The 144,179-nt window shown below is 42.6% G+C and overlaps 1 protein-coding gene, 1 non-coding gene and 1 pseudogene across 6 annotated transcripts; 1 reads left to right on the forward strand and 2 right to left on the reverse strand.

Moving 5' to 3' along the window:
• The first annotated feature begins 8,941 nt into the window (after positions 1 to 8,941).
• On the forward strand, positions 8,942 to 117,621 carry KAT6A (lysine acetyltransferase 6A). Of its 5 annotated transcripts, none has more exons than XM_055567008.1 (17): positions 8,942 to 9,052; positions 11,520 to 12,435; positions 63,540 to 63,648; positions 66,202 to 66,317; positions 67,089 to 67,170; positions 68,048 to 68,183; positions 69,542 to 69,858; positions 72,200 to 72,318; positions 91,408 to 91,523; positions 98,311 to 98,452; positions 100,046 to 100,207; positions 101,233 to 101,326; positions 103,766 to 103,997; positions 104,685 to 104,919; positions 106,276 to 106,908; positions 109,558 to 109,870; positions 112,193 to 117,621. In XM_055567008.1, the coding sequence occupies exons 2-17, from the start codon at positions 11,836 to 11,838 to the stop codon at positions 114,841 to 114,843; spliced, it is 6,057 nt and encodes a 2,018-aa protein (XP_055422983.1). In that variant the 5' UTR covers positions 8,942 to 9,052; positions 11,520 to 11,835; the 3' UTR covers positions 114,844 to 117,621. The 5 variants fall into 5 exon arrangements, with proteins under 5 accessions (XP_055422983.1, XP_055422985.1, XP_055422984.1 ...); XM_055567010.1 differs by having other exon boundaries at positions 103,829 to 103,997; XM_055567009.1 differs by having other exon boundaries at positions 68,048 to 68,162.
• LOC129645109 (U6 spliceosomal RNA) lies at positions 25,185 to 25,291 on the reverse strand. The gene has a single exon (XR_008711202.1). It is a non-coding gene; the product is annotated as a U6 spliceosomal RNA (small nuclear RNA).
• LOC129642902 (60S ribosomal protein L31-like) lies at positions 84,907 to 85,317 on the reverse strand (annotated as a pseudogene).
• Positions 117,622 to 144,179: the final 26,558 nt, after the last annotated feature.

Below are 144,179 nucleotides of genomic sequence, written 5' to 3' on the forward strand. Positions count from 1 at the left end.
TAACCTCTGGACCAGCAAAGAATCCCCAATCTCAACCATTTTCAAATGCACATTTCAGGGGAGTTCAATCCCTGGGTCAGAAAGATCCCCTGGAGAAGGAAAAGGCTACCACTCCAGTTTTCTTGCCTGGGAAATCCCATGGACAGAGAAGTCTGGCAGGCTACAGCCCATGGAGTTGAAAAGAGTCGGACACAACTGAAGCAACTTAGCACTGTTTTATGTCTAGTCAGATTCCATTTGCTAAAGCTTTTGAAAGAAATTTGCATCTGTGCATCCACATTCATGAAGGACACTCTCTTTTTTTAGTAATGCTCTTGTCTAGTATTGGGATCAGTAATGCTGACCTGAGAAAATAAGTTGGGAATATTCTCCTACAATTTTCTGGAAGAATTTATGTAGAACTGGTTTTATCAATTTATTAAGTGTTTGGTAGGATTTACCAGTGAGAACAATGCCTGAAGTATCTTTGTGGAAGGTTTTAAAACTATAAGCTCCAATCCTTTGATAGATGTAGGATTATTTGAATTATTTCTTCTTGTATATCCTTTAGTAGATTATGTCATTCAAGGAATTTTTCCATTTAAGTTGTTCAATGTTTTGGTGTAAGGTTGTTCGTATTATTGCTTATTCTTTTAACGTGTGTAGGATCTTTGATTCTTTTATCTTTAATCTATTTTGGCCATGCTGCACAGCATGTGGGATCTTAGTTCCCCAACCAGGGATTGAACTTGTGCCTCCTGCAGCAGAAGCACAGTCCTAGCCACTGGACAACCAGGAAATTCCTGGATCTTTCACTCTTTATATTGTTAATTCATGTCTTATCTTTTTGCTTTCCTGGCCAGTCTCCTTAGAGTTTAATTGATTTCATTAATCTTTATAGCAAACCATCTTTTAGTTTCATTGATTTTTTCTTTTGCCTTCCTGCTTTTCATTTCATTGATTGCAACTTGTTATTACTTCCTCCCTTCCATTTACTATGGGGTTTTTATTTGCTTTTCTTTCTCTAATTTCTAAATGTAGAAGCTTGATTAGTTGATTTGAGATGTTTCCATGCTTCTAATATAACTGTTTAGTGCTCTAAATGTCCAAGCACTGATTTAGCTGCACATTTTGATATGTTTCTTTTCATTTTTATTCAATAAAACACTTTCTAATTTCTCTTTTAATTTCCCGGTTGACCCATGTGTTGCTTGATTGGCAAACATTTGCTGATTTTCCAGATACAGTTCTGTAATTAATATCCAGTTTAATTTCATTTTATCAGAGATCACATTGTGTACAATTTCAATCATCTTAAATATAGTAAAATTAGTTTTATGACCCAGAATATAGTCTATTATGACCCAGAATATTTTGTGTACACTCGTGAGAATGTGGATTCTTCTGTTGTTGGGTACAATGTTTTATAAATTTGTTAGTTGACATTATTTCTCACGTATTCTGTATCATTATTCATTTTCTTTCTACTGACGTTTTTAATTAATTATTGATATGGGACTGTTGAAATTTTAACTCTAATTGTAGATTTGTCTCTTTTTGTTTTCTCCATTTTTGCTTCAGTATTTCGAAGGTCTGCAATTAGTTTCATTTGCATTTATGATTGTTAAATCCTCTTGATGAATTGACCCTTTTATCATTCTAAAATATCCACTTTTATTCCTGGTAATAAACCTCATTCTAAAATCACCTTTTTAATAAATACGTCCATCCCAGTGTTCTTTTTCAAATCTTAATGAATTTGTTAAAGTATTGCTTCTGTCTTAAGCTTTGGACTTTTGACCACAAGGCATGTGGGATCTTAACTTCCCAACCAGGGATTGAACCCGCACACCCTGCTTTGGAAGAAAAGTCTTAAACTGCACCACCAGGGAAGTCCCTCCAGGTATTCTGTTGATTAATGTTTGCCTGGTCTATCTTTTCTCATTCTTTCTTACTAATTTGTCTTTGTATTTAAAATTTCCTCATTATAGACACTACATATTTGGCTCATAGTTTTATTCCATTTGATTATCTGTACCTTTTACTTGGATGTTTATACCATATATATTTAATTGCCAATATGGTTGAATTTAAATCTATCATTTTGCGAAAGTTTTCTATTTGTCTCATCTGTTCTTTGCCCCTTTTTTCTTCTTTCCCTATCTTCTGGACTGAATAATTTTGTGACTCCATTTTATTTCTAGTATTGGCCTAGTAACTATACCTCAGATTTATTATCATTGCTTGTAGTGGTTGCTCTAGAATTTATAATATGCATCTTCCGCTTACCCCAGTACCTGCAAATATTATGCAGGTATGTATGTGCAGCGTAAAACCCTGTGACAGCTACTTCCATCTCCCGGACAACCCCATCATCCACTTTATTCTACCTACGCTTTAAACTCCATGCATATTGTCTTTAATTTGCCTTAAAATCAATCATAAGTTTTTAAAAAAAAATTAGTCTTATCCACACATTTCTCATTTCTACTACTACTAGTATCTTTCTACAAACCTACATTTCCATCTAGTAAAGGATATACCCTTTCCTCTTCCTTCTGCAGAAATGTTTTCCACATTTCTGGCAGTTCAGGTCAGTAGCAATAAACTGTCTTAGCCTTTTCTTTTTGTGTCTGAGAAACTTGCTATTTTGCCCTCATTCCTGAAAGACTTTTTTTTCTGAATGAGGAATTTCAGGTCGATTTTTAATCTTTCAATATTCTAAAGGTTTTTTTCCTCTTTCTCGGTTACATAGTTTCTAATAAGTCTAATGTAATTCTGTGTAGCTTTATATATAATGTGGGCTTCCCTTGTGGCTCAGCTGGTAAAGAATCCGCCTGCAATGCGGGAGACCTGGGTGCAATCCCTGGGTTGGGAACCCTGGAGAAGGGAAAGGCTACCCACCCCAGTATTCTGGCCTGGACAATTCCATGGACTGTATGGGGGTCACAAAGAGTCGGACACAACTGAGTCCGAAAGTGACACGACTTTCACTTTCTATATAATGTGTCTTTTATTCCTCTGGTAAATGTTTTTTCTCTTTACCATTGATTTTTCAGTAACTTTAGCATAATGTGCCTTGGTGTGGTTATGATTTTGTTTATTGTGCTTGGTGTTCATTAAACTCCATGAATTTGTGGATTTATAGTTTACATTCAATTTGGGAGTATTTCAGCCATAATTGCATCAAATCTCTCTCCTAACCCCCAATAAAGGGTAAGTACAGCCTCAATACTAAGATGATACCCAAAGCTGACAGTGTTGAAAGCCTTCCATTCTAGCTTCTGGAAACAGACCCTGTTTCCACTCATATGAGAGCTCTGGGAATAGTTTCACTTTTCTTTTTTGGTGGTTCTTTCCCCAGTCAGGTTGCTCTCAATCATGTGCAGATGAATACTCATTCACAGGCTGCAGACACCTGGGGTTCTAGATAGATGCATCTTTCCCCTTTCTGGTTCCCTGTCCTGCAAATGTTAGTTAGATACCTTGTTCTCTCTCAGCAGTGATATTTGTATCCTCAGCTGAGCAATAATATTGCTGGGCTCTGGGCTGAGGTCTAAGCATGTTTCAGTGCAGTAGGCTGGGGCAGTTCGCTGGTTCCACTTCTTCTCGTTTCAGTCACCACTGCCCTACCCTGTCTATTGTCCAATGTCTTAAAAACCATTGTTTCATCTAGTCTTTCAGGCTTTGCAGTTGTTTAAGGGGGGAGGATAAACCCCAATACTTAATCATGGTCAGAGCAGTTCTTACTTGCAGAGTTTTTTAAAACATAGAGCCAAATTGGTCTCACTCTCAGAAACTCCGATTCAGTAAGTCTGGAATGGAATCCTTGAATCTTTACTTATTAAAAAGTACTCAGGTGATTCTGATACACAGGAAGTATTGGAAACTTACCTTGATACATCAGGCAAAGCTGTGTTCAGACATTCTTCTCATGAGAAGGAAGGACAGACCTTTTCATTTGTAACACTTTTCCTAGTTCTTAGTATGGTGGGGGTACTTACAGCAGGCCAAAGATCCAGCTGAAAACCACGAGGCGAGCAGGTACAGGATAAAACACCTACTTGAAGGCATTAGCAAGCAACTTAAGGGACCAGACTTAAGAGGATCCAGTCTCAACTAAGGGGTAACTTTACACACAGGTGGGGTGACATTCTCCACTACCTTTGTTCCTCAGGGAAATTCGAGGCATATGGCCAGAGTCCGAGTTTGGGAACAGACCCACAAAAGAGGCCCCGAGAGGCAAAGAGACCAGCAGGAACTGTGGCAGTTAAGTAAGATCAGAGAGACAAAATCAAATAGAGGGGCCAGATTTCCAGTGAAAAGGGACAAGTGAATAACTGAGCCTAAGTCTCTGCTGGTTTCCTCAAGTTTTTCTCTCTTTTTAAAAATATATAGGTCTTTATTTTTATTTTCTTGGCTGTACCTTGCGGCATGTGGAACTTCCCTGACCAGGGATCGAACAATGGGCCCCTTACACGAAAAGTGTGAAGTCTTAATCGCTGGGCCAGCAGAAAAGTCCTCCCTTAAGTTTCTGAAGATGCCTAAGACAAAAGGTTGTGTGTGCTCGCCTGCTCAGTCGTGTCCGACTCTTTGTGACCCCATGGACAGTAGCCTGCCAGGCTCCTCTGTCCATGGGATTTCTCAGGCAAGAATACTGCACTGGGTTGCCATTTCCTTCTTCAGGGGATCTTCTGGACCCAGGTCTCCTGCATTGCAGGTGGATTCTTTACCTACTGAACCAGAAGGTTAAGCCCTGGGAAAGCACAGTGGAGGTTGTTGCCATCTCAGGGTTTTGAGGAAAGCAGCATTAGATTTCAGTGCCCGCAGTGATCACTGTCGGCTCCAGGGAATACAGACTCTCAGTCGGAACCCTGAAGGCTGTGCTGTAGGAGCTGTAGCAAAACAGAAGGAGATCAAGTCTTGCCAAAACCCAATCTCAACTGTGGTTTAAAATATGTGCACAATTAAAATCCATGATAACGGTAAACACAAAAGGGGAAGGACTAAGTGGAGGAACAATATTATTCTATGCTTTTAGCATTCGGAGGGAAGTGGCAAAAATAATCCTTTATATTATAGTGTAATAAGTCAATCTTTTTGCTTTTTCTTAGTGTTCATGGGGTTCTCAAGGCAAGAATATGGGAATGGTTTGCCATTTCCTCCTCCGGTGGACTGTTTTGTCAGAACTCTTCACTGTGACCTGGCTGTCTTGGATGGGTCTGCTTGGCATGGCTCATAGCTTTATTGAGTTACGCAAACCCCTCCACCACAACAAGGCTGTGATCCATGAAGGGAGAAAGGGAAAGATATACCCATCTGAGTGCAGAGTTCCAGAGAATAGCAAAGAGAGAAAAGGAGGCCTTCTTAAATGAACAATGCGAAGAAGTAGAGGAAAACAATACAATGGGAAAGACTAGTGATCTCTTCAAGAAAACTGGAGATATCAAGGGAATATTTCATGCAAAGATGGGCACGATAAAGGACAGAAATGTCAAGGACCTAACAGAAGCAGAAGAGATTAAGAAAAGGTGGCAAGATTACACAGAAAAACTGTACAAGAAAAGGTCCTAATGACCCAGATGACCACAATGATGGTGATCACTCACCTAGAGCCAGACATCCGGGAGCGTGAAGTCAAGTGGGCCTTAGGAAGCATGATTATGAACAAAGTTAGTGGAGGTGATGGAATTCCAGCTGGACTATTTAAACTCCTGAAAGGTGATGCTGTTAAAGTTCTGCACTCAATATATTAGAACATTTGGAGAACACAACAGTGGCCGCAGAACTGGAAAAGGTCAGTTTTCTTTCCAATTCCAAAGAGCAATGCCAAAGAATGTTCAAATTATCATACAGTTGTGCTCATTTCACAGTAATTATATTAAATGTAAATGGATTACAACTCCTGTTGAAACAAGGATAGGGCAACAATCCAATCTGAGGCTTAGCTGAACTCTGCATAAAATGTAGTTAACATACAGCTGAAAAGGCAGGGATATCTAGAGTGAAATGTGGAAGGGGGACAAACTTTGAGCCATCAGCCCAACAGGGCTGAATTCTGAGTAGGCTTGAAACAAGGGAACTATCCTTTGGATACTGTGGATTTCTTTTTAGGATGCAAAAGATGAAGACCTGAATCAGTCTTTTGAGAAGACTGCAGAATGTGCCATTAAGTTATGCAAATGTAAAGCAAAGACTCTCTACAGAAGCTGTTTGAAAAGCTAAACTATGCTTTGTTGTTGCAAATTGTTTTAAATTCTTGCTACTGTGTGCTTAAACTCCAGTTTGGTCTTTTCACAACAATGGCTGTGGCTAGTTTTCTTCCAAATTATCCAAAAGCAAACAAAAGCCATCTTGGTTATTTTCTTCTGAAGACCACACACTCACCTCCCATGAACTCATTTTCTATTCATATGACTTTATCTGTCCTGTTTGGGAAATAAGAACATTGCTTTAGTCTTCTAAAAGAGTCTCTCCCACTTCCTGCCCACAGGTGTATTTTCATTACAAATGTCTCTCATTTTTCCTGAGAATGCATCTATCTAACTCATCTAGAATGGAAAGTGCCCTAATGGATTATTTTCTATCCCCATATTTCTCTCCTAATTTGGGGATGAGGCTTAGTGGTAGGTGAAGAAAAGGGTGATTCTGTAAATCTTACATTACAATTACTGTTATCAGTTGTCAATGGTAGGATACTGAGTTGAAAATGTAAGTTTTTATGTTATTATTGAACGGCCTAGACCATCTATGATGTATAGAGGAATAAGGCTAAGGAGCAGAATGGAGAAAAGCTATAGAGACAAGCAAGTATAAGTTGAGACATAAACAAGAGAGAGCTTGATGGGGGTGCAGGTGGACATTCCACCTCTTCAGTTCAGCTCAGTCAGTTCAGTTCAGTCGTGTCAGACTCTTTGCAACCCCACCGCAGCATGCCAGGCCTCCCTGTCCATCACCAACTGCTGGAGTCTAACCAAATCCATGTCCATTGAGTAGGTGATGCCATCCAACCATCTCATCCTCTGTCATCCCCTTATCCTCCTGCCCTCAATCTTTCCCAGCATCAGGGTCTTTTCACATGAGTCAGCTCTCTGCATCAGGTGGCCAGAGTATTGGAGTTTCAGCTTCAGCATCAGTTCTTCCAATGAACACCCAGGACTGATCTCCTTTAGGATGGACTGGTTGGATCTCCTTGCAGTCCAAGGGACTCTCAAGAGTCTTCTCCAACACCACAGTTCAAAAGCAGTTTCACCTTACTGTTCATTCACTAGCAACACCTTTTTGGACTCTGAACTGCACATAACACTACGCCACTAGAGATGCAAAGAGGCATTCCAGAATATACCTGGGAATACGCTCATAAAACGTAGTTAAAAGGCCATGCAACAAGTGCCACAGGGATAGGGCAAGCGATCAAACTGCAAAAGTTCACGAAGGCAACGTTGGGGAGTGAGCCAGAGCGTGGACTTAAAATGGTAAAGCTGGGATAAATCCAGGAGATGTTTGGGGAGAACAGTCTGGCCGGTGAAATGGTCCTGGGTCGGGAAAACGTGTCCACACAAAAGTATGAGTTATTTCGTCTGTCATCTGTCATGCACTGCCCTTCCCTGGAATGCAGATTAATAAAAAGGTCTGACTCAGTAGTCCCTGCCACCGACGGGACACCAGACAAAGAAAACATCCGTGCGGCCAGAGGAGGACAGACAGAGGAGGACAGACGGGCCGTGAAAAGGGGCCCGTTCTCAGCTCGGCAGCAGATTCGGTAGAGAGCGGGCCGAGCAGGGCCAGGCGCACCGGACCGGGGAGTCGTGGCGGGAGCCCGACAGAGGCTCCAGGCTCAGACGCGCAGCGGACCCGCGCGGGGCTCGCCGCCGATCGCACACCGGCCCCTGCAGAGCGAGATGGCTCTGCGCGGTCCAACAGGTCCCCTGGGGCGGGGAGGGTGAGGTCTAGACGGCGGGGCTCCGCGAGCCGTCCAACTTCCCGCCCCGGCCCTCCCGCCTCGCGCCCTTCTCCTCTTCCTGCGAGGGGATACCGAAGTGATGAACATGGGGGGGAGCACCGACGTGATGAACATGGAGGAGGGGGAACACCGAAGTGATGAACATGGGGGGGAGCACCGACGTGATGAACATGGGGGGGTCACCGAAGTGATGAACATGGGGGGGTCACCGAAGTGATGAAGGGGGGCACCGAAGTGATGAACATGGGGGGGAGGCACCGAAGTGATGAAGGGGGGGGCACCGAAGTGATGAAGGGGGGGGACACCGCAGTGATGAAGGGGGTGGAGACACCGCAGCGATGAAGGGGGGGGGTCACCGAAGTGATGAAGGGGGTGGAGACATCGCAGTGATGAAGCGGGAGGGGGGACACCAAAGTGACGAAGGGGGACACCGCAGTGATGAAGGGGGGCGGCTTCCCCGCCCTCCGCCCTCTCCCGGCCCCGGCTCCTGGGGGCCGCCCGCAGAGGCGACGAGGAGCCGGGCTCGGTGGCTGTAAACACCGGGCGCCATCAAGACTTCGGATCCTACCGGGTTTCCGCGCCGCCCCGAAGCCTCCCCGCCCGGGCGCGGCCCTCCGCTCCCCCGGCGGTGCCATGGGGCTCGCCGCGGCTGCTCCAGCCCCAGGGTGGGGAGCCGCCCGGCCCGGCCCGCGCACGGGCGCCCCCCGGCCGCCGGGGCTCCGCGCGCGCGGCGCCGCCTCCCACTTTGGCCTTTTGTACCGGCCCCACGTGACCCGCGCGGCCGGCTCTTCCCTGCTGCCCCCGCCCCGCCCTCCGGCCTTCCCCGGCGCCCGGCCCAGCTCTTCCCGCTCCGCGGCCGCCTCCCCCACGCCCGCCGCCCGCGCGGCCCCCTCTTCCCCCTCCCACTCGCCTCCCTCCCGAGCCGTTCCCGCGCCCTCCCCCAGGCCGCCGTTCCCTCGCGCCGCCACCCCTCCCCCCGCGGCTGTTCCGCCGCCCCGCCTCCCCTCCCCCCGGCCGGAGCGCACTGTCTCCAAGATGGCGGCCGTGTCAGTTCGGGGCATCTCCGCGGTCCGGCCCAGGGCCCCGGGCGCCCGGCGCTCTCCGCCCCCGGTAAGTAGCCGAGGGGCCGCCCCCCGGCCACCCCCGGCCGCCGAGCCCGAGGCCGAGCCGCCTGGGGGCCCCGCCCCGCCGCCGCGCGGGCCCGAGTGGCCGCTGCAGGCCCCGCCGCGGCCTGCGCCGCCTCCCGCTGCTCTGCGCCAGGCCTCGGGCTGGGGCGCCGCGGCCGCCCCCTCGCGCCCGCCGGGCGCCCGGCGGCCTCCAGCCCGCGGCCCGCGCCCAGCGCCCGGGCCCGGCTCCGCGGAGCGGGGGAGCCGCGAGGGGGCGGCGGCCAGGCCGCGGGCGGGCGGGCGCGCGGGCGGGAGGCCGGCCGGCCGTGGCTCCCTCGGGGCGCGCCCACCGTCCGGCGCCCGCGGCCCCGGTGCCCGCGCCCGGCCCCGGGCCCGGCCGCGCGGCGCGGGCTGACAGGCGGCCGTGCGGGGGGCGCGGAGGGCGCACGTGCGGCGGCGGGTCCGCGCGCTGTCAGCCCGGGGCCGGGGGGCGGCGGGCGCCTGTCAGCGCCGACCTGCCTGGCGGGGCCCCCCAACCCCGCCCCGCGCCCCGCGCCGCTCCCGCCGGGATCCGGCCCGGCTGCGGGGCGCCCGGGAGCGCAGACGAGCGCCGCTCGCAACTCTTTCACGTGATTTCATTGTTAACTTCGTCCCCGGGTTCCGTTCCCGTCCGGTGGGAGCCGCCGGGCCGCCCCCCGCGTCTGCAAGCAAGCCGCAGGCTGGTGCCAACGCCAAGTCGTTGTTGTTTTTAAAGTTTTTCTCGCTCTTTTAAAAAAGAGAGCGCGAAGCTGTGTCGGGGGGTGGAGGGGGGCGGGGGTGGCGGGGAAGGAGGCCCGGGAGGACTGTCGGGAGCGAGGGGGCAGTTTCCCCGAGTTAGAGTTCAAGACTGCAGGCGCTCTGCTCGCCGCAGACCCGGGGCCCCTGCGCGGAGCCGGGAGGCCGGCAGCGGCTGTCATTCATTCTCTCTCCTTACCTGCGGGGCAGGTGAGCCCGTGCGGGACGGGCCCAGCCGCTGAAACTCGGGCTGGAGCCGCTCCTTTCTTTCACCGCAGATTCCCCCCCATAATGAACTCCGACAATGCTATTATGATTTCTGTCCTCTCGAGACGCTTCTCACCCAAATGTAGCTTAGTTCTCTCCGGGGGGTAGCGGGGGGGCGCTTTTCAGCCAGAGTTCATTTAAAAATTAAGTCTTGCCTTAGGTTTGAGTGTTTACTCGAGCCTTTACTTTCTTATCAGAGTTAATAGTACTGTCAGTTTCCTCGCATCTTGTTAAACTTTTTCTTTCGAGTTTAGTGGCACTCTTTAAAGGAAGGATTGCTGTGCGAGCCACTTTATGGCATTGTTTATGTTGTAAAGGCTCCTCAGAATAAGAGTTCTCAGGAGCATTTAGGTAAGGTTAAGTTTATTTTTGGAAGCAAAGGAGTTATAGGGTTCATTATTTTGGTGATTTTTTAAAAGATGCAAAGCTTTCGGGTTCTTTTGTTTGAAAGTGTTACTGACTTTGATCGTGGAGTGGCAACGTCATGTATATGCATAATGTTTGTGTTTTTTTTGTTCATTAATGTTCACTTCAGGACAACAGTCTTGAATCATTATGAGATCTTCTTCTCTTTAGACTACACACAGGCAGTATATTTCACCCCTCTGAACTGTACATTTGATATGTAAATAAGTGTACGTTTGAACCTAGGAATTTCCGGGCCATTTTCGTTTCTAGTTTCTCTATCTGTAGATTGGTTGTGAACATTTTGACAGTTGCTGGACTCTCTCCAATATATTGAATGTTACTAGGAGAAGCTATCACAGCATGTGATTCTTAAAATCTGAATGAAATTGGCTTATTTTAAAATTCTTTAAACACTTTTCACACTTGACTATTTTCATTGTTATTTTGTTTCCATTTGGAACGTATGTAGTAATATTGTAGGTAAAATATGAACTGTGCTGTGTGTCAATTTTGTTTCTTTTACTAGGTGAAACAGTTAAAACATTTTCTCAGTGGTTTTTTGCCTTTCTTATTGACTGTTTCATCCAGTCTACATGTCTGGAATTTTGCAAGGGAAAGATTCACTCTTACTTGCATTGCAAGATTCTTTCTGCTGATTCAGGTAGCTTGTTGAAGTTCTGATTAGTTTGTTGGGGAAAGCTGTCAAGGACGAGTTTCAGTTCATAGCCGGGTGAGTGGAGACTGCCGAGCAGGATAGCCAGCACCCTCTGGTTAGTTGTAGCCTGAGGTCATTTGTAGTGCACCTCATCTTGTTTCCTCATCATTCATCTTTTTTCCTTTTCTTTGTTGTCCCAATGGTTTGCACACATGATTGTTTTGAACAATAATGGAAACATGTTCACACTTTTATAGGTGCTCAGTGAACACTTGCTGTTGGAGTGCTTTAAAGGCTAGGATGCTTCAGTTATAATTTATTTATAAAGTGGACCTTGATAGAAAGCTGACTTTGTTTTGTTTTTCAGGCATAAGATGCACATTTTTCTGCTGGGAATGAGATGTTCTTGAGTTTTTACACCTTTATGAAGAGACCCACATGTGGTGCTATTGAGAAGTTTGTTGGGAAGTTTGAAGACTTTGCAGATAACAGGTTGTTTTGATTTCTAAAATAAAAGTTGGGAGGCCTCTGTTTCGTGAAAGGAGAAAGGACAGAGGCCAGGAAACTTGTATGCTATGGTTAACTGGTTCCCAGCCTCCGCGAATGGTGTTTTCCAAGGTGTGAAACTTACGCAGCATCAGGATAAGGGATAGCGACTCTATGGATATACAGAATCCTTCACCATGGTAAAACTCGCCAACCCGCTGTACACGGAGTGGATTTTGGAGGCCATCAAAAAAGTGAAGAAGCAGAAACAGCGGCCTTCAGAAGAAAGGATATGCAATGCAGTGTCTTCATCCCATGGCTTGGATCGTAAAACTGTTTTAGAGCAACTGGAGTTGAGTGTCAAGGATGGAACAATTTTGAAGGTCTCAAATAAAGGACTCAATTCCTATAAAGATCCTGATAATCCTGGGCGAATAGCACTTCCTAAACCTCGAAACCATGGAAAATTGGATAATAAGCAAAATGTAGACTGGAATAAACTGATCAAGAGGGCAGTTGAGGGCTTGGCGGAGTCCGGCGGCTCAACTCTGAAAAACATTGAACGTTTTTTGAAAGGTCAGAAGGATGTGTCTGCATTATTTGGAGGCGGTGCTGCCTCTGGCCTTCACCAGCAGTTACGATTGGCTATTAAACGCGCCGTTGGCCACGGCAGACTCCTTAAAGATGGACCTCTTTATCGGCTCAACACTAAAGCAACCAATGTGGATGGGAAAGAGAGTTGTGAGTCTCTTTCCTCTTTACCTCCAGTGTCACTCCTTCCACATGAAAAGGATAAGGTAAGAAGGGCGTGCACATGAGTGTTCCCAGAGCTGGGGATACAGCATGCTACAGAGCCACATTTCTAGGATGTTCAATAGAGGTTACATTGGGCATTCAGGGCCCTTTGTGGATAATCACTGCCTGGCTTTTATTGGTGAAATCTAGGTGTGAGAACTCAATACATGTGATTGTTCTAATACTTGGACATATTTGATGCCTAAGATTTCAAAGTGTAGAGTATTGCTCCACCTAAAAGAACATGCTTAGAATTGAAAAGTAACAAGCAACTTTAAAACTGTTCTGAAAAGTTTTTATAATACCTTCCTGCTGAAGTTGCTGAGCAGCCAAAGGCTGGAAACTCTAAGAACCTATCTTCTTCCTTTCTTCGATTTCTTACTAGACAGGAATGAGACTGATTATCCTGACCAAAGCAGTGGCAAAGCAGATTTAGCGATTGTTACTTCTGCTGTTTGTATTCTAATTTTTGGTCGTGTGTTATTGTTTTGCATGCGATGGAGTCCTAAACGTTGCTTATGACAGATGTCGCTGCATGGGCAGGGAATACAGTAGCCCACGTCGCTGGAGCTCGGGGGGTTGGGAGTCAGGGCACAGGCACCTAGTGCGCTGTGCGTATGCCGGTACTTTGTAGAGCTGGAAGTTTCTTTCTAACAGTTAACCTTGGCCCTCAGTAGGTATTCAGGATGGGGAGAGTTGTTAGTAGCTCCTTTTCACATGACCTGGTGTGAGAGCTGTGAATTGACTTCCGGTGCTCAGAGTTGTGGTTCGTGGGGAGTGGTGGTGCTTTAAGGGCGTTGCACACCTTAGTGAACGCCAGCAACACCATCTTCATTTTGCTGAAGACCATGGAGGCTATTTCTAGCATGTTAACAGTCTAAAGTTAATAACATTGAATGTATTTTAAAATATTTGAGGTTTGATCTAGATTCTTGCAATTAATAACCCGCCAGTAGATTTTTGTTTAAATAGCAATTGAAAATGAACAGTTTTTTGGATGAAAGTTTTAGAGATCTATTTTAGGGTTCCGTTTTCCCTGTGAACTTTGAAATAGAAGCATTATCTTAACTGTTATTACCCTTAAAATGATTCTAATGGAGTCTTGAATTAATAGGCAGTCCCATTCATAACATGGTTCTGTACCATCGGAACGTTCATTAAGGGTGTATTGAAAATTCAAGGTGGACAAGGAACTGAAATACTTCATTCTGCAGTTCAGTGCTGTAAGGATTGTATGAATTGTTTCTTGATCCCATAGCTGAAGTTAAATGAAATAGAACAATTGATTTCAACAACTGTTATCAAATGATCTCTAGGTTTACTGCCTGGAAATGGGAAATACTTTATAGTTTAGAATGAAATCAGTGTCACATCTGTGAATTGGGTATTATAAATTCTTGTTAGAACTACTGAGTGCTTTAATTTCTCTTGCTTGAATTAGGTATTTTAATTTTTAAAAATGTTAGCCATACATAAAATGTCAGTTGTGCATATCTTTTTTTAAAGGTAGTTGATATAGTACAGTGTAGGATAAAACTGAGTCTTATCACCCTAAAGTTGTACTTTTGAAGGGACTTTTGAAAACCATCTAGTCCAACAGTCCTTATTTTGCTGCTAGACGTTTGCATTAAATTTAATCCAGTAGAGGTCTGCTGGTTTGCTTTGGTTAGAAATATCTCTTTGGCTACATAACTTATTTATTATACACTATTATAAACCAAAGTGACTGACTGTGGAAAAAATAAGTTTTGTTGAGTAGATTTTTGTGTATTTGTACTGGTCTGATTGGGAAGCCAGTTTATGGTAGTTATCTACAAAGTTAGGGTTGATGAGATCTGTTATATATTTTTTAATAGGAGTCTTATTTTCAGGGGTTAAATTTTCTGTGTGACTTTCTCCAAAGATATGAAAAGCTCACATTGAAAATCATAATGCAGTAAACTTCAGGGCAAGGAATTATTTCTCCTATGAAGAGATTATGTTTGTTCCTTTTGTTGTATTTAACTACTTTCTTCGTTTTTAAAAAACTGTCCAGTCAGTTCCCATTTGGAATTGATTGATTGCTGTTATGAACCTAGATGTTCTTTAAAAAATTATCCAGATTGTATTTGATAATAGAAGTAATTATGAATGCAGCAAATAGTTGCTGAGCGCCTGCTGGGGACCGGGTGCTCCGCTTGGAGCTGCAGTGGCCTTACCTGTGGTCCGCAGGGCGGTGTCCTGCCGGTCTGCGCGGCTGTGGCTGAGCGATCGAGTGCAGGGACTGGAGTGGCCTGAGCAAGTAAGTTCCCCTTTACTTGTTTCTGTGTCAGCTCTAACTTCTGATTTTTTCTTTTTAATTGTGATGTTAACCTTTGGAAGGAGCTATATCTTAACTTTTCAGCAACTGAGTGGTTTTTGCTTTGCTCTGAAAGTGAGATGGCTGTGTACAAAAAATTTTGAGAGCTTTTGTGAAGACACTTGAGCTAAAGTGTGTTTTCACATTGATAAACAGGAGAGTCTGGAGATATTGTGATTAAAAAGTTTTATCCATGTTATAAGGGAAATTTCTGTGCTAACTTTAGGGTGTGGTAGTTTATAGTGAATTTGTTTAACTTAATGATTTGTTTATACTGGGCGCCAGGCATTACTTTACAGCCACACATAAGTTAACTCGTGTGATCCTCATACGGCGCAATGAGATAGGTGCTGTTATTTTACAGGTGAAGAAACTGAGGCATAAGAGCTTCAGTAACTTGTCCAAGTCTCAGAGATATTAGGTGACAGACAGGGCGAGGTTTTGGCCTTGGGCATCCTGGCTCCAGAGTCCTTGTCCCAGAGATGCCTGCTGCTCCCTGAGAGTCGTTGGGCGTCACGCCTGTCACTGCGTCCGGCACAGTTGTGCGTGTTGTTGGTGTTAACTGCGAGGCACAGGGAGGAGGACATGTCCCGAGCTCCCCTCACACTGTTTGCATCCCTTTCTTCTCTTTCTGTCATGGAATGGATTCTGAATTTGATTTCAAACCAGCAGTAAGAATGTAGCAGAAGTAAAAGATTATGAATAATTTATTTTTGTATACCTGAGATCTATAACTAAAAAATAGTTTGGTATATGTGACTTTTTTTTCCCTTATTTTTCTATGTGTATTAATTTTCATTTCAGATGGCCCTGGAGTCTTCTGATTTGTAGTTTGGGGTTGGTTGCGTGGCTATAATAGAGTGCTTTAATTTGGGACAGAATGTTGCTTTCCCTTGAATTATGGGCTGTAGGTGAGGGTGGTGTGTGTAACTGGCTTAAATAAGAACTTCCGCTTGCAGATTTCCTTTTTTTTTGAAATAGACATTCCTGTAAGAAAATTTGTTCATTTACTTCTATTTATTCAGTAAGTGTTTAGGTGCCTACCACGAACAATGCATTTATGATTTAGGTCCTGTTGGGGATTAAGGCAGACAGCATAGAAATGGGCAATAACTTTTTTTACACCATTGTTTTAGTTCACAAAATATAACTTTTAGTTTTTACATTCACTGTTTTTTGGTGTAACAATTAGGTGCGTGAATCTCTTGAGAAAGAATAAGATATTTCCTGGGTGAGGCTAATTATTACCTGAGATTTGAATGGTCCATTAAAAGAATTACTTTGGACACTGAATCTTGGAAGGATCCATTTCCCTTTCAGGAATAATTTCCACCTTCATTTCAAATTTCTGGGTTTGTTTTATACGCAGAACAATGTACTTGAATATCTTTATTTTGTGTTCCATATACTAATCCAGAAAACTGCTCCTGCGGCGGTCAGCTGGATGAGGAAGCTGTTGACCTGTGAAGTCTTGTGGAGCAGAATTATGCTTTGCTGAAGCATTCCAGTTGGGAAGGAAAGAGAAGATACTGTCAGCCAGTGTTATTGTTTAGGTCATTACCCAGCTGAGTGACTTGGAGCCAAAAGATTAAATGATAAATTGCTAGCCTTCTAAGATAAGTTGTATTGAAATGCAGTAAACTCTTAGTAGAGTCCAAACTATTCTGTGTAACTGGAACTTGGCATTTTAAGTGCATAGAATAAATGAGGCTTTGACAGGAACTTTGATTTTTGATGTAGAGATGCTGATTAGAATGGAAATATATTTTCAAGTTAGGATAGTTAAGAGTGAGAGTTTTGATTTAGCTATTTGGAAATGGCCTTAATCATAAAATTGTTTCACATTTTGTGTGTTAGAATAGTGGATCTGATAAAATTGTTTATAAGTGTAAGCTTGGTAATGTTTTCAGATATTTTGTTGCTATGGTACTTTATAGTAATCATCCATGCTGTTAAATTCAGGGGTGCGTTTCCTGCTTGGCAGAATGCTTGTCTACTTAAAACATGCACACACATAGCAAATACCAGAAAGCAAAGACGCTACAGAGAGGGCGAGATGACACAAATTAGTAGTAAAAGTGGAAAAAGTTCTCAATTTAAAATCCTTATGAGAGCACGCAAGCAAGTGTATTTTATAGTATAATTATTAGGAAACTCTTTAAGATGCAAGTTTTAATTCTAATTCTGTGGGAGAAGGAATGGAGGATAATGACAGCTGTATCAGTCTTTAAGTGAAGAAGGGTTACTGTAGAGAAAATTATCCTAACCATATGTTGCTGACTTTTTTTTCAAGTAATGGCAAAGATACAGCAACGTGAATATTGTAGATTTTGTAATGTCACCGAGTTTGCAACTGATTCATCTCAATAATTGTATTTTCTTACATTATAGTTAATTACATTAATTGTAATTACAGTATTGTACATTTTTATGTCATTGTTTATACCATTTTTTGATGACCCTTAAATGTCCAGGGTCCTGAGGAGAAGCTGGCCAGAAATAAAAATTTGTTCCTAACAAGTCATTGAGGTGGGTTAAATATAAATGTGTGTGTGTGTATGGTAGTCGCTCAGTCATGTTGGACTCTTTGTGACCCAGTGGACTGTAGCCCACCAGGCTTCTCTGTCCATGAACTTCTCCAGGCAAGAATACTGGAGGGGGTTGCCATTCCTTTCTCCAGGGGACCTTCCCCACCCAGGGATCAAACCTGGGTCTCCTGCATTGAAGGTAGATTCTTCATCATCTGAGCCGCCAGGGAAGCCCTAAATATAAATTTGGTTAATATAAATTGACTTGGTCTCAGCAGACTTGTTCTTATTTAAAAAAAAAAATTAAAAATAACTCAGGCAGAGGTATGTTTGTGATACAATATTTATTTAAATAGTCAGTTATACAGATATTTTTTGGTCTTCAAGTTAGCCTGTGAGCTCTGTGTGCACTGGTTGTTTTCAACCCATGATATACCCTGAGAGAAAACTTGAGCCACTAAAACAACCTTTGATTTAGTCATTGCTGATCAAAACCTCTCTACTCAGCTACTTGTTGAGTCATTAAGTCGTGTCAGACTCTTTGCGACCTCATGGACTATGTAGCCTGCCAGGCCCCTCTGCCCATAGGATTTTCCAGGCAAGAATACTGGAGTGGGTTGCCATTTCCTTCTCCAGGGGATATTCCTGGATCAGGGATCGCACCTGTGTCTCCTGCATTGCAGGCAGATTCTTTACTATGGAGTCACAGTTGCTAGCACTTGGCTCTTTCTTGGGCTGCTGCTGCTGCTGCTGCTAAGTCGCTTCAGTCGTGTCCGACTCTGTGCGACCCCATAGACGGCAGCCCACCAGGCTCCCCCGTCCCTGGGATTCTCCAGGCAAGAACACTGGAGCGGGTTGCCATTTCCTTCTCTAATGCATGAAAGTGAAAAGTGAAAGTGAAGTCTCTCAGTCGTGTCCAACGCTTAGCGACCCGATGGACTGCAGCCTATCACACTCCTCCATCCATGGGATTTTCCAGGCAAGAGTACTGGAGTGGGGTGCCACTGCCTTCTCTGCTTTCTTGGGCTAGCTTCTTGTAAATTGATGAAATAAATGGAAGAAATTAAGGAAGACATCAGATAGTACAGCAGATTGCTTTGGGAGTAGAGACTTAGATGATCTAACTTCTTTCTTTGCCCTGTATCAGGAGGCCAAGGAACTGGAAGCAGTTGCTTATAGAAACTATTAATAGGTAACATTTGTTAAGGCCTGACCATGTGTTGGCCACTGTTCTGAGTGCTTCAGCATGTACTTTCTTATTGAAGTCTCAGAAGAACTTTACATGGTTAAGTTTTATAGGCATAGTATATTTATATAATAGCTATTTAATAATACAAATTTTCATTATGGCATCTCATAAAACAGTAAGATGGAAGATACATGTATGCCAAATATATTATCTTCTTTCTTATTCTTCTGCCTGTCTTTTATTCAGTTTATCCAGATACCTGGGCCAGCACTTTTTTACATTGTATTTAATGTTAATACTGTGAAGCAGATAGATAACAGAAACTGTGTAATGAATCTGGAAAAAAAAAAAATTGTATCATTCCAGGCCTCTTGCAGTTGTAAGACTCTCCTTCAGATATTTTTTTCTCTTGCTATTTAGAATACTGGTGAAAGTATAATTACACTGACCTGGTTCTCAGCTGTGTGAAAGGACTGAATCTGGGTGCCAAGTTTGCTGGTTAAACTAGAGTTAAAAAAATTTTTTTCTGGTGAACTGAGAAGTGTTTTTTAAACTTATAATGCTTTTGAAACTTTTTAAAGGATCAGATAAATGTTAGGTATGGGAACCAGCTGTGAGCCTCATTCTAGTAAAGCTCTTTACAGGCTGGCTGCTCAGGGGTAGAGTCAGCACACCAGGGTCTGCAGCAGGTGAGTTAGACCTGCAGCGACTTCACCTTCTGCTTCTCCAGCTGGGGTAGGATTTGGACTCCTTTGGCTGCAGCTGATGGAGAAGGAAATGGCAACCCACTCCAGTGTTCTTGCCTGGAGAATCCCAGGGGCAGAGGACCCTGGTGGGCTGCTGTCTTTGGGGTCACACACAGTCGGACACGACTGAAGCGACTTAGCAGCAGCAGCAGCTGCAGCTGGTTCCCAAGAAAATCTGGGTTTTTCTTCTGGGTTTTTCCTTTGACAGGAATGTCAAAGTTCCCAACAGATGGCTTTCATCAGCACTTTACATAACTCTGTAAATTCAAGTCCAAAGAAATACTTTTGGCTTCATTAGGGAACAGGTGAAGAAACAGTTCATAGCATGGCACTATTTGGTTTAGGGTTGAAATTAAGCATGGAGATTACAGGAGTGTAGCATTTAGATTTGCAGAATGCCATTCTGGGCCAAAATAGTTTTTAACTGTTAGCAATTACAGAAAAGGACCTGCTGTGAAAAAATAAGTCTGGCTGTGTAGTGTTGAGTAAGTTGTATTTTTCAAGTATGATATATTTTATATATTTATTTACATTTTATATGTTTTATATTAATTTTTAATTAAGTATGTTTTTATTAAAGTATATTATTTTTATTTTGAATAATGCATACAAAGTATGGATAAATTCTCAGGAAGAAAAAGAATACAGTCATCTGCATTTTGTAAAACTTGGAGCCAGTAGCCATCTTGGATAAGGATGATTCTAATCTTATTTCACAAACAGAGAAGCTGAGGTCCAGAGAGGTTTATGAGTTTTGTTTAATGCCACACGGCAAGTTAAATCACATCTGTTGGTGATGTGATCAAGCCCTTCTCAGTTCTGTGCTTTTTTCATTAGGCTGTAGTACTGCTTTATAGTTTTAAGAGAGGAAAGACTATAAAATAACATTGTTAGAAATCTCTTCTTTGATGGAAACCATAGGATGAACCCTGGTGTAGAGAATTTTGTTGGTTTTTGTAAACCACAGATACATAAAACTGCTTGTTTCAGTGTTTGAAGACTCTGGAAAGTTGAACAGGTTTTTTTGGTGGGGGGAGACTGAAGAGGAATTAGAAAGTTTTCTTCCGTTTTAGGTAAATATTATGAGAACATGTTCAGTTCAGTTCAATCGCTCAGTCGTGTCTGACTCTTTGCGACCCCGTGAATCGCAGCATGCCAGGCCTCCCTGTCCATCACCAACTCCCAGAGTTCACTCAGACTCACGTCCATCGAGTCAGTGATGCCATCCAGCCATCTCATCCTCTGTCGTCCCCTTCTCCTCCTGCCCCCAATCCCTCCCAGCATCAGAGTCTTTTCCAATAAATCAACTCTTTGCATGAGGTGGCCAAAGTACTGGAGTTTCAGCTTTAGCATCATTCCTTCCAAAGAAATCCCAGGGCTGCTCTCCTTCAGAATGGACTGGTTGGATCTCCTTGCAGTCCAAGGGACTCTCAAGAGTCTCCTCCAATACCACAGTTCAAAAGCATCAATTCTTCGGCGCTCAGCCTTCTTCACAGTCCAACTCTCACATCCATACATGACCACTGGAAAAACCATAGCCTCGACTAGAACATGTTAAACTACCCTAAAACTGAGAGATAAAATACTCCTTGAGTTTTGAAAATAATGTTCACTTGCAATTAAGTCTGATTTTCAGAAAGTCATGGATGATGATTGAGTGACTTGGGTAGTTGGTTTGAACTTAAAATATTTAAGACTGAGATAGAAAGGGAGGGACAAGCCTTTCTATTACTAACAATTAATGAAGTAATTTTCATTAAAGGCATAAATATGGCTGGCCTAGGAGTGTATTGTCTTATGTATACGTAGTATTTTGGTTCTGGATTTTGTAATTGTTGTTGTTCAGTTGCTCCGTCTTAACTCTTTTGCAACCCGCGTGGGCTGCAGCCCGCCAGGCTCCTCTGTCCATGAGGTTTGTCGGGCACGAACACGGGAGTGGGTTGCCGTCTCCTTCTCCAGCAGATCTTCCTGACCCAGAGACGGGACCTGCGTCTCCTGCCCGGGCAGGTGCATTCCTTACCACGGAGCCCCCAGGGAAGCCCTGGTTTTGTAATACCAGGAAACAAGACTTTACAGGAAAGGCAACAGACAGCAGGTCATGTTTGTCTTTTTCGGTTTTTATGATCGACAAGTCATCTCTGCATTACTTTTACTTTGTTGTAATGGACTAGAGAGTGGCAAATAAAAGTTAAGATTGGGGACAGTTCCTTATAAAATCATTGGGTAGAGTAATATGGCACTATTTGGTTTGGGCTGAAATTAAGTATAGAGACTATAGGAGTGTCACATTTAGTTTTGCAGTGGGTGCAAAGTGTTGTTGGAAAGCTTTGAGAGGAGAAAGTGACTGCTGTAGAAAGAAAATCAGGCAGCCTAAAAAAACTTAAAATTGTTGTGTGTATGAAAGAAGACAGCTGCTTCCTTTACCTGTTGTGCAGAAGAGGGGTCCGTGTGTGAAGGTGATTTTCATGCTTATCCTGTAGGCTGCCCTTCCTCCAGGGAGTAGGGGCTGCAGTTGACCCGGAAGGCTGCTGTTCAGTGTTGGTTTTCAGTTCTCTCTGCTTAGGAGAGCACAGGTTTGTCTTTGTTCTTCCTCACTGGCTGCAGTGAGGCACTTAACTCCTGAGTTTTCTAGAACCTATAACAGAATTCCTGAAAACATCACTGCATTGTGTGTGTGTGTGTGTGTGTCTGTGTGTGTGTGTGTGGAGTGTAGTGCTGTGCTTTAGTAGTTTCCCGGCTTTTCTGTTCATCTTTAAATATGTGATGTAGGGTTTAGATCTTCTTTCACCATTTCCCGATTTTAGTTATTTCTTTCTTCCCATGCTAGTCTGTTTTCCTTTAAACAGACATAAATAACATAACATAAATCTAAAGTTCTGTTCTTTCTAATACTAAGTCCACTTTAGAATTACCTGAGGAGGCTTAAAAGAGAAACACCAAACCAGTTAAATTGGAGAAGGAAATTGCAATCCTCTCCAGTATTCTTGCCTGGAGAATCCCATGGACAGAGGAGCCTGGTGGGCTACAGTCCATGGAGTCCCAAAGAGTCGGACACGAGCCAAGGGACTTAAACACATGCATGCACACACATGCAAACCAATTAAATTAGACTCCAGTGGCGGGCCCGGGTTTCAGTTTATTTGCTGACATCTCCCTGCACGTCTGATGCGCAGCCATGGTTGAGAACCGCTGCTCCTGTGCTTAGAACCAGCATGCCCTGGGGTGGGGACTGTCGGAGGGAGTTGAGGGCGGACGGGACTGGCGGGGAAGGAATTGCCTGCAATTGAAATTCAAATACAGGAAACACTCTCTTGAACGTACTTTGAACTCAGGACAGTGTACCCCTGAATTTTGTTCTAGTCCCTGACCATAACTGCCTCATTTTCCACGTTTCTCTCTTTTCCCTCTTGCTGCACCTGCTCTTTTATCTCATGAAGATCCCCCATGGGGTATGTTCTTCAAGGAACGTTCCCTGTGTGATTCTGCTGTATCCCCCCATGAACGCTTTCCTTCTAATTGCTTGGCCTTATGGTTTATCATTGCAGTTACTTGCTTTACTCTCGCATCTAATTGGCAAACCCCAACCTTGAAATTACGCCAACTGTTCTCTCCCTATGGGCTTCCTAGGTGGCTCAGTGGTAAGGAATCTGCCTTGTCAAGCAGGAAACTCGCATTCGATCCCTGGGTCAGGAAGATGCCCTGGAGGAAGAAATGGCAACCCAGTCCAGTGTTCTTGCCTGGGGAGTCTCACGGACAGAGGAGCCTGGTGGGCTACAGTCCACGGGGCCACAAAGAGTCGGACACAACTTCGAAACTACACCGCCACTACCACCTTGCTCTTCTGTGGGACTTGAACATTTTGAAGAGAACTGTGCAAACTCACAGAGTGGTAGGGTGCCGCTTACAAGTTTGTAATCTCATCTCTGTCGTCTGCTTGGGACTGTATGTCTGTGTCTGCAGTCTTTCCCTCTGCAGGAATTCAGTGTTCTCTCCAGCCCTCTGCCTCGTCTGCAACAGATACTCATATGTACTCCTTCAGAGAGAATAGAGTGTCTCCAGCCATGTGAGCTCATCCAGCTTTGCCCTCCCACCCTACCGTAAATGCACGGGTGCTTGTGTTTACCCCTCTTCTGCCCGTTCAGAAGACGTGAGGGGAGCGTCCAGAGGCAGCGTCTCTGTTTACGTGCAGGATCCTCTCCTCTCCTGCCCAGGAGCCTTGTTCCATCTTTTCACTCCTTGCCACGTAACATGGGGACGTCTCTCCCATCAAGTTAGAATAGAAACAAGCATCACTGCTCCAGATTCTCTCCATCTTCACTCTGTCTCCTTCCCTTCATCTTGAAACTTCTTGGGGAAAAGTCTAGAATTGTTCCAAATCTGTTGCAGTCTTGCCTTTGGCTCTAAGTACCATTTGAAACAGCTCTTGTGGACAGTTTTCAGTCTTCATCTTTCCTGATGTCTCAGCAGCACTCAGCACTGGTTGATTATTCTCTCTTCCCTGGCCCTCTGGGATAATTCTTCCCTGGGTCTTCGCCCGCTCTGCTCATCTTTCTGGTGATTCATTTTCAGTTTACTGGCTTTCTGTCTTTTGCTTCTAGCTTACATGTTGAATTTTCTATGTTTCTGTTCTTTGTCTCCTTATTGTTTTCACCTTCCTGAATTATCTCTAGACATACCTTCTCTGTACTGATGACTCTAAAATCATTTATTGTTCAGTTGCTAAGTTGTGTCAGACTTTTTGCAACCCCATGGACTGCAGCATGCCAGGCTTCCCTGTCCTTCACTGTCTCCCGGAGCTTGCTTAAACTCATGTCCGTTGAGTTGGTGATGTCATGCAACCATCTCATCCTCTGTCGCCACTTTCTTCTACCCTCAATCCTTCCCAGCATCAGGGTCTTTTCCAGCGAATCAGCTCTTTACATCAGGTGGCCAAAGTACTGGAGCTTCAACTTCAGCATTAGTCCTTCCAATATTCAGGGTTGATTTTCTTGAGGAGTGACTGGTTTGATCTCTTTGCTGTCCACGGGACTCTCAAGAGTCTTCTCTAGCACCATGGTTCTTGAGCATCAGTTCTTCAGTGCCAGTGATTCTATCTTTTCCCCTTCTATTTGCTGTGAAGTGTTGGGACTGGATGTCACCATCTTCATTTTTTGAATGTGAGTTTTAAGCTGGCTTTTTTACTCTCCTTTCATTCACCCTCACCAAGAGGCTCTTTAGTTCCTCTCCATTTTCTGCCATTAGGGTTCTATCATCTGCATATCTGAGGTTGTTGATATTTCTCCTGGCGATCTTGATTCCAGCTTGTGCTTCATCCAGCCTGGCATTTTGCATGATGTACTGTGCATATAAGTTAAATAAGCAGGGTGACAATATACAACCTTGACGTACTCCTTTCCCCATTTTGAACCAGTTCATCATTCCATGTCTGGTTCTGACTGTTGCTTCTTGACCTGCATACAGGTTTCTCAGGAGACAGGTAAGGTAGTCTGGTATTTCCATCTCTTTAAGGATTTTTCACCATTTATTGTGATCCACACAGTCAAAGGCTTTAGCGTAGTCATTGAAGCAGAAGTAGGTATTTTTCTGGAATTCTCTAGATTTTCCTATGATGCAAGAGATGTTGGCAGTTTGAGCTCTGGTTCCTCTGTCTTTTCTAAATCAACCTTGTATATCTGGAAGTTCTCGGTTCACATTCTGTTGAAGCCTAGCTTGAAGGATTTTGAGCATTACCTTGCTTACATGTGAAATGAGCGCAGTTGTACAGTAGTTTGAACATTCTTTGGCATTGACTGTAGCCCACCAGGCTCCTCTGTCCATGGGATTCTCCAGGCAAGAATACTGGAGTGGGTAGCCATTGCCTTCTCCAGGGGATCTTCCCAACCCAGGGATCGAACCCAGGTCTCCTGCCTTGCAAGCAGCTTGTTTACCATCTGAACTACTAGGGAAGCCCCCAAATATGGAATGCTTCATGAATTTGGGTGTCATCCTTGAGTGAGGGTCTTGCTAATCTTCTCTGTATCATTCCAGTTTTAGTGTATGTGCTGCTGAAGTGACCACTCTGTAAACTCATATCTTAACCCAGACCTCTCTTTTGATCTCTGGACTTACGGATCTCTGTCTTGTGTATCGTCTTATCTCAGTTGATCACCCTCCTCAGCTTGCTCTTTTGATCTCATGCTTTGTGAGAGGCATTGCCCTTGACTCTGATTCCTCGCGGGATGGAACTCTGGTGCTGCCTTCTGGACTCATGTGCCTCTCTTTGGGATTCAGCTCCAGTCCATCCCCAGCCTTTGCGCCTTTACTTCTGTGGCGTCTCTTTCAGGGAGCTTCTTGTTCATTCCAGCCGCTCCTCTCGGTGTGCGTCCTCACCATCACTCTCCTGACCGAGCTGCTTCTTCCTCCTAGTATCATCTCCTTCCGGTTCTCAGGGATCATCTTATTAAGAAGCAGTTAAGAACAGAGGCTCAAGAACCAGAGCGTCTGGGTTTGCATCTCCTGTTGCTACTACTTGCTTTATCACCTTGCATGATTTGCTTAATCTTTCTTTGCCACATTTCTTTCTATAGAATGGGGAAAATACAGTGCCTGTCTCATAATGAAGTTCTGAAGATATGAGGAGTTGATAGGGTGTACGTCAGTGTCGTCTAATAGAGCTTTGTACGACGGCGGCTGTGCTCAAAGCAGTAGTCACTCGCCATATGGCTCTTGAGCCTCTGAGATGTGGCTGGTTGACTGTAGAACTGAAGTTTAAATTTTCTATACTTGTAATTTAATTGAAATAGCCCCCTGTGACTAGTAGCTGCAGCCCTGAGCTGCACATGCCTCGTGCTCTATAAATGTTACCTGTTACCCTCTTTCTAAAACTCTGCTGAAGGTCCTCAGTGCCAGATTCCGTGGCGTGCAGAGTTTGTATGACTTTGACCCCCTCTTTACCTTCCTCGTCGCTCTAGTGCCCTCGGGGCTCCTGGATGCGGCGCTGCTTGGAGGGTGGTCCCAGGGCCAGAAGGAGCAGTGATGTCCCTGGAAAACCTGTTTGAGGCACAGGTTCTTGGGCCATTCTCACGCCTGCTGAATCACTCACGGGGAGTGGGGCACAACAGTTTGTAGGTTAATAAGCCCCCCAGTTGATTCTGAGGCGTGCGTGCTAGGGCTTGAGAACCGCCGCGTGTTCCCGGCTACCTGGTGTTCCTCAGGTCCACCGTGTTTTCTCCTCCTTTGTTTTCTCCTGTCTAGATTTCCTTTTTCTCCTCTTCACCACTCAGCTCTTACTTAACTTTGAAGACAGCCTCGGCATAGCCTAGACGTGTTCTCTGTTCCCTGTCACCCGTCTTGCTTCCAGGCTGACTTAGCCAGTCCTTTCTCCAGGAATGGCTTCTGCCTTCTCCACTCCCTCCTTCAGGCCCCTGATGTACAGAACACCCCTCCTCATAGCCCGTTTGCATCATATGGATCGTGAACTGAGGATTTGGTTGTTCATCTCTGTACCCCATCCACCTCACGCAGTGTCTGGTGCTTTGCACGTATTTATGGAGCATCTTGCAGGTGCCAGCACAGCGGTCAGCTCCTGAGTGAGGGAGATGCAGCCCTGACAGTAACACTCCAGTGGTCGGGCTCTGGCGGACTGAAGCAGGGCTGAAGCAGTGTGCCATGGGAAGGCGGAGGGGGTGGGGAAGGTGAGGGAAGCCTTCTCAGAGGAAGTCACATGTGAGCAGTTAGAAAGTGGGGAAGCAAGTGGGTGGGGTGGGAAAGAGAGTGGTTCCTGCAGAAGGAACAGCATGTACAGAGGCCTAGAAGCAAAACATTGTAGGCCCACAACAAACGTTTAATTGAATACGAATTTTAAAAAAAGCAAGTCACGTGTCTAACTTTTGAAGAGCTACACTCTCCCCAGCAAACTTTAGTTAGCACTTTATAAGGTGCTTTTATATTTGATATCATGCCTTCTTTGAGCTGATGTTTAGAGGGTAACCTCCAAGCCAGCAGAATACATTTATCTTTTTTCTTTCTTCCTTCCTTTTTGCCTTTTATATGGTAGAAGAAAGAATGTATCTGAAGCATTCTTCTACAGAGTGGGGGACACATCAGTGCTAGCAGAGGTAAACACATTCCTTTTATTGCATAAGAATAGGCCAAGATTTTAAGCAAGCAGCTTCAAATTAAGGGCACTGACGAAGCATGTCCAGAGGAAGGCTGAGAGGTGGCCCGCGTGATCATCGAAGCTGTGGGCGCTCTTGGAGCCCCACTCTGTGCTGCCCCTTTTACCCTTGTTGCTGCTGTCCCAGGCTTCTCGTTGCTCTCATTGACCCTCCGTTTTAAGGGCATCAGTCCTTGGTTAATGTGCTATGTAAGTTCCCTTTTTGTAGCTGTTGAATGCCTGCTTTTGTCTCTATGAGACTTTATATGTGTGCTTTTTAGTAAAAAACTCATCTTTTACTCTCAGAATGCTTTACAAGTAGTTTGGCTCCATCAACTACTAATTTTGGAGAAAGAAAAAAACACACAGTTTTGTTTCTGATAACTTCAGCAATGCAGACAACTCCTAACGTTAGCCTAGAAAGCTAGAGAAGGGAAAAGAGAAAATCTTTTCCCCCAAAACTTTATACGGGTGGTAATAACATGTTCTGAAGCGTTCCACAGATTGAAACGGGTTTTGCTTTCATACATACTTTCTTTTGACATAGTATTTGTAGCAAGGTAAGCGGTCCAGGTGCTATGGTGGCCAGGTTTTGCTTATTCAGAATTGTGTGGTTAGTTAAAGGAATAAGTAGATCTAGAACCAGATCTCACTCTCTCTCTCCTTTTTTTGGTGGTATCTTTGGTTTGGGTATCAGGGCGATGGTGGCCTCATAGAATGAGTTTGGAGGTTTTCCTTCCTCTGCAATTTTTTGGAACAGTTTAAGGATAGGTATTAACTCTTCTCTAAATGTTTGATAAAATTCGCCGGGGAAGCTGTCAGGCCCTGGACTTGTGTGTGTTGGGAGGTTTTAAATCATGGTTTCAGTTTCAGTGCTCGTGATTGGTCTGTTCGGATTTTCTGTTTCTTCCTGAACCAGGTCTCTTTCAAGCCCAGTACTCTTTCAGCCACATTAGGCTGCCTCTTGTTCATGAAGATGATAGCATTAAAAAAAAAAAAAGTGGGTGCTTCTTTAGCATTTTTAGTTACATACATCTGTTAAACCACGTATCAAGTCAGACGTATTATTAATCCTTATACCCAGGTCTTGACACATTGTTAGATGCTCAGAAAATGCTTGTTGAGTGGAAACTGTCAGGTTTAAACTGGAAAGGGGAATGATAGAAATAAGGTTGTTGTTGTTGTTGTTGTTTTCTTCCTTTTTTAAGTATTAGGTCTCCTAGTGAACTTAGAAGCTGAAACCATTTATCCTCTTAAAATATATAGATTGAAGGGAGAGACAGTTTCTGATGTTTTCTGCAAATACTTGACACCTCAGCTGAAAAGTGCCTTCTTCAGGGTAATATTTGTTCTGTTACTCATGTAGTGTTTTTAAAAGTTTAAGAAATTGTGTTTCCCCAATAGGTAATGCGTTCACTAGTACGTAAAATTGTAAAAAGTGCAACAGAGGAGTGTTCCAGGAGACGGGCTCCTCACGCCAGCTCCCTGGCGGCCAGCTGTCTTCCTGGGAGCCGGCAGTGAGTCTTGTTCATGTTTACCTTCCGAAGCGACCTGTGTGTCTGTACGCAGCCGCTCGCTCTGCGTTTTCCCCTTTGTCCGCCGCCCCGCCCCCCGCCACAGTTGATAGTGTATCTTAACGTTCTGTTCCGCACTCTCCTTTCTTCCCCTCCCTGCTTAATGACAGAGCCGAAGTGTGTTCCATATCAATGCATAAAGTTTGGTGGCGTTCCCTTGTGTGGGTGTGCTGTAATTCATGTAACTAGTCCCATGCTGATAGACATTTGTTTCCAGGTTTTTTTGTGATTGCAAATAGTACTCAATTAAATAACCTCCTTTGTATGTTGTTTTACTAACAGATTCCTAGAAGTGGAATGATTGGGCAGAGTGTGTCTTTGTAATTTTGATGTTTCTAAGTTTCTCCCCATGGAGATTCACCCACTGTGTGTATGAGAATCCTTGTTTCCCTCCACCCTTTGGAGCAGTTTTTTCAGACCTTTTGATCTTTGGCAGTCTGATAGTCTGATAAATGTATAATCCTTACCATTTTTGACTCTGTTCTTTCACTCTCATTGGAGTTTGCTCTTCTAGCCTAGTGACCAGAGACAGCCTCTGATCACCTCTGATCCACCTCTGAACCTTTCTGCTACTAGGCTGTTTTACGCCTGATTACTTGAAAATATGCAGTTTTTAGAGATCATTGTAAATCTTTTTTTAACTGTTGCCTTAAAAAATATGTAGGTCTTTTTGCTGGATCTCTCTTGTAAGCAATGACTTATACCGATAGATTTCTGTCGAGTAGAATGAGCCCCCTTTGCCCGCCATAAAAATCTTAGCCTGTCGCTTTACTACTCCTGGCAAGGAATATATGATTTAGTGTGACCTTGTTCGTCAATCTTTTTAAGTGCTTATATTTGAAAACACATAATTTTGAATAAATATTGTATGCTAGGTAATACATTTAGGTCATACCAACCTTTTAAGGAAGGTTGTCTATTTTATGGAGGAAACAAAGGCTCGTAGAGGTTGAGTGATTTGCCCAAGGTTGTATGGCTTTAGTATGTATGTGCCAGAGTGTAGAGGCTGGTGGAGTGGTCCAAAGGAGAAACACTGTGAATTCAGAGTTGAGATAAACTGAAACTCTGGTAAACTGGTGCAGTGGTTTAAAGTGCTTCATAGATTATCATATTAATAATTCTGATTAGCTTAGGGCTTATATTTAAGAGCACATATCTTGACCTCATCGATTACTTATTGTTTGATTTTTAAATTACTTTACCCTCCATGAGCTTCAGTTCCTTTCCTGTAGAAGAGAAGTAACCATCTTGGGCATCCAGCAACTGCCTATTAAAGATTGTTTCAGGCTTGAGCAAGTCACGGCTCAAGTGGTTCCTTTCTTTTTTTTTTTTCCTTCACTTAAAAAAAAATAAGCAGCAGGAAACAGTGCTGATTTCCCTCTCCTTTCTCCAGAAAATACCAGAACAAAACCAAACAAATTGATTTATTAACCCACAAAATACTGCCATCATATTTTAAAGGCTGAAGTTTTCATGAACACATACCGGCTTTTAACAGGACATAGAAGCAGACGTCTAGATAGATTAAAAAACATATTTCACACATCTGTAATCCATTTAAGTTAGGGTGGATATTCTCTGGTTATATTCTTGTAGAAATAGGGACAATATATGACAATCCCTCCTTTGGCCTTGTTTTTAAGTAACAGTATTTCTCTCTTCTTTAGTAAAAATACCAACCAAAAAACGAACAACCCTCACCACCCCCACCCAGAGTACCCCCTTTGTTAAAATTGTCAAAATGAATCTGTATTTTGTATCTTGAAGTTCAAGAGTAGAGTAAGGATGAAGCCTTAGAGCTATTGTTTTTCATCATGCAAAGCAACCTGGCCCATACTGAAAATCAAACCAAGGACTTTAATATAATTAAGCACCATGTTGTATAGCAGTGCTTCTCAAATTTTCATCTGGAGATCTTGTTAAAATGTAGTTTCAGGTCTTTGCCTGAGATTTTGCGTTTCTAACAAGCTCAACAGTTCCACGGCTGCACAGAGCACCCTATGAGCAGCATGTTTCTGTAGGACTGAATTTCTCCTTTACTCTTGACTGATGGTCCTAAGTCATATGCTTAATTTCAGATACTCAGCAGATTTCCCCTGGACGCCTGTGTTGCAGGCACTGCGCTGGGACTGGGGCTGTAAGGAGAATGCTAGGGAGACACTGCTGTCAGTCCAGGGAAAGCCACGGAAATAAAAACAATCAAGTAGTGAAGTTGTGGTGGACATGTCCAGGGAACTCTGAACAAACCTAAGTGAAAAACTGCTTTTTGAACAGGTTTATGAAGATCCTTGGAGAAGGAAATGGCAACCCACTCCAGTGTTCTTGCCTGGAGAATCCAGGGACGGGGGAGCCTGGTGGGCTGCCGTGTCTGGGGTCGCACAGAGTCGGACACGACTGATGCGACTTAGCAGCAGCAGCAGCAGCATGAAGATCCTGAAACTGGATTGTCTGTTATGTTGTCATCTAAGTTCTCAATAGATGTAAGGTGAAACTGATTGAATTGTCAGTCTAAAACAGATGTTGGCAAACTTTTTGTGTGTGTGAAGGGCCATATAGTAAATATTTTGGTCTATCTGACCACTCTGTGGTCTCTGACCCAACTACCCAACTCTGAGCAAAGCAGCCACACCATCTTCTTGTAAGACTTTGCCTACAGAACCGCTGGCGGGCTGGATGTGGTCTGAAGGCCACAGTGTGCCCACCCTGTTTATTACACCTTCTATATTACACTCTGTTGTAAGTTGTGTGGAAAATAACTTAAAGTAAGAATGATTTATTTAAAAAATACGTTCTCTTGGAACATGTTCATTTACCTAGTGATACCCCTGAGAATGGATCATGCATGTAATTGTCATTTGTCCTGTGTATCATTGGGAAAAGACGGGCAAAGAATTATAGTTAATACTCTTATTGAAGAGCAGCTCAAATGCCCGTTTCATCCTTTTCTTATATGGGGAAAGAAGCTATGACAGGTAAGAGGGGTTAGGGAGTTTCAGTACAGCTATGTAATGAAACATTTCCATAATTTACTTTTTCTGGCCAGTAATGAAGAACATGTAATTTCTGGATCAAAGGAGAATGACGTCGTTGGGTACTCAGATCAGTTATTATCATTTAAGGTGATGAATAGAATTTAAGCTCTGGAGTTTGCTTTCTGGTCTCACCGCTTAACTAGTTGTGATCTTGAGCAAAGAATTTATAATCTCTTTGCCCCTCAGTTTCTTAGTAGGATCATGACCCTGAACACAGTTTTGGGGATGATAAGAAACGCTATTTGATAGAACTGGTAAACAGTAGGCCCTCAGTAGATGTTACTTTCCCTCCCTTCTGATCTGCTTGAAAAATTAAGAAAAACATGTCTCTGTCACATAAGAATGTTAAAATTTTCTTGGAGGTAAAAAAAGTGATGGAGGAGCATGCTCAAAATAACATGCAGACAATATAAGGCTTCTTACTAGAGAAGTAAGTAGGTAAGAATTGTTTAACTCTGAAACAGAAGTCTTAGAAATTCTTTCAATTCAAATTCCTATTTTTACAGAAGAGATTGCATGACTTCCCCTAAGTATCTCTATGTTGTCTTTGTAAATAGGTAAAGAAGGAGACTAACATTCATCCACTAACCAGATATTACTGGCTCTTGGTTAGGAATTTCTTTATCTCTAAGCTAAATTCATCTTGTTTCATTTTAAACACTTAATAGCTTTCTTTGCTTATTTTGAACCCTTGGTAAATGTTGACTCAAATAATTTTGTCTTCAGCAGAGATGAAGAGTAACTATAGTCCTGACTATAAATTAAATAATCTTGATTTATTTAATGTTGCCACTAGGAACAAATTTTTAATGACATATTTGTAGTTCTTTTAGCTTAGTTTTTTTTTGGCAGACCTAAAAATTTAAATAGTATTAGTCTTTTTGAATTGCATCAGTAGAAGGGAATACTAACAAGCCAAAAAAATGATACATTATATGTGTGTGTGTGTGTATATATAAATTACTATTTAATGGCTTAATTCAGTTCTTTGCTGTCTTGGGTTTTTGTAGTTGTCTTTCAGCTGGTTTTCCTTCCTTCATCCAATGAATAGTTAATGATACCTGGCATGATAAACGCTGCGAATTGAGCAGTGAACCAGACGGGTACAAACCCCTGCCCTCGTGGAGCTTGTATTACCTGGCAGGCTCCAGTCTAGCCTTCTGAAGCTCACGTCTGTATTGTCTGATTATTCTCTCTAAAATGTCTCGTCTTCCGTTGTTTAGAACCTTCAAGCCTGTTGGATTTCTGTTACTATGTGGATAAAATTCAAGCTCCTTGGCCTTTTTGCAGCTTCATCTGTTGACACTCTTCTTGACCCACTGTCTTTCAGCATATCACAGTTCCTTGTAAGCACCACGTTCTCTTGCCTTTCAGTTTTTATATGTATTTATTTCTGTTTGGAATGTCATTCTTTTAGACATTCCTCCAGACAAAACCAGAAATAGCTAATAAACCTCCTTGAACGACCCACTACCATTACTGGTTTGGTATGATGACTTTCTTCCTGTATGACCGTAGCAAATATATTCTCATGGTATGTTAGGCATGCTGGGTTTTCTCCCTAGATTATGATAGTCTGTTTAGCTGCATCTCCTACTGGAATTAAAAGCAAATTGCTTTTTATTTCTTTATTTTTCAGTGTCTCTCAGGGGGCTTGGCTCATAGTTTGAAATATCCATTGAACAGTGAATGAAATGCACGAACTTCTATCGTAGTACTATCAAGATATCTAGAGAGTGTTGGGGGTTCATTCAATAAATCTTTGAATTTGTGGAGTGCTTACTCTGTGCCAGGCAGTAGATAAGTAGATGACCTGCTCTCAGATGAGTCTATGATAAGACTAACAACTTCCTCACTTTTACAACAAGCTATCTTTTTTTTTTAATCATTACATACACACAGACATCATAAATAGTACAGATGAATCAATAGTCTGTACTATCAAGTATCCAGTGTTGATGGTATCTTTTAAATACAGCCGTGTTTTAAACTATTGAATAAAGACTGATGAAAATGTGGGGATCCACAAACCATTTTAAGGGCATATGAGGAAGGAATGTGAGTGCTGGTTTATCAGGAAACCTTCTGTGGACGCCTTCTGGTGAGGTTAAGAAAGTGTCCACATCCAAACCCAGAGGAACGGGTTACTAGCTTGGAAGAACATTCTGGAGACCACAGTGAAGTAGTCTTTAAAAATTACTGCATCACTGACCCTGGATGGTTCAAAGAGTGATGCTGTAAATGAACAAAAACCGCCAACAAAAAATGAGCACTGATAACTCGAAACAGGAGAGTGTTCCAGAAGAGATGAACTCTGAATTCAAGAAAGGTGTAAGACACGTAATTTTGCTTACATTTTTCTTTCTTGTTTGCACAAGATTAATATATGATAAAATATATCTAAATAAGAACACTTACAATATGTTTACGTTAAACATTTAGGTAATAAGAGTCCGGAAAGAACTGGAGCGGGGGGATTGGACATACAGATGAGTACCAAAGCGCTAGTATTTTTTGCCCCCTCAGAGATCCAGAGTTATTTGGATAGTTTAGTAGCACACAAAATATATTTTAAACAACTGTGCTCATTAAATCATTGCATTTATTATCTTTAAAAATGTGAAGGCTTCTAAATGGTTTCTTCCCCTGATTAAGAACAGAATTTTGACCTTTAAATGTTACCCTTCGAGAAAAATTTCTTCTGTTCCCGTACCTCTCACCTTTGTAATAGAGCTATCTACTTGTATATCTCAAATTTCACTAATAGCCCTCCTTTTTTTTTTTTTTTTTAAATAATAGACTAGTCACTTTCATATTGCAGTTCTCTTTGACTCTTATCTTACACCTTGGCTCTTGTGTTTGTAGCTGTCGGTCTCTCGAGTTGCTTTTTTTATAGAGATGTTGAAAGTGCTTCGTGTCCTCATGCTGGTGTTTTCACGGATATGCATATGTAAATCTACGGTTTTGGAAAGGACTGTTAAAAGTATAAGGTGTGTATATTTGTTATGAGGAAAAGATTTAATCTTTGATGAGCCCTGATGTTAATTTTTATTGCTCCGTTTTAATACTGATTTTAAAACAGTAAGCAGAAGAGGGTTGTGTTTTCCAAATTGCTTCCTTGGTGTACCAGTTACTGAGTTTGTGTTCTGAGAACAGAGGAATCCCTGTCGCAGTGAGTTTAGGGACAGCGCATATTCATAGTTCACATAAGCATATTAAAGGCGTTGTGGAATCCCCACCCTACACCTTTTCACTCTGCTTAAATAAGCCTGTTTGTATAAGGCAAGGCCCCTTCCCGCCTCTTACTGCCCTTGAGATCTGTTTAGGAACCACAGCGATTACACTTTGTCTGGGGCTCTAATATGCTTTCAGATCCTGGCCTTTTGGTTGTTAGTGGCAGGTAGAGTCTTTGCTCTTGCCTGCTTTTGCAGTAAAATGTCTGTGGGAGTTATTAATATTTAAAGGGGGGAAAAGGAGCCAGTCATTGTCAATCAGAAAAACCTGTGGCTAGCGCGTCTGTGTATGTCCATGAGCAGAAGTCTCTGCAATCTCTTAGTTCTTAAGTGAACATCAGACTTGTTGGCTGTTTGGATTATTGGAGCAGGAATGAATTGATGTTCAGTTCAGTTTTTTTTTATGGCATTGGAAGGGACAAAAAATGTTTAAAACAAAATTGTGATTAAATCAAAGTGCCTTTTTTTTTTTTAAGAAAAACTTTTAAATGAAGAAAAATATTCTTAAACATAAGTGTTTAGCTCAGCCTTTTTAATCACCTGTTGTTCTGTTCGGAAAATAGACTAATACATATTCTAGGAATTGAAATGTCTCCAGAAAGCTTACAGGAAGTTGTGAACTGGCATTGCAGGCTTCTTTAGATGTGCTCATTTGTAAGCGCCTTGAGGAGAAAGTGCTCGTCTTGCTATTGCTCACAGGCAGATTACTTGCTTTATGTGTGGCAGTGATCCGTGTCCTCATTTACGGCAAGAAGGGCTTTGTGTTCAGTTGTCAAGTGCTGCCTGTGTGTCTCAACACTGTCGATCGCCTGGGATAGCTGTTAAGTGCGATTGCGGTACCCGGAAGGTTGTTCGCGCAGTTGCCTCCTGATTCATCTGCCCTCCTCTCTTCCCAGCTCTGTTGCCCCCCGGCTCGCACGGGCTGAAGGGGTGTGAATTGCAGTACTGCTTCCTGTAGCACAGGACTGCTCGCTTGAGTCGGGACTGTTGAGTACAGAAGGGGCACAGACGTGGCCCTGACCTCATTGGACAGATAATTTGTGGGTTTGATGTGTCGTATACAGGAGGCTTTGGTGTGTCTTTGTGGATGACATTGGTGGAGCATCTCTGACTGACTTGACATTTTTCTAGCCTGCTCTGTTCTTATTGCCGTAGTGTCTCCCTTCATGCAGTGGTTCAACCATTTGAAATTGTCTCTTGAGGCTTAAGGACAAAGAGTAGTTGAAGAATTACCAAGTGTTTCCTCAGCTAATTAAAGAGGCTTGAACCTGTAATCTGACCTACCCTAATCCTGAATTTGTAGCCAGGATTAATCATCTCATGTACCAAAATATGTTATTCTGCTTCAGTTTCTGTCTCCCTTGTATGTGGATTTGTTCATTCTGACTGACTGACGCATCTCTGACTTTCTTTGTGTGTGTGTGTATGTATCTACATATGTATCTTTTTTCCTTATTTTGCTGTTCTTTTGTCCTGTCTATCCTTGTCTTACAGCTATGATCTCTGCCCCACTCAAAATAAAACGGAAACAGAAACTGATCATGCTGTTTCATGATCAGCATCAGCATTTCAGGATTGAAGGTATATTTGTTGATTTAATTTTATATATTAAAAAAAAAAAATAACCCTGGTAGCTTGAGACTTCTCTCTGTATGTATTTTAAGAAAGAGCATAGTTTCCTAAATCTCAAGCTAAAAATGTGGCTGTTTTTCCTGGTGTATTTGCCTTCAGTTGATTTTTCTGGGAGTTTTGGCCTTGGATAGCTGTAGCATGGGCACAGTGACTATGAATGGCATAGTAGCTCGTTACCAGAGTCACAGCCTTCTCACAGAAGTGCTTTTGCTCTGCATTGTGTGTGGGGCAGCTCGGTAGGAGCACTAACTAGCAGAGACTGGTAGTGCGCCTGACAGCTTTTTCTCATGTGTCACCTGCAGTCCAGCAGCAAACGCTTCTGGCTCTGCCCTCAGTGTGCAGGTTGGTGATTTACAGCCCCAACCACACTGGCCCCCACTTCTTTTGTACAACCTATGAGGTAAGAATGTTTTTAAACATATTATTAAATGGTTGAAAAAATTTAAAGGATAATATTTCATACTTGGCGAAAATTATATGTAATTCAAATTTCAGTGTCTTTATAAAGTTTTATTGAAGCACAGCCACACTTGTTCATGGCTTCTCTCTTCTCTCACACTTAACAGAAGAATTGAGTCGTTTTCAAGGCTTCCCTTGTAGTTCAGTCGGTAAAAAATCTGCTTGCAGTGCAGGAGACCCGGGTTCGATCTCTGGGTTGGGAAGATCCCCTGGAGAAGGAAAAAGCAACCCACTCCAGTATCCTTGCCTGGAAAATCTCATGGACAGAGGAGCCTGGTGGGCGGCAGTTCATGGGGTCACAAAGAGTCGGGCACGACTGAGTGACTAACTGAGTAGTTTTCCGCGAACGTGGTTGCAGCCGCTGTGGCCTGTAGAGGCTAACGCACTCACAGCCTGGCCCTTTCCAGAAGCAGCTTGCCAGACCGCGCACTAGGACACACAGCAGAGCCCATCACGTGCCTCTTCCTCCCCCACTGCTCTCTGGGCCAGACTTTATGCCTTGGCCATTGCTTTTGCTTCCTGATCATCTCCTTGCTTTTGTCCTTGTCTGCCCACATCTACACAGTCAGAGGACTTTTTTTTTTTTAATCAGATTTTGTGACTGTTTTGCTAAAAACCATCTAGTGGTTTACTATCTTGCTCAGTAAGTGTGAAAAGTGTGTCAAGTTTCTCTGTTGATGATTGTAGTGTAAAAGCAGACATGGCAGTATGAGAACAGATGGACATGGCTGAGTTCCAATAAAACTTTATTCACAGGAGCAGGTGCTAAGCTTGATGCGGCCTGTGGGTTTTTTCTACTTCTGCTCTAGATAGTGTGAAAGCTTCCCAGACCCTTTCCTTCCACGTAGCACACATTTCCTGGTGTACGTCCTGCTGTTCTCCTCCTCTGCTGCCCACCAGCCGCCGGACTTTGCTTTTGTCCCCGCACATCCCTGCATAAGCACCCTTGCACATGCTGGGCCCTCTACTTGGAATGTTACCACCACCACCCACCTCAGCCCCCAGGCAGTATCTGTTATACCTGCTGTGTACCAGATAATGTCCTCAACCTCTGGGATTTATCTGTGAGCAAAACCTAAAACTTAACACCCTATGTAGCTCACTTCAGGAGGAGTGTGTGTGTGTGTGTGTCTGTGTGTGTGTAGACAGTAAAAATAATAGCAGATACAAAAAGTAAAGGATACCATGTGTCATAAGACACATGCAATGGGGAAAAACCAGACTGTGCTGAGAGAGGCCTTGTGGGTAAAGTGACGTCTGCAGAGATCTTTGGGAGTGGCTGTGGGAGGGGGTGGTCTCCAGAGTCAGTGTTGGCATGGCTTGGCTCCCTCCCCTCCTTCCCTGACTGCCCTGTAGAAATTGCAGCTTCACCATCACTCCCGGGACTCCCTAGGGCCATTTTTGTGTTGTTTCTGTGTATAGTACTTACCGCCAGTTGACATACTCTGTATTTTATTTTTGTTCGTCTCCTCCTACTAGAACGTAAGCTCCAAGAGAGCTTTCTTTTTGTTTCCTGGTTTTTACTTAGTGCCTGGCACATAGTTGGTATTCAGTAAGTACACAGTGAATCAGTCAAGGTGAATTGATAACCCCTAGACTATTTCTTTACCAGTAGTATTTTTATCATGCTTATCACCGCATGTATTTACCACTTCTTGGTAAGAAATAGGTTATTGGGTGATAAATACACCCGGAAGCACAGGGGGAAGGAAGTTCAGCAACACCAAGTACTCTTCAAGATGATTTTGTTTCTTTTTAGATCAAATGGCTACATACGTATAGTTAGAAAGATACCACTAAAAAAAAGTGATGTTGAGACTTCCCTCCTGGCCCAGTGGTTTAAGACTGTGCTTTTCCAATATAGTGGGTGTGGATTTGATCTCTGGCTGGGAAACTAAGATCCTACATGCTGCAGGGTGCAGCCAAAAAAAAGAAAAATAAGTAAAATTTTTTAAAAATTTAAAAAGTGACGTGGGAAGGTGGTTGAGGAAGGGAAAAGAACAAGGCTGTGCTTAGGGATACATCTAGATAGGCAGTGACCTGGATGTCCTGCTTCTAAACAGAAATGCCCATAAGAAGTCCGCATGCCCCTCCCCTTGTCCATCATTCTTCTCTTTTTCAATTCAAAATAGCCTCAAAACAGTTGATTTAGAACAGGGGTTAGCAAACTAGGCCCAGCCTGTGAGCCAAATCCTGTCCAGGACCTGTGTTTATATGGACTTCTAGCCAGTTTTATATTTTTAAAGGGTTATTAAAAAAAAGAGAGACTATGCTGTAGATGACACAGGCATTATGTGTCCTACAAAACCTAAAAATACTTTCTGCCCTCCTACAGAAACAGTTTGCTAACCTTTGACTTACAGGTAAGGCACCTTTTGGTTGCTTACAGGGTAGAAAAATATTTCTCTATGGTGGTATTCATAAATAACAGAACTTTAGATTTGGAACAAGTAATCCTTCTCACTTGTTTCAAAGGTTGTGTTGAGACCTGGAAAGCTACCTTAACTTTCTGGGGTAACACAGCTTTCTAGGTATAGACCCCAAGTCCCTAGCTCATTGTTTTTTATGTACCTTTTTTCATATCAGTAAAGAGTGGTGTTCCCTCTTTTGTTATGTCTTAGGCAGACTGTTTTCTTCTAAGCCTAATTTTTATCATCTGTGAAACTGAGAAATTGATACTGTAGGCATTCTGTAATAATTAAATAATGCTATAAGGTACAAGTATACAGTTAAAAGTGCTCAACAGATCACAGCTACTTTATTTCATCATGGTGTAGTTAACAGATTTCTGGTGCCTAAAGCTCATGCCCCTCTCCCTGCCACACACATTTTTTAGGGGGTAGGGTCACTCCGGTCCCCACCTCCATCCTCATCAGCGTCTGCTCTCTGTGTGTGTCCTGTCTCCCTCTGTCCTCTCTCATAAGGATAAATATGATGGCTCACATGGTAATCCAGGATAAATGCATTATCAAAGTGCTTCATTTAATCACATCTGCAAAGATCCTTTTCCAAATAAATTAACATTTACAGGTTCCTGGGATCAAGGCCTAACATCTTTGGGAGCAGTCATTCAGCTTGCTGCTGTAGGTTTTCCTTTCACTTGGGTAAACACCTAGGAGGGAGACTGCAGGGCTGAATGATAAAGGTATGTTTAACTTTATAACAAATTGCCAGGCTGTTTCCACAGTGGCTGTGCTGTTTCACATTTTTACCAGCAATGTTTGAGTTTCATTTGCTCTGCATTCTAACACTTGGTATTGTCATTTAAAAAATGTATTCTAATAAGATATATCACTGTGATTTAATTTGCATTTCCCTAGTGATTAGTCATGTTGAGCATCTTCATGTGCTTATTTATTTATATCTTCTTTGGTGAAATGTCTGTTCATGTATTTTACCGTTTTAAAAATTGGGTTATTTTCTCAGTTGAGTGTGTTCCTTTTTTCACAACTTGGTTCTCCCCAAGCTCATCCTGGGCCCCAGGGACTTCGGAAGATGTCGGTACTTTTGTAATCCTTAGCATTTCTCAGATTTCATTGCTGAGCACTTTCCTTTTTGAGCTTCTAAAACTAAAAAGACTTGAGTCCTTTTCGAGCTCCTAATAGATTTACTATGTAAAAGAGATAGAATCTAAATAAGCGTGTGGTGGGTGTGTTGGTCAGGTCTAGGGTTGTGAAAGAGTGATTTATTCATGCGTGTGAAGAAACTGAAGGAGAGGGAGGGAGCTGGCTCTCTGGCCAGCTGGTCCGAGACTAGAGGACTGTGGGTTCTCGCTTCTCTGCTCTGCCACTCTCTTTGAATTGGTTACATGGTCTCCTGTCTCAGACATGTTTTCTCTCACTGGTTGTAGGTCTCTTAGAACTCAGATCCTTCTAGCCTCGTGACTCTGAAGGAAAAAAAGGATCCTCTCTTCAGACTTTGTTCAGAAAACCCCTGGGGTTTCAACATGAAGGCATATGCAGATCAGTAAAACAGTCTCTCTGCCCTACTTGAACATCTTAACTCAAGTGTAATGGGAACAAAACAGATTCTTGATTTCTTCCTTCTCCTTTTCCCCATAGTTTTCTTTATATCAGTAAATCCACCCTTTCTCTATCAAAACCAGAGAACAAGAAGTCCTCCTTGATTTCCTTTAAGGCATAGCTCTCTTCTTCGTATCCAGACCGGCACCCTTGCTTGCTGCTCTGTAACCACACTTCTCTTTTTCAGTTTCCGTAATTTGCCAAACTCTTCTTGAGGCCTTTACACCTGCTGTGTGTTTCTGTGCGGTGACTTCCCCTCTGGGCGTCGCTCCTTCTCCGCAGTAGGCCTCTGCCTGAGTGCCACCACCTTGGAGCGGCCCTCTTTCTAAGGCATGTAGCTCCTCCTCCTTTCCCATCTCTTTCCAAACTCTTTATTTGCTTCCCAGTACTCCTTATAACAGCCGAGAGTCATTTGATCCATCTTCCTCTCTTGGATTTTGCCTTTTTGCCGCCAGGCTCTACCTAGTTTGAGTTTGGGGACTGCCATATTTGCCTCTGTGTCTCCGGTTCTCGTTCAGCGTGGGGCATGTGGGGGACGTGAGGGTTTTTGAATGAATGAATCAGAATGCCTTTTACAGTTGGCCTGACTCGGGCTTAGTACTCTCTCAGCGTGGGGCGCCACAATAGGCTCCAAGTGAACCTCTGTTAAGATGCCACACTTAATTTTTTTTTTTTTTTTTTTAGTTTTTCTAGTAATAATGATTAATTCTGATATTAATCATAATGTTTATTATTTTTATTTGAATAGAAATAATTTCTAAGGGTTATTTGTAGGCATTGGTCTCAACTAAGTTTAAAATCTTGATTCAAAAGAACAGCCAGAAGAGTCTGATTAGCACTCTTTCCTCTAATACTTAGTGTGGTGTGGCCATGTTATGGGCCAAGTAGGTGTTTGAAAACATCAGTAATAACGTTCACCTTCATGTTGCTCTGTTGTGCTTACCCTGGGAAGCTTCTGTTCAGCTTCTTGTATTGTCTTTTTCTGTCACTTTTCTTGGGATGGTCCATTTATTTGCTGCTCTCTTAATCAGCTCTGGGCAGTTCCAGACAGAGAATCTGAAGTCAAGAATGTTTGGAGATGCAGTAGAACACAAAAACTCTATAACCTGCCTGGGATGCCTCCCGAGTTAGGGAGGTTTAAGGTGATCATGTAACTTGACATCCAAAGCAGGGTGTTTCTGAGCTGAAAGGGACTGCTGAGAAAACAGTTATAACCTGGACCTTCCTGCAGATCCCAGTGATGGGGAGGTGACAGTCTGTTGTTCCAAGGTGGAGTAGGGTGCTCTGAGCCTGAGAGCTTTGGGTTGGGAGGAGGCTTGCCACTTGTGGCCATTGGTTAGCATATATCAACTAAGATCATGGCATCCGGTCCTATCACTTCATAGCAAATAGATGGGGAAACAGTGGAAACAGTGGCTGACTTTATTTTTCTGGGCTCCAAAATCATTGCAGATGGTGATTGCAGCCATGAAATTAAAAGACACTTACTCCTTGGAAGGAAAGTTATGACCAATCTAGACAGCATATTAAAAAGTGGAGACATTATTTTGTCAACAAAGGTCTGTCTAGTCAAGGCTATGGTTTTTCCATTGGTCATGTACGGATATGAGAGTTGGACTATAAAGAAAGCTGAGCACTGAAGAATTGATGCTTTTGAACTGTGGTGTTGGAGAAGACTCTTGAGAGTCCCTTGAACTGCAAGGAGATCCAACCAGTCCATTCTGAAGGAAATCAGCCCTGGGATTTCTTTGGAAGGATTGACGTTGAAGCCGAAACTCCAGCACTCTGGCCACCTCATGCGAAGAGTTGACTCATTGGAAAAGACCCTGATGCTGGGAAAGATTGAGGGCAGGAGGAGAAGGGGACGACAGAGGATGAGGTGGCTGGATGGCATCACTGACTTGATGGACATGGGTTTGGGTAGACTCTGGCAGTTGGTGATGGACGGGTGGCCTGGCGTGCTGTGGTTCATGGGGTCACAAAGAGTTGGACACGACTGAGCGACTGAACTGAACTGAGAACATTTTCATCATCACGGACAGTATCATAGAAAGTTCAGTTAAGAACAGGGTGAAAGAGGGAGCCAGGCAGGGCCCTTGGCTTCCCGTAGTCTTTCTGAGGACTGAATGTAAACAGCCAGCCAAGGGGTCTGTAGATCTGTCCCAGTTAGGAGATGCCTTACGGATAAGGTCGAAATCCTAGGATCTGAACCAAATTCTCTTTTTGTTTTCCCACAGGAAACTAGTTTTGTGCTTTGCTATAAAGTTCACTCAGAGAACGCACGGGCTGTGTGATCTGCAGGCGTCTGGCCCACTGCCAGCAGGTCCCTGCGTGTCTTCTGCACTAGCGTAGGATTTTCCCTTCACAACTTCCTGCCAGTTTGTCTGTTGATGGTTGTCGTGCACATGCGCGAGTAGGTTGGAAAGATAGACCTTGAGTAGCTTTTGAGTCTTATTTATGTGAAGCAAATTGGAACTCTTAAATTAGAGGGAGGGCAGAATTTTATAGCCAAGTACGCACTGGAGAATTTTGTCTTCGCTTTTGCAATTCCAATCTGTAATTGAGATGAATAGCTGTGACAGTATGTAGCATGACTGATTCTATAAAGATAAACTTATCACTCCAGAATTGGGTTTACCTTTTTAAATTAGGTAAACATGTGCTTTTTCTTTAAAAAGATTTTTGCTTTTGACAAAGGATGCGAATGTGAAATGTTTTGTGGGAAAACAGAAAAATACATTAAAAGTTGTATGAAGATTGTAAAACACACGCACAGTCACCTTAGGGCCACCTTATATGTAACATTTTTAATGAAGACACTTTTGTTATGCCTTTTCTTAGTTTTCTTTTTTTAACTTCCTTGTAATATGCGCCTTGAATAAATAGAACTATATATGGTTGTTCAGTGAGAATCACAGTTATTGTGAAATTTCTTGAGATAACAACATTAAAAATAGTACTTAAAATTATATTCCTATATAAAGTAGCGACAATGCCTCTTTATGTTTTAATTCAGAGTAATTAGTGGTTACCATTTGGTTTCATTTAATCAAGTCAGACAAGTTATCTCCATTTTATGGCGAGAATGAGTCGAGTAGAGGTAACTAGCTGTGTTTTCAGCGGCTGGCTAAACCAAAGCCTAGCGTTACAGTAGAGGGGAGGGAAGATGTGATGGAAGGCCCTTGGAGTTAGAAGCTGGCCCGCACAGGGCACAGTGCACGTAGTCATATACTGCATAGTTCATCACAAGTTTTTTTTCACGGTCAAAATTTGCTCTGTAGACATTGTTGCATTCAATTTTTGTAATCTTTTTATGAATCAACTAAAGCTTTATCTGTTTTAAAATGTGATTTCCTTCTATACAGATTTCTAGAATGGTGCCCATGCAGATGCCATTAACTGCATGTAGCTAATTCAATTTAAAAAGAATAAAAAATTAATGTAGCTACATTTCAGGTACCTAGTATCCCACATGTAGCCATTGGTTAGCATAGATCTAGACCATTTTCATCATCACGGAAAGTATCATGGAAAGTTCAGTTAAGCACAGCATTAAAGAAACTATCACGAGAGGACAGGGTTTGTTTTTGCTTATAAGCTTTAGGGGTTTTGGCGTTAAAAATGTTAACTTTGAATTATTTATCCTAATGAGCTGGGCTTTATGATTTACTATCTATGAATCAAGCTTGTCATGCTCACACTTGCCCTAATCTTTTAGTCTCTCTGGCTCTGTGTGAATCACTCAGGCTAGGCTGAGGTGTTTGGGGCTAAGTAATACAAAATTTGCAAATGTGTTCTATGTTGTTAATGTTTAACACCTTTTAAACCTTAAAGCTTAATATCTTCCTTGTCAGTAGAGCTCAGATAATGAAATAATGACTACATGGAATTTGAATTAATTGACTGGGGTTGTGAAGGTAACAATTTGAATCCTAATGAACCTCTTGGTCCCAGCAGAACTCTCTGCTCCGTTTTGAAGTTAGCTTCAACTTCGCTTCAGACGCTATACCCTTAAAGTCAGGACTCTCAGCTCAGCGCCTCATTGATCAGTCCACCTGTTATGTCACTCCTCTGGTCTGTCTCTGTCTTACGTTATTTGCTAATTCATCTATGATTACTCATTGCAGTTACCGTTAATTAGATTATGAGCTCCTTGGAAGTAGGAAACCTATTAAACACAAAACTATTTTGTGTTTAAAATACCTGTACTTTTAGAAATTAAGAACCGAAAGAGCCTTTAGAGATAATCATGGCAAATATTATCATTTTACAAATGAAGAACATGAGAGGTGGAGTTGCCCCTCGTTGGAGAACTTGGACCACAGAACTTGGATAGCTTCCTGTCAAGCTGTCTCCTTAATTAGCTGATTTTAAAATTCAAATTGAAGGAAGTCCTAAGCACAACTGTTGGTTGAAGCTACTGTATTTTTGTGTATAAACTATGTCAGTGTAGAACAGAGTTATTTATAACCACTGATTTCAACACACGCTATTTCCTGTTTGTTTCTTATGACACATTCTTAAGGGCAGATTGTATGCTATTTTCAGAGATACAGCATTTTGATCTTGAAAAGTCATTTTTGGTTTTAGACTAAAATAGATTAGTTTCTCAGGTTAAGTAAATACTCAGGTTTTTGTTTTGTTTTTTCCATGTATTGCGTTTGGTAGCAGTGACTCATATAATGTGTCATGGGGTTGGAGTATCTATTTATTGAAACTAATGGTGTTGAGTTTCTACGAGCTCTAAATTCTGATCTGTACTTTCATATTTCAGTTCCAGTTTTGGTTTCAGTATTATTGTGTACACAACAGACACACACACACACACACTCCGGAGTGCTAAGAACAGCAAACTTTCCTACACATACTACGTTTCTGGGGCATCTGAACTGTTTCTTAAGGTTCATTTTTATTCTCTGTAGTTATTGGCAAGGAACTATGTTAGGTGTGTATAAGGTAACTGCGTCAGGTGTGTGTAAGGTGGTTGTTGTCACACAGGATGCTTTTGCTTCTCAGCAGTGTTGCAGGTTTCTTTCCGTGGCGGCATGTGCTTGTACTGGGCATGGGCCAGGCCAGCTCAGGCTCTTTCTGTGGACGCTAGTTGCTTGCGCACGGGGTTAGAATACCTCCCTATCCCCTTCCTTTTTCCAAGAACTGACAGCAGTTTCAGAAGGGAGTCGTTTCTCGTGAATTAGGACTTTATGACTTTCTTCTTTCCAAAGACAGTTCTGTCTTCTGCAATTGTTCTTTGGGTGGAGTGCACCTGTGTGTGTGTGCATGCGTGTGTGTGCGTGTGCAGCATTTGGATCTGTGCAGCGGCAGCGCACTGGCTTTCCAGACACGCTTTGTATAGTAGCGGCGTGTGCGGAGGGGCGGGCAGCCTGCACAGCAGTTTCTCTCCTCCCCCTGCTCTCAGCCTCGCTCCCTCCCGCAACCTGGTGACATTACATGGATGGATGCGCCGGCTCGGAAAGCAGCAGAAGGAGCGGAGTGTCTGCCAGAGTCGTGCAGCGTGAGCCAGGCTGGCTGCTCCAGCTCGCCTCCCCGGCTCTTCTGGTGTGTGCGGTCTGCGTGCTTAGGGCTCGCCGTGTAGAGCCTGACGTCACCGTGTTCTCCTCCTCAGGACACTGTTCTTTCTTCTGAAAAGCTGCTGGCCTCAGGCTTCATGCCTGTGAAACACTTCAGGCTTTATTTATACTGTTATGGGGGTAGTGTTAAGGATGAAATATATTGACATCTGAAAGAGTTTAGTTGGATAGAATACCAGCGTGGGGCGTGAAGACACAGCATCAGTACGCGTGTGCCTGGGCAGCCTCTGGGTGGTGTAGACAAGTACCGTCCTGGTACCTCCCTGAGCTTATTATACTGCTTAAAAAAAAAAAAAATCTGTTCTTCAGGAAGAGGGATGTCTCCTCAAAGGACTTTGAAGACAGCTGAGAGAAGTACTGATTTTTAACCGTAGATCAGCATTGCAGATAGACCCTTCTAGAATAGAAGTGATTCCATTTATTTACTGTGTTGAATTAAAGAAGATAATATGAGATCTGGAAGTTTGCGGTTCTTATTTTCAAGACTGCTAATGAAGTTGAGTATCTGAACTGTGTAAAATGTGTCAGTGATTGTAGAGAAATTAGATTTTATGCTTTTCTATAGTTTGGTGAGGCTGTTTAAATCCATGTCTGAAGAAAATGGTTTTAGCTATTAAGGAAAGATTTATATAAACCTTTAAAAAATAAGATGAAGTCCTGCTTTTTTTTTCATTTTAGGAAAGCATTATTATGAATAGGTTCATTAGGGTGCCTTTAACTATAGTATTTTCATTGTATTTGTCCCTTCTCTTGTGTTACCTGTATTCTAATGTATTTTTAATGTGTATGTTCTGTTTTTACAACTAGATTCTAAGACCCAGAAGCAAGGAACTAGTTTTGTTGTATATTGTTTCCCCAGCATCACATTCAGTGTCCTTCTGCGAAGTAGGTGCTGCGGACAGTAGTGAGTGGAGGTGCGCTGAGGGTGAGGCTTGGTGAGGTCGTTTTACCTGCCAGTCATCTGAGGCTTCCGTGCAGAAGCCCACAGACTGGGTGGCTCAAAACAGAGACCTTTCTCTCCTCACGGTTCTGGAGGCTAAAGGCCACGGTGAGAGCTCCAGCAGGGCTCGTTTCTCCTGCGGCCTCTCTCCTTCTCTTGCAGACGGTCACCTTCTTTTTCTCTGCGTGCACACACTCCTGGGGTCTCTTCCTGTTCCTACAGCACATCAGACCTCTCGGCTTGGGGACCCACTCTTGTAATCTCTCTTAACTTTAACTCCTTAAGAGTCCTGTCTCCAGGTACAGTCCTGTTGAGGGTTAGAGCTTCAACATATGAATCCTGGAGAGATACAGTTCCGTCCGGAACACTGACCTGAAGATAGACATGCTGAGTTACTAAGGTAGGAAATAACACACGTTGTACACCTGTAACTAACACATCATCGTTAATCAAGTGTGCTCCAATATTAAGTTAAAATTTTAAGAAAAGATATGAGATGACATATCAGTCAAGATGCAGTCGGAAAGCAGCAATCACCAGAGGATGGAGGTGGTTCTGAGAGAGCTGTTAGCAGCTGCAGACCGCAGCCGACCGTGCTGCTCGGCCGGCCCTTGCCGGCCCCGGAGACAGGCCGGAAGGGGCACGTCCACTCTCTGCCACTCACCGTCTGCTCGCCCTCCTGCGCCCCGGTTGCTGGGGCCTCCTGGGAAGGCGGTGGAGTGAGGAGAAGTGAAGTGGGCCCTCTGAGCCCAGCGTTACAGAGCCGCCTGAGGGTGAGTGTGGAGCTGAGAGACGACAGCCTCCTGGCTGGCACAGATACTGCCGATGGGAGCCAGCCTCGCTGAAATGCACTCGGCAGCGTGTGTCAGAAATCTTAGGAAGGAGTACTTCTTTGACCCAGCAATTCCAGGTCAAGAAATATATCCTGAGGAAACAGTCCCCAAAGTGAGCAAAGATGTATGTATAAGGGTATTTGATTATAGTATTGGGTATAATAAAATATTAGAAACATTAAATGTTCATCTATATTGGCTAAGTTATCTTAGAATATGTAATGAATGTTTTTTAGCCATTAGAAAGATGATGTTGATTTAGATTTATTGATGTGGAAATAAAGGTAACAAAAATAAGATTATACATTACATGTCATATGAGCCTATTTATGCATGTGTTTTAAACTGTCTGTAGAGGAAAAGTTGAGAACAGTGTATATGAACAGAAACTGCACAGTTCCAGATTGAAGCACGTAGGCTCTGCAGCCAGCATACCTAGGTTTCTGTCTGGGCTCTGCCGCGTTAATCTTTCTGGGGATCTGTTTTCTCATCTGGAAAACGGTGATCAGCGTCCCTACCCCATAGGGTGGTTGTTGGGTCTAAATGTGTTGGTGCCTGTAAAGTGTATATGACAGCGCTTCGGGTGCTCAGTGGATAGTGGTTATTGTCAGAGAGGAAGAGGAGGGGGAGTTTTACTGTCTTCTCTCTCTTTCTTACCTAACTTTATAAACAAGGATATGATGATTATGAAGATAAAGTTTTCTATTAAAACTAAAAATGAAGACGCCACCCAAGTTGTAATAAGCATTCTCGCTTCCTTCTGGCGGTCCTGGAACCTGTAGGTGGGGGAGCCTTTCCCACTGCAGCCGCACTGCGAGGCTGGTCTCCCCGGCGGCTCCTGCCTCCCGCCGCACAGGTCCCCCGATGCCCCGGGCCGGGCTCTGGGCCGTTGAACCGTCGTCATGCCGCGGCTCCCTGAGTGGCCCTCTGTGCTGCTCCTGGAAGAACCAAACTGAAGTTCCCTCACTATTTTTTTCATTACTGAAAAGTTGCTCACTTCTCTTTTTCATGTGGAGTGCAAATTTGAAGATTTCTGTTGTAGCACAGAAACAGTCTTAGAATGGAGTGTTATACAGTTCTTCACAGTCCTTTGACCAACCTGCTTTTTAGAACTTATTCCCGGCCACCTCCTTCTCCACACTCCGTCCTCCTTCCGCTTCCTTGACCGTCTGTCAGTACCCTCTCTCTGGGTTTCTTAGGCAGGCAGTTTGCCTTCCTTGTTTACCAGGACTCTAAGGTGCTGTGCTAAAACACAAGAGCTCTCTTTAGCAGGGACCTGCCCTGGCTTCTGCATTTTTGTTTTTCTTATACCCTCCTTAATCATTCTCTGGAATTGGAAAAAAGAGGTAAAAGATTGCTTTCCTTTTTTAAACAAGCTTGGTTTTGGCCTTGTGCCGCTTGCGAGATACCAGTTCCCTGACCAGGGATTGCACCCTGGCCCGCGGCAGTGACAGTGCCGTGTCCTGACGCCTGGTGCCGCGGTTCCCCGAGATCGGGTTCTCATTGCTGCGATGACGCGCCTCGTTGAAGGCAGGGGAGGACCCTTGGTCAGCTTCCGTTTTAAGTGTGTAAGATTACATTCTGCCACATATTATTAGTGATAGCGTTACTGTTCACCAGTGATGAAACTCAGCCTTTCCCATCTGTAAGGTCTTTCTTTTTTTAAGAAATTATTGTATCTTTAGGTTGAGTCACTGAGTTGAAGCTTTTGACTAGAGTTAGTACTCTAGTTATTGAATTTAGAGTATATACCTGACTTTGAGTGTTAACTTTAATCACTTGACTAGTCGTGTGGAGCCTTTGGCAGTGTTTTTAGTCTTTGGTAAAGTGCATGTGTAATGGTTTTTGAAGGCCCTTCCAGTTCCAGACTGACAGTAGCAATGCACTGCATGTTGTGTGAGATACGGGCAGTTAGTATTTGGGGTCGGACTTGAGGAAATGACGCTGTTTGCCAATTTGTTACTTGTTTTAGACCTTAGTTGGGTCAGAATAAATACTGGTCAATAAATGTCTCTTAAAAATGTAAGGGAACACAAAAGTCTTGTTGAACATCTTTCTCCTTGTAAACCATCACTTTTGTATATTTTTAGCATAGAAAATATTCTTTTGCTAATGCTCTTATACTCAAGTACCTGTAGAGTTCTTTTTTTTTTCAAGTGGTTATTGTGTGTGCAGAAAGACTTAAAAAAAAAAACTTAATACAGTCATGCAAATAAATGCCATATATAGAAAGTCTGTTAGTCCATAGAAAATTTTAATCACTGTGCCTTTTGAGGGAGTCAGAACAAAAATTTGCTCTGACTTAAAAAATAGTCACTTAACAGAGGTAAACTTTGAAGGATAGATACAGTTTTGAAGCGGGGTATAAGAAACCAGCTGTTTTAGGTGCTTATGTTTGAGTTACAGTCTCGTAACTTTATCTCATTTAATTTTCTTGGTAACTTGAAAGGTAGGTATGTTGTACCATTTTGCAGCAAAGAGTTATGTGACACGGCCAATGTGATGCTGTAAGTAAGGAACCCAGTCTGTCCCTAAGCTCTACTGAGTTGATTCTTAGAGGCAGGGATACAGAGAACTTCGAGGGATGGGGTAAAATAATCTGGAGAAAGAGCATTGAGTATGACATTTGAAGACAAGTGAGTAGTTGGGAGTAGATGAAGATAGTGTGAGAAAGGCAGTCGGTGTGTGGTGGAGGGATGGCATACCAGTGACAGGAGCTGGCAGAGGGGGTGTGTAAGTGTGAGCCAGGCAAGTAACTGGGTTAAAGACGGTAGTATTTTAGGAGGATTAAACCAGGTGGCAGTAGAGGTAAATAACCTTCCTGCCAATGCAGGAGACAAAAGAGATTTGGGTTCGATCCCTGGGTCAATCCCTGGGTCTGGAAGGTCCCCTGGAGGAGGGCATGGCAGCCCACTCCAGTATTCTTGCCTGGAAAATCCCATGGAGAGAGGAGCCTGGTGGGCTACGGTCCAGAGGGTTGCAAAGAGTCAGACACGACTGGAGCAGCTTCACACATGCCCACGATCTGGACTATCTGGTAGTCGTGTGCAGAAACACATCAAAGAAAGACTGGTCAGTCCGTGTAGAAGATTGTATTGGTGATGTGACTCAGAATTAGGGGAGAGCCCTGGGTGTATAAAAGAAACAGAAGTAGGAAGGAAAGGCCACAGAGGAAGGGAGCGGCAGGCAGAACTTGGCAGTGTCGGGTTTGGATGAATGAGGAAATTGATACGTCTGACCAACAGAAAGCAGAGCTTTCAAATAACTGGGGAATATGGGAAAAAAGACAACTCGTTACGATTTCTTAGTGTAGAATTTAAATCTAGCAAATATGCATATTATCGTTTTTGATCTCACCTCTGATTAAGAAACAGAAAGTTGTTATACTACCTTGACAGATGATTGCTTTCTCATCTAAATGTGCAGTAATCTATATACATAGTAAAAGTGTAAATTGAAATTGATCATTACTGATCTAATTATATCATTAACTTATTTTCTTTCCCCAATGATCTTGTTATTATATCTAATTGTAGAAGTCATTGAATGAACTCATCATAATAAAAGAACTCAATTTAGTACCCCTATTAAAGCTTTGTAATGGCTAATTGGTTATGTTGGAACTGATTAGAATTATGCAAGGTTACCTTATTGTAGACTATAAATAGTAGAGAATGGACTCTTTTCCAGGCCATTCATGTTGTTTTATTACTGTGTTTCTTTTACAACTGTATACATTTAAGGAAAAGATTGTCCTGAAAAAATGTTTAATAAGCAACCATAGAGTACTTAATAGCATATGGGGTGCTGAAGAATTTGAAGGGATTAAATCCTGCCCAAGTATATCTCCCCTGAAGGTTATTGATTCTTGGAGGAAAGGCTTTGAGTAAGTAACTGATAAACCTGTTTGGAGCTAAGCAAAATTTTGTTGTGTTTTAATTTCAATAAATGCTTATTTAGTACATACTGTGTGCAAGGCACTTAAGACATGAATCAAGAGTTGTAGGGTAATTGCTGCTTACCTAGGGTTGTCTTTCTCCCTGGAGGGGTAAATGGGAGCCCAGTCTTGTCTGGAGAATCCCATGGACAGAGGAGCCTGGCAGGCTGCAGTCCACTGGGTTACAAAGAGTAGGGTACAACTGAGCTACTAACACTAGGGTTGTCTTTCTGGAAAAGATGAAGACAGGTTGAATTCTAAACTGTTGGGAAGGCTTTGGGAGAAGCATGAGCTCGCCTGAGGCCATTGGTCGTGAAGAGCTGGGCAAGGCCGAGAGGAGGGCTCGCCCAGCTGGAAGAGGACGGCGTAAGTTAGAATGTCCAGCCTTCTCCACAGAGTACAGTGCCTCCCAACATTCCCTAAAGTGAACTCTTTCTTACGGGCCACTTTGCTTCCCTTCTAGTATTGGAAATAACAAATCATGCAATCATTCTCTCAGAGAGCTTGCTTTAGAGTTTTGTGTGTGTATGTGTGTTAAGTGGTTAATGTGAAAAGTGAAACCAGTTTAATTGGTTTCTAATTATTTTGTATGGGTTTTGTTTTCTATTTACTGACATTTGTAAGTGCTTTGAAAATGTGAGTCCTGATTCTCTTATCTTATCAAATTTTATTTTATATTACAGTACTTACCAAACAGTAGCCTTTATAAGACATTTTATTCTTTGTATAGTATTTTGAAAACCTAGCAGTATTTGTTTTCGCTGTGCTCTCGGTCACTGAGCAACGTTTTGCTTCCCTTCACTATACTGTACCTAAGAGTAGTCAGTTTTCCTCTTTTCCAAGCTAAGACTTACCTCCTCTTTATCCTTTGGGTACTTATTATTAATGTATATAGCAAAGCCATTCTTTTCGCTTTATTATACATAACAATACTTTAGCAGTACATGTTATCAACTAATAAATTATATTTCTGCTGAAAATTATTTAAGTTTCAAGTTGTGTGAAATAAATATCTATGTAAGAAAGTTAATTGGCAGTTAAATTTACTTTACTTGATTGTAATTGCAGGAGAAGAAAGACAGGATAAACAGATAGCTCTGAACCACTAGAAGAATTCAAAGAGGTAGGTGAGGCCCACAGCTTGAGAAGTTAAATACAAGGACGAGAAGTTTCGGGGCTGGATTTGAGGGGAGCTTGTGGTTCAGAACCCAGCCGGGTCAGATACGCAGCGGTCAGAAAGAGGTTTCTGCTTGAGACTGAGTGGTGCTTGATTGCAGGTTATAGTAGTTTCTTCTCATCTTCATCAGTTTTGGCCTTATTACTTAAATCATCTTAATGCTTAGACTTGTTTTACAAGAAAAACTTTAAGGCATTAAGGGTGAGATTTCTTCATGTAATTCGATGAAAAGGTAGCCAACTTCAGGGTAGGCACAATGAGAATAAAATGGCTCATGGTTAAATTCAGTTACCAGAATTTGTTATTAGTGATTAAAAACATTTTCATTTTGGGGAGTGTTAAAACTGTATCTCTAATTTCTACTCGAAGGAACAGTCAAAAGACACAGGTTTTCAAGATGAGGACAGAGTATAGTACTTGCTTCTCACCTTCATCAATTTTGACCTTACTACTTTAATTATCTGACTTGTGAGAATATGAAAAATCTATACCACTTATTTTTTTTGTTCATTTTTTTATTATGGTAGAATTTACATAAAAATTTAAAACATTTTTTGGTGTACAGTTCAGTGGCATTGAGTATATTCACAGTGTTTTGAAGCCATTGCTGCTATCATTTCCAGAAGCTTTTCATCATTTTAAAATCTGCTTTTATAGAGCCGTATAGATATTTTGTATCGAAGTCTAAGGAAGAACCATATGACTATTATTACTGCTTAGTGCATGTTTGAGTAATTCAAGGAATTATATGAATTATGTATTTCTTTCATACTCTTAATATTGGCTCTGCTAACTTGTCTTAATCATTTCCAGTGGTCATAAAATGAGAATTTGTAACTTTTAAGAAGTCACAAAGCTTTATTACCTCAGAGTCTGTGACATGATCACTTAAAGGTTTCTGAAATCATAAATCTAAGTTTACAAATGCAGTTTTGTCCTTGAAAATTCTGGTGATCACAGTTCTAGAATTTATCATTCAGTTCAGTTTTGAAAGAAATAATTAAAACAGATTCTTGATTATCCTTTATGTTAGTGTTTAGAAACAGAGACGACATAAAGATAGTTTTGAGGTCCTCAGAAGATATGAGAACATAGAGACAAAGACAAGTATATAGTGGTATTAAAAAATTAAAGTCAAGTGTGGGAAAAACTAAAATTGTACTTTAATAATGATGTATTTCAGCACCTAGAAAATGTTACATTTGAGATTGTCTAAATGATTGTGTCCAAAATTTTTTTTTTTCATGTTTTAACCTCATGTAATAGAGAATATTGGGCAAAATTTTTGCTGTCCTTTTTTTCCAAAGGTATATCCCAAAACCCAAGTCCGAATGCTCCGCGGCCTTCGGCCTACGTACCAGAACCTCTGCTGCGTTATTTGTCTCAATGCTGCCATCTAGTGATTATTGTGGGTTTCTCAACATGGAGCTTAAGGCAGCCTGTGTCACTCCTTGACACAGTACAGTCTAGAGGCCTCTGGCCACAAACCTCCCCCTGCTTTTGAGAAGTCGAATAGCAGTGGGTTGCGGTGGCAGAAATCTTATTTAGTTATTGAGACCATGTAATCACTTGGAAACAGTAGTTCAGTTCAGTTGCTCAGTCGTGTCCGACTCTTTGAGACCCCATGGACTGCAGCACGCCAGGCCTCCCTGTCCATCGCCAACTCCGGGAGCTTGATCAAAGTCATGTCCATCGAGTTGGTGATGCTATCCAACCATCTCATCCTCTGTCATCCCCTTCTCCTCCTGCCTTCAGTCTTTCCCAGCATCAGGGTCTTTTCCAATGAGTCAGTTCTTCGCATCAGGTGGCCAAAGTATTGGAGTTTCAGCTTCAGTATCAGTCCTTCCAATGAACATTCAGAACTGATTTCCTTTAGGATTGACTGGTTGGATCTCCTTGCAGTCCAAGGGACTCTCAAGAGTCTTCTCCAACACCACAGTTCAAAAGCATCAATTCTTTGGTGCTCAGCTTTCTTTATGGTCCAACTCTCACGTTCATACATGACTACTGGAAAAACCATAGCCTTGACTTTCCGGACCTTTGTCAGCAAAGTAATGTCTCTGCTTTTCAGTATTCTGTCTAGGTTGGTCATAGTTTTCTTCCAAGGAGCAAGCGTCTTTTAATTTCATGGCTGCTGTCACCATCTGCAGTGATTTTTGGAGCCCCCCAAAATGAAGTCTCTTACTGTTCCCACTGTTTCCCCATCTATTTGCCATGAAGTGATGGGATCGGATGCCATGATCTTCGTTTTCTGAATGTTAAGTTTTAAGCCAACTTTTTCACTCTTTCACTTTCATCAAGAGGCTCTTTAGTTCTTCTTCACTTTTTGCCATAAGGGTGGTATCATCTGCATATCTGAGGTTATTGATATTTCTCCTAGCAATCTTGATTCCAGCTTGTGCTTCATCCAACCCAGCATTTCGCACGATGTACTCTACATATAAATTAAATAATCAGAGTGTTTTTATATTATTGAGATTATTATTGAACTGAACATAGCTCTGTCAGGCTCATAACCAACTCATTGTTCTTTCTGCCGCTGCTGCTGCTAAGTCGCGTCAGTCGTGTCCAACTCTGTGCGACCCCATAGACGGCAGCCCACCAGGCTCCCCCGTCCCTGGGATTCTCCAGGCAAGAACACTGGAGTGGGTTGCCATTTCCTTCTCCAGTGCATGAAAGTGAAAAGTGAAAGTGAAGTCGCTCAGTCGTGTCCGACTCCTAGTGACCCCATGGACTGCAGCGCACCAGGCTCCTCTGTCCATGGGATTTTCCAGGCAAGAGTACTGGAGTGGGGTGCCATTGCCTTCTCCATTGTTCTTTCTAAGATACTGTTTTTCTTATTGTTTCCAGTTTTTCAGGGTAATTTAACTAATGCACTGAACAACACTTATTAAATGCATATTATATGCTAGACACTGTTCTTAGTACTAGGAATATAATCCTCAGCAAACAGAAATCATAGCTTTCATGTAGTTTACATTTCATTGGGGGAACAAATGGTAAGATACACATACAATACTTCAATTAGTGAGAAGAGTTTAAGAAGAAAAAATAAAGCAGGGAAGGGAGATACGACTTTTTGTGGTTGGCGAATTGTTTTGAGGTGTTAGATGGAGTGGTCAAAGAGAATCTTACTGAAGGCGACTTTTGAGTAGAGGTCTGAAGGATCTAGGGAAGTGCTCTCCAGACAGAAGGAAAGCAGGTGCAAAGGTCTTGGGACATCTGACTTGTAAAGAAAGAGCAAGCAGGAAGGAGTAGAATGTGAAAGTGAGAGAGAGCCGTAGCAGGTGAGGTTGGAGAGGCCCTGTGGGTGGGTGTGTGTGTGGGGTGGGGTGGGTACAGGTCACAGAGGGTCTTGAAACTGGATGTCTTTGGGCTGGATGAGAGGTGGGCGCCAAGCTACAGGCTCACTCTGGCTTCTGTGTTTAATGGTGTGGGGCATCATTTGCTGCAGTTTTTTTTCTCTTGTTTTATTAGCAGTAGGAGTAGATTTACTTTATAGAGATATAAGAATGATGAGATATAAGGACTATGTTTTGACAGTTCTGGGATCAGGGTTTATATGGCATATTGTGTGTCTATACATATTTTTACAGATTTGCTCTTGGATTATCAATTGTTCTTGTTTTATTTTTGTGATACAGGATAATTAAAATCAGCTGGTAGAGTATTACTTGGAAAATATTATGAATATCACTACTCCAGTACATTTCAGGCTCACCTCTTAAAATGAGCAAACAATGTAGTGTTAGCCTGTCTCAGTGATCTTCATACTCAATCATATTTCGGGAATGAGAATCATCTGGAGTTGTAATTTTTTTCACACTTCATGGTACAGTTAGATCAGATCAGATCAGATCAGATCATATCAGTAGCTCAGTCGTGTCTGACTCTTTGCGACCCCATGAATCGCTGCACACCAGGCTTCCCTGTCCATCACCAACTCCCGGAGTTCACTCAGACTCAGGTCCATCGAGTCAGTGATGCCATCCAGCCATCTCATCCTCTGTCGGCCCCTTCTCCTCCTGCCCCCAATCCCTCCCAGCATCAGAGTCTTTTCCAATGAGTCAACTCTTCACATGAGGTGGCCAAAGTACTGGAGTTTCAGCTTTAGCATCATTCCTTCCAAAGAAATCCCAGGGCTGCTCTCCTTCAGAATGGACTGGTTGGATCTCCTTGCAGTCCAAGGGACTCTCAAGAGTCTTCTCCAACACCACAGTTCAAAAGCATCAATTCTTCGGCGCTCAGCCTTCTTCACAGTCCAACTCTCACATCCATACATGACCACAGGAAAAACCATAGCCTTGACTAGACGGACCTTTGTTGGCAAAGTAATGTCTCTGCTTTTGAATATGCTATCTAGGTTGGTCATAACTTTTCTTCCAAGGAGTAAACGTCTTTTAATTTCATGGCTGCGGTCACCATCTGTAGTGATTATGGAGCCCAGAAAAATAAAGTCTGACACTGTTTCCCCATCTATTTCCCATGAAGTGATGGGACCGGATGCCATGATCTTCGTTTTCTGAATGTTGAGCTTTAAGCCAGCTTTTTCACTCTCCACTTTCACCTTCATCAAGAGGCTTCTTAGTTCCTCTTCACTTTCTGCCATAAGGGTGGTGTCATCTGCATATCTGAGGTTATTGATATTTCTCCCAGCAATCTTGATTCCAGTTTGTGTTTCTTCCAGTCCAGTGTTTCTCATGATGTACTCTGCATATAAGTTAAATAAACAGGGTGACAATATACAGCCTTGACGTACTCCTTTTCCTAATTAGAACTAGTCTGTTGTTCCATGTCCAGTTCTAACTGTTGCTCCCTGACCTGCATACAAATTTCTCAAGAGGCAGATCAGGTGGTCTGGTATTCCCATCTCTTTCAGAATTTTCCACAGTTTATTGTGATCCACACAGTCAAAGGCTTTGGCATAATCAACAAAGCAGAAATAGATGCTTTTCTGGAACTCTCTTGCTTTTTCCATGATCCAGCGGATGTTGGCAATTTGATCTCTGGTTCCTCTGCCTTTTCTAAAACCAGCTTGAACATCAGGAAGTTCACGGTTCACATATTGCTGAAGCCTGGCTTGGAGAATTTTGAGCATTACTTTACTAGCGTGTGAGATGAGTGCAATTGTGTGGTAGTTTGAGCATTCTTTGGCATTGCCTTTCTTTGGGATTGGAATGAAAACTGAACTTTTCCAGTCCCGTGGCCACTGCTGAGTTCCCCAAATTTGCTGGCATATTGAGTGCAGCACTTTGACAGCATCATCTTTCAGGATTTGGAATAGCTCAACTGGAATTCCATCACCTCCACTAGCTTTATTCGTCGTGATGCTTTCTAAGGCCCACTTGACTTCACATTCCAGGATGTCTGGCTCTAGGTCAGTGATCACACCATCGTGATTATCTGGGTTGTGAAGATCTTTTTTGTACAGTTCTTCTGTGTATTCTTGCCATCTCTTCTTAATATTGTCTGCTTCTGTTAGGTCCGTACCATTTCTGTCCTTTATCGAGCCCATCTTTGCATGAAATATTCCTTTGGTATCTCTGATTTTCTTGAAGAGATCCCTAGTTGTTTTCCTCTATTTCTTTGCATTGATTGCTGAAGAAGGCTTTCTTATCTCTTCTTGCTATTCTTTGGAACTCTGCATTCAGATGTTTATATCTTTCCTTTTCTCCTTTGCTTTTCACTTCTCTTCTTTTCACAGCTATTTGTAAAGCCTCCCCAGACAGCCATTTTGCTTTTTTGCATTTCTTTTCCATGGGGATGGTCTTGATCCCTGTCTCCTATACAATGTCACGAACCTCATTCCATAGTTCATCAGGCACTCTATCTATCAGATCTAGGCCCTTAAATCTATTTCTCACTTCCACTGTATAATCATAAGGGATTTGATTTAGGTCATACCTGAATGGTCTAGTGGTTTTCCCTACTTTCTTCAATTTAAGTCTGAATTTGGCAATAAGGAGTTCATGGTCTGAGCCACAGTCAGCTCCTGGTCTTGTTTTTGTTGACTGTATAGAGCTTCTCCATCTTTGGCTGCAAAGAATATAATCAGTCTGATTTCGGTGTTGACCATCTGGTGATGTCCATGTATAGAGTCTTCTCTTGTGTTGTTGGAAGAGGGTGTTTGTTATGACCAGTGCATTTTCTTGGCAAAACTCTATTAGTCTTTGCCCTGCTTCATTCCGTATTCCAAGGCCAAATTTGCCTGTTACTCCAGGTGTTTCTTGACTTCCTACTTTTGCATTCCAGTCCCCTATAATGAAAAGGACATCTTTTTTGGGTGTTAGTTCTAAAAGGTCTTGTAGGTCTTCATAGAACCGTTCAACTTCAGCTTCTTCAGCATTACTGGTTGGGGCATAGACTTGGATTACTGTGATATTGAATGGTTTGCCTTGGAAACCAACAGAGATCATTCTGTCGTTTTTGAGATTGCATCCAAGTACTGCATTTTGGACTCTTGTCGACCATGATGGCCACTCCATTTCTTCTGAGGGATTCCTGCCTGCAGTAGTAGATATAATGGTCATCTGAGTTAAATTCACCCATTCCAGTCCATTTCAGTTCGATGATTCCTAGAATGTCGACATTCACTCTTGCCATCTCTTGTTTGACCACTTCCAATTTGCCTTGATTCAGGGACCAGAGATTCCAGGTTCCTATGCAGTATTGCTCTTTACAGCATCAGACCTTGCTTCTATCACCATCACATCCACAGTTGGGTCTTCTTTTTGCTTTGGCTCCATCCCTTCATTCTTTCTGGAGTTATTTCTCCACTGATCTCCAGTAGCATATTGGGCACCTACTGACCTGGGGAGTTTCTCTTTCAGTATCCTATCATTTTGCCTTTTCATACCATGATACAGTTAGGGATGTGCCAAAACAAACCACACAGTTAGCTGATTAGCACTTCTATTTGATCCACACAGAAAACCTCATAGATTTATGTTGTAACCTAGATGATTTATTTAAACCACTTTTTTGCTTGTAGTTCATCAGCTGAAATGACTAATTCTCAAAGTACTATAACTCTTCCCCAAATTGTGCTTAAAAAGTGCCCTGAAATTTAATAAAATAAAAAAAAAAAGCCCTGGAATTATATCAGTTAAGTTACAATATCATGATCACTGTTGGTAATAGTATTCTTTACAGGTTCCGGTTTTTTTGGTAGCTAAAATATCTATTCTTTTTATGCTTGGTCTTGTGAGGTCAGAGAAGAGACACCCTCAGTGTAACGTGGTTAGGTCGAGGACACAGCGGCTGCGCTGCCCTGTGTTCCATGTGCTCTCTGCTGTAAAGCACCTGTTGACGTCTTCTGTCTTTTCCTGACTGACATGTAAGGGTTTTTCTGTGTAGTACTGGATATGAACATTTGTTAGTTAAATGTGCGTTATCTGCCTTTATGTGGCGTGCATGCCTGCCTCTTCGCTTCTTTGATGGTGTCTCTCTGGTCTTCCATGCTTCTCTGTTCCCTGCCCCTGGTCAGTTACCCGTCAGTCCTGCCAGATCTGCCTTTTATACTCCTCTTATGTCTCTTCTCCAGTCCTTTGTCAGTGCCTTAATGCAGGCCCTTGTTACTCACGGCCTGGATCACACGTAGATCATATTCCTTCCCGTCCATTTCCAGCCACTTACACAGTGACTTTTTAAAACTTCAAATCTTGCTCATATCATTCCTCTGTTAAAATCTTCTAGTGGTCCAGAGAGGCTGCAGCATAAAGCTCAAACCTCATGACCTTACTTCTGCCTTCTTAGAGGTTACTTCAAGCTTCTGCTCCTGTATAATGTCTTTCCCACGTTTTCCCCTGGTTCTTTTCAAAGGAGGGATGTGGCTGTCTTTACCACAGCACAGTTGTTAAAAGACAACTTCCAGCTGTTCATCTCTCATTTCATCTCTTGGCTGAGCAGTACTGTTAGTTTGCTTGTTTGGACGTTTTTATATTGATGTACCATTGAGCTCTCTGACTAGTCTATTTCTTTTCCAGGCTTTTTCCTCTGCCAGTCCCTTACATATTGGTGTTCTTGGCTCTCCTTTCCACCTGTTCTCCATGGGAAAACCCATCAACTGACGGCGTTACGGGTTCTGGATTCCAGATTCAACTGATTTGGATCCACAGTTGGTTGAATTCAAGGATGTGGAACCTAGGGATATGGAGGGCTGACTATGACTTCTAGATTTTAATTTCCAAATCAACCTTTCTCTTGAGCTCCAGATCCATGGACATTGCTCCTTGGATGTTTCATAGGCATTTTAAGCTCTATTAAGACCCAAACTAAGCTCATTCCACCCGCCTCTCTCAAATCTGATTCTCGATGATTCTGTGTTTTCTTTTAACATCCCCTTCAGGTATGCCTGCGCCTGTCAAATAACTCCAGGAAGCCTTTGCGGGTCCCACTTGCACCTCATTGATCACCTGGTCGTTTGTCTCCCACTCTTGTCCGTCTGCCACGATACCTGTAGACATTTTATCTGCTCTCCCCGGTAGACCGAAAGCACCTGGGGAGCTTTGTGTCACCGTCCTGCACCCTGCTTAGCGTAGTTGAGAGGTGCCTGAGAGTACCTCCCGATGAAACACACCTGAAACCAGACTCATTGGCTCTTTCCTTTCCTCCTTACTCTTCTTGGGGATGGCTTTCACCAGACTCATCGGCCCTTCCCTTTCCCCTGACTCCTCTCGAGGATGGCTTTCATAGCTGATGATGTCACCACCTTTTCCGTTAAGTTGCTGTTGTTGTTCACTTGTTGGGTCGTGTCGTGTTTAATTCATTTCCTTTTCTGTTACTTCCACTGCTGGTTGCTTTCTGAGCCCGTAGCTAGTTTTGCATTTCCATTCCCTTTCCCCCAGTCTGCCTTTTTTATTGCTACGGGGTTTTTTTTCTCAAGTACAGGTGATCGTCTGTTGGTTCAGTAACTATTGTTCTTCTTTTCTGCAGGGTGAAGTCCAACTTCTTTATAAGACATTCAGTGGCAATCTTAAAGAACTGATCTAGTCTCCCTCTCTTGTCCCCCCACGCCCCCACCCCTGCTTATCACAGAAACTCTATCTTTAAAGTACTAGCCTTGGCAGACTGTACACCACAGTTCACCCTGTTTGTACTACCTGTATTGCCCTTCTCTCCATCCACTGCTGTGGAGGAACCTAGAGACCTAGGTTTAAACCTGCTTTTAACAGTTACTATCTGTTGTCCTTGGAGAAGCTTCTTAGATTACCATAACACCCATGTATTAAGTACTGGCACTTAATATGTGTTGTCTTGCTCATTCAACCCGTGACTTCCAGACCACTACTGGAATTTATTTTTCCCATTTGCACAGAGCTCTGTCTCGTTGCACTAATGACTTCTGCTTTTCATTATGATTGTTATTATTTTTCTCTTATATTACATGCCTTGTAAAGGCTAATACTATGATTTCTTGTACTTAATTTAGTTGAATTTTTCATTCTTAGGTAGTCGATTTGCTTTGCTTAACCCCTATTGTGTCATTTAGTTTCTAAGTGACCACCTGATTGGGGTATGAGTTTTTAGACCAAAGTTGCCAGTGTCAGGACCATTTGTAAAGATGTAGCCAAAGCAGGCTTGGTAAAAAACCATCTACTTTGTGAGTTGGAAATTTCGGAGGGCTATACATTTGTCCCAGAGTTATATGCAACTCTTAAAGGAATTTAAATTGTACTTCTACTGTCTTTATATCAACACTAAAGAAAAGCCCCAATACTGAGTGAATTGTGTTTTTCTTTGCAGCCGGTTGCTGAACCCATCCCCATCTGTAGTTTTTGTCTTGGCACAAAAGAGCAAAACCGAGAAAAGAAGCCAGAGGAACTCATCTCCTGTGCGGACTGCGGCAACAGCGGTAGGTGACCCTCTGTGTGTGGCTCCCAGGGTTTGTCCAGCACGAGTATGTTTAACTGGGAATTGCACGCTTGGTCCTTAAGAGAGCAACATTTACATTTGATTCTGGTTTTAGGGACCTGACATGAGCTTCTAGATGAGGGAGGAGTTTAAATGTGTAATTGAAATGTTTGATTCAGTTAACTTAAATCAGGTCTTAGTAGCTGTTTTTTCAATAAGAAGTTTTCCATAGACTTCTTTTTATTTCTGTTAGTCTTTATATTTCACTGTCAAGCATCTGTTCAAATCATAGCAGTCAGTTGGAAGTTATTGCTGGTTTCTTTAATAATCACTACTCACCCTTGATTTATGCCTCAGCCTTCGTGAATAGAACCAGGACAATAACAGACTTGGTTGTTGTTTTTTTTTTTTGACATAAACTTACATATGTCACATTGAGAAACAGACTGTTGACTGCAGTTTAGTGAGCTGTGTGAAATTTGAGGCTCTAAAAAAGATTTTTCAAAGAGTCTCCTAAATTGTTAATTTCAGAGATATTCTTTGTCTACATTGTAAGAACTAATGAAGCTTTGTAGTAGTTTTGATCATTGGCTTAATATTCAGTGTTTTATACCAGTAACAAACAGGATTTAGTCCAGAAAGCAGAAAACACTACGTGCTTCAAGAGGAGAGGAACTCAATACCAGAATAAGGGTTCTGTAAGATTGTTGGATGGGCCTTGAGGCCTGATTCCTGGGACAGAGGTGGCCCGCGGAGGGAAGGAGCCAGGTGGAATGGCAGCGCCTTTCGCACTTCCCTTAGCAGTCAGGGGGCCGTTGCAGCAGGGTCCTGTTTGGTGCGGGAGGACTCACGGGCGTGAGCTGGTGGTGGTGCCGGGAGGGCTGCTTGGCTGTCACAGTAACCAAGGAAGAAAGCATGGACACGGTCAAGGACGTGAAATTTGGGTATTTTCCAAATTGAGAGCTAAAGTACCCCAAATTTCAAACAGTAAGAATTGTTTGAGAAAAATAATTGTGTTAAACATTTGGCAAAGGGCCAAAAGCTGTGAAGTACCAAGAGTGCATTTACATTTTTAAAGTCCAAGGGGCAAAGGCGGTGAATAGGCCATTTATGTGAGAGAAATTAAGAGTTGAGCACATTAAAAATGTTTTCCCCAAATAATAATAGGAAGACCCACCAAAGCAGCAGTGAAGTGTTATTTTATAGCTTTATAAAACTTGAAAGATACGAGAGCCCAAATTGGAGCTAATAACATTGTGGGAAAAGGCTTGTACCCTGCTGATGTCACTGGATATTGCATCGTAGGGCTTGGAGCATGTTTTGGCAGGGCAGATCTACCTCTCAAGCTATAGAAATGTTTATTTCATTTCACTTGCCAATTCCTCTTTTAGGAATTTATTCTAAGGAATTAACTTAAAAGAAGGAAAGAATCTGTAATCATGAAATAATTCATTTTAGTGTTCTAATAACTGTTATGGGTTAATTGTGTAAATATTTACAACAGGCAGATGATCAGGTAGGTTCTAGTGTGTCAACTCTGGAGTATAATCAGTTTAAGGAATGTAAATATAAAGTTTGCTTGAATAAAATAATGAAAAGCAGAACAAAGCTGTATATATCCTATAATTAAAACCATGCAAGGGCTTTAGTTAGTTTAGAAAGGAAAAGTAGAACATGAAAATAGCTCTTCTGGGATGATGAGATTACAGGTGAGATTTTTTTACACTTCTGCCATTTTCCTTGGATGTTAGTGATGTTTTGATGATAAATTTCTTATCTCTTAAAAAAGAAAATTTGATAGAAAAGAGAAAGATAATTTAACCAACCCTTTCTCTCACTGAAGTAAAGTAAAGATAACCAATTTTTAGAGGAAATGGATAAATCTTTACGAGCAAATAGGCTATCCTGTTTTTGAGAATCAAACTGATTGTAACTCTTGAGAGAGGAAATATTTTTTTTTTCCTGTTACTGTTAATTCTGATCACAGTAGAAATATTGCTTAGGTCTTTGTTTTATCTTGAGTGCCTTAAATCATGAGCACATAACTCACTTTTAATTGATGGGATTTAAAAAATTTATTTATTAGTTATAAACCTAACACATTATTGTTTAAAAAATGAGAGCACAGAAGGGTATAAAGTAAAATGTAAAATCCTTTTCCTGAAAAATATTTATAGCTCTGTATCCTAGGATGTTACAGTTGTAAACAGTTTTTGTGTTTATTCTTCCAGAAATGGCCCAGGCCTATTATGTATTCATATACATAGGACCATGTGTACACACACAGTACTTTAATTAATGCAGCCTTAATACAAGTTTGGAATTTTTCAAGTTTTTTTTATAATCATATTAGGAGAGGGGTGATGTATGTAGCATGCATAAAACTGAATTGGAGTGCCAAGTCCTGATAAGACGAGTGTGGCAAGCTTCCAGGAGGTTCTTGTTTTCCTTGATGTTTTGATTTAAGATAATTGCCTTTTTTCTACAACATTCCTTTTATACAGTTGCAGAATGATTCTTGATTGTTTCATTTGCCATTTTCACCTTTTATTAGGTCACCCATCCTGTTTGAAGTTTTCCCCTGAACTCACGGTCAGAGTGAAGGCCTTACGGTGGCAGTGCATCGAGTGTAAAACGTGCAGCTCCTGTCGAGACCAAGGCAAAAATGCAGTGAGTAGTTTTGCCTTCCATTGTGAGTATTTCATTTAGAAGTAGAGTGTACAACTGGCATTCTCTTCTGTGCGTGTTTAATTATTTTCAGTCTCTTGGTTCAGCAGAATTTAGAACAATGGCCTCTTAAAGTTCACATCATTAGTTTAGAATACTTGCTCAGTGATGATTGAGCGAGTATTGGATAATTCTTGAATAATTTCTAGGCAGTTTTCTACCCCACTCCCCAGTTTTTTTGGCCAAACTGCAGTTTATGGGATCTTAGTTCCCTGACAAGGATCGAACCTGGGTCCCCCAGCCGTAGAAGCGCAGAGTCCTCGCCCCTGGACTGCCAGGGAATTCCCAGATTTCTTGGTAGTTACTAAAGCACTTTAATTGTATGTTTGCAGAGAGACTAACTACTTTAAAGAAATACTTGTGAAATTTGAGTCTTATGGAGGTATTCATTTAGGAATGATCAGTTATATTAATTGCAGTCATCTTCTTCTCTCTTTTATTAAAACAGACTAAAAACGTTATCTTTTATCTGGCTATTGGATGTACATTTTTTTAGAAGTAATGAAGCTTTAGTTCCTTATTAAAGATGGATGAAGCAAAACTTTTTGCTAACTCAGGCTATGTGTTTACTCAACTACTGCAGATTAAGGGAACTTTTATTATTAGGTCACTCATCTCCTTTGTGGAAAGGAGCCTCCTAGGTTTCATGAAGTCATGACCCTACCATGTTTCTGTTTCATGTGGTTGAGCATAGCTGTTCTTTCTCTGCTTTAGGATAACATGCTCTTTTGTGATTCCTGTGACCGGGGTTTTCACATGGAATGTTGTGATCCGCCACTCACTCGGATGCCAAAAGGTAAGAGATACTTTCCGAAATCAAACTGGTGATAAGGGGCAGGTTAGTGAAAGCACCTTGTAATCTACTTGGTTCAAGTGAAAGAATAGCTCGCGTCTTTCTCCTTTGTCTCGAGTGGAGAGCTGTCACCTCGGATGGGGACAGGCTCCTGACGTTCCTACATGGTGTGGCTTTAGTACTAGTTTCCTCGGTTTTCAGTGTTTAAGCGTCCACGAGGGTGAAGGTGTCCACTTACCAATTGTTGCCAGCCCTGTAGCTAGAGGGCAAAGTACTTGACTTATATAATACTTTAAAATATTTATTTCTTGAAGAAGTGAAATTCTGTTAGGTCATGTTGATTATATCACAACTCATCACCTTTGAGGGGCTTAAAGCTGTTAGAGCCTCTGGTTTATCGAAAACCTCACAAAGTTTTATAATATTTTGCAAGCAAACAAGTGCCCAAATGAGAAGAATGCAGCTTAAAACTGTTATTTTATTCTTTTGACACTTGTTCCCTGAAAGGCATTTACTTGAGACATAGTTGCCTGTTGTTTGGACTTCCATATTATCATATGCTTATACTTTCTTCAAAAAAAAGCAGTCTTCTCTGCTTTGTCTTATCATAAAGTCCATTTTCAACTCTGGTTTTTGTGATTTATAGATTTTTTAAGTAAAATGCTTCTGAGATACTTTATGTCTCTTTAACGAAGTGTTTCCTGCTGATGGAAAGGGACTCAGCCCTAGCTGTAGCCAACTTATTCCACTTCAGGATTTTACTTGAGCCCTCTGTGCCACTGTGGATGTTACCTTTTGAAGAGTCGCGTTTGTATATGCTGGAAGAACAGGTGTCCCTCTTCCTACCTCTTCCGTTTACTTGATTTTTCTTTCTTTATAGGCATGTGGATATGTCAGATATGTCGACCTAGGAAAAAAGGAAGAAAACTTCTACAGAAGAAGGCAGCACAGATAAAACGGCGCTACGCTAACCCAATAGGACGCCCAAAAAACAGGTTAAAGAAACAAAACACGGTGTAAGTTGTACTTGTGGCCAGGTGAGGGGGAAGAGACAGGGCCTTCTCCGTAGCGCAGGCTTCACTTGTTGGCATTTGGAAAAGCAGATTGACTTTTATGTAATGATAATAATGGCTTATGCTTACTGAGCCCTTAACAGAGGGCCAAGGCACCCCCTGTTCTAAGTACTTTACATGTATTAAATCATTTAATTCTTCCCACAGCCCAGGGAAGTAGGAACTGTTGGTACTCTGATTTTTCAAAGGAGGAAGCTATATAGCATAGAGCAGTAACTTGCATAGTTTATAGTAAGTGTTGAACTGAGATTAAAACCCCAGTAGGCTGGCACCAAAGTCTGGCTCTTAGCTGTTACCTTTAATTTTCTCTTTTACCTGAAAAACAAGGAAGAAAAAATTACATTTTTGAAGCATTTCAAAGATTCCTCTCTTAATGTTACCTCAGTAGTTTGTGTTATATGTACAAATTGCTGGATAGCTTCTCTTATTGGTCATAGCTAAGTCCCATTTCTATGTCCTAAAGTAAAATAATGTGAATTTTTCACCTATTAGCAGAAATCAGGAATATAATTAACTCTTATGGACTAGAAAACTGGGCTAGGTCTGGAGGAGGTGGGGCAAGATTCAGTAGCTAATTTTGTCTTTTTTTTTTGAAGTATCTCTCCAGTAATTCACCTTCGATGATATGTAAACTACCTTTAAGCCTGTCAACCTCTCCTAAAATTTACCCACCTTTTCTACACTTAAGACTATCCTGAAGGTGATATAACTGAAGTGAATGGGCATTAGCAGCTTGAAATACATAGAACCAGTACTGTAATTCATGCTTTTAAATCTTACATCAAGCTTTAATTTTCCTATAAAAAGATCTTTTGATTCCTGGCTTGCAGAGAGTAACCCATCCTTATGTTGAGAGGTAAGAGTCTAACTCTGAGTTGGTGCAGAGATCCTAGGAAGAGCCTTCATACCAGGAAGGGTCTTAGGTTTTCTGTGGTACAACTCTCATTGTGTAGATAGACACTGTTGTTTAGAGAGAATGTGATTTGTCCAAGATGTGCAGCTAGTAAGTAGCTAAGTTATGACTCACATATGCCGTCTGACTCCTGGCCTAGGATTCTTTTCATTATAAAATGCATAGGCTTCCCAGAAGTGGATGTTTCTAATAATATTACTTCTTTTTTTTTTTTTTAATATAATATTACTTCTTAATCATATAATATTTATTACAGTTTATGGAATATTCTTAACAATATGGAATTAAAAAATACACTTGTAGATATTTACTATATGTTATGTATTAAACAGAAACCTTATAAAGATTTCTTTTTAATCGCTCCCCCTTTCCCTGTTTGATTCCTTAGGTCAAAAGGTCCCTTCAGCAAAGTTCGAACAGGCCCTGGAAGGGGTCGGAAACGTAAAATCACTCTCTCCAGCCAGTCAGCATCGTCATCAGAAGAAGGATACTTAGAGCAAATAGATGGCTTGGACTTCTGCAGAGATGGCAGTGTCCCCTTGAAGTTCAATAAGAAAACCAAAGGGCTCATCGATGGCCTTACCAAATTCTTTACCCCTTCTCCCGATGGGCGGAAGCCTCGGGGGGAAGTGGTAGACTATTCTGAGCAATACAGAGCTAGGAAAAAGGGCAGCAGAAAGCCAAGCACTTCAGATTGGCCCACAGGTAAAGGCTGCTCTCCTGGAGACAAAAGTATGCCAGAGGCTGTTATTTGGAATAGCACTACTTATCTGGAGTAGATTTATATTTGACTTATTAAAAATCGGTCTTGGAATATGAGAATATGCTCAAGGTCGTGGATTTAGGTGGGACTCAGGTGATAACAAGGCAGGAATTTAGAACCTAGAGATGAAGCTGGAGAATGGACAAGTAGGAGTTTTAGAGAAAAGAAGATGCTTTTTTTGGTGGAAGCACAAAGAATCTGCCTACAGAAATGTGGGTTATAACCTTGACTCAGGGATAACTTTATATTTCATAAATTACAAAATAAATCATGTGATGAACTTCATAATGCTTGTTTTTATTCCTGGAAGGAAACTGCAAAGAGTATGGGTAAATAGACTGCTGTTAATCTGAGCATAAGTGAAAGACCAAATTATTTGGAAATACGATGAGGTCATTATTTTTTTACTTCAGATCTTGGCAGATACAGTTGTAATTTTTCATGGATTATACTTAGAGAGCCACAGCTTCAGACCGTTTGCCTACATTTCAGGCTGAGTTCTCTCATTTTCAAATTGGATTAGATCTGTGAAGAAGAGTTAAAAGTATAGCAGATAATTCAGGTCAGAGGAGACAGTGTTGATGAGCTGGTCTCATCGCTGTGGAGCTGACAGCACCCGATTGTGTGAAGGAAGTAGGAAGGGCTCTGGGCAAAGTCAAAGAGTGAGAGTGGACTCTCAGGTCATGGGCTGTTACGTGCCGGGGTGGTGCCTCATCGGCTGCAGGGGGCCGTCTGAACGCTGATTCCTTCCCCCTGACTGTCCCACCGGGAATTGTACTCCCCACTCCATATCATTCCTGCTTCTATAAAGGATGGACCAGGCCACTGCCGGAGGGAAAGGTCCTCGTCCTTGTCCGCCCCGCCCCCCTTTTATGCCGTATTGACTGACTTTTCACCTGAGTGGCAATCAGCTAATTACAGTGTAGGCTTTCACTTTTCATGTCTTTATCATCCATGTAGACTGAAGATAAGGCCCACTCTGAGTACATTTATCTGAGAAAACATGCAGGCCGTTCAGGTTGGACTTAGGAAAGAATCTCATAAAGCAGAGGGTGATAAAAGGCATTTCTGAATTAACCATTTCACTAGAGGTAGATTATTAGAAGAATCTACTGGAAAGTGTTAGAAATTTTCTATCAGAGCAAATGTATCAAGTGTGTGGAGAACCACCGCAGGGTTTCAGCATGGCTTTGGCTTTAACGGGCTCTGCCATTTTGTCCCTGACCTGTAGTTCCGGAGGCAGCCTGCACCGTCTGGTAGAGCGCGGGGAGGGCTGTACCCGATCTGGGCCTGCGTCCGGCTGTGGCATGCGCTAGGGGGCAGTGAAGGCTCAGAGTAGCTTCAGATCAGACGTGTGTTTCAGATTAGGAATATGGTGGAGAGTGAGCCCCTGTCCTGTTCCTTCTTCCATGAAATGAGTGACTGTGCATACAGTTGATTTTTTAAAAGAACTGTCCCTAACGGGTCTCTTCAGCCACACACGTTCAGAGAAGCAGCAGGACCACACTGATGTCATTTTCAAGTGCAAAGGCTAATGCTCTTCTCCCCCAGTGCTCCTCTCGCTCATTTCTGTACCCATTTGAGGAAGGTGCGTCATTTAGTGAATGCTTATTTTAATTTCTCGTACTTTCCCAGAGGGTTACTGCCTGCGATCCTCAGGCTTTGGCGTTTGTGCTTTAAACGGGCACCCAGAATGGGAGGGGAGTTGGGGAGTTGGCACTGGGCATCAGTTAACCACTTGAAATTGACTGTTTTGTTGAGATAAGAATGGGTTGGCCTTATGAAGACTGTGGAATCATTGACAATTTTAAGAGGAGCAAACTTTTCTTGTGTTGCTCTAAAGTGATGAAAATTATGTCTTGCTATAACATAAACTTCTTCCATGCTACCAAAGAATGAAAAAGCAGCATTTGTGTGTTGACATGTGTTAAAAGTTTTATATTCTTGTTATTTCAGAACAGACTGCATATTCCTTAGACCTTTTTCCTGTTGTACTTTATATATATATATGTATGTATATGCTGAAATACAAACTTGTTTAATGAAGTTTAAACTTAGTTATGTAATATTTTTAAAAAGCTTTTAAGTCAATTCAGGGTTTTCATTATAAGGCAGATATAATATGTACATATCCTTTATTGACTAGTATCTTTCTGGAAGTCAGCTTAGTGTTGTCCTTTTCTCTTTTATATAAATAATATTAAGACTTTTGAAATTTGTTCTAGTTTGTGTGTTGAACTCATGGTAGCATGAATAACATGTAAGCCCTTTCTTAACATGCAGACAATCAGGATGGCTGGGATGGCAAACAGGAAAGTGAGGACCGGCTTTTTGGGAGCCAGGAAATCATGACTGAGAAGGATATGGAATTGTTTCGTGACATCCAAGAACAAGCCTTGCAGGTAAAGTTGAATATTCACCTTGGACAATCAGTTTGTTCGGGGGTAAGAAGCAGAGGATTAATTATATTGTGGGTAAAGCAGTAGTAGTTTATTCATCCATCTGGTCTGGTGTGGTTTGTGCATGTACATTGTCTGCTGGTTATGGTGTTCTTTCCAAACCCATGGTAATTGGTTTGGTTTTGCAGATAAACACATTGCTTTAACTACCAGTATCAAATGAGCTTGGTTTATTTTCTGTCTTATATGAAGAAGAGTTTAGGATTTGACTGGCACACAACCAAAAACCAAACCTCTCTCAGGTGATGAAACACATATTCGTTAACTCAGGAAATATTTATTAAATGCTTGTGCCTTAATGCTTTGTTGACACATAGCAAGATATAAACGTGCAGGCACAGAGCCTGCTTATGTGCCAGCTGCTGGAGATGCCAGAGTAAATGACAGGATTCCTTCTCCAGCCAGGAGAGACTTGTAAATAGATAATTTCCTTAATGTGGAAGTTTAATTATAGAATACATGAAGTGTGGGGAGTCAGAGAGGATTCATTGAGGGGAAATACCACTTGAGCTGGTCTTAGAAATGTAAAGGATTTGATCAGGATGACAAGGAATGTGGTCTCATTAATTAGAAAACACGGAAGTGCAAAGATTTGGAAGTATTCTTTGAAACGCAGAGAACAAGAGTGTAGATAATGGCAGGAGAAAAGATAGGAAAAGTGTGGTGTGGATCCTGAAGACTCTTAGATTTTGTTTCTCTTTTGTCTTGCTCCTTTGCCACCAACTCACTGTGTAAGCCAAGTTGAGTTCTATCTCTTATCTTGAAATTAAGAATTTATAAGGCCACTGCTGGGGATTCCTGTTGTGTCGGTGAAACTCTTTGGATTCAGAGACCCACTAGTGAACAGATTGTTTGTTTGTTTTTTTTAATTGGAGGATAATCGCTTTACAGCGTTGTGTCACTTTCTGCCATACAACACAGTGAATCAGCCGTGTGTGTGCATGTGCCCCCTCCCTTCTCAGCCTCCCTCCCACCCCAACCCCCCCCACGCCCGAGGTCATCGCGTGAGCCTCCCTCCCACCCCATCCCTGCCTGAGGCCATCGCCGAGCTGGCCTCCCTGTGTTGTCCTGCAGCTGTGTCTCGGCAGCTGTTCATTTTGCACATGGTAGTGTGTATGTCGGTGCTCCTCTGTCCGTCTGTCCTGCCCTCTCTTTCCCCCACTGTGTCCGCAAGTCTGCTCTCTACGTCTGTGCCTCTATTCCTATGCATTTTTTAAAAACAAAAACAGCAGTATGAATATTCAGGAAACATTTACTCAACATTTCACCATCTTAGGACTTAACCAGGTTTGGCTTTGAGTCGGGCGATCTGGGTTCAAGCCTTGGTCTTTTACTGCCTTATACTTCAGACAACTTGCTTATCCTCTAAAGGCATGTTCTTTTCCTGACAATAAGTAAAAAAAAAAGTATTAGAGGTACTCTAGTAGGAGTTTACATGGTGTTTAGTGGGAATTCAAAGGAGAGAGTAGTTTCTTCACTTTTTTTTTGATTTTTTCTTTTTAATTTATTTTTTTATTGAAGGGTAATTGCTTTACAGAATTTTGTTGTTTTCTGTCAAACCTCAACATGAATCAGCTGTACGTGTACCTATATCCCCTCCCTTTTGAACCTCCCTCCCATCTCCCACCCCGTCCCACCCCTCTAGGTTGATACAGAGCCTCTGTTTGAGTTTCCTGAGTCACACAGAAAATTCCCATTGGCTATTTAACATATGGTAATGTAAGTTTCCATGTTACTCTCTCCATACATCTCACCCTGTCCTCCCCTGTCCCCATGTCCATAAGACTATTCTCCATGTTTGTTTCTCCATTGCTGCCCTGTAAATAGATTCTTCAGTACTGTTATTCTAGATTCTGTATATATGTATTAGAATACAATATTTGTCTTTCTCTTTCTGACTCACTTCACTCTGTATAATAGGTTCTAGGTTCATCCACCTCATCAGAACTGTGACTCATATGTGTTCCTTTTTTATGACTGAGTAATACTCCATTGTGTATATGTACCACAACTTCTTTATCCATTCATCTGTCGATGGACATCTAGGTTGCTTCCATGTTCTAGCTATTGTAAATAGTGCTTCAGTGAAAAATGAACATGTGTCTTTTTCAATTTTGGTTTCCTCAGGGCATATGCCTAGGAGTGGGATTGCTGGGCCATATGCTGCTTCTGTTCCTAGTTTTTTAGGGAATCTGCATACCATCTTCCATAGTGACTGTATCAATTTACATTCCCACCAACAGTGCAAGAGCGTTCCCTTTTCTCCACACTCTCTCCAGCATTTATTGTTGGTAGACATTTTGATGATGGCCATTCTGACTGGTATGAGGTGATATCTCATTGTAGTTTTGATTTGCATTTCTCTAATAATGAGCGATGTTGAGCATCTTTTCATATGTTTGTTAGCCATCTGTATGTCTTCTTTGGAGGAATGTCTGTTTAGGTCTTTCCCCCACTTTTTGATTGGGTTATTTATTTTTCTGGCATTGAGTTGTATGAGCTGCTTATATATTTTGGAAACTAATCCTTTGTCAGTTGTTTCATTTGCTATTATTATCTCCCATTCTGAGGGTTGTCTTTTCACCTTGCTTATAGTTTCCTTTGCTCTGCAAAGCCTGTAAGTTTCATCAGGTCCCACTTGCCCACACTGTTTACTTTTGTTTTTATTTCTGTTACTCTAGGTGGTGGGTCATAGAGGATCTTGCTTTATGTCATTGAGTGTTCTGCCTATGTTTTCCTCTAAGAGTTTTACAGTTTCTGGTCTTAGAGTTAAGTCTTTAATCCTTTTTGAGTTGATCTTTGTGTAGGTGTTAGGAAGTGTTCTAATTTCATTCTTTTACATGTAGCTGTCCAGTTTTCCCAGCACCATTTATTGAAGAGGGTGTCTTTGCCCCATTGTGTATTCCTGCCTCCTTTGTCCAGAGAAGGCAATGGCACCCCACTCCAGTACTCTTGCCTGGAGAATCCCATGGATGGAGGAGACTGGAAGGCTGCAGTCCATGGGGTCGCTGAAGGTCGGACACGACTGATGACTTCACTTTCACTTTTCACTTTCACGCATTGGAGAAGGAAATGGCAACCCACTCCAGTGTTCTTGCCTGGAGAGTCCCAGGGACGGGGGAGCCTGTTGGGCTGCCGTCTGTGGGGTTGCACAGAGTCGGACACGACTGAAGTGACTTAGCAGCAGCCTCCTTTGTCAAAAATAAGGTACCCATAGGTACATGGGTTTATTTCTGGGCTTTCTATCTTGTTCCATTGGTCTGTATTTCTGTTTTTGTGCCAGTATCATACTGTCTTGATGACTGTAGCTTTGTAGTATAATCTGAAGTCAGGAAGATTGACTCCACCAGCTTCATTCTTCTTTCTCAAGACTTCTTTGGCTGTTCGGGGTCTTGTGTGTTTCCATATGAATTGTGAAATTTTTTGTTCTAGTTCTGTGAAAAATGCCATTGGTAATTTGATAGGGATTGCATTGAATCTGTAGATTGCATTTGGTAGTATAGTCATTTTCACAGTATTGATTCTTCCTATCCAGGAACATGGACTATCTCTCCATCTGTTTATGTCATCTTTGATTTCTTTCATTAATGTCTTATAATTTTCTGTGTACAGTTCTTTTGTCTCCTTAGGTAAGTTTCAGTTCAGTTCAGTTTAGTCGCTCAGTCATGTCTGACTCTTTGTGACCCCATGAATTGCAGCACTCCAGGCCTCCCTGTCCATCACCAACTCCTGGAGTTTACCCAAACTCATGTCCATCGAGTCAGTGATGCCATCCAGCCATCTCGTCCTCTGTTGTCCCCTTGTCCTCCTGCCCCCAATCCCTCCCAGCATCAGGGTCTTTTCCAATGAGTCAACTCTTCGCATGAGGTAAGTTTACTCCTAGATATTTAATTCTTTTTGTTGCAATGGTGAATGGGATTGATTCCTTAATTTCTCTTTCTGATTTTTCATTGTTAATGTATAGAAATGCAAGTGATTTCTGTGTATTGATTTTGTATCCTGCAACTTTGCTAAATTCACTGATTAGCTCTAGCAATTTTCTGATACTGTCTTTAGAATTTTCTGTGTACAATAACATGTCGTCTGCAGACAGTGAGAGCTTTACTTCTTTTCCAATCTGGATTCCTTTTATTTCTTTTTCTTCTCTGATTGCTGTAACTAAGACTTCCAGAGCTATGTTAAATAATAGTGGTAAAAGTGGACACTGTTGTCTTGTTCTTGATTTTATGGGGAATGCTTTCCATTTTTCACCATTGAGAATAATGTTTGCTTTAGGCTTATCATATATGGCCTTTACTATGTTGAGGTTCTTTCTGTGCCCATTTTTTAAAGAGTTTTAATCATAAATGGGTGTTGAATTTTGTCAAAGCTTTTTCTGCATCTATTGAGATTGTCATATGGTTTTATCATATGGTTTTTATCTGTAAGTTTGTTAATATGGTGTATCACATTGATTGATTTGTGTATATTGAAGAATCTTTGCTTTCCTGGAATAAACCCAACTCGATCATGGTGTATGAGCTTTCTGATGTGTTGCTGAATTCTGTTTGTTAAAATTTTGTTGAGGATTTTTGCATCTATGTTCATCAATGATATTGGCCTGTAGTTTTCTTTTTCTGTGTTGTCTTTGTCTGGTTTTGGAATCAGGGTGATGGTGGCCTCGTAGAATGAGTTTGGAAGTGTTCCTTTCTCGGCAATTTTTTGAAAGAGTTTTAAACGGATAGGCATTAGCTCTTCTCTAAATGTTTGATAGAATGCTCCTGTGAAGCCATCTGGTCCCGGGCTTTTGATTTTTGGGAGATTTTTGATCACAGCTTCAGTTTCAGTGCTTGTAATTGGGTTATTCATAATTTCTATTTCTATTCCTGATTCAGTCTTGGAAGATGGAACTTTTCTAAGAGTCTGTCCATTTCTTCTAGGTTATCCATTTTATTGCCATATAGTTGTTCATAATAGTCTCTCTAATCCTTTGTATTTCTGCTTTGTCTGTTGTAACCTCTCCTTTTTCATTTCTAATTTTGTTGATTTGGTTCTTCTCTCTTTTTTTCTTGATGAGTCTGGCTAAAGGTTTGTCAATTTTGTTTATCTTCTCAAAGAACTTTTAGTTTTATTAATCTTTACTCTTGTTATGGGGAAGGCGATGGCACCCCACTCCAGTACTCTTGCCTGGAAAATCCCATGGACGGAGGAGCCTGGTAGGCTGCAGTCCATGGGGTAACTAAGAGTCAGACACGGCTGAGCGACTTCACTTTGACTTTTCACTTTCATGCATTGGAGAAGGAAATGGCAACCCACTCCAGTGTTCTTGCCTGGAGAATCCCAGGGATGGGGGAGCCTAGTGGGCTGCCGTCTATGGGGTCGCTCAGAGTCGGACATGACTGACGCAACTTAGCAGTAGCACTCTCGTTTATTTCATTTCTTTTCCATTTATTTCTGCTCTGATCTTTATGATTTCTTTCCTTCTACTATTTTTTTGTTGTTGTTGTTCTTTTTCTATTGTAGGTTTAAAGTTAGGTTGTCTATTTGATGTTTTTCTTGTTTCTTGAGGTAGGATTGTATTGCTATAAACTTCCATTAGATCTGCTTTTGCTGCATCCCATAGGTTTTGAGTTGTCATGTTTTCATTGTTACTTGTTTCTAGACATTCTTTGATTTCCCTTTTGATCTCTTCAGTCACCTGTTGGTTATTTAGAACGTGTTGTTTAATCTCCATGTGTTTGTGTTTCTTACAGTTTTTTTTTTTTTTTCTTGAAGTTGACATCTAGTCTCATAGCATTGTGGTCAGAGAAGATGCTTGATATGATTCAATTTTCTTAAATTTACTGAGGTTTGATTTGTGGCCCAAGATATGGTCTATCCTGGAGAGTGTTCCATGTGCACTTGAGAAGAAGGTTATTCTTCTGCATTTGGATGGAATGCCCAGAAGATATTAATGAAATCCATCTCATCTTATGTATCATTTAAGATTATATTTCCTTATTAATTTTCTCTTTTGATGATCTGTCCATTGGTGTGAGTGGGCTGTTAAAGTCTACTGATTATTATGATGTTACTGTCAATTTCTCCTTTTATGTGTTTGTGTTTGTCTTATGTATTGAGATGCTCCTATGTTGGGTGCATAGATATTTACAATTATTATGTCTTCCTCTTGGATTGATCCCTTGATCATTATGTGGTGTCCTTCCTTATCTCTTGTAATCTTTATTTTAAGGTCTGTTTTTTCTGATATGAGGGTTGCTACTCCAGCTTTCTTTTGCTTCCCATTTGCATGGAATGTATTTTTCCATCCTCTCACTTTCAGTCTGTATGTGTCTTGAGGTCTGAAGTGGGTTTCTTGTAGACAGCATATATATGGGTCTTGTTTTTGTATCCATTGAGCCAGTCTGTGTCTTTTGCTTGGAGCATTTAATCCATTTACATTTAAAGTAGTTATTGATATATCTGTTCCTATTGCCATTTTCTTAATTGTTTGGGGTTGATTTTGTAGGTCTTTTTTCTTCTCATATTTCCTGACTAGGTATTGTTGTAAGGTTTGTTTGGTGGTACTGAATTCTCTTAAACTTTTGCTTTTGTGAAAAGCTTTTTATTTCTCCATCAATTTTGAATGAGATCCTTGCAGGTACAGTAATCTTGGTTGTACTTTCAGTACTTGCTGGGTTGAGTAATCTTTCGGTACTTTAAATATATCCTGCCATTCCCTACTGGCCTGCAGAGTTTCTGCTGAAAGATCAGCCATTAAGTGTATGGGGTTTCCCTCGTATGTTACTTATTGCTTCTCCCTTGCTGCTTTTAATATTTTTTCTTTGTGTTTCGTCTTTGTTAGTTTGATTACTATGTGTCTTGCCATATTTCTCCATGGGTTTATCCTGTATGGTACTCTGTGCCTCTTAGACTTGATTGACTATTTCTTTTTCCATGTTGGGAAAATTTTCAACTATAATCTCTTCAAAAATTTTGTCATGCTCTTTCTTTTTCTCTTCTTTTTCTGAGATCCCTAAAATTCAAATGTTTGTGCATTTGATATTGTCCCAGGGGTCTCTGAGACTGTCCTCAGTTCTTTTAATTCTTTTTACTTCATTCTGCTCTTCAGAAGTTATTTCCACCATTTTATCTTTCAGCTCACTGATTCATTCTTCTGCTTCAGATGTTCTGCTGTGATTCCTTCTAGAGTATTTTTAATTTCAGTAATTGTGTTGTTTGTCTCTGTTTATTCTTTAATTCTTATAGGTCTTTGTTAATTGATTGTTGCATTTTCTCCATTTTGCTTTCAAGGTTTTTGATCATCTTTACTATCATTATTCTGAATTCTTTTTCAGGTAGTTTGCCTATTTCCTCTTCATTTATTTGGACTTCTGTGTTTCTACTTTGTTCCTTCATTTGTGTGTTATTTCTCTGCCTTTTCATTATTTTTTTTTTTTTAACATACTGTGTTTGAGGGCTCCTTTTCCCAGGCTTCAGGGTTGAATTCTTTCTTTCTTCTGGTTTCTGGGCTCCTAAGGTTGGTCCAGTGGTTTGTGTGAGCTTCGTATAGGGTGAGATTTGTGCTGAGTTTTTGTTTGTTTGTTTTTCCTCTGATGGGCAAGGCTACGTGAGGTGGTAATCCTGTCTGCTGATGACTGGGTTTGTATTTTTGTTTGGTTTGTTGTTTAGATGCGGTGTCCTGCACAGGGTGCTACTGGTGGTTGGGTGATGCCAGGTCTTGTATGCAGGTGGTTGCCTTTGTGTGAGTTCTCACTGTTCTCTCCCTAGGGTTAGTTCTCTGGTAGTCTAGGGTCTTGGTGTCAGTGCTCCCACTCCAAAGGCCCAGGGCTTGATCTCAAGTTTTGCATGGTTCTCTGTCTTCGTTTCCTCTGGTCGGGTCCTCCTTTCGGCTCTCAGCTGGTGTCTTGTGTGCACTTCTGTGCCTGAAGGTGTGTTCCTGACGTATCCGTGGAGAGAGATGTCCTCCACGTCCACATACTCCTCCACCATCTTGTTTGGTCAGGTTGTCATTTCTTCACTTTTTAAGAACCTTTTTTCCTGAATTAAGTTGCAGATGTATACTAATGCTTTTTACTCCTATTTACTTGTGTGTATTTCCTACAAGCAAGGACATTCTTATAGGTGACCACAGTGCAGTCCAGATCAGGAGTTTACACCCATGAAACATGTTATCTAATCTGGAGACTTTATTCAGATTTCACCAGTTGTACTGCTAATTTTCTTTATAGCAAAAGGAAAGGAAGCCTTGTCCTGGTCAACTAGCCAACTGAGGATTGTGTGTTTTGTTTACCCATGATGTCTCCTTATTCTCCTTTACCCTGGAACAGTTTCTCAGTCTTTATTTTTCATGCCCTTGACATTTCTGATGAGTGCAGGTCGTTTATTTTGTAGAACATCCACGGTGGTGATGTGTCCTTTGATCACTTGGTTACAGTGATATCATGCCGTGTTTCTTATCTGTTAACTCATTTGCCCTCTGTAATTAAGTAATTTTGGGGTATATACTTTGTTTAAATATGTGCTGTTTCTCATTAGATTTTATCCACTAGACTTTGTTGGTTGCTTTAGATGGAATTAGATGATTTTCTAATTCCATCATATGTTTTTTAATTGGCGTACTAATATAAAGAAGAGCTTTTCCTTTTTTCTATCTATCCATATTTCCATCCATCTGTCTATCTATGACTTATAGATTCTTTTTTTATGAGTTATCTTATCATTTGTTGTTACTGGTATTTATTTAGATGCTCAGGTTGTTCCAGATTTGGGCAGGGAGAGCTTTTGCGTGTGTGTGTGTGTGTGTGTGTGTGTGTGTGTGTCCAATTTATTCATTTGGTGATTTTTAAAGTTGAGGTATAATTGACCTCAATTTTATATAACTGTAAAAAAGTTTCAAGTGTACAATGAAATGATTCAATATTTGTATAGCCCATATTAATATCTGCTTTTAGCCACAGCAATATATCCTAGGTTCCTGTTGTTCACGCTGTAGATTCAGCCATTTCTCTGAGAATCCCTGGTTCCTTTTAGTGGAGAATGGGCATCAGCAGTAGTTCTCTTCTTTTACTTTCTCAGGCTCAAAGAAGTGTCATCCTTGATTTTTTCTGCATACCCTGTACATATTCAGTTCATCAGCACATCCTATTGGTCCTACCTCCAGAATGTCTCCAAAATATGACTGCTGCTTTCCCCACCCAGCTTCTTAGCCTGAGCTGCCTTCCTTTCCTCTTGGGCTGCTGTGATGTCTCCATACTCGTGTGCTTGCTTCCACTCCTGCTGCTCACCCCTGTGTCAGAGCTGTATTCTTTACACAGGGGCTAGAATAAATGTTTTCAGACTTTCCACTCCTCTGCTCAGAAAGCCTGTAGTGTCATTCAGTCCTGCTGAGACTGTTTAAAGAGACCCACTGTGGCCGTGTTCCTACCTTCCTCTTGCACATTGTCCTCCCATTCTGGCCCTTGTTGACACCTCACCAGCCACAGGCCTCCTCTCTCTTCCTCAGATGCACCAGGCACACTTGGCCTCGGAGCCTTTGCACTTCCTGCTCCTGGTCTGCATGGCCCTTCCTCTGGTCCAGAGAGCGAGTCTGCTCACTGCTCACTCTGTTTAGGTCTCTGCTTCTGTCTTCCATTAGAGGTTCTTCCTAACTCCCAAACTGAAACAGTGTGCATTTATCCCCACTGTGTCACTCTTTGTCTCCCTACCTGCTTGCTTGTCCTACAAGGTACTCGCCACTTACTTATAAATGTAAATATTCATTTCTGGAATGCCAGTGCCTTGAGATCAGGCGCTTTCTTTTTGGTCACTGCTTTATACTGAGTATTTGGAATATAGTAAAGGCTCAGTAAATATTTGTCTACTGAGTGGATATTTAAATCAAGTTTTCTGTTGGATGAAATGAGTCAGAAGTTGTAATAATAGGTGTGAAGAGAAGAGATGTGAAGAGAAAGATGACTAGGGAAAGTTAAAAGGGGTGCTGAGCCTTGCTGAGGCCTAGTGGAGATAGTATGTTTCTTCCAGTGTTTTATTAAACTTGTGATTATCCGTGTATGTATCTGGCACCAAGGAAATAGGCAGCTAGACTTGTGCATCCTGACCTGTGCTGATTCTCATAAGCACACTCTGGAAATAATTTTAGTGCAGTACCATGCAGTGCACTAACGTTCTGATGATGATATTTCTTCATGAAGTCCATTCATTCAGAATTCACGTGCCTGGCCTGGAGCTAGAGCTATAGGGTAGACAGACAGTCATAGACTCTGCCTTCATGAAACGTTCGGTCTCATGAGTGCAACAGACAGTAAACAATTGTACAAATAAGTCTGTTGTTACAAGCTTATAAGTAGTGGGAAGAAAGTAAGAATGTGGTGAGAGGGCATAGTAGACACTTCCTGTACCAGTCTCTGGTATTCCTAGGCAGTGATAATTCACACAGGGACTTAAAAGATGAGTAGAAAGTCAGCAAGGCAAAGAGCTACTGAGGAGAATGTTCCAGACATAGGGGGCTGCCTGTACACGTCTGGAGGCATAAAAGAACTTGGTACATTGGAGGAAATGAAAGAAGGCCAGGACAACCAGAGTACAATGAATAAAAGCCACAAAAGATGAAGTTGGAGAGATAAAATGAGGACATAAGTTAGGATTGGAGTTTTTATTGCAATTGTAGTGGGAAGGTGTTGAATGATTTAAAAAGATTGTTTTTCCATTGTGTTTTATTATAGGATATTGCCTGTAGTTCCCTGTGCTATACAGTATATCCTTGCTTTTCATCTCTTTTGTATATAGCAGCATATATCTGTCCCTTACCCCTTTGGTAACCATTAGTTTGTTTTCTATGTTTGTGTCTTATTTCTCGTTTTTAAATAAATTTGTGTCTTTTTTTTCTTTTTAGATTCTACAAATAATGATGTCATGATAATTCTTTTTTATGGCTGAGTAGTAGTCCATTGTATGTATACACCACATCTTCTTTAATCATTGAATGATTTTAGCAAGGAAGTAGACCAAATATGAATTAAATTTTCTTTTTTTAGCCACTATATGAATGGATTTAAATTCTTCATATTCCAAGCCAAGAGTAGAAGCAGGGAAACAAATGTAGAGGCTTTTTCAGTGATCGAGAAGGTGACTTAGACTAGAGAGGTGGCAGTGGAGATGGGGGAGAAGGAAATGAATTTAGAATCCTTTTCAGAGATGGAGTTGGTGTAACTTGGTAGGTTTGATGTATAGTTTAAGGGAGTAAGGGGATGTCAAGAACAGCTTCCAGGCTCTCTGACCTAATGTCCTAGAGAAAGCGAGTTGAAGCAATGGGGGGACTCACTATTGATTAGATTAGATGATGTTTTTAAATAATAACAGCATTCATAAACATAACATACAGAGTCATTTTGGAGACCCTAGACATGCTGTAGTAGAAACTGCTTCAACCTTTGTTCCACAAATTTTGCAGGAAGATTTTATTACAGTGTCTTAGATGGCAATCCATCCAATCAGTAGTTCATCATATTTAAGTACCTACCCTATTCTAGAAATTGCTAGGTGCAGGGCCTGTGAGTGAGACATAATTTGAATTCTCAGAGAGCTTTAACCAGTCACAAAAGCAGCTCCCAATAGTGATAGCTTATAGTGACGATCTTGAGCAATTAAAATTTGTGTGATACGTTACCTAATTAAGTCAGACATTATTGAAGTATTTCACAAGCTTTCTTTTTTTCACCCCCCCCCTTCAAAAAGGGTCATTTATTAATCGGTTTTGCTTTTTGTTTGCTTTTTTAAAAAAAAGAAAATACAGGAGAAGGGTATAGTTTGCCTGGTACTATGTTCCATCGTTAGTGGCTCTTCAGTGAATACCCATAAAAAACAGCCACCTCTTAAAAAAAACAGAAGCAAAGAAATTGGTAGAATAGGGTTTTATTTGGAATTATCTTTCAAAAGTGATTTTGTGAACTTGGAAGGAATGGTTTTTCTTAGAAGATTCATCACTGAAAAGAAGCATTTGTATTTAAGTCATTACGTTGAACAGCGTGATAGCCTCCTCAAAATAAATAGAATGGTTTTTTACATAAAATATCACCAAATAGTGCATTATATTTCCTTAGTATTTTTAGTGCTTTCTAATTTTGAAGCATTTGATTGTGTGTGTGTGTTTCTAGAACATTAATAGCATTTTTGAAATAACTTTTTTCTTTGCATAAAGAATTTAACAGTTAATTAGAAATGAAATAAACTAGGTTCAGCAACTCTCTTCACTCTAAGAGTTGTTATCCCTATTTAATTATTGTTTTCCTTGGAAAATATATCTTACAATTACCAAAATGCATGTAAAAGCATTGACATTTTACCCTCAATGTCCCAACTACCTAATCAGTCGTTCTGAAGCCAGAATGCACTTTAAAACCACCTTATCCTGCCTAGGCCCTGTTCAGATATTCATGAACTCCAGGGACTGGGGAGAAGGGCCCAGTATTAGGAAATGCTCTCTAGGTAGTTTTGTAATTTGAAACTGCTCGAAGATATGCATGCCTATTAGCTACAACTCCAATAGGAAAATCAAGATGCAGAGGCTGTTCTCACTCTAAGCGGTGAGTTCTCACCCACAGTAACTGTCTGTAGATTTTTTGACAGTGGTGGACAGGTAACGCAGGTTACCAGTGTATAGAGCTTGTTCGGTGAATCTTCACCTTCTGGACAGCCCCACTTGGATACAGTGTGGGACATTCCTTACTCCTCTGGCCCAGCAGCTTCGTTGAGCCTGGTGTCAGGGCGCACATCTGGAGCTCCCGCCGCCTTCGTGGCAGATTTCTGGGTTTGTTTGAGTGCCCCAGGGGCACGCTTCTTGAAGTCTGCTCCACGGCTGCGCTTGTGCATGTCCGTGGTGTGTTCTCCTGTCACCACGTTGTTGATGGCCGACTGGCCTTTCTTCTTCTTGCTGCCCTTCTTTGTGGGAACCATCCTGCCGGACTTGACAGTTTAGCAAAATTTTATTGAATATTCATTAAGATAGTGGTTAAAAGCCTAGGTATTAGAAATAAGCTACCCAGGTTCAAATCCTGTCTCTGCTGAGTGACCTTTGTCAACTAAGTTACTTAATAGGTTTGTTGAAAGGATTAAATGAATTGATACTTGTCAAGCACTTGGTGTGTCACTCATGTGGTGAGCACTAAATCCATGCCAGTTTCTGCTAGCTATCTTAATGGTGGGTGCTGGAAACCTGCAGATACATAGAAAATGTGTCTCTGCCCTCCAGATAACATACATTTATAAAACAATAGTTGAAGCCTTGTGGTTAGCAATAGGAAGTCTTTTATTGTGATCTAGGTTCACTACATTCAGCATTATGTGTCAGTTTTTGCATTTAATAAAATCTTGTTACTTGCTCCCGTTTCAAACATATGAAGAAATTGAAGCCTTTGAAGGATTATCATACCTGGAATTACATAGTTATTCAGTATCAGAATCAGCATTTGAACCAGGCCCTGTGACTCCAGATCTTTAATCCTTAACTACTAGTCTGTGGTAAATGTGCTTGAGATGCCAGGAGAATGACAGCAAGGCATCTGCCTAGGCTGTTCGTGTCATCTTCAGGGAGCAGGTGGTATTTGACTAGGGTGTTCAAAGAATGAATGAGAATTAGCTACTGGATGGGGAGAGGAGGGCATTTCTCATGGAATAGTTTGGGTGTGAGGAAGGTTACTGAACACTTGAGCTGTGTGTAATTTCTTTGGTTGGTGTTCAGTTAAGAGATGAGGTTGAAAAGGCGAGTACAGACCAGAAGACCGAGTCACGAAGATCCCATGGTCCATGTGAAGCCGTCTGTACTTTGCTTTCTAGTTAATGGTGGTTCTTTAAAATAGTTAAATAGCTCTTGAGGAGCTCCTGAAGAATTTATTTTAAAGAGGACGGCATGGTTGTATTTGCATTTAGAAACCTAGTTCTAGTAATGCAGTGTGAAGTGGGTCAAAGAAGCCCTCCAGTCCATTGCTCACAGTGGTCAGTGAGAGGTGACCAGGGCCTGGATGAAGGCGGTGGGGGTCCAGTAGGCAGAGGTTGTGCGAAGGATTTAGGATAGGATGGGAAAGGTAGAATGCTGGGTTGAGTTGAGGTTAAACAAAAGGACAGAACCACATAGTTCCCAGTGTTCTTTTTTGAGTAGATGATGATACTGGATGTGGGAAGGGGAGCTTCTTTGGATGGTCTCTCCCAATCGTGGTTACACACACTGGGAGCTTGTGCGAAGTCTAGACTGTCGTGTGTATGGATGTGGCGATCAGGAGGGCTTCCAGGTAGGTTTGCCAGGTCATCAGCACACAGGTGACAGCTGAAACTGCATGGGTAATAGCTGAAGCTGTTAACATAGATAACGTTCATTTAACAGTAAATGTTACTGGGTACTGGTTACCATGTGTACCATTAGGCACTAGAGATAAAACAGGGACCAAAGCAGACTTTAAAAAAAAAAAATTCTTATTCTCAGGAGCTAACAGTTTAGTAGTGGGGATGGGTTAAAGTAAATACTGTATCATGTGGTAACGTTATGGGGAAAAAGCAGGGGGTGGGGGGCAGAGAACTCTGAGGGGAGGGATGGATTTGTGCAGTTTTGAATTGTTGGGTTAGGGACTGTCCGCCATGTAGCAGAAGGCTGAGCAAGGTGAGGGAGTGAACAGCAGAGTACTGGAATCGCAGGCTGGGGGCAGGGGCTTGTGCCTGGTACAGTCCAGGAGATACACGAAGGCCACGTGCTCGCTGACACTTGGTATTTTCTGGGGGTTTATTTATTTATTTATTTTTAGTAGCCGTCCTAATGGGAGTGAATGGGTGTGATTTACAGTTGCATTTCCCTGGTGACTAGTGATGTTGAACATCTTTTCATGTGCATATTGCCCATCTGTATATATATCTTCTTTAGAGAATAAAAACTGATTAGAAGTCATTATATTGTAAGAGCTTATCCTAATTCAGTTGTTTGGCAAAACATAATCTGAACTGATTTGAGACTATATATATATGTATGCTGCTGCTAAGTCGCTTCAGTTGTGTCCGACTCTGTGCGACCCCATAGGCGGCAGCCCAGCAGGCTCCCTCGTCCCTGGGATTCTCCAGGCAAGAACACTGGAGTGGGTTGCCATTTCCTTCTCCAATGCATGAAAGTGAAAAGTGAACGTGAAGTCGCTCAGTCGTGTCCGACTATTAGCGACCCTATGGACTGCAGCCCACCAGGCTCCTCTGTCCATGGGATTTTCCAGGCAAGAGTACTGGAGTGGGGCGTCATCGCCTTCTCCCAAGAACACTGGAGTGTGTATATATTCTTTGTTGTGTCAGTTGCTCAGGCGTGTCCAACTCTTCATGACCCCCATGGCCTGTCCATGAAATTCTCCAGGCAAGAATACTGGCGTGGTTTGCCATTCCCTTCTCCAGGGGATCTTCCTGACCCAGGGATCAAACTTGGGTCTCCTACATAGCATACAGATTCTTTACCATCTGAGCTACCAGGGAAGCCCAATATATTCTTTAGTTATCCTATTTAATATGAATATTCATATGCTTTGCTGAAGAAATATTAAGGTATCTGATTATGCAGTGTTGTCCCAAACCCTGCTGAGGCTGTTGATTTAAGATACATATATGTACTGTAACACTTTTCTAATGAGAAAAGTTCACAATTCCAAAGCACATTCTATTCCAAGCGTTTTGGATAAGAGGCTGTGGATGTGTACTTTGGAAAGCTAAAGTTCTAGTTCAAAAAAATTTACAAACTTTTGGAATTCAGAAATTAATTAGTTGAGGGCTCCCTATGCATTCTGTCTCACCTTGTACCTGGTTGGCTCTTTCTGTTTGTGCTTCACTCTTGCTGTTCCTGTGCTGTCCTTCTCCCTCGACTTCTCGGAGCCTTGTTTCCCACTCCACACCCCTCCCCGTCTATGAAGTGGGCATGTGTTTCCTGCTTTGAGGACTGGACTGTGGGGAATGAAGGAGATGACAGTGGGAGATGCAGGGTCTGCACAGGAGGTGCCCCACACATGCTGAGGCTCTTTCTTCCCAGTTCATGCTCTCTCCATTTCGCAGCTTATGACTTCATTCTTACACATCTCTTTCATCAGGTAACTTTTAGTCCTTAAGGAACAGGATTGTTTTTTATTAAAGTTTTCATGGGAAATGTCCCAGTGTCAGAAAGACATATCTTCTCCCACCATTGCACATTCTCGTGCTGATGCTAAGGGGAATCCTACCTTCCACTCCCACCTCAAAGTGTCATTCCCACAGGGAATGGAAATGAAATGTCTCACAGGGGAGGGGGCAGGGCTGTGTCAACTTCAATTGTAATTTTCCTTTTGTACCAGATCTAGACTGGGGGTCTCTGTATACAAGAGTGGTCTCTTTCTATTGGATGGAAGTGGAGTTTTTTGCAGAAAAGTAACAACCTTTTCTCCAAAATTGCTGGTAATAAGTTTCATTCTCTAGAATAGGCATATTTAAAGTTACCTCTTTTGATTTAGCCCAATTACTAGTGCATTCAGTGTCCCCTCCCGTCTTTTCTTAGGCTGGACAGTCCATCCTGGCCCAGAATGTATGTTTTGTTTTTAGCCGTTTTGGCGTATTCAAATGAGAAGGAAGGCACAGGGTGGCAGCACCTGAGTTAAAAGCTTAAAAAAAACTTACGTGCTCTTGATTTGTTACATACCTGCTACTTTGGAAAGTTGCATGTTTGATGACATTTTGACTGAAATTTAAACATGAAATCAAAGATAACCTTGTAATTCAGACTTGGCAGTTTGTTTTGGCAAGGCCTGGGTTAACGGGCGGTTGGGCGCACCTGCTCCTTCCTGGCTGCACCGCCTTTGTTGCTTCTGCACGCTGGCCCAGAGGCTCCTTTCGCAAGGGAGCTGGAGGGTGGCCGGGCGCGTTTCCTAGTGCGGGAGGCCGAGGGCCCTGAAGGCGGGGAGGTGTGCCATGCCTCCGGCCTTCCGCAGACCCTCTTAGAGGCGGCGATGTGCAAACAGTTGTACTGGAGCTGGGTGTCCACCTTCGCGTCAGGCATCCGCCTGGAGGAGCGCCCGGCCGCGGGCGGGAAGGCTCTCCAGCAGCAGGTGATGTCGCCGCAGGTGCGTGGCCTCGCTGGGTGTGCGTCCTGTGTGACCCTTGGCCCAGGAGGTTAGATTTGGTTTCTGACTGGTTATTCTGATATTTTCTGTATTACTGTTCTTGTTATTTGGAGCTGTGAAGATAGGCTAAAAGATGCTACTTTGTGAAGTACAGTACATGATTCTGGAATGTAGTTTAAAGAACAATGTGTTTAAAACCTTTTGCAGAGCTCTGTTTGGCTTTTGAGAAACAAAAAAAATATTACTCTAACCCCATCTTGTGTTTTTCTTTTTGATTTTTGCTCTTGAAAGAGCCTCAGTGCTCCTTGGTGTCGTAACACAGTTTATCCAACTAACAGATGTTTGTCTTTTGTTTTGAGGTGTCTCAAGGAAGAGGTGAGGTTTCACCTGGCTAGGCTCCAACATGAAACCTGAGATACGTCCCTTGGCCTTTTAGAAAAGGGAGTGGTTAGACAGACCAGAGGGAGTCCTCAGATGAGTTATGGTGAAGAGGCATTTTCCTTAAATAAATTTATATAAAGAATATAAATTTGATATTATATCTTTTTAGATTTGTTAGAAGTGGGGGTGGGGTGGGGTGTGTGTTTGTCCTGCACTCCAGCAAGGGACTTTTGGTAATCTCTCAGTGGTTTTTAAAGCATAAAATGGTGAAGGATAATTTTGGTTGTTCCTTTTAAGAGTTATTAATACTTGTGTTTGATTAGGCCTAATTCTAGCTCCATTTTTAAAAACGTTAATTCATGTTTGTAGAATATCCATGATAATTATACATGGTTATGTATTATATGGTATATATATAATACACACAGGGACATACCTTCTTTTATTGCTCTTCACTTTATTGTGCTTCACAGATAATGTTTTTTACAAATTGAAATTTGTGGCAACTCCAAGTTGAGCAAGTGTATCAGCAAGCACCATTTTTCTAAGAACATTATTTGTTCATTTCATGTCTCTGTGTCACATTTTGGTAATTTTTGCAATATTTCAAACTTTTTCATTATTAATTGTATTTGTTCTGATGCTCTGTTATGGGACTTGCTAAAGGCTCAAATAATGTTTGGCATTTTTCAGTAATAAAATATTTTTAAATTAAGGCATGTCCTTTTTTTTTTTTTTTTAAGATATAATGCTATTGCAAACTTAATAGACCAGAGTGTAAACATAATTTTTATATGTACTGGGAAACCAAAAATTTGTGTACCATGCTTTATTGTGATTCTTTGTTCCTGTGGTCTGGAGCCGAATCCACAGTATGAGGTATGCCTATATGCGTATACGAATCTTGTTCCATTGGGCGCAGGGCAAATCAAATTCCCCTGTGAAAAGCTACTAGGAAGGAAATTTTAGGAGAAGTGTACAACGGACTGAAGAGTCTTACTTGTTTTGGTGTATTATTTTCGTGTTGCTCTTAGTCCCTGCTTTTGCAGACTAGAGGATGCTTGCGTTCTGTGGCACGCCCGGGTTGAGTAGGTCGTTGCTGCTGCTGTCAGTTGGGGTGCTGCATGTCTGATCTCAGCCTGTGGGCGGCAGGCCCTCCTCCCCATCCCTGACTCCGAATCCCCCGTGCCGCGGTGTCTCTTTAACTACTGGTCATTAAGGAAGGAGCTTAGTTGAGGATGTTCACAGTGTTAAATATGGAAACTGTAGTGTCACCAGCTGCATTTGGTTCTAGGAGATTTATTAGCATATTTAGTTTTCATTTCGTTGCTCGTTTTAAAGAATAAGACAGTTTATTTCAAAACTCATTAGCTTGTTCCTGGCTTTTCTAATTCCTTGTGGAATCCTGAGAACAGGACACTTTGATTCAGACGGTTTTTTTGTTTTGTTTGTTACCTATCTTATTATTTTTAATGTAGCTAACTTATATAACCAATGTATTTTCTCACCCCACTCTTAGTGTTTTTAATGTAGCTAACTTATGTAATCAATGTATTTTCTCACTGCACAGAAAGTTGGAGTGACTGGTCCTCCTGATCCACAAGTCCGCTGTCCCTCTGTTATTGAATTTGGGAAGTATGAAATTCATACCTGGTACTCCTCTCCATATCCTCAAGAATACTCAAGGTATGTTTTGAGAGGCCATTTACCTTTTGTTCTTAGATTGCTAGAACTCCAGCACTAGAAGTGATCTTGGAGACATTACTGTAGTCCAGTTCATCTCTTTACATTCAAGAAAACTGGTAGGCTTTAAGTGTCCATAATAGCAGCATACTTTGGCAGCCACTTAGTCTCAGTTGGCTTTATAATTTTTTTTTCTGTAACCTATCCAAAAACTATTACTTAAGATCGGAAATCTGACACATGGTCAGAATGAAAGGGGAACATTTTTTCTTTATGAGAAATTGGCCTTCATATCTCACACCAAAAACTTCTTTTAAAGAGAAATTCTTATACTTAACTATAAATAAAGTTTTACTGAGTAGCCTTTTATTTTAATTTTTATAATTTAACAAACTTAGTAAATTGTTTTCCCAGAAATAATTAGCCAAATGGTATAAAATTATATATAAATGGCTTGGGTTTCTAGATATAAAAACGGATCAGTCACCAGCTTTTTAGGATAACGTAGTGAGCTTAGTGAAGCCAGATTTGTTTCTTGACTCAACTCTGACATTTATAAGCTATGTAACCTTAGAAATTACCTAGCTACTTGGTACTTCAGTTTCCTCATCTGTGAAACAGAGATAATAATAGTTCTGACCTCAGGAGGTTTATTGTGAACATTAAATGAATAGAATCATGTAAATCACTTAAATATGGTGAGTGGTCAGTAACGTCAGTTATTTTTTTCTTTTAGGGTTGAAATTAAAAGAGTTGAAAAATAAGATTCAGTCAAAAAATTAAACACTGGCTTAGCATTTGAAGTACAGCAGTCATTAATTCTTTAGTCTGGCTTACAAATCTAAGCAGATTAGAAAAGTAGGAGTGAGACCCAGACCTCAGTGACAGAGAGACAGGGGGAGAAAGCAAAACCCCAGGAATCTGACATACAAGCTTATGAAACACAGTAGCTGAGAGCCATTTATTGTAGGATCAGTTACCTCCAAACTCTGTGTTAGACCTTTAAGGCAATATTATATTTATTTCATGGAAGAATAACAATCTGAGTTTGTTAAAAACATTATATATTATGTATATATGTTAAAGGAGGGAAGGAAATTCCTCAACTACCTACAGAACACAGGTGTGTAGTGCAGTGTCTTCCTCAGGAGTTATGGCTAGCCCAGGGTATTGTATAATCAAGAACAGCAAAGTTGAAGAATTAATTTCATCATGAGGTTTAAAATAAATCATTACCATTTTAAGTGAGCTCTTTCCCAGCTGTGTAGATCACAAGAGTGCCCCGCCTGGAACAGAAAGCCTGTTCAGCCTGTGCGTCCCTGCCCAGCGGCTGCCACGCAGGGAGTGGAGCTCCAGGCACCTGCTCTCTTCCTCTCCAGGGCGGGAGGAGGGGAGGAGCTCATTTAGTCAGGAGCAGAGACAGAGAAGATGAGAATGAGGCTGTCAATTTTAAGATACTAAGTCTGATTAAAAATGTTGCATTTTGCTCTGATGAGTTTGTCCCTAGAATTTGACTTCTTAATCAAGTTTGAGGGAGTTAGTTACCAGTGAAAGAATAAACATTACCAGCAGAAAAATAAATAACCTAAGAAGTTTAATAGAAATTGTAACAGAAAGCAGCAGTAGAAGAAGAACTGTAACATACATCTAAGTAGAATTTTAGACGTTTTCTGTACTTTTCATTAGTCACCATTGTGAAGGGTTCCCTGAAAATAGCTGATAATATTGTGTAATTTATACGTTTTTTAGTAATTATTTTTTCTATCTATATAGTCTTAATTTTCTTAATTCATTTTCAAAAAAACATGTTTTATTGAGTTTAGACTTGTTTCACTTCTGAGTTCTTTAAACTTGAGTTGACTATAATGTTTAGAGATCATGTGTTTTCTAAATAATAAACCTATATTTTTACTTTGTTAATGACTATTCTCTGCTAAATTACTTCTCAATTATTATCTTATTAATAAAAGTTCTAAACACTTTAAAAAATTTCCGAGTCCTAAAGCATGCAGAGTAGGACAGTTGGAGCAAAAACAAAGAAGAGATCGTAAAAGGAAAAATTATTTGGGAAGTGGGATTATGTATTATGTCCTATAATATTCAGATATTTGTGTGTGTGGTATATGTTAAGTAGTCTTGCGTCCATGATTTTTAAAAAACAAAATGAAACAACAGCAATGAAGCAGCTTCATTTGGAGCAGTATGATTAAGTCTCAGACGTTGAAGAATATAAAGCAGAGTTTTTAACCTGAGGTTTCCCCCGCAGGGCGATGTGATGCTCACACATGGCAGATGGGTCCATAGAGGGCCCGACTCTGCCTGTAAGGACGTGACACAAATAGGCTGAAGGCAAGAGGAACTGTGGTCACGGAATGTTCTCTGCTCCTGAGCTGCTTAGGGCCTTAGCTTCTTAATAACCTCTTTGCTACAAGTTCGTATTAAGATAAGATCCCAAAAAGGCAGATTCTCACATATTTGAGTAGTTTGGGAACCTTGCTCTACCTTTTGATCCTGTTCCTGACTTGACTTGATGCTTAGATTATGTACAACCCCAATTACTAAGGAACAGCATCCTCTAAGTCTTTGAATGACCATTAAATGATGAAATAAAATGGGTGAAAGGAGAATAAAAATACTCATAGTATTAATCATAAATAATAGCCATAGTTACCATTCACTGAGCTTACTCAGTGACTAAACATCTCTGGAATAATTCTGTGAGGTGGATATTGCTATCTTTGTTTTTACAGGCCAGGGCCCAGCAAACATATTCAAGACCACACAGTTTATAAGTGGGAGAACCAGGATTTAATCCCACTTTTCTCTTACCATATAGCTATAACTTTTAGCCACTGGACATGACTACTCCATGTAGCATTGATAACTAGATTGCTCTCAGATCAGATCTCTCAGATGGCTTGTACCATAATCTTTGACTTAAGGAGTATTTGGTGTGATTTCTATTGTATTAAAATTTTACTATTGACATATTATAAAAGCCGCACAAACTGCTGCTATCTTGGGCAAAGTTCTAAAGCCACAATAGGAAGAATATTTGCATTATCATAGAAGTAAGGGAACCAATACAGCTGTAGCCCAGTCCTGACTTCAGAGATTGTGGTATCCGTGTAATGGGTGACTTCAAAATAAATGTCAAGTGTGGGGGCTGTACCCCCATGATGCAGCTAGTCAGAGTGACCATATGCCTCCTCGATAGTCCAGGCCTAGGTGCTGTCAAAGAGAAGATGGCAGAAAGCAGTACTCAGCAGTGTTCTTTAGGTCGGGGAGTGTTCCTGGTTTCAGTAACTGCACTTCATTTCATGTGATCTGATGTTTTTCCTATTTGATATATTTTTTCAATGAGAGAACTGCAGCCATTTGTACTATTACTAGAAGAGATATTTGATCTTTTCTAGAGTTGTATTGAATGATTCCCATTAGACTTACAGTGTCATCCCAGTAGTCTCGATTTTAATAAAGTCAGAGGCTTTTAAAATACAAAGGATCATAAGAGACTATGACAAATAGCTGTATGTCAATCAAATGGACAACCTAGAAGAAATGGAGAAGTTCCTAGAAATGAACAATCTTCCAAGGCTGGAGCAGGAAGAAATAGAAGATGTGAAAAGACCAATTACCAGTAATGACATGGGATCAGTGCTAGGACAACTATCAGCAGACAAAGCTTCAAGACCAGATGGCTTCATAGGTGAATTCTACCAGACATTTAGTGAAGTGGTAGCGCCTGTCTTTTCTCAAACTATTCCAAAAATTGCAGAGGAAATAGTGCTCCCGAACTCATTCTGTGAGGCAAGCATCTCCTTGATTCCAAAGCAAGATAAAGATACCACAAGAAAAGAAAATTATAGGCCAGTATCACTGATGAACATAGATACAAAAATCCTTAACAAAATACTACCAAACCAATGCAATAATGTATTAAATGCAACAATGTATTACAATGATCATAAGCAATGATTATAAATAATAGTCAGGTGAGATTTATCATGGGGATTCAAAGATTCTTCAATATCTGCAAATCAATCAGTGTGATAGCACACACTGAAGAACAGAATTAACAAATTGAAGGTCACACTAAAAATAGTGTGACCATCTCAGTAGATGCACGGAAAGCTTTTGACAACATTCAGCATTCATTTGATAAAAACTCTCCAGAAAGTGAGCACAGAGAGAACACACATAATAAAGGCACGTATGATAAGCCCACAGCTAATTGCATACTCAGTTGTGAAAAGCTGAAAGAATTTCGTCTCAGGTCAGGAACAAGACAAGGAACAAGACCACTTTAATTCAACATAGGTTGGAAGTCCTAGCTACCACAGTCAGACAAGAAAAAGAAATAAAGAATCCAGATTGGAAAGGAAAAAGTAAAATTGTCACCGTTTGCAGATAATATGACACTATACATAGAAAAGTCCTAAAGAAGCCACAAAAAACGTTTGGAGCTCACTGATGAATTTGGTAAAGTTGGCAGGATACAGAATTAATATGCAGAAATCGGTTGCATTTCTGTGCACTGACAGTGAACTGGCAGAAGGTAAGGAAATGGCCTCATTTACCAGTGCAGCGGAAAGAGTGAGATACCTGGGGGCAAACTGCCTAAGGAGGTGAAAGACCTGTACTCAGAAGACTAAGACATTGATGAAAGAAACTGAAGATGACATAGACAAATGGAAAGATAGATTATGTTTATAGATTGGAAAACTTACTGTTAAAAATGACAAATACCATGCAAAGCAGTCTACTCATTATGTGCAATTCCTGTCAAATTACTCAGGGCATTTTTCATAGAACTAGGACAAAAATTTTTTAATTTGTATAGAAATGCAAAAGACCCCGAATGGCCAAAGCAATCTTGAGAAAGTAAAACAGAGTTGGAGGGTTGACTTCAGACTGTATTACAAAGCTACAGTAATCAAAAAAGTGTGGTCCTGGCATAAACACACACACACACAGAGATCAATGAAACATAATAGCCCAGAAATAAACCCGCCTCTTAATGGTCAGTCTATGATGGAGAAAGCAAGAATGTACAGTGGGAAAAAGTCAGATTCTTCAGTAAATGATATTGGGACGATTGGACGGTTACATGTAACAGAATGAAACTAGACAGTTTTCTTAAATCATGTAAAAAATAAACTCAGGATGGTTTAAAGTCCTCAAGATAAGACCTGAAACCATAAAATTCCTAAAAGAAAATATAGCTGGAATACTCTTTGATATAAATTGGAGCAGGTTTGTTTTTTTTTTTTTTTTTTTTTAATCTGTCTCCTAAAGCAAAGGGAACAAAAGCAAAAGTAAATGGAGCCTAATTAAACTTAAAAACTTTTGTACTGCAAAGGAAACCATTGACAAAATGAAAAGACAGCCTCCTGAATGGGAGAAAATGCTTGTTGCAAATGCTATGATCAATAAGGGATTAATACCCAAAATATATAAACAGAGGTGGTTTTTTTTCAATTTCCTTCAAGCCTCAGTACGTATTTATATGAGAGAAGATATATTTGGATTATATTTCTTGTCATTGTATCATCCAGTATTTTTATATGTACAGTTTTTGTTATAGTATCAGATCTTAGCATGCTTACCAGTTTTGGACACAGTTCAGGGTATAGAGGAGCCTCTGTGCTGAGGATACATGGGATATGTGTTTATCAGAGAGAGCCATGCAGTCTTCTCAGTCCAGACTAAATACTTACAGAAGCCACTGGCGTTTAGGTTATGTTCCTTCGGTGGCTTTTTCAGTGGTGAAGAATCCGTCTGCATTGCAGGAGAGGCAGGAGACTCGGGTTAGATCCCTGAGTTGGGAAGATCCCCTGGAGGAGGAAGTGGCAGCCCACTCCAGTATTCTTCCCAGGATAGCCCCATGGACAGAGGAGCCTGGTGAGCTGTGGCCATCAGGTCGCAAAGAGTCAGACATGGTTGAGCACACGTGCACACACAACCACTTTATTGCCTGGCTCCTTATCACAGAGACTGTGTAAGGGAGAAGTCCTACTGCTAAAAAGCAAGTGTATTGAATAAATATAAATTATTATATAAAAAATAACAATATAGATGAAGAAATAATTAGAAATTTTATTTCAGTCATTGCAAATAGACCTTTGAGGTGCAGGATTTAATGTCATATTTGACTGGAGAGAAAGCCAGAATTTTGGAGCAGAAGGAGGGAGGTAGTGTAGCATGTCCTAACTTGAAAAAATGTTTTCTGTATTACAATTTTATACTTAAAAATATGTACAAAATCGGCTTTTACAGTCCCCATTATATGTCCATCATACTCAGCCTCTGTACCTGGTATACCTGACACAGGGCCTGATAGTGTTCAGTACGTGTTCATTTTCTGAAATTAATGAGTGAATGATCTAATAAAGGAAGAAAGAATATACAGCTTAACAAAATCTTCACTTACTGGTGTGTTCCCAAGGTAGACTTTACTTCTACTTATTGGAGATTATCAAGGAGGAGAGAAGGTGAGATTTTCATGGCTGTCTGGTGGGTAACTTTAAAAGACGACCAAGATTAGTTTACTAGGAAGATCCCTGGATTGTGTGAATTGATTTCCCACCCCTGCCCTCTTGCTATCGATTAGTTGGATCCTATTATCCAGATTAGTTTTATCTTTGATTTTTGTGTTTCCTTTTTTAAAAATTTGATTAATGGGGGATAATGATACATTCCTTACCTTTTTACCTGGGTAGTAATGAGAAAGAATAAGAGTGGAAGTTTAAAGTCTTACATAAAGTTTGTGTAATTATTTTTTTTACAGGCTGCCTAAGTTATATCTCTGTGAATTCTGTCTAAAATATATGAAAAGTAGAACTATTCTGCAGCAGCATATGAAGAAGTGTGGTTGGTTCCATCCTCCTGCTAATGAGATTTATAGAAAGAATAACATTTCTGTTTTTGAGGTAAAGTAGAAGATGTTTAGTAGTTGTCTTCCTATCCGTTTGAAATACAGCGCCCCCCCCCCCACCATGCTTTATCCGATTGCACAGCTTGATTTGTTTTGGAAATGTTTTACTATTGTTCACTCACTATGGAGTCAGTAGTTCAGCTCTATAGGGGAGAATCAGAATTAGGTCAGTCTAAGTGGTACTAGTTCACAAACTTGGTCTCTGAATAAACTATTTTGTATTTCATTGAATCAAAGACATCAGTTGTAACATATTTTATGTTCCACTCAGGTAAAAATACTGCAAATTATGATATATATATATATATGACTCCATTTGATTTTTTAATGCCAACAGATTTTACTTTTGTATAGATGTGATAAGATTGTGTCTTAGACTCCATGAAACGTGGCACTTAACAGATTTCTACTGCTCTGTTTAAAGGAATATTGTGTAGAGGTATATATGTAATAGCTGTAGTAAATCCTAGTAATATTTCCTGACTTCATCGTGATTGTTTGACTTAGGCTACATCTGTGATTCTGTGTTGTTAATAGTGGTTTTTAATTTCTTGATCTCAGTTCTGGTCTGATTGCCCAGCTACTAACTGAGTACGTATCATGTGCTCAGTTCTGTTAATTCCGATGATGATAGACTTTCAGGTTGTCAGGATCTGCTCCATCTCTCACTTTCTTAATCTTCCCAGAGCTTTTATTTTAGGTGAGGAATAGAGGAGCTCTTGACCTTTCAGGGAGGGAAAAGGTGTTTTGTACATTAAATTGCTAAAGAAGTGGCAGTCTTTTTTTTGTGTGTGGCCACACAGTGTGGCTTCTGGGATCTTAGTTCCCCAACCTGGTTGAACCCCAGACGCTCAGCAGTGAAAGTAGAGTGCTAACCTCTGGACTGCCACAGAGTTTCCAGAAGTTGCAGTCTTAAAATGTCAGTGTCTTTGGATCTGACGTAAGGGGTCATAGAGGACCACGCACTGCAGGGGGGGTGCTGGGAGCATACAGCCTCGCGCTCCTGATCCTGGCCAACCAGAGCCCACGAAATACCTCACTTGCCAGGTTGCCGCCCAGGGAACCTGCTCCTTGCTTTTGACAAAAGATAATAATCCCTCAAGGAGCTTTATTTAGGGGGAAACCTCATTTTGGCAGTCTGATTACATTGCTTCTGGCTGCTGGCACAAGTTAAACTGTTGTTTTACTTTGTTTTGCTTAACAGATGTATTTTAGAAGAGGTTACATTTAGATCTTTTGTTGAATTAAATACTTTAAAAACTGCATCAGATCAGCCTGCCATCTGAAGGATTCCTGTAGTCAGTCTTTTTATAAAAGCAAATGCTGTTTTGAAGATGGCCGTCACCTCCTTGTCGAGCCTTTTTTTGTGCTTTGTTGAAGTGCAGTGTTTTGTGTATTTAGTTGTCTTAAAGTAGCAGACACTGTACTCTGCCATTTCAAGGGATAGCTTCCAGATCCATTCTGTTCTGAGAGTTGCCAGCTCCTCCTGGGCTGGACTGTGGGTACTCACAGGCACTCCTTGCTGACGTGTGTTATTCTAGAATTAAAGAGACACCTCGCTGACCGTTTTGTCTGTTTTTTCCTCTAGGTTGATGGGAATGTGAGTACCATTTATTGTCAGAACCTGTGTCTCTTGGCAAAGTTGTTTCTTGACCACAAAACACTCTATTATGACGTGGAGCCATTTCTTTTTTATGTTCTAACCCAGAATGATGTCAAGGGCTGCCACCTTGTTGGCTACTTTTCTAAAGTAAGTACAGCAGCTGACGTTTGTCTTGAGTTCATATGGAAATACGAAGCAGCTTCTGGTTGTCACTAGGGGGCGGCACAGGGCGCAGCCCTTCCTGGTGCCCTGTCGCTTTCTGGAAGGGCAAGCAGGAGGGCCGCTGAGACTTAGCGGGTGCCAGCAGCGCGTAGTAACGTTCAGCAGGCTGTTCTCTGCTGGGAGCATAAAACTGCTGCTCACACCCCAGAGGGAAAGCTTTGCCATGGCTTCTACTCCCATGGTGATGATAGGTAGAACTTGTGAAATAAACAGTCATTACCTGAGTTCTTCTTCTGTTTAAATCTTCTCTTCCCAATTTGAATTTTAGGCATAGAAGTAAGAATTTTTAAGAAGCCATTTTTTATTAAAGGATACTTTCTCTCCTTCAATTTTCCATTCTCTTGGAGAGAAAAAAAAGTTTCTTCTGTTGTCAGACAACATAAAAGATGCAGTTTTATTTAAGAAAGCCCATGATAAAATCTAACTGTATAAAAATAGTTAAGTGAAAAGCCCTAGTTGTTAGTAGGCCGTTTCAATAGTTAAGTATAATTTAAAATATATTGCTTTGATTTATAGAGGTGTATTTATATCCACCGTATGTAGCGCCAAAGCAGGAGCTACAATAAAAGGAACTTGGAAGTCGGTGATGAACTGTCCCACTTCTAGGGGCCACATTGACAGCGGCGTTTGTAGCTTTGCAGATGGGTCAGGACTGGGATTCCTCTGCTCATCTCAGGCGCTGAAATACTGTTTTCGAGTTGCAGGTGGTGTTGGGTGGCGTCACTTCGGTTTATGTTTTTCCCTGGGGATGGTTGCTTTGTGGGGAGTGCCAGGGGCTTAACACTGTCCTCCCCCTCTCGGAGGGGTATTTTTTTCTTGATGTGAATTGCTAATCCCAAAGGACCAGGGCTGTGGTTTTGACTGTTAATCTTTGTTTCTTAAAAATTAACATTAGTGTTTAGTCTTACCAGCCTGTTGTTTTAAAACTAGTCTTTTGTTTTCTCTACCAGGAAAAGCACTGTCAACAGAAATATAACGTTTCCTGTATAATGATTCTTCCCCAGTACCAACGCAAGGGCTATGGGAGGTTTCTCATCGATTTCAGTAAGGATTATAGTAACGTAACTGCTCATTGTATCTTCTTGTGGACTTTCTTTTGGTTGGACGTGAAGTATTTTTAAATTGCTCATATTAGATATGAGTTTCTATGTGATTTATAGCAAATAGTTTTAATTTGCAGCTATTAATTTACAGTGGAACTTAGTTTTATTTTATGCAATAATTCTGTCTCACAATATGAAAAAGCTTTGTAGAACTACTTAAATTAGCACTAATAAAGAAGTGCAGCACCTGCCCTATTTTTCTTACCCAGTTATCTGAGAAATGTGTGCAGCACGGTTTAGTTACAGGCTCTACCTAGTGATTCAAAATATGCGATGCACCTTTAAAAATGATAGAAGTAAATGATAGGGTAGATAATGTAATTTGAGTTAAAAATTGAAAGCTAACTGTTCTAAAAAGGTCATGTGGAACTTGCGTTTTGTTTTATACATTGATAATCTTGCTTTGAAAGTAAATGCGTATTTGAGGTAAATTTTTTATTGATTGCTGGAGAAGGAAATGGTAACCCACTCCAGTATTATTGCCTAGAAAATTCTGTGGACAGAGGAGCCTGGCTGGCTACAGTCCAAGTGGTCGCAAAGAGTCAGACACGACTGAACACACATGCCTTCTTCTATTGATTATGAAATAGTGGTATTTGAGGGAATATTTTCCCTCAGGTATTCGCTCAAAATAGTAATATTTAAAGGAATACTTTCAGAAGTAATGGTTAAAAGGACTCTGAGAGGCAGTTCTTCTAAATATTTCCCTCAGATATTTGCTCAAAATAGTAATAGTTAAAGGAATACTTTCAGAAGTAATGGTTAAAAGGACTCTGAGAGGCAGTTCTTCTAAATATCAGATGGTTACATTTCTAGTGTTAATTCTCTCACATGGACTAGTGAACCTTATTCTACTTAGCCTTAGACTGTGTCCCTGCTGCTGCTGCTGCTAAGTCGCTTCAGTCGTGTCTTGACTCTGCGACCCCATAGACGGCAGCCCACCAGGCTCCCCTATCCCTGGGATTCTCCAGGCAAGAACACTGGAGTGGGTTGCCATTTCCTTCTCCAATGCATGAAAGTGAAAAAATAAAGTGAAGTCACTCAGTCATGTCCGACTCCTAGCGACTCCATGGACTGCAGCCCACCAGGCTCCCCCGTCCCTGGGATTCTCCTGGCAAGAACACTGGAGTGGGGTGCGATTGCCTTCTCTGGACTGTGTCCCTAACCATATTTAATTGGAAATATGTGCCAATATGTGACACAATATAAACACCATATGTGGTTATTTTTTACATTTTCCTGTTTTTTTCTTCCAACTAGTAGTAGAGGATAAAACAGTTTCCTTTAGTATCAGTATATTGTTTTGAAATAGGACTCGTGATCGGATGTGTTATGCCATTAAGTAGCAGAGTTGGGAAGAATATTTTCAGTCATTTTTTTTTTGGAGCTATACAAACAACAGTCTATATGATTATAGTATTTGTTTTTATTTTAAAACTGTTCCTGATGTAATGTATTTTCCCACTTTACCATTCTTAGATGGATATTTTCTTTGATGACAAAACGCTACCTTTTTCTGCCATCTCCATTTTTGATACTTTCCCTTAGAGTTTATTCCTGTCTTTTCCTGCTCCATGCATTAGACAAGAAGACAGAGTGATAGCACCACACAGTGATGCTGGCAGCTGCCGTTCTTGCTTATCCTGAATTAGGGTGATGGGTGATTGTGAGGAGCGTTTCCACTGAAGTGAGAAATCATCATATAGGTCCCTCATAGAACCACAGTCTTAATAGGATTATGTAAAAACTGAAGGCAGTCTTATATTGTGCAATCAAATAGTTCTGTTGCCATCTAGTGGCCCAAGTAAAACATGCAAGGATGGTTTCCCCCATCATGCTGCTGCTGCTGCTAAGTCGCTTCAGTCGTGTCCAACTCTGTGCGACCCCATAGACAGCAGCCCACCAGGCTCTGCCGTCCCTGGGATTCTCCAGGCAAGAACACTGGAGTGGGTTGCCATTTCCTTCTCCATTGCGTGAAAGTGAAAGTGAAGTCACTCAGTCGCGACTGACTCGTAGCGACCCCATGGAATGCAGCCCACCAGGCTCCTCCATCCATGGGCAAAAAGCGTTCTTGCCTTGATCTTATCTGTGCAGCCTGTTAATATGAAGTCCTGATTTTTAACAGCTTGAATATTCTAACATTCTGATTTATATTAACTGTAGACAAAGTAATACTAATTCGATGTCCAGAGTGTATAAATTGTGTAATCTTCTTGCAAATTTGTTTTCAAGTAATTTTGTAATTTTGTTCTTGAAGGAATTAGCCTCTGAAATTATAGCCTATAATACCTGGATTGATTATGAAAGAAGGGCTTGTTATTTTTGTAAACTGCTATCTTTTAGGCTGTCTGACATATTTGTGATTTGGGGGTTTCTTTAGGTTATTTGTTATCAAAGCGTGAAGGCCAAGCAGGGTCTCCAGAGAAACCATTATCCGATCTAGGTCGCCTTTCCTACATGGCTTACTGGAAAAGTGTAATATTGGAGTGCCTTTATCACCAAAATGATAAGCAAATCAGCATTAAGAAGTTGAGTAAGTTGACTGGAATCTGCCCTCAGGACATCACTTCCACACTGCACCACCTGCGAATGCTGGACTTCCGGAGTGACCAGTGAGTGTCACATCCCTTTGTATCACCTTTGGAAGGTGATTGGGTAGAGGTGTTTGGATCGGGCAGCCAGATTATCAGTTAAAGTGCATGAACTGATGAAAGTGGTGTACTTGGTGATCCTGAGACTTCATTTCCTTTATATATTTTATACTAGTGATCATTTTTTAAAAAACATTTTTTCTGGTCTTCTGTCTAACTTTCGGACCTAAGCTACTGAATCTGTTACTTATTGGGAGTACCTTCACCATACAAGTAACAGCTGCAGAAATAGTATCAACTAAAATACACCTTTGATTAATTTCCGTACAGATGGCACAGGATGAGCTACAGGTCAGAGGAAAGACAGCTTACCTGTTTAGTGTGATGGAGAAAAGGTCACAAAGAAAGAAGGCATTTGGGCCAGAACGATGGAGAATAAAAGACAGAATGCAAGAGAATAGCAGAAATTTCAGAGGTGGAAAGTGTGAGCCAGGAAGTGACTGAAACAACCGCTTCCATCGTTCTAGTTGAGTGTGAAGTCTTTATCCAGCTTCGTGTTTCTGAGCCATCTCGGTGGTGTCTTTCCAGGCAGGCTTTTTTGAAGCATTTATCTCTCATTTCTAGGGCTTTCTGGGAGTGTAGCTCCATATTCATTGTTTGGTACTCCTGGTGCGTCGTTGATTGCTATAAACTTTTCTCTGGTTTCAGATTTGTGATTATCCGCCGGGAAAAGCTTATCCAGGATCACATGGCAAAGCTTCAGCTGAATCTGCGGCCTGTAGATGTAGATCCCGAGTGTTTGCGCTGGACTCCTGTCATAGTCTCCAATTCTGTTGTCTCAGAGGAGGAGGAGGAGGAGGAGGAAGAAGAGGAGGAGGAGGAAGAGGACGAGGAGGAGAGAGAGCCGGAAGAGCGTCAGAGCCAGGAAGAATTGGAGCCAAGTGTAAGGGCACGGGTGGTCCCCGGTGTTGGTAACGGAAGAGCGCGTGTTGGTTTTCAGGCGTGTTTGTGATTTACATATAATGGGATCTGAAACCAGTACTATAAACTCACAGTAGAATTTCCAAGTTTATTTCAGTGATAGAAATTGCAGGAAGACTGGGTTTGTTTACTTATTTGTATATTTTCAAGCCTTATATCATTAGGAAACCTTCAAATTTGTTATATTGTGTTAGTTATGAGTATTTATCAAGAGTGCCTATAAGCAGCTAAGTTTGAAGCTGTATAGAAATTGAGGAATCTGAATTAAATTTAAATCTGACCGTTGTTTAAAATGAAGATTCATTTTCCTTAAAACATTAAGGAAATAATGTAAGCAGTGCATATTTTCTAATAGAGCACTAAGTGGCTCAGTGTCTTTTGCCATTAAAGGGTTAGTGAAGGTCCTACGTCATTTTCAACATTTTTCTTCATGTGATGCATACTGTTCTCTGTCCTTTTTTTTTTTTAAAGCAGTGCTTTCATCCTTTAAAATTCTGTGTTCTCTTTTGATAGAAATAGTTTCAATGCCCCCTGTTTAGTGTAATTTTCCAAGTAAAATTAAGTATTCAGAATAAAATAAGTCAAAATCTTTCCAGAAATTTTCTTTCATTTTTTGATCATCCTCTTTCTCTTGCCCATGCCCCAGAGTTTGTCTCCTCTCTGTTTATAAATTTCTGATAAATTTCATGAACTGTGTCATTTAACATTTATTAGATTATAAGGAAAATAATACAAGGCTTCCCTTGTAGCTCACTAGGTAAAGAATCTGCCTGCAGTGCAGGAGACCTGGCTTCAATCCCTGGGTTGGGAAGATCCCCTGGAGAAGGAAATGGCAACCCACTCCAGTATCCTTGCCTGGAAAATCTCATGGACAGAGGAGCCTGATAGGCTGCAGTCTATGGGGTCACAAAGAGTCGGGCACAACTGAGTGACTAACACTTAAGGAAAATATTAGTCACTTTGTTTATTGTTTGCATAGTGGTTAAGAGTACTGGCTCTTGGATCAGACTGGGTTTACATCCCAGCTTCTTCATTTGCTATTGCATGGCCTGGGGCAGGTTACTTACACTTTCTGTGCCTCAGTTACCTCATTTGTAAAACGGGGATATAATAATATTTCACATAATGGGTATGGATTTTACCCACCCATACAGCTTTTAAAACATTGCATATCACACGAGAGATATTTATGTTAAGTATTAAATAATGTCATCTTTGAAGCTCTGTTTTCTTACCCCAACATTTAAAAGGCCAGAATAGGAGATATAACCAAATAAGACTGAAAATTAACCAGCATGGTTTTATTTCCTAAAATCAGGTGGGGAAGTCTGCATCTCGCGAGAACAAAGAACAGGATTCTTACACTTCAGTAGAAAGTGAAAAGAAACCAGAAGTTGTGACACCAGCTAGTACCACTCGATTGAGCAAACAGGTCCTTCCCCGTGACAGTCTTCCTGCCAACAGTCAGCCGTCTCGGCGAGGCCGCTGGGGGAGGAAGAACAGAAAAACCCAGGAACGCTTTGGCGATAAGGACCCGAAACTGCTCTTGGAGGAGACGTCAGCCCCCCAGGAGCAGTACGGAGACTGTGAGGAAAAGTCAGAACCTTCCCAAGAGCAGTACATGGAGAGCGAGGAGCCGTCGGCAGCCTCCCAGGAGCAGCCGAGCCAGGACGGGAAGCCGGATGGGCCCAAGAGGAGACCCGGCGAGGGGCTCGAGCTCTGGCGAGGCCCGCCGAAGAAGAGCCCTGAGCCGCTGAAGTGCGGGCTGCCCGACGCCCACGACCGGCTGCCCCGTCGCTACAGCGAGGGTCGCTACTGTGAAGGCCGCTACGCTGACGGGGACCGCCCCGCGCTGCGGGGCTGCAGCGAGAGCAGCGAGGAGGACGGGGAGCCCGAGAGCCCCCGGTCCAGCTCACCCCCGGTGCTCACCAAGCCCACGCTGAAGCGGAAGGTGGGGCCGCCCCGCCCTGCCCGGTCCCGGAGCTCTGAGAGATCGGGGCGGGAGTCCACAGCGTGTTAGCCTTTCAGCTGCATGCCCAGTGTCTCCTAGCCTGTGATCTTCCCAGTGAGCACGTGTCCTGTGCACCCGGCTCCTCTGGTTCATGAGTGCTCACCTGGAAGTCATACACTTATTTAAGGGCTGACAGGCAGTTTTCAGCTTGCTGGTTTGATTTCAAATTATGACTTATAAGGGATTGAAAAAATCCCCCGGGGACTTCCCTGGTGTTCAGTGGTTAGGACTTTGAGTTTCCACTGTGGGGAACCATGCGTTCAAACCCTGGTTGGGAAGCTGAGATTCCACAATCACGAGGCCAAAAGCACGGGTTAGAAATGTTTCTACTAGAAAAGGAGAGGCACACATGCCATAGTTGCATGGAGAGTGGGCGGGACAGTGCCCCAGTACTCAGAGTGACGCCTGTCCCCTCGCCCTGCACGGCGCTGTGTCCTGCCTGGGTCTCTCTTCTCTTCAACCCTCTGTGGTTTCACTTAACTTTGTTTTCAAAGTATTTTCTAAACTATATTTCATCATCTTGCAAAGTTTCAATGATAGGTTATTACTGAATTCTATGAGGTGGTAGTCACAGATTCTGTTAAACCGTATACCAGAGACCTCCCAAACTGTGGCATGAACTTTAAACATTGCTGCCAGGCCGAAGCGTGTCAGCTCTCTGGATGAGCCACCCTGGACTAGAGAGGTGGCAGCTTTCACCCAGAGCAATAAAATCATTCTCCTTAGCAGAGCTTTTGGGGGGGGGGGGGGCGGAGGGAGGAATAGGGCTATTTATCAGAGAAAAAAGAACTTTCCATTTTAGGAGCAGTTTTAGATTCACAGATCTATTGCAAAGAAAGTATGAAGAGTTCCTATATTCTCCACACCCCGTCTGCCCTGTTACTGACCTTCTCCCTTGATGCTGCACACTGGTCACAAATAGTGAACCAGCACAAATACTTCATTAACTGGAGCCCATACTTTGTTCAGATCCCCCAGTTTCCCAGGGTGCCGCCCAGCACACCACGTACCTTGCATTTAGTTGTCATGTCTTCTTAGGCTCCCTGGTTATTGGTGACAGTTTCTCAGACTCCTTGTTTTTGATGACCTTGTCAGTTTTGAGGAGTACTTGCTAGATATACTGTAGAATGCCCCTTATGGTATTAAAATGGGGTGAAGTGTTTTGGGAAGAAGGCCACAGAGGTAAAGTGCCATTCTCGTCACATCGTAGAAGGGTATCTGCCATCAGGCTGTACCAGGACCAAATACAAGGGCTTCTGCTGTCCGTGTGACTTCTCACTGTTGGTGTTGATGTCAGCCCAAGTCGCCTGACTTCCAGGTGCCAGGCTTGTCAGGTCTCTTCACTCTTGAGTTACTACCGTTTCAGATCCCTTTCTATACTGTACTCTTTGGAGGGAAGTTACTGCCTGCAGCCCATACCTAAGATGCAGGAAGTTATACTCTGCTCCTGAAGAGCAGAATATCTGTGTTAATTACTTGGAATTCTGTTTGGCAGAATTACCCATTTTTTCCTGTTTCTTGACATATCTGTGTGGCCTCATAGATACTTACTTTCACGCCCCAGTCCTCGGATCAGCCATTTCTCCTCAGAGTAGGACCATGTTTAACCTCGTTTGAAAAACTGTGTTCTCAACTAGAAAGACTAGTGAGTTTGAAGTGGAGAAAAATTGATTAACCTGCTGTTCATTACATGACTGTGAAGAATATATCTTTGTCATCCCGGGCTCATGTTGCCTTTTTACAAAATAATATTATGCTATTTCCCTGTGTAAAAAGAGAGTATTATAACAGGCAGTGAGTACATGTACAGGATGCTTGTAAAGTTTTGAAGAAATTCACTTGACTAGGAATCGCAAATAATTTTATAGCCACTTCTTTACTGACTGGATGTGACCTTAAAGCAAGTCCTGTAACCTTTCTGGCCTCTGTAGACTGAGGGGATTGAATTAGATCAGCTTTGGTAATATATGATACCATTTTGTGGTATCTGTTATGTGATTTAAGATGTTAGATCAACCCTAGTACAGAAGTATGCCTAATGTGCCACGTCCCAACACCAGACTTGTTTTATTTCTGAAATGCTCGCTAACACCAAGGAGATCTATCCCGACTCCACATTCCCAGGCTCCACCGTAGCTCTTTGTGGATAGTGCATGACAGCGGAAGGCGGCCTTCCTGGTGGTTCTGCTGACACGCACAGTGGAGCTGTGAGATGTACGGTGTTTTATTTCTTTTCTCTTTTGAGGAAAAGAGAAGAGACTAGCTTTTGTGTCATTTCAGTATTGAAATAGGCTGCTCCCTAGGGTACTAAATGTACCTGGACTGTTAGTAGGGGAATGATAACATCCACTCTTTCCTCTATTCTTTTACAAAGTTGTTTTCAGTGATCCTTTTTGTATCTATGACACTTTATGTATATATAGTATCTTAACTATGGTATTTTGAAATAATGTTCAAAATGTCTTTTGGCAAACAGCACTCATTTGATACGTGCTAATTCTGTCAGGTTTAAAAACTATTAATCATGTTATTAATGAAAATGATGGTGTTCATTACCGTAAATAAAATGCTTCTTTCTCTCTCAAATAGAAACCAATTCTTCACCGAAGAAGGAGAGTCCGAAAGCGCAAACACCACAATAGCAGTGTGGTCACAGAGACCATTTCTGAGACCACGGAGGTCTTAGACGAGCCTTTTGAAGACTCCGACTCTGAGAGGCCGATGCCGAGGTTAGAGCCAACGTTCGAGATTGATGAGGAGGAGGAAGAAGAGGATGAGAGCGAACTCTTCTCTCGAGGGTACTTCCATCGCTTGGCCTCCCAGGACGTTCTCAGGTGTCGGTCTGATTCTAAGAGGAAGTCTAAAGATGAAGACGACGACGAAGAGTCAGATGATGCTGATGGTATGTTTCACAGAGTGGTTGCTTGTTGTAGTTTCCTGGTTTTGAAAGATACAGCAGTGGTAGCTGCAAAACCTCCAGCAGAGAGGGTGAGGGGCAGATGACCCACCGAGCAAGTGCAGAACGACTTGCAGACCCCGAAGAGAGGGTGAGGGGCAGATGACCCACCGAGCAAGTGCAGAACGACTTGCAGACCCCGAAGAGAGGGTGAGGGGCAGATGACCCACCGAGCAAGTGCAGAACGACTTGCAGCCCCCGAAGAGAGGGTGAGGGGCAGATGACCCACCGAGCAAGTGCAGAACGACTTGCAGCCCCTCAAGAGAGGGTGAGGGGCAGATGATCCACCAAGCAAGTGCAGAACGACTTGCAGCCCCCGAAGAGAGGGTGAGGGGCAGATGACCCACCGAGCAAGTGCAGAACGACTTGCAGCCCCCGAAGAGCTGTGTCGAGTGTGCTCATACTCACCTTCTGCCTTACTTCTCTGTCATTTTGTCAGAGTGTTTTTTCCCAGTTCCCCCATAGCACCTGTTTTTGCCTCTGCAGATAGTAATCTTGCTGTTCGGAAATTGTTCTTTTTGCCTAGTCCTTTCTCGGCCATTATGTGTATCTTTAGTTAATGGGTAGATGAGACTTAGCGTGAAGAAGATAATTAATAACCCTTTACTGGAGTGCGCAGTCTACAGACCTGGCCTGTTCTGCTAATTGTGTATGCTGAGTGCTTAAAATAGGCACTCAGTAAATACAGTTAAATGACTAAGTGCTTAGAAGTGGCTCTCAAATAAGGTCAGACTTGTGTAAATTGGACTTGCTTCAAATCTGTTCCTGAATCATATCTGCAATATGTCTTATTCAACGAGTAGTAAATTTCTAATTAAAAGGCTAACAGTACCTCAAAATAAGTTAAATTTTATGGCATAGCTAAAAATCCGGTGATTAGACTGGTTGTCGTTTCCTCTTTAAAGATGAAAAGAAGGGGCTGATATATGACTTGGGTCCCAAACTAGTTGTTCACATCGTTGCCCGAATTTCCTGCCTTGTGCTGTGTGGCCTCCTTGCTGGGGTCACACTGAGCTGCTTTGCTTTGCTGGGCGAATTCAAAGGAATCGTGTCCACGCTTGGTGCATAAAGCTATAGCTTTTATGTACTGACTAGTTGGGCTTTTAAAAATAAATTCACTCAATTTCAAATCTAGTAGACAACTTGCATTTTCTTCAGTCTCGTGTTTTTGTATAATCAATACTTTTAATGTGGTGATGACTTAAGTTTTTACTTTATTGTGCATGATTTTCCAGAATTTTATTGTGTTATATTTTGAGATATGTAACTAGGAAACTAAAAATTTATTTTGTAAAGTAAAGAATGTGGCACTTTTGCAAAATTCTGTCTTATATCATCATGGATTAAAATAGTATCCTCTAAGTTCCTATTGAACAGAATTTTCTCTAATGTAGCCATTTCCTTTGTTTATTTTCAGGTAACTACTGGTAACTATACTTTTTTAGTCCCACCACTTCCATTCCCCATCCCCTAAAAAAATTCCTGTTCCTACCTTCCTGGTCTTCTTTTTAAAAATTAATGGGAAATGTGGATGTACTTAATGTTGCACCAGACTGTACACCCAAAAATGTTAAAATGGTAAATTTTATACTATGGATATTTCATAGTGTTTAGAAAAAGTGATGGTGAGAAAGTGATGCTAATATCAAATTTATTTCTAGTAAACCCTTTGCTTCAGGTCAGTATTTGTCCAGGACTACATGCCTTGCAGCTCTTTTTACACAAACACAACACTGGGTGGGAAGTGTTCCTGTAGGATTGCTCAGACATGGCCTGGAGTAGCGGGCTCATGATATTACCTGAAGTAATGATTTTGTAGAAACTAAGAAAACCAAAGCAATAAGATAAATGGGCGGGGGGGGGGAGGGGGGGGATAAGTGAGCTGGTATGTAACTTACATGGTAAAGACAGCTTGTCTAAAGGAGCTGTGAGCACTACTAGCATTTGTGTCCTTGTAAATCTTATCTCCATTTTTTAAATGATGATCCTGAGTCTTAGGGTAACTTCCCAAAGATGTGCAGTTGGCTTTGATGATGCACTTGAACCTGGTGGGTGGGCCAGAATTCTTTTCCTTGTTCTGCCAGTTCCCTCTGTGACTTCAGAGGATATCATGAAATAGGTTTCTCCTTTAGATTCTTAACTTAGAAATGATAGTCAGGAGTTTGGGGTGATAATAAAATCATTTCTGTTGTACATGTGGGCTCGGACAAAGGCACTAGCAGATACAAGATCCTGTAATTTATTTTATTTTTTATCCTTCCTGTGCAGACACTCCTGTCCTAAAGCCAGTGTCTCTCTTGAGAAAATGTGATGTGAAGGACGCTCCACTTGAGCCAGATACATCCACGCCCATGAAGAAGAAGAAGGGATGGCCCAAGGGCAAGAGCCGCAAACCAGTCCACTGGAAAAAGAGACCTGGTCGCAAGCCGGGCTTTAAGCTGAGTCGGGAGATGGTGCCCCTCTCTGCTCAAGAGTGCATCGTTGAGCCCATCGTCCCCCTTCCAAAAGCGGGACGTAAATCCAAAATGGAAGAAAGCGAAGAAACTGTTGAACCACAAGAAGACTTGCCTTTAACGGAGGAAAGGAAGGAAGAGGAGGAGCTGCCTCTGGAAGCGGAGGAGGTCGAGGAGGGGGAGGAGGAGGACACCACCAGCAGTGACGTCAGGGCGGCGGCCTCTCCCGCCGAGCCCAGCAGCCCCGAGGCCGAAGCCAAGGAGCCCGAGGCCGGTGAGGAAGAGGAGAAGCCCCGCGTCCCGGCAGAGCAGCGGCCGTTGGAGGAGGCGCCGCAGGAGCTGGCCAGGCGGGAGCCCGAGGAAGAGGAGGACACGGCCGCGGAGACAAACCAGAGCGAAGACCACGATGCGGACGACGAGGACGACGGCCACCTGGAGCCTGCCAAGAAGGAGGAGGAGCCGGGGGAGCCGCCGGCGCGGGAGGGCGTCAAGGAGGAGCCTGGCGGCCGGGAGGCTTTTTTAGATCCTAATGTGCAGGGCAGCGGGGAGAACCCGAAAGACAAGGAGGAGACGGAACCGGATTCCGAGGAGGAGCAGACTTCGCACGATGCGTCCGTGGTGTCGGAGCATATGCCGGGCTCTGAGGACGACCGCGAGGAGGACTCGCGCTCGAAGGAGGAGCTGCTGGAGCTGAAGGAGGAGGAGGAGATCCCGCACAGCGAGCTGGACCTGGAGACGGTGCAGGCCGTGCAGTCCCTGACGCAGGAGGAGCGCGGCGAGCACGAGGGCGCCTACCAGGACTGCGAGGAGACTCTGGCCGCCTGCCAGACGCTGCAGAGTTACACGCAGGCCGACGAGGACCCGCCGCTGGCCCTGGTGGAGGACTGCCATGCCTCTGAGCACAACAGCCCGCTGTCCTCCGTCCAGTCCCACCCCAGCCAGTCGGTGCGCTCGGTCAGCAGCCCCAGCGTGCCCGCCCTCGAAGGGGGCTACACCCAGATCAGCCCAGAGCAAGGATCCCTGTCCGCCCCGTCTATGCAGAACATGGAGACCAGCCCCATGATGGACGTGCCTTCCGTATCCGACCACTCCCAGCAGGTGGTGGACAGCGGCTTCAGCGACCTGGGCAGCATCGAGAGCACCACAGAGAACTACGAGAACCCCAGCAGCTACGACTCCACCATGGGCGGCAGCATCTGTGGGAACAGCTCCTCCCAGAGCAGCTGCTCCTACGGCCTGTCGTCCTCCAGCAGCCTCACCCAGAACAGCTGCGTGGTCACCCAGCAGATGGCCGGCATGGGCGGCGGCTGCAGCCTGATGCCGCAGAGCAGCGTCCCGCCCGCCGCCAACTGTGGCATCAAGTCCCCGCAGAGCTGTGCCGTTGAGAGGCCTCCCAGCACTCAGCAGCCGCCGCCGCCCCAGCCATCGCAGCAGCCTCCACCGCCACAGCCTCAGCCGCCAGCCCCGCCCCCACCGCCAGCCCAGCCGCCGCCCCCACCCCCGCCGCCGCCCCAGCAGCCACAGCCCCCGCCCCCGCCCCAGCAGCAGCCCCCGCTGTCGCAGTGCAGCATGAACAACAGCTTCACTCCGGCGCCCATGATCATGGAGATTCCCGAGTCCGGCAGCGCGGGGAACATCAGCATCTACGAGCGGATCCCCGGGGACTTCGGGGCCGGCAGCTACTCCCAGCCGTCGGCCACCTTCAGTCTGGCCAAGTTGCAGCAGCTGACCAACACCATTATGGACCCCCATGCCATGCCTTATAGCCATTCTCCTGCTGTGACTTCCTATGCAACCAGTGTTTCTCTGTCCAACACGGGACTGGCTCAGCTGGCTCCATCGCATCCCTTAGCGGGGACCCCTCAAGCACAAGCCACCATGACACCGCCCCCGAACTTGGCCTCCACCACCATGAACCTCACGTCCCCTCTGCTGCAGTGCAACATGTCTGCCACCAACATTGGCATTCCCCACACTCAGAGGCTGCAAGGGCAGATGCCCGTCAAGGGGCACATCTCCATCCGCTCCAAGTCGGCACCCCTGCCCTCCGCGGCGGCTCACCAGCAGCAGCTGTACGGCCGCAGCCCGCCCGCGGTTGCCATGCAGGCCGGCCCGCGTGCCTTGGCTGTGCAGCGTGGCATGAACATGGGGGTGAACTTGATGCCCACCCCTGCCTATAATGTCAATTCCATGAATATGAACACCCTGAACGCCATGAACAGCTATCGAATGACCCAGCCCATGATGAACAGCAGTTACCATAGTAACCCGGCCTACATGAACCAGACAGCACAGTATCCTATGCAGATGCAGATGGGGGTGATGGGGGGCCAGGCCTACCCCCAGCAGCCTATGCAGCCGAGCCCGCACGGAAACGTGATGTACACGGGCCCCTCCCATCACAGCTACATGAACGCGGCGGGCGTGCCCAAGCAGTCGCTCAACGGACCTTACATGAGAAGATGAGCAAGACGGACTTGCCGTTCAGAACCTAAATATATATAAATAAAGGAACCTTTTATACTGACAAACCAGAGAAAAATGGACCTTTTTTTCCAGTTAAAATATTGCTGTAGATTTAGAGGAATTTTTCTTTGGTTTATTTTATTTTTTAGAAAACCTGGTCTTCTCTTTTTTGGGGGGTTCATTTTGTTCTGGGTTTTGGTTTTCTTCACAATCTTGAACATTTTACAATAGAACTCATCTAAAAACGGATTTGGGGATAGGGGAAACATGCACAGAAATCTTTTCATAATTAAAAAGAGCCTTACTTTCTTTACACGCCACATGGACAGAATTTGTGTAAAAGTGAATTATCTTTATTTTATTTTAAAATGTATGTTTCCCCTCAAGTGTTTGCAGCTCCCAGTGTCGTCATTTTTAAATGTTACATATACATCTCGAGGGTTAGCCAGACCCTTTTCCTCCACACCCAGCCTTTCATTCCCTACTTCATTCCAGCAGGAGGCACTTATGGGAGACTCGGACGGGGACATGGAGAACAACCCAAGCTCCTTAAACTTATTATTATTGTTAATATTATTATTATTATTATTAATAAAGCGAGGCAGGAAAATGCTTCTCCTCCTAAAATCCCCTCCACTCCCTACACATACACACACGCGCGCACACACACACCTCTTGAAACCTTTCCCCAAGAATGTTTCTTTATAGATGGACTTCATTGAAATGTTTGTTTTTCTTAGATCAAGTGTAATATAATTTTTTAAAAACTACTCCCACTCAGCACTCAGAGACACAAAAATACTGTAAGTCTCAATTAACAGCAGAATCTCAGAGGAAAGCTGTTGCAATCCTGATCCAGCCTTGGAGGAATAGATGGTCAGTTAACAATCAAAAGAGGAATGTAACCTCTTGTTTTTTTTACCACCTGGTGAATCAGCCATACGCACATAATTCCTCGCAGCCTCTTGATTTTAGTACATACCTTGAGACTCTTAAGGGTCTCGATTCTCGAGCCTTCCTGACTCTGATTAAAGTGAACAGCAGTCCCCGGTGATTTGGCGATGAGCCTCTGACATCCTCATCTAAAGGGTTGGCGGATGACTGTACACGTCAGCGACTTGAGAAATACCTGACTAACCTTTGACACTGTTTACTTTGTGTTGGAAGAGATGACGCAGATAGCGTGTTGTGAGGGAGACCGTGGCGTGAGTCTTAGAGCTACTTCAGTGATAACATACCTCTAGTTTTCCTTTGTCTTTTGAGATCCTAAGTCCCTTCCCCTGCGAATCGGGATGCGCGGCCCCTCCCCGGGGAGAGGCTGAGGAGAAGAGGGATCGACCAACCACCAGCATAGTCGGGCAGATCTGGACAGCAGGGTTTTAGCAGGCTCCTATGTTACTTCCAACTTCATTCTCTTTTCTCTTGTGCAGCCAGTTTGCCCATTCTCTTCTTGTCACTTGCTCCAGGGATAGGTTAAAAAAAAACATATATATATATAGAAGTATATATATATATGTGTATATATATACGTATATATGTTCCATCATTGGAAGATGGACACTATTATACCACTTGGTATGTGCAGTCAAATATCCAAAAGGAGGAAGTACTGCTTAAAGAAATACCTGTAAGCGTTAAATTCTCTCCTTTATTTGTACATTTTATATAGATAAATTTTTGAAGTAACAAATTAGGCATTAAATTTTTTCAAATGCACAGGTTTGTTGGTTTTTTTTAATATATATATATATATACACACTTTAATTGACTTTCTCAATTAAACGTGTTAGGTAGAACAAGGCAGAATCCCGCCTCCTAACCGCTGTCTGAGCATTCTGAGCATGCGCAAGGCTGAGTAGGACCAGTCTCTGTATATACCTCCCCAGCCCCCGTCCTGTGTGTAGAACGTGCCCTGTGCTGCCCTCTGCCGACTCTTCAGCGCTGTCATTGCTTCCTGGTTGGGGTGGGGACGGGGTGGGTGGGGAGGGAGGTGTCTTGGGAGGAGGGTGGGTCAGGGCAGAAGGAGAAGCTGTTGAAACGAGGGCCGTGAATTCAGTTTCTGTTGGTTTGCGGTTGTGTTTGATTTTGTTTCTTTAAAAAAAAACAAAAAAAAAAAACAATTTTCAATCGGGCAGCTCCCTTTTTCCACAAGCCTTTTTGTGACTTTAGAACTATTGTAGAGAAAATGTTCTTTTCTATATTATAAAAGAAATTATCCAACACAGTAATATTGGTACCTGTCATTTTTTCACTTCTGTTTAAAAAAAAATGTATTTTTAGCAAGATAACTTGGGTAATCTTCTAAAAAAAGAAATTTAAAAAACTCACTGTTAGTGACTTTGATGCCTTTTAAAATAAGAGCTTTTTCATTTCATTCCATCTTTAAAATTTTTTATCTTTGTTGTAGAATATTAAAAACTATTTTAAGAAAGATAAAAATTCTCTTTAAAGAGATCTCTAGAGTGTGTGAATAGAGCTCCAGATGCCTCTAAAAGCCGCATGTACAAATGAAGCTAAGTCTATTCCTGTCTGTTTATATTTGCTTTTCCTGTTTTGTAACCTCTTTGTACTTTGTTCATGGTGACTTGTAAGCTACGGGGAAGGGGTGCCTAGATGCCTTCGTACTTCTCCATGTCACGCGCTCCTGGGCCAGCTGGTCTCCTTCCTCTCCTGTATGTAATATCACTTTTTTTTCCCCCTTTCTAGCAAGTACTTTCAAAAGAACTCTGTACATTTTAACATTAAAAAAAAAAATAAATTATGTTGAGCCATTTTGGATGTCTGTCTTGCAAGTGGAATTTTTCTCCCCAGTGCTTCAAATTTCCCGATTGTTTTTCTACACACAAACTCAGGAATATTAGCCTTTTCACACTCCTCTTCAGCTAGCAAGTATAAGTGTATGACCTTTGCTTCGAAATTTCAGTTTTGATTCAAATAATGTTTCGTTTCCAAGAATATAGATAGTTTTCCCTTTTCCAGAGAAAATGGTATTAGAACCTCACTTTGGTGGGTTTTTTTGGCAGGGGGTGGGGACCCATGTGAAAAACTTTTAAAGGGGTTGTAATTCAGCCAACCAAAAAAAAAAAAAGAAATACAATCGCAGTAACAAGTAGCTCCCAGATGTGGAGTGTTTTTTCTTCTCAGTTGACCTGATTGTGTAATCTAGGAAGGTTTGCCAGAAATCCGGGTCGTAAACATCAATCATTTTTTTGATATTTTCTGAGTTACTGTTCTCACCTCTCATCTAAGAATTTTGGGTATAAGGCAGATTCCAGAATCCGACTTGGCTTTGGGAAACTGACAACTGTTTAGGGTAGGGAGGCAAGGCAGATGCAGGTTTTCATGCCCTCCTAACTTGATCTGATGCCCTTTGCTGCTGAGTTAGGAGTTTAGGAAGTGGATGTGAATCATGTTCATAGCAGACATTTGTTCTAAACTTTGTGCCATTGGAGTTTTAGGCCACATCATCTCCAGAAAAATAAATGTGTGTTTTTCTTCCCCCCTATTTGCTTGCTTCAGTGGTCACAACTTGGACCCAAGGTCGTCACCGCACTACGCGGTGAGTAGTGAACTGTCTCAAAAACATACACTGCCTTTGCTACTGCAAACTCCCTGATTTAAGTGATTTCAACATGCAACAATTCTGATTTTTCTACCAAGAAGATAATGTGACCAAACAGGCTTCTTTTAAGCGTGAGTAACCCCCACTACGTATTACGTGTAAAACTGGAGTAATTCCATGTGTAGCCAGCTCCCAAGTGATCAGATGAGGAGGGCCTCTCTTTCTTCGCCATCTGGCCTTTTCACTCTCAGCAGGTGGGTGGGAGAGGAAAGGACCACACCCTTGACGTCTGTGTGTGGCTGAGCGCCTTGGTCCGGTACTATAGGATCTGCTGCTGCCCCTTCCTTCCTAGGCTTCCGGGAGCCCTATTCCCATGCAGTTCTTCTGAGCATCCCAGGTGGACCGACCCCTCTGTACTGTGGGGACAGCCCCGTGCACTCAGTGAACGTCAGGGGTTGGCGTGACGGCCCCAGCTCTTCAGGTGAGAATTACTGTTTTAGGATCTCTCTGGGACACCTGGTGCTGGGTGTGGTGTTTTTGTCCTGCCTCTTGATTTTTCATAAAGATGACAATTGGAAAGCATAGTGAAAAGAGGAAAAACTGATTGTTGTTGGCCCTGTCGTTGGCCCGGCAGAGTAAACCGAGTTAGACAAGTGGTGGCGGTGGGGAGGAGCACCATACTCTTCACGTAACTTACATCTAAAAATTCAAGTGACACGTGTATGTGAACCCAAGACCCTGCAGAGTGACATTTATATTGTCGAATGTCTGTAATTATTGAGCATGGTCGCCCAATTAAAAGCCAAAAATCCCCTGAACAAAACCCAGCTCATCTATTAATAAATTTCTGTTAAGGGGCAGGTTGGGTTTGTTATGTGAGTCAGTGTGGTTACCTAGCTCAGCCCAGATCCATGGATTTGCTTTGCAGAGTGACAGCTACGAATTGGGCTTAACTGATTCCTTGCTGCATCAATAGGAGCCTAAAGCTTGGTACACAGACTACATAGAAACCTCAGAAAGGTGGCAGGCGTAATTTTTGCCTGAAATAAGGGAAGCCATGGAGTATGGTGGGCTTTGGCTTTCTGAACTCTTCTGAAACAGGAGAAAGACAGGGAATTGTTCTCCTGCAACTGTTGTGAATAATAAACTTTTTGAGAATGAGAGATACATTCTTGTTAGCAAGAAAAAAAGTTCTAACATTTAACTCTATAATAACAGACATTTCTGAGAGCCTCATTTAAGCGACATAAAAAAAAAAGTTAAACGTTTGTAGGGTGACATGTTCATTTTTAACCGTTTTTAGTCTATGCAAGCACAAAGAGCAAGCAAAGGCAAGCAGGTGAACTGAGATAAATCCATCGGCTGTGCCTACACCAGAGAACTACAGCTGGGACTCCCCGGGGTTTCTATGAATGTGCGTTAGAAAACTTACATCCGGTTAATGCCTCGAGACCAGCCATTCAGATCACCTTTCAAGTTATTTACACTGGACTTAAAGAGATTTTTGAGCCTCAGAATCTTCTATTTTTGAAAATGTCATTTAAAGCCGTTCAGCTATTATCCTAAGTTCAAAGTCTCTGGTGAACAAAGTAAAGAAAGACATTCATACACAAAACCTCTGCTAGGACGGAGGCTCTGCCTCATGTACAGGCAGGCTCTAATTGTTTAATTGATGTATTCCATTTAATAACGGGTTGATTTCATTTTCTTTTTAAAAGAAAGTAGAAGAAAGCAGCTGTAGTCAATTATGTCAAAAGGACTGAATTTGATAGTTTTCCAGAGAAAGTGAGAGCAGTTGTATGTTGACTAGGAGACAGTGACAAAGGCTTTGCTACAGGCAAGGACCTCTTGCAAAAATGGAATAATTACACAATTAAAAAAAAAAAGATTGTCCAGCTCCTATTTAAGGGGGGAAAAAAACCTAGAATTGACTAGAACCCCTAACTTGGCATCCCCAAAAGTTTTTTTTTCTTAATATATGTATTGTATTGATGTATAGTTCACTTACAATGTGCATAGCAAGGTGATCCCGTTATACACATATATTATTTTTTAAATTATTTTCCATTATCGGTTTTTATTTTACAAGATATTGACGACAGTAAACCTTTGTTGCTTGTTGCATATCTATTTTGTCCTTGATGGAAAGAAAGTCTTGACTCTGAAACTGAATAGTATGAAACATTGGAAGAACAACCGTGGAAGGCCGAGAAACAAATTCTATTAGAATCACAAAGGAAAACAAAGTCAGAGAGGTCGCAGCCAGGCACTACAGCCTATCTTAGTTATTTCTTTGGGCGCCACGGTATTTTATTCTCTTTTAGTGTGATTGTGAATGGGCTCATTTCCTTGGTTTATTTTTCTGATAGTTTCTTGTTAGTGTACAGAAATGGAACAGATTTCTACACATTTTGTATCCTGGAGCCTTACTGAATTAATTGATGAACTCTCAGATTAGTCGTTTTCTGGTGGCATCTTTAGGGTTTTCATGTCATTTGCAAACAGTGACAGTTTGACTTCTTTTCCAATTTATATTCCTTTTATTTCTTTTTCTTGTCTGCTTGCTGCAGCTGCGACTTCTAACACTCTGTTGAATAAAAGTGGTGAGTGGGCACCCTTGTCTTGTTCCTGATCTGAGAAGGAATGCTTTCAGCTTTTTGCTGTTGAGAATGATATTAGCTGTGGGTTTGTTATATACAGCCTTTATGTTGAAGTATGTCCCCTCTATGCCCACTTTCTCGAGAGTTTTAATCATAAATGGATATTAAATTTTACCAAAGGCTTTTACTGCAGTTATTGAGATAATTGTATAGTGTTTATTCTTCAATTTGTCAATGTGGTGTATCACATTGATGGACTTGCAGATATGGAAAAATCCTTGCATCCCTGGGATAAATCTTGATCATGGTCCTTTTAATATATTGTGGGTCTGGTTTGTTAGTATTTTGGTGAGGATTTTTGCATCTATATTCATCATTGATATTGGCCTGTAATTTTCTTTTCCTGTCATATCTTTGTCTGGTTTTGGTATCAGGATAATGCTAGCCTCATAGAATGAGTTTGGAAGTGTTCCTTTCTCTGCAATTTTTTGGAGTAGTTTGAGAAGGATAGGCTTTAACTCTTTGCCAAATGTTTGATAGAATTCACCTGTGAAGCCATCTGGTCCAATCTTTGTTGGGAGTTCTAAAACTACTGACTAAATTTCATTGCTGGTAATTGGTCTGTTCATATGTTCTGTTTCTTCCTGATTCGATCTTGGGAAATTGTACCTTTCTAAGAAGTTGCCCAGGAGAAGGCAATGGCAACCCACTCCAGTACTCTTGCCTGGAAAATCCCATGGATCTCCGGAGGAGCCTGGTGGGCTGTAGTCCCTGAGGTCGCTAAGAGTCGGACACGACTGAGCGACTTCACTTTCACTTTTCACTTTCATGCATTGGAGAAGGAAATGGCAACCCACTCCAGTGTTCTTGCCTCGAGAATCTCAGGGATTGGGGAGCCTGGTGGGCTGCTGCCTATGGGGTCGCGCAGAGTCGGACACGACTGAAGCAACTTAGCAGCAGTAGCAAGAAGTCCATTTCTTCTAGGTCGTCCATTTTATTGGTGTATAACTGCTCATAGTCTCCTATGAGCCTTTGTATCTCTGTGGTGTTTGTAACTTCTTTTTATTTCTGACTTTATTGACTTGGATCCTCTCCTTTTTTTTTGCTTGGTAAGTCTGGCTAAAGCTTTATCAATTTGGTTTATCTTTTCAAACAACGAGCTTTTCTTTTCAATGATTATTTTCTGTCTTTCTTTCATTTATTTCCTCACCTTTTTGATTTCTTTCCTTCTACTAACTTTGAGTTATGTTTGTTCTTCTTCCTCTAGTTGCTTTAGTTGTGGGATTAGGTTGTTTCTTTGAGATTTTTCTTGTTTCCTGAGGTAGGATCATATTGCTATAAACTTCCCTTTTAAAACTGCTTTTGTTGTGTCCCGTAGACTTTGTTGCGTTTTTGTTTTCTTTTGTGTCCAGGCATTTTTCTTTAATTCCTCTTTGATCTCTGCAGTGACCCGTTTGCCTCTTTAGCAGCATGTTGCCCAGCCCCCGTGTGTTTGCAGTTTCTCCTTACAGTTGATTTCTAGTCTCATTGGCCTTTTACTTTCTTAACCGTCTTTTGATGAACAGAGTTTTTCCTTTATGGATAGTACTTTTTCTGCCTGGATTAAGAAATCTTCTCCTACCCTGAGGTTATAATATTATTCTCTGTAACTTATAATAGCCTCCTTGTTTTACCTACATAGCTAATATCTGAAGTTGATTTTTGTTCACAGCCAAGGTAGGGGACCAGTTTCATTCTCTTCCCATATGGATATACAGTTTTAACACCGCTCTGTCTTCCGCCACCTCTCTCAATCGAGTATCCGTGTATGTGTAGATTTCACTCAGTTCAGATCAGTCACTCAGTCGTGTCTGACTCTCTGCGACCCCATGGACGGCAGCACACCAGGCATCCCGGTCCATCACCAACTCCCGGAGCTTGCTCAGACTCATGTCCATCGAGTCGGTGATGCCATCCAACCATCTCACCCTCTGTCGTCCCCTTCTCCTCCTGCCTTCAATCTTTCCCAGCATCAGAGTCTTTTCCAATGAGTCGGTTCTTCACATCATGTGGCCAGAGGATTGGAGTTTCAGCTTCAACATCAGTCCTTCCAGTGAATATTCAAGACTGATTTCCTTTAGGATGGACTGGTTGGATCTCCTTGCAGTCCAAGGGACTCTCAAGAATCTTCTCCAACACCACAGTTCAAAAGCATGATATTTGGCAAAACTAATACAATTATGTAAAGTTTAAAAATAAAATAAAATTAAAAAAAAAAAGCATGAATTCGAAAGCACCACAGTTCAAAATATATCAATGTGTAGATCTATGTCTGGACTATTTATCCTGTTCCACTGATCTCCTATATCCATCCTGTCTCAATCATTTTAGCCTTAAGATAAGCCTTGATATTAAGTAAAGCAAGTCCTCTTAACTTGTTTTTCTTCTTCAGGAATGACCAACCCTTCTAGGTCTTTTGTCTGCCCATATATTTTTGGAATTAGCTTATTGGATTCCTTAAAAAGTCCTAATGACATTTTATTATGATTGGATTGACTCTTAAAGTCAGTTTGACAAAAGTTCACATCTTAACAGCACTGACTGTTGCATTCATTTAACATAATGCATTTGTTTGATTTCTTTAATTTATATAAAAAATTTTAATTGATTTTTTGCATAGATGTTCTGTACTTTCTTATTTTATTCTGGTATTTTAATATTTTTGAAATATTAACTTTAAAAAATTTATTCTATGTTTATTTTTGGTATATAAAAATTTCAGTGATTTTATATTTTGCCCTTGTATCCGGTAACTTTTAAAAATTCACCTAGTAATTCTAATAATTTATCTACATATTCTTGGACTATTTACCTATTTTGTCATATTATCTCTAAAATGAGAGCTTTATTTCTTATTTCCAATTTTTATGACTTTTTCCTTTTTCAGGACTCACAGAGCTGTTTTTGAGCCTCAGTGCAATGTTAAAAGTAGGCATCCTTCATCAGATGAAAGAAGTTCATTTAGTTCCTAGTTTTTTAAAAAGAGTTTTTGTCAAAAATGTACGTTAAATATTATCAAATGCTTTTTCTGCATCTATTGAGAATTGATAGGATATTTTTTCTCCCATAATCTGTCAATGTGGCCAAAATATTGATGCTTTTCTAATGATTAAACCAGTATTTAGGAAAACAAACTAACCGGTATGTGTGTAAATCTAATTGATTATATACACATATCATTAAAATGAAAAATGACAATTTCACATAAGTTAGAGGATTAAAACAATCTTTCTTAAACATTTTTTGGAAAAAAAAACACCCTAAAAATCTTCTTAAAATTCTATTATGTGCTGTTTATAAGAGAAAGAGCAAAAACATAAGGATGATCCAAAATTTTAAATAAAAAAATAGGTATGTCAGGAAATTACTATAGTAGTAGGAAAGCTACTGTAGCTATAGTAACATGAGATAAAATAGAATTTAAAGCAAAAAGGATTACTAAAAGAGGACTACTTAATAGTGCTAAAGTTTTAATTCACTACTAATTTATAAAAATTCTACATACATATATACACTTATTGTCATGACTCCAAAAGCAAAAATGGCAAAACTATGAAAAGAAATTTTAAAAAAATCTACAGTCATAGTGAGAGATTTTTTTCTAGATTAATAAGCTTTATTGGAGCAGTTTTAGAAAGTTCCTACAAAAACCCTGTGCCTGTGCCACACGTGTGCACACCTTCCCCATTAAGGAACCCTCTCCCACAATGGAGCGTTTGTTACAGTCGATGAGCCTGCATTTCACATCATTATCACCTTCAGTTCATGGTTTACATTAGGGTTCACTTCTGGTGGTGCAGCTTCCATGGATTTTGACAAATATGTATCATGTATCCACCAGCGTGGCATCATACAGAACACTTTTGACTGTCTTGAAAACCCTCTGGGTTCCACCTGTCCATCTTTTCCTCTACCTTGCTGCTGTTGCTGCTGCTAAGTCACGTCAGTCGTGTCCGACTCTGTGCGACCCCATAGATGGCAGCCCATCAGGCTCCCTCATCCCTGGGATTCTCCAGTCAAGAACACTGGAGTGGGTTGCCATTTCCTTCTTCCTCTACACTAAACCCTGCCAATCACTGATTTTTTTTTTTTTACTGTCTCCCTAGTTTTGCCTTTTTCAAAATGTCATGCAGTTGGAAGCATACCTATGGAGTCCTTTCCCCTAGGTATGTCCATCCAAGGTTCTTCAATGTCTTTTCATGTCTTGAAAATTCTTTTTTTAATCATTGAATTATATCCTGTTGCCTAGACTTGCCACAGTTTATACTTGTTTCCAAGTTTTGGCAATTATGAACAAGGCTTCTATAAACATCCATGTGCAAGTTTCTGTGTGGACATAAGTTTTAAACTCATTTGGGTAAATCCCAAGGATCGTGTAGTAGGAGAGTGTTTAGTTTTTTGAGAAGCTGCCAAACTGTCTTCCTAAGTGGGGCTGTACCATTTTGCATTCCCATTGGCGATGAATAAGAGTTTCAGTTGCTTGACATCCTCACCAGCATTTGCTGTTATCAGTGTTTTAGATTTTGGCTATTCTGATAGTTTCTCACTGTTGTATTAATTTACAGTCCCCTAATGACACTTTGTGGAGAAGGCAATGGCACCCCACTCCAGTACTCTTGCTTGGAAAATCCCATGGACAGAGGACCCTGGTAGGCTGCAGTCCATGGGGTTGCTACGAGTAGGACACAACTGAATGACTTCACTTTTACTTTTCACTTTCATGCATTGGAGAAGGAAATGGCAACCCACTCCAGTGTTCTTGCCTGGAGAATCCCAGGGATGGGGGAGCCTGGTGGGCTGCCGTCTATGGGGTCACACAGAGTCGGACACGACTGAAGCGACTTAGCAGTAGCAGAAGCAGTAATGACACTTTGAGGGTTTCCCAGGTGGGACTAGTGGTAAAGAACCTGCCTAGCAATGCAGGAGACAAAGAGGTGTGGTTCGATCCCTGGGTCAGGAGGATCCTCTGAAGGAGAGTGTGACAACCCGCTCCAGTATTCTTACCTCCAGAATCCCATGGACAGAGGAGCCTGACGTGCTACAGTCCATAGGGTTGCAAATAGCCAAACGCACGACTGAAGTAACTTAGCATAGCACACAGCACAATGACATTTTCATATCTTTTCATTTGCTTGCTTGCAATCCGTGGTCATCTTTGGTGAGGAATCTGTTCAGATGTTTTGCTCGTTATTTAATCATGTTGTTATTTTTCTTATTGTGGAGCTTTAAGAGTTCTTTGTATATTTTGGATAGCAGTCCTTTATTAGATACATACTTTGCAGATATTTTCTCCCAGCCTGATTTGTTTTCTTCATGTTGTCTCTCACAGAGCAGAAGTTTTAAATTTTAAGGAAGTCCAGTTCACTAACTACTTCTTTCATGGATCACGCCTTTGGTGTCTCTGAAAAATCATAGCTATGTGCAAGGTCAGCTAGGTGGTCTCCGAAATTATCTTTTGAGAGTTTTACAAAGTTTTGTGTCTTACACTTAGGTTTATAATCCATCTTGAGTAGAGTTTTGAGTTTTGTGCAGAATGTAAGATCTGTGTCTAGATTCGATCTCTGGTTGGGGAACTGAGATCCCCCATGCCTTGTGGCCAAAAAACCAAAACATAAAATAGGAGCAATATTGTAGCAAATTCAATAAAGACTTTAAGTATGGTCCACATCAAAAATCTTTAAAGAAAAAAAAAAAACAAATAGGAAAGGACTGAAAAGGACTGAAATCAGAGTAAGTCTTCTGACTACTCTGTGATAATGCTGGAAATTGGTAACAGAAAGATGACTAGAAAATCTCCATATATGTAGAAATTAAGAAATATACTTTTAGATAATTCATGGTCCACAGAAGAATAAAAATTAGAAAATATTTTAAGCTGAGTTATTTGCCACCTGTATGAAATAGGGGGCCCAAGGGGGGACCATCAAACATTGCTAGCATCGTAGTGAGAGAGGCATCCAGGACACATCCATGAAAATCCTCCTGCCAGAAAGTCAGCCTGATTCAGAACCAACCTCAGACAATCCGTGTACAGGAGACAACAGAACATGCTTAACACCACCACAGTGAGGCAGTCAACAGCATCCAGAATGGGAGAAACTTGCTGGGATAAGTGACAATTTCCCCAATAGGCAAATTGCAAAGAATAACAAAAGATAGGAGGTGGCGGAAGACCAGCAGTGTAAATGGGAATCTCTTAAGAGACTTAAGAGATGAGCATGAAATGCAGTGTGGGGACCTTGTTTGAATCCTGAGTCTAGGAAATTAGCTTAGAAATGCTTGTGATACAGGAGAGTCTGAACACTGTGTATTGGATCATACTGGAGGTTTATTATGATTTAATTGTGTTATTCACATCTTTAAGTATAGTATAATGATTTCATTTCATGTTTCTTTTTAAAAAGACCATTCTAAAAAAGAAAGATTATTTTCTTTTAGAGTTAAATGATAAAATATATATATCAATTAGAGGATATGTGTGAATGGGATTTGCTTCAAACTAACCCAGATATGTTGTAAAAGACATAATATTAGCAGTGGGCTGATAAATGTTGAAAGTCGCTAATGAGAACAGGAGAGTTCATTATACTATTTTCTCCACTTTTGAATTCATTAAAATTTTTCCTGAAAAATGGTTTTAAAAATCACAAGATGCAACCAAAGTAATATTTAGAGAAATTTATGGCTTCATTGAAACACCTATACTCAGAAAGAAAGTCTGAAAAATGAACAGCTATTGTGTACCCACCAGGTTAGTAAAAGTGAAAAGGTTAGAAAATATAAACCACTGGTGAGACTGAGAAGAAAATGGAATTTTCATAAGCTGCTGGCAGAGTGTACCTTAGTTCACCTCCTTCTGGAAACTTCTTGGGATCACCCGGTACGGTTGAAGTTACACACGTCCCGTCACTCATCCAGCAATTCGAAGGCTAAGAGAATGCGCTGGTCACAGCAAACACCCTCTTCCAACTACACAAGAGAAGACTCTACACAGGGACACCACCAGATGGTCAACACCGAAATCAGATCGATTATATTCTTTGCAGCCAAAGATGGAGAAGGTCTATACAGTCAGCAAAACAAGACCTGGAGCTGACTGTGGCTCAGATCATGAACTCCTTATTGCCAAATTCAGACTTAAATTGAGGAAAGTAGGGAAAACCACTAGAACTAGACCATTCAGGTATGACCTTACGGTTCAATCAAGTCAAATTCCATATGATTATACAGTGGAAGTGACAAATAGATGCAAGGGATTAGATCTGTTAGGTGGAGTGCCTGAAGAACTATAGATGGAGGTTTGTAACACTGTAACAAGAGGCAGCGATCAAGACCATCCCCAAGAAAAAGAAATGCAAAAAGGCAAAATGGTTGTCTGAGAAGGCCTTATAAATAGCTGAGAAAAGAAGAGAAGCTAAAGACAAAATAGAAAAGGAAAGATATAAGCATCTGAATGCAGAGTTCCAAAGAATAGCAAGGAGAGATAGGAAGACCTTCCTCAGTGATCAATGCAAAGAAATAGAGGAAAACAATAGAATGGGAAAGATTAGAGATCTCTTCAAGAAAATTAGAGATACCAAGGGAACATTTCATGCAAAGATGGGACAGACAATAAAGGGCAGAAATGGTATGGACCTAAGAGAAGCAGAAAATATTAAGAAGAGGTGGCAAGAATACACAGAAGAACTGTACAAAAAAGATCTTCATGACCCAGAAAATCACAATGGTGTGATCACTCACCTAGAGCCAGACATCCTGGAATTCGAAGTCAAGTGGGCCTAGGGAAGCATCACTATGAACAAAGCTAGTGGAGGTGATGGAATGCCAGTTGAGCTATTTCAAATCCTAAAAGATGATGCTGTGAAACTGCTGCACTCAATATGCCAGCAAATTTGGAAAATTCAGCAGTGGCCATAAGGCTGGAAAAGGTCAGTTTTCATTCCAAGCCCAAAGAAAGGCAATGTCAAAGAAAGTTCAGACTACCACACAATTGCACTCATCTCACATGCTAGCAAATTAATGCTCAAAATTCTCAAAGCTAGGCTTAAACAGTACATGAATCATGAACTTCCAGATGTTCAAACTGGATTTAGAAAAGACAGAGGAACCAGAGATCAAATTGCCAACATTCGCTGGATCATTGAAAAAGCAAGAGAATTCCAGAAAAACATTTACTTCTGCTTTATTGACTACACCAAAGCCTTTGACTGTGGATCACAACAAACTGTGGAAAATTCTTAAAGAGATGGGAATACCAGGCCACCCGACTTGCCTCCTGAGAAGTCTATATGCAGGTCAAGAAGCAATAGTTAAAACTGGACATGGAACAACAGAATGGTTCCAAGTTGGGAAAGGAGTACATCAAGGCTGTATATTGTCACCCTGTTTATTTAACTTATATGCAGAGTACCTCATGAGAAACGCTGGGCTGGAAGAAGCACAAGCTGGAATCAAGATTGCCGGGAGAAATATCAATAACCTCAGAAATGCAGATGACACCACCCTTATGGCAGAAAGCAAACAGGAACTGAAGAGCCTCTTGATGAAAGTGAAAGAGGAGAGTGAAAAAGTTGGCTTAAAACTCACCATTCATCAAACTAAGACCATGGCATCCGGTCCCATCACTTCATGGCAAATAGATGGGGAAACAATGGAAAGAGTGAGAGACATTATTTTCTTGGGCTCCAAAATCAGTGCAGATGGTGACTACAGCTGTGAAATTAAAAGACACTTACCTCCTTGGAAGAAAAGCTATTACCAACCTAGACAGCATATTAAAAAGTGGAGACATTACTTTGCTGATAAAGGTCTGTCTAGTCAAGGCTATGGTTTTTCCAGTAGTCATGTATGGATGTGAGAGTTGGACTATAAAGAAAGCTGAGCCCCAAAGAATTGGTGCTTTTGAACTGTGGTGTTGGAGAAGACTCTTGAGAGTCCCTTGGACTGCAAGGAGATCCAACGAGTCCATCCTAAAGGAAATCAGTCCTGAATATTCATTGGAAGGACTGATGCTGAAGCTGAAACTCGAATATTTTGGCCACCTGATGCGAAGAACTGAGTCATTTGAAAAGACCCTGATGCTGGGAAAGATTGAAGGCAGGAGGCAAAGGGGACGACAGAGGATGAGATGGTTGGATGGCATCACCAACTCAATAGACATGAGTTTGATGAAGGCTCTCGGAGTTGGTGATGGACAGCAAGGCCTGGTGTGCTGCAGTCCATGTGGTCGCAAGGAGTCAGACCCGACTAAGTGACTGAACTGAACTGATAAACCTAAAGAAATACATGGAAATGTGTCCCTGAATACAGTTATAAGAGAGTTCATGGCATTGACATTTTTAATGGCTAAAGACAACCCTCATGTCATCACCAATAAAGTGGATGAATAATGTGCATTGCGTACCTGCCAGGGCCGTGTACCAGTCACAGTGAAGGAACTACAGTGCGTGTGATAAATCAGTCTAGGAACAGTGGTGAGCAAAAGAAACCAAATATGAAAGATCCACAGGACACCAAGAACATGAACCATGCAATGAGACAATTGATAAACTGGATTTTATCAAAAGAAAAAGCTTCTCTTCAAAAGACACTATAAAAGAATGAGATTTCATCCACAGGCTGGGTGGCATACATATTTGCCATACATATATCAGACGAAGGACTTGCACCCAGAATGTATAAAGAATACTTCCAACTCCATAATAAGACAAACAGCTCAATTTTAAAAATGTGTTTATTTGCCTGTGCTGGGCCTTCGTTGCTGCATGCGGGCTTTCTCTAGTTGCAGAGAATGGGGGCTGCTCTGAGTTGCAGCTCATAGGCTTCTCATTGCAGTGGTTTCTCTCGTCGAAGAGCTCAGGCTCTAGGGCGCTCGGGCTTCAATAGTTGCGGCTCCCGGGCTCTGGGCACAGTCAGTGGTTGTGGTGCATGGGCTTGGTTGCCCTGCAGCATGTGGGATCTTCCCAGACTAGGGATCGGGCAGGAGGACTCGTCACCACTGAGCCACCAGGGAGGCCCCAATTAAAAAAAAAAAAACAGGCAAGTGACTTAGGCACTTCACCAAAAAATGTATGTGAATTACCAATATGTAGATGAAAAGATGTTCACACCATTAGTCATGGAGAAAATGGAAATTAAGACCACGAAGGGACCTCACTTCATGAACAGGTCTACCTGATAATCCTGGATGTGGAGCACTTGGAACTTTCATATGGTACAGGTGAGAATGCGTGTAATGCCACCACTCGGAAGAAGTTTGACAGTTTCTTATAAAGTCAGTTGTAAACTGACCACACACTTCACCGCACGTCCACTCCCCGGTTTTCACCCAAGAGCAATGGAAGTAGACATCTCTTGCAAAGACTGATCTGAAAATACAGCAGCTTGGTTCACAAATGCCCAACCCTGGAAAGAACCCAGTGTCCAACAGCTGCTGAATGGATGAACCAATGTGATTTATCCATCCAGTGGAATAATGAACTCTGCAATAAAGGAAAAACTACGGGTGTATAACAACAGAGATGGATCTGAAAAACACTAAGCTGAGCGCACAAGAAGCTAGACTCAAAAGAGGACTTTCTGTGTCACTCCCTTTAAATGAAATTCTAGAAAAGGCAAAACTGATCTCTAGTGACAGGAAATAGATCAGTGATTGCCTAGGGGTGGGGTGAGGAATTAACAGCAAAAAGGGACAAAGGGACTTCTTGAAGTGATGGACATGTCCTGTATGTAGTCAAGCTAATCAAACTGCACATGTAAAATGGGTCAAATCGTTGTATATAAATTATACCTCATTACACTTGATTTAAAAACCAAACGAGAGATGTACAAGCATGTTCACAGCTGCATTATTGGCAATGGCCCCAAAATGTAAGCAGCCCAAGTGCCCACTGATGGGTGAATAGACAAGCAAAATGTGGTCTATGCAGAGAATGGAACAATACTGAGTCTTTTTTTTTTGGCCGCACCATGTGGCTTGCGGGGTCTCAGTTCCCAGACCAGGGATTGACCCCGGGTCATGACAATGACAAGCTGAGAATCCTAACCAGTAGGCCACCAGGGACCTCCCTATTCAGTCTTAAAAAGGAGGGAAATTCTAACATAGGCGACAATGTGGCTAACATCAGAAGACATTGTGTGCATGCATTTTAACTGGCTTCACTTACATCCGACTGCTTGCGACCCTTGAGACTAAAGCCCGCCAGGCTCCTCTGTCCATGGGATTCCCCAGGTAAGAATACTGGAGTGGGTTGCCATGCCCTCCTCCAGGGAATCTGCCCGACTCAGGGATCAAACCCACGTCTCTGGCACCTCCTGCGCTGGCAGGTGGGTTCATTACCACTAGCGCCACCTGGGAAGCCCTTGAAGACATTACGCTCAGTGAAAATAAGCCAGACACAAAAGGACAAAAGCTATATGATAGCACTTAGAGGATGTACCTGGAGGAGTCAGGTTCACAGAGAGAAAGCAGAAGGCTCATTACTAGAGTCTTGGGAGGAGGAAGGGCTGGGGAGTGTTTGACGGGTTCAGGGTTTCAGTTGGGAAAATGAAAAAGTTTTGGAGGTGAATGTTGGTGGTGGTTTCACAGCAATGTGGATATACTTAATGCCATTTAAAAATGCTTAAATTTAGGTTATATACATGTTACGACAATTTTTAAAAGAAGAGAAGGGAAATACCAAACAGGAGGCACTGGGGATCAGATTTTTCTCCCTGAGTCTTCTGAGACTGCAGGTCAAAGGGTGTCTCAGGGGCCTGTTTCCCAGCAAGATGATGTTTGTGGGGGGTCTGCCGCTGGGCACAGCCAGGTCACACAGCTGCTGAGAGAAGGGCTGAAAAGTCGCTGACAGTGGTCACCAGATGGGAGCACATGCAGGAGAACGGGAGCTGTCTGAGCGAGGCTTATGTAACCAGCTCAGACATGAGTCCTTTACGAGGGCTGCAGAGAGATCACCGAGACCCTCCCAGAGACAGCAACCAAAGAAGACCTGGCAAGTGATGTTTCTGGGTGCAATTAACTAGTCATTAGTAGTAAGTAAAGTAAGACCTGGGCTTCCCTGGTGGCTGAGTGGTAAAGAACCCACCTGCCAATGCAGGAGATGTGGGTTTGATCCCTGTGTCGTGAAGACCCCCTGGAGAAGGAAATGGCAACCCACTCCAGTATTCTTTACCAGGATAATCTAATGGACAGAGGAATCTGGCGGCCTACAGTCCATGGGGTCACAAAGTGTCGGACACAACTTATCAACTGAGCACACACTTGCACGCCCACACAAGGTAAGACATACATGCGTTAGATGATGAGAACCTCAGAGGAGGGTCCGTTTGCATGTTTGTCTGATTCACTTTGCTGTAAGGCAGAAATTAACACAACATTCTAAAGCAACTCCAATAAAATGTACTCCAATAAAAATTAGTTAAAATAAAAAAAGGTATGTTTGCAATGAGCAGCTCCTTCCTCTCCCGCCCTGCCTCCTCCACGCCCTCCCCCAAGAGCAGCCTTGTGAAGGATTTCCCTGGGTCTTTCCAGACAACCTTCAGTGTGGAGTATGTGGTTCACTTGCCAGTTTCACTACCCAGACTCAGGTCCACCATCAACGCTCTTGTTCCTCTTCTCTGAATTCCTCACTCCCTTTTGCAGGGACTTGGGCCTCCAACCACCATACTGGGCATTGCCTCATTTTTGGTAAACGCTGGATGGCTCTCCTTTGCGGGGAAATGTTCATCACAGGCAAACACAGACCCCTTTCCACTTCTCTCTGGGGCCACGTGGCCTCTCCTGTGGCCTGGTCTGGCGCTTGGGGCCTTAGCCACGTGGTATCTCCTCTGCACAGGCCCACATGCTCGGTCAGCCCTGCAGTGAGCCACATGGAGGCTCCATCCTCCGGGCCGCCTAGACACTGCCCTGCCCCCACAGCCTTCCTGGAGCCTCTCCGCATCAGATGCCAGCTTCTCCTTGTTCATTTTCTCTCCTCTCTCGTGCCTGGCTCCCTTCCTCCTAAGCTGGCTTTGTGGCAGGTATGGCCACCCTGATCTCCACCTTCACGGCCTCAGCCTCTGCTCTCGCCCGCGCGGCCAGGCTCCCCAGAGCCTTTTCCTTCTGTATGATGAGCACAAAGCCCGGTCAGTTCAGTTCAGTTACTCAGGTGTGTCCGACTCTTTGCACCCCCATGAACTGGAGCACCCCAGGCCTCCCTGTCCATCACCAACTCCCGGAGACTGCTCAAAGTCATGTCCATTGAGTTGGTAATGCCATCCAACCATCTCATCCTCTGTCATCCCCTTCTCCCGCCTTCAGTCTTTCCCAGCATCAGGGTCTTTTCCAGTGAGTCAGTTCTTCATATCAGGTGGCTAAAAGGAGTTTCAGCTTCAGGATCAGTCCTTCCAATGAATATTCAGGACTGATTTCCTTTATTGACTGGCTGGATTTCCTTGCAGTCCAAGGGACTCTCAAGAGTCTTCTCTAATACCACAGTTCAAAAGCATCAATTCTTCAGGGCTCAGCTTTCTTCACAGTCCAACTCTCGCATCCATACATGACTACTGGAAAAACCATACCTTTGACCAGATGGACCTTTGTTGGCAAAGTAATGTCTCTGCTTTTCAATAGGCTGTCATAGATTGGTCATAGCTTTCCTTCCAAGTAGCAAGTGTCTTTTAATTTCATGGCTGCAGTCACCATCTGCAGTGATTTTTGGAGCCCAAGAAAATAAAGTCTGTCACTCTTTCCATTGTTTCCCCATCTATTTGCCATGAAGTGATGGGACCAGATGCCATGATCTTCATTTTCTGAATGTTGAGCTTTAAGCCAACTTTTTCACTCTCCTCTTTCAGTTCCTCTTCACTTTCCATGGTAAGGGTGGTGTCATCTGCGTATCTGAGGTTATTGATATTTCTCCTGGCAATCTTGACTCCAGCTTGTGCTTCATCCAGCCTGACATTTCTCATGATGCACTCTGCATGTCAGTTAAATAAGCAGGGTGACAATATACAGCCTAGATGTACTCCTTTCCCAGTTTGGAACCAGTCCATTGTTTCATGTCCTGTTCTAACTGTTGCTTCTTGACCTGCATACAGATTTCTCGGGAGGCAGGTAAGGTGATCTGGTGTTCCTATCTCATAAAGAATTTTCCACAGTTTGTTGTGATCCACACAGTCAAAGGCTTTGGCATAGTCAAGAAAGCAGAAGTAGATGTTTTCCTGAAACTCTCTTGCTTTTTCGATGATCCATCATCATGGATGTTGGCAATCTGACCTCTGGTTCCTCTGCCTTTTCTAAAACCAGCTTGAACATCAGGAAGTTCATGGTTCACGTACTGTTGAAGCCTGGCTTGTGGAATTTTGAGCATTACTTTGCTAGCATGTGAGATGAGTGCAATTGTGCAGTAGTTTGAACATTCTTTGGTGTTGCCTTTCTTTGGGATTGGAATGAAAACTGAAAAATGTCCTGTGGCCACTGATGAGTTTTCCAAATTAGCTGGCATATAACAGCAGCATCTTTCACAGCATCATCTTTTAAGGATTTGAAATAGCTCAACTGGAATTCCATCACCTCCACTAGCTTTGCTCATAGCGATACTTCCTAGGGCCCACTTGACTTCAGACTCCAGGATGTCTGGCTCTAGGTGAGTGATCACACCATCGTGGTTATCTGGGTCATGAAGATTTTTTTTGTACAGTTCTTCTGTGTATTCCTGCCACCTCTTCTTAATATCTTCTGCTTCTGTTAGGTCCACACCATTTCTATACTTTATCAAGCCCATATTTGCATGAAATGTCCCCTTGGTATCTCTAATTTTCTTGAAGAGATCCGTAGTCTTTCCCATTCTATTATTTTCCTGTATTTCTTTGCATTGATCACTGAAGAAGTCTTTCTTATCTCTCCTTGCTATTCTTTGGAACTCTGCATTCAGATACTTATATCTTTCCTTTTCTCCTTTGCCTTTAGCTTCTCTTTTTTTCTCAGCTATTTGTAAGGCCTTCTCAGACAACCATTTTGCCTTTTTGCATTTCTTTTTCTTGAGGATGGTCTTAATCACTGCCTCCTGTACAACATTACGAACCTTGTCCCTAGTTCTTCAGGCACGTTATCAGATCCAATCCCTTGCATCTATTTGTCACTTCCACTGTATAATTGTAAGGGATTTGATTTAGGTCATGCCTGAATGGTCCAGTGATTTTCCCCACTTTCTTCAATTTAAGTCTGAATTTGGCAATAAGGAGTTCATGATCTGAGCCATAGTCAGCTCCTGGTCTTGTTTTTGCTGACTGAATAGAGCTTCTCCATCTTTGGCTGCAAAGAATATAATCAATCTGATTTCAATATTGACCATCCGGTGACGTCCGTGTGTAGAGTCTTCTTTTGTGTTGTTGGGAGAGGGTGTTTGCTATGACCAGTGCATTCTCTTGGGAAAACTCTGTTAGCCTTTGCCCTGCTTCATTCTATACTCCAAGGCCAAACTTGCCTGTTACTCCAGGTATTTCTTGACTTCCTACTTTTGTATTTCAGTCCCCTATGATGAAAAGGACATCTTTGTCTGGTGTGAGTTCTAGAAGGTCTTGTAGGTCTTCATAGAACCATTCAACTTCAGCTTCTTCAGCATTAGTGGTAGGGACATAGACTTGGATTACTGTGATATTAAATGATTTGGCTTGGAAATGAACAGAGATCATTCTGTCATTTTTGAGATTGCATCCAAGTACTGCATTTCAGACTCTTTTTCTGACCATGAAGGCCACTCCATTTCTTCTAAGGGATTCTTGCCCACAGTAGTAGATAAAATGGTCATCTGAGTTGAATTCACCCATTCCAGTCCGTTTTAGTTCACTGATTCCTAAAATGTCAACGTTCACTTTTGCTATCTCCTGTTTGACCACTTCCAATTTACCTTGATTCACGGACCTAACATTCCAGGTTCCTATGCAATATTTTTCTTTACAGCGTTGGACTTTACTTCCATCACCAGTCACATCCACAACTGGGTGTTGTTTTTGCTTTGGCTCCATCTCTTCATTCTTTCTGGAGTTATTTCTCCACTGATCTCCAGTAGCATGTTGGGCACTTACCGACCTGAGGAGTTCATCTTTCAGTGTCCTATCTTTTTGCCTTTTCGTACTGTTCATGGGGTTCTCAAGGCAAGAATACTGAAGTGGTTTGCCATTCCGTTCTCCAAAGCCCAACCCACATTCAAATCTTCAACATGCCAGTGTATTTCTGGAGAGGTCTACGTTTAAAGTGTGTTTGGTCTTCGTAGGTGACACAGTAACTTGGACTTCACGGGCTGTGGTCGTATCTGGGTGCAGGGTCCTTGCAGAGCAGCTCCTTGTAGAGGTGGGGTACAGGGTCCAGGGCGGTGAGGCGCAGGTGGCCTCCCTGTGGTCACATGAATAGATGGTCATGTTGAGGCTGTGTGTGATGGAGGTGTGGAAAGGAGTCTTGCTCATTCACTCAACAGACATTCACTGGCAGAGGCCACCACCAAGGGGGGACAGAGAGGCCACCTGTGGAGGCTCAGTGAGTCATTTATTCAAGCCTCAGTGTGCACCCCAGGGGCCACTGCTAAAGGCCACATGGCCTGTCCCACTCTGGACTCCGCTCAGGCTGGCGTGGTGTGGCCCTGAAGTCTTTCCCCTTCTCCCGGCCCCCTCCCTCCCTGCTGCTGCCCCTGCCAAGGCCATCCGGGCCCTCCCTTCCCTCAGGACCCCGTGGGAATTGGGGAGACTCTTGGCTGCTGGCTCCTGGCACAACCTCGGGATGGATCTCCTGACCCGCGCTCCCAGTGGGCTGACTGTGTTTACTCACCTCGGGCCACAAAGCCCTCTGGAAGTGCCATGGTCCCTGAGCCCGGGCCCTGCACGTCTCAGGCTGCCTGGGCTGCTCTCCTGGCCCCTCCAAGTCACACTCCCTCCCCGGGCCTCAGTTTCCTCTCTGCAAGAGGGTCAGAGAACCTTGACCTGCCCTTGGCTCAGATGGGGATTCCGCCAGCAGCCTGGGTCTTGAGCCTTGGACCTCATTGGTCACCTTGACATCCTGAGGAGGGTGCGGGATGCCAGTGAGATCTTCTGAGCCTGATGCTGAGATGCACCTTGTCCCTGGGTCACAGGAGAACTTGAAGGAAGCTGCAAGGTCCCCTTGGTGCTGGCGGGCAGAGGCGCACGTGGACCAGCCTCCCTCCTCAAACCTTCACGTAACCCAGGGTCACCATCCCGCAACCTCTGCTCACACATGCTCCTGAGTCCAAAGTTGGGAGCCCAGAGCAGCCATGTAGAAATTCTAGGGGGAGAAGACAAAAAAGTCCAAAGAAATGCCAGGAGGGCTGGGTCTAACTCAGCACAGGATGAGGGCCCTGGGTGGTATTAGATGAAGGCAGATGTGGCCGTCAACCCACATTCTAAAAGCGCCCGAGAAAAACCACTATTAAGGAAATGCACACTGAATCCTTTAAAAGAAAATAAGAATTTTTTTTTTTTAAGATCCATTATGCAGCAATCACCCTTTCCTTTTGCCCCCTTCCTTTATTTGATGTTTTTGGCATTTTCAAATTTTTATGTATTGAGTCTTCTTAAAGCCAGGCCCACAATTACAGAAAATTTCACTGGAGGGGGAAAAAAAAGGCTACATTTATGCTTCTCAGGGTGTGTTTTTAAATACCAAACAGAAGGGCAGGAGGGAAAAAAATTACACGCCTTCTGGTGCCAGAAGGAGATTAAGAAACGAAAAGGCCTTTTGCAGTTGGATTGAGAAGAAGGCACAGGGGGGAATAGTCCACTAACAGCTGAGCGAAGCCTGGCGCTCAGCACGAGCGCACGTGGTCGAGATGGCGAGTCCAGTTCCAAGCTCCTTACGCGATCTTTAATAAAAGTATTCAGTGAAAGAAATATGAGCACCAGGGTGTTCTGGAGGCCTTTAAAAAATAGTTGTGGCTTTAATCAATTCATTAAACACGTATAAATTATATATGTGAGTGATACCGTATTAGCGGAGTGTCTGCTGGGTCCTGGGCTCAGTTAGAGGCCCTGGGAATAACTCACTGACCACCATAGACCCAACCCTGCCCTCACGGGGCTGACGTTCACGTGGGAAGACACAAACAAAATACAGAACCCAAACTCACAGTGTGACAGACAGCGTCGAGAGCGGAGGAGAGAAATATACACAGGAAAGGGAGGAAGGAAGGGAATGGGGCCGGGGGGATGAGGCTTTAGGGAACATGATCAGGAAGAGTTTTATGGGCTTGAGGTGTGTCCCCCCATCCATACTGAAGTCCTAACTTGCCAGCACTTCTGAGTGTGACTATATTTGGACACCAGGTCTTTGAAGAGTTGGTTAAGTCAAAATGAGATCGTGAGGGTGGGCCCTGATCCAAGATGGCTGGTGTCCTTGTAGGAAGAAGAGAAGACGGGGACACAGATGCACACGAGGAAGTTCATGGGGGGACACGGGGAGAAGACGACCGTCTCCAAGCCCAGGAGGGAAGCCTCGGAGGAAACCCGCCTGCCCAGCACCTTGGTCTGGGACTTGTAGCCTCCAGATCCACAAGACAGTCCATTTCTGGCCCCCAAGCCACTCAGCACGTGGGACTTTGTTACGGGAGCCTTGGCAAACCCACACGATGACGTCACCGAGAAGGGAACTTTCGAGCAGTGGGCAGAAGAAAGCGAGGGCTGAGCCTGCAGGGGCTGTGAGGCGTGAGGTGGCCGAGCAGGTGCAAGGGTCCTGAGGCAGCGGCACAGCCCGTGGGGCTGGAACAGCACAGCGGGAGAGGATGCAGCGGTAGAAGGGGGTCTGGGAGGTGAGGCAGGGGAGGCTCTGGCTTTTACTCTGAGCCGAGAAACCGCTGGAGGGTTTTGAGCAGAGATGTGAGACATGGTCTGACCTACATTTTACCCGAAGCATCCCAGCTGCTTGCCGTGTGTCTTGTGAGCATATGTCGGGTAGACCAGTGAGTACGCAGGAGGACCAGTTAGGAGGCTGGTCAGGGCCTCCAATGAGAAATGATGTCGGCCTCCACGAGGGTGGGCTGGGGTGGCGTGATAAAACATGGCTGGATTCTGGTTGTGTTTTGAAGGTGGAGTTGGTAGGATCGGCTGACAAATCTCGTGTACACAGTGATGGAAAGAGAAGGGTCGAGAACGCTGCAACAACCGGTCCACTGGAGGGAGGCAGCCTCCAGCACCTGGGTGGCAGCGAGTGGAGGAGCACCCGGGCTCCGTGTTGGGCGTGCCGGAGCCTCTGGCCTGAGACTGGCTGCTGGAAATCCAGACGGAGACCGCTGGCCATCCGGGGTAAGCGTGGCTTGAAGAGCGACACGGGCCTCTTTGGCAGATGGAGGGTTTCAGCCGAAAGTGTGGGTCCAGGGGCAGAGGGGTCTCTGCTGGCAGAGGTCGGAGGATTGGCACGTGGACCAGAGCTGGCTCTGGGGTGGAGGATGAGGTCAGGAGAGGAGCCAGGGGCGGCCAAGGCCAAGAATTGGGGAAAAGGACACAGAAAAGCTGCAAAGACTTTTAAATTGGGTGTTGTGTGTGTTAGTTACTCAGTCATGTCTGACTCTTTGCGGCCCCATGGACTGCAGCCCACCAGGCTCCTCTCTCTGTGGAATTTTCCAGGCAGGAACACTGGAATGGGTTGCCATTCTCTCCTCTAAGGGATCTTCCTGACACAGGGATCGAACCCACATCTCCTGCATTGCAGGTGATTCTTTACCGCCTGAGCCACCAGGGAAGCCCTAAATTAGGTAGGGGCCCCGTTTTATAATCTGGAGATTTGACAGGATCGTCACTGGCCGTGGGTGTCTTCCCTCCCTCATCACTGGCCACTCAGCAGAGGCTTGTTGACACGGCCTGGGCGTCCCTAGGTGGGCTCTGGAGTCGGGGGACGGGGACCTCCGGTCCAGCTCTGGTAACTGCACGCCCCCAAAATCCTCAAAGCCATCCTTCCTTGGTTCTTTCGCTGACTTGTCTCCCTCATCCCTTCGGAAACTGCTGGGTCCCCAGGGTTCGCCCTTTACTCACCTGGGTCTCTCAGAACCTCAGGGGGTCTCTGCGTCCCCTACTAGCAGATGACCAGGATGTGTAGTGACATACACGCCTCCAGCTCTGGTCCTGGTGATGCCTTTCTCTCCAGGTGGCGCTGGGGTTGCTCACCTACCTGTGCTCATGTTTCCCATAACCTGTAGCTCAGGGGGTTCTGAGGATGACACGAGACAACAGACACGGTGCCCACCACGGTGCCCAGGTGAGGGTGGTGGGGCGAGAGAGAGGGTGGCCCCGAGCAGGTGCAGGGCTGACTTTTATGACAGTGGTCCTGACCCCTGCGTGAGTGAGACTGATTGATGCCAACAACTTGGGAGTTCGGGAAGTTTGCTTGGTGCCCAGCCTGGTGGACGGGGCAATGGGAGGGAAGAGAAGGGCAGGGGGGGCATGAGCGAGTGTGACCACGGGGTTGGGAGGTATGCAGACAGTGTCCTCTGAGGGGCTATAGCAAGGGAGTGTGGTGAGGAGTCTGGGAGCCAGGGAGCCAGGGAGCCAGCCTTGACCACCATCACCCTGAGGGGCCCTTTACTTCCCTGGGAAGTAAGCAGGAAGGCAGCTGCTGAGCTTCTCAGTAACAGAGGAAAGTGAGTGTCGGGTGTTGAACTATGTCCCCATAAAGTGTTGCAGTCCTGACCTCAGCATCTGTGGATGGGACCCTGGGAGTGTCACTCAGCCCTGTGTGTGACATAGGACCCTCCCACACAGAAAAATGGTCTTTGCTGATGAACAAGTTAATGTGAGGTCGTTAGGGTGGGTTCTAATCCAATATGACTGGTGTTTTTATAAAGAGGAGAAATTTGGACACCTGGCCCCCAGATCTGTTAGACGAGCAATTTCTGTGGTTTAAGCTGCCCCATCTGCAGCCCCTAGGAAACACCACGGTGAGTGATCGGATGAGGAGGGTCAGGCTGGAGGCTGGACCAGCCAGGGGGGTCACAGCTGGGCAGGGAGCTCCTATAAGTGAACTGGAGCAGGGCAGGAGTGAGGAAGAGCTCACAGTCGCAGAGAGGAAAATGCCACGACCCGATGAAAGACGCGCAGGAGACCCGAGCAGACGCTGCAGGTAAGAGGAATATTCTAAAGGCTGATAAACACTTAGCAGCGTGCACAGCTTCTCTCGCCATCAGAAATGCAAATTGAAACCACAGCAGGCAAGCTCTTCTCGCTCACTGGAAAGGCGGAACCATCAGTGATAACAAGAGCGGGCAAGGCTGTGGAGCCACTGGCGGGAACGTCACTGGTGGGAACACAACTCGGTGTAATCACTTTGGAAAAGTGCTTGTGCCAAAAAAAATGCACATATGCCTGATGATCACGCCATTTCACTCCTGGGTCCTCACCCAGCACAGATGCGTGTCAGTGCTTCTGTCCATGGAAAGGACATACGTGATTGCTGTGTCCATAGCAGCTTTATTTACAGCAGTCTCCAGGCAGAAATAGCTCGCTTCCATCAGCATGAGGGGGCCTCTCAGGTGGCTCAGTGGTAAAGGATCTGCCTGCAACGCAGGAGACGTGGGTTTGATCCCTGGGTTGAGAAGATCCCCTGGAGGAGGGCATGGCAACCCACTCCAGTATTCTTGCCTGGAAAATCCCATGGACAGAGGAGCCTGGTGGGCTATAGTCTGTGAGGTCAAAAAGAGTCAGACACAGTTGAACAACTGGGCATGAGCACACATCAGTATGAGGATGGGTAAACTGTTGTACATTCACACCATGGAATGTACCACACAGTATGGCACCCCACTCCAGTACTCTTGCCTGGAAAATCCCATGGATGGAGGAGCCTGGTAAGCTGCAGTCCATGGGGTCGCTAAGAGTCAGACACGATTGAGTGACTTCACTTTCATTTTTCACTTTCATGCACTGGAGAAGGAAATGGCAACCCACTCCAGCGTTCTTGCCTGGAGAATCCCAGGGACGGGGCAGCCTGGTGGGCTGCCGTCTATGGGGTCGCACAGAGTTGGACACAACTGAAGCGACTTAGCAGCATCAGCAGCAATGGTAAGGAAGCAACTCCTGAGAGATGCAGCAACATGGATGGATCTCAGAGATGCGATGTTGGGTGAAGGAAGGCCCGTACAAAAGGGTCTATGTTGTGTAACTCCATCAAGATGAAGTTTAAACCCAGGTCAAGTTATCGAAGGGGATGGAGGTCAAAAGAATGTTGACCTTAGGGGCAGGCACCATTAGGGAGGAGGTAAGACGTAGCCTGCTGCCGTGCTGGAAACGTTCCCCGCCTTCATCTGTGTGGCAATACACAGGGTGGACGTGTTGAATTGCTGTGCAAGGGAGGGACAGAGACTAGGGGCCTTGGTTGCAAGCCACGCCTCCCTGCTGACTCCGAGTTCGAACTTGAATAGATCCCTAGGTGATTTGAATAAGAGTTCAAATTTGAGAACAGGTTTTGAAGAAAGACTCTGCTATCTAGAGGGCAGTGGAGCTGGGGGTGGAAAGGAGAGGAAAGAGGGAGCTCCGTGGGACCCCAGGTTCCCGACTTGAGTGAGCAAGTGAATGGTGGTGGCGTCATCTGGGGACAGAGACGCCGGAAGGGGTGGGGCTGGGTGTGCCCTCTGACGATGCTGCCTCCAAGGCTTGGTCTGCTGCTTGACTCTCAGGAGAGAAATCAAAGCTCCAGTTAGAAACCCAGTGTCATTGGAAAGTGGGTGCAGGTCACTGCCAAGCTGGGGATCATGGCAGGAAAGTGAAAGTGAAAATCGCTCAGTTATGTCCGACTCTTTGCGACCCCATGGACCATAGAGTCCATAGAATTCTCCAGGCTGGAATGCTGGAGTGGGTAGCCTTTCCCTTCTCCAGGGGATCTTCCCTACCCAAGGATCAAACCCAGGTCTCCCGCATTGCAGGCGGGTTCTTTACCAGCTGAGCTATCAGGGAAGCCCGGGAATCATGGCAGGAGGAGAGCTAAACTGAAAGGGGCCTGGGCAGAATTCTTACTCATGAGCCCTGAGAAGAACTGAGTTCAGGAGACAGGAGGGGAAGCAGGCAAAAGGGGGGCAAGATCCGGGAACTCAGGGAGACACAACCGAGCCAGATGTCCCCGGGAGTTACCTTCAAGATGGAGACGTGGCTGTAGGTTCTGGGACGCA

Source organism: Bubalus kerabau, chromosome 2 (genome assembly GCF_029407905.1).
Source record: "Bubalus kerabau isolate K-KA32 ecotype Philippines breed swamp buffalo chromosome 2, PCC_UOA_SB_1v2, whole genome shotgun sequence".
In the NCBI taxonomy this organism is placed as follows: domain Eukaryota; kingdom Metazoa; phylum Chordata; class Mammalia; order Artiodactyla; family Bovidae; genus Bubalus; species Bubalus kerabau.

Excerpts from the sequence above, each read along its gene's own strand:
- KAT6A (XM_055567008.1), top strand. The coding sequence starts at position 11,836 with ATGGTAAAACTCGCCAACCCGCTGTACACGGAGTGGATTTTGGAGGCC. Across the intron at positions 100,208-101,232 it reads TTGTTGGCTACTTTTCTAAA|GAAAAGCACTGTCAACAGAA; the intron begins GTAAGTACAGCA and ends TTTCTCTACCAG. Across the intron at positions 104,920-106,275 it reads AGGAAGAATTGGAGCCAAGT|GTGGGGAAGTCTGCATCTCG; the intron begins GTAAGGGCACGG and ends TCCTAAAATCAG.